Source organism: Zingiber officinale, chromosome 5A (assembly GCF_018446385.1).
Source record: "Zingiber officinale cultivar Zhangliang chromosome 5A, Zo_v1.1, whole genome shotgun sequence".
Lineage (NCBI taxonomy): Eukaryota > Viridiplantae > Streptophyta > Magnoliopsida > Zingiberales > Zingiberaceae > Zingiber > Zingiber officinale.
In genome coordinates, this window is record NC_055994.1 from 146,546,643 (window position 1) to 146,689,761 (window position 143,119).

Consider the following 143,119-nt stretch of genomic DNA (forward strand, 5'->3'; position numbering starts at 1 on the left):
ATGAATGTTGACAGTCAAATTATGCAAATAGAGTGTGATGGTGGAGATGACGATACTAGTGCGGGTGATGGCGGTCTTTGTGATGATTTATTTAATGATGTGGAAGCACAAAATGAAGAAGAACAACTTCAAGAGATATCCAATGAAGTGGATAAGTATCTAGCCGATGATATTGAAAAACGATCTAATCAATCTTTTAATCTTTTGGAGTGGTGGAAAGGAAGTGAAACTAGGCATCCAATCCTTTCAATTATTGCCAAGGATATTTTTATAACTTCATCCTCAATTGTTGCTAGTGAGTCTGCTTTTCGCTTGGGCAAAAGGGTTGTGGACCCTTTTAGGAGCAGTTTGAGCCCTAAAATGGAAGAGACATAGGTGTGCACTAGTGATTGGCTAAGAACAGAGGAATTCAGTTTTGGAAAAGATCCAACAGATAATGACCTTGAATTATATAAGGAAATTGAAGAAATTAAAAAGAGTAAGAGTTTTTATTTAATTAAATTTAAATAATATTTATCATCATTAATCTAACATGAATATGATGTTTTTTTTTTTACAACCGTAAATGCCACTCAAGCCCAAGTTACTTGTTCTACTTGCACCTCCATTTTGGTTTAACTTAAGAGTAAGATTATATTTATATTGCTAGTTGTATGTATTGTTATTTTAGAAGTTGACTTAATTTGACCTAATGCAAATTAGTTAAGTGATGGATTTACATTGCTAGCAATTTCTTTTATAATCAATACCTATGTTGCATGGATACGGGTACAAGTATCGTATTGGACATGACACAGATACGGTGATATGGAAAATTTTGAAACATAAGACACGATATGGCTAGGATACGGTGATTATTTTAAAAAATAAATATATTATATTTTACCTCTTATGGTTCAATCCGAGTTAAAAGTTATGACATTTCGAAGTTCACACGACAAACACGTTGTAGCAGCTACTAACCAATAGCTGCTACAATAGAATTTTCTCTATTGTAGTAGCTATTGGTTCGTAGATCGGTAGATGCTGCAACAGTACAACTACATAGGAAAAATTATGTTGTAGTAGCTACTGGCTAGTAACTTCTACAACGGAGAAAATTATGTTGTAGCAGCTACTAGTTAGTAATTACTACAATATGTTTGTCGAGTAAATTCTGAAAGGTCATAACTTTTGCTTCTAGATGAATCATATAGTACACAATATATCAAATCGATGATCTCTTAATGAGCTTTGATTTGATAAATTGTGCGTTTTGTGATTCAATCTGAATCAAAAGTTATAGTTTCTCAAATTTCACTCAACAAAAATATTGTAGCAACTACTAACCAATAGTTGCTACAAGTCCACAATATAATTTTTTCTGTTGTATCAGCTACTAAATAATAACTGTTACTGGTCAAACTTTCCAAATGTATCTGGAAATGTTCCATCCGTGTTCTAGCTGTATGCGACTGGTCAAACTTTAAGAAAAGTCAATGACACGGTTTTTGCCATATCCGACACACATATTTGCGTGTCGTGTTTGTCTTCGTGTTGTGTCAGTGTCTGACACTTAATTTGTTTTTTTTTTGGAGTGTCCATGCTACTAAGCCTATGTTGCATGGACACAGGTACGTGTATCGTATCGAACATGACACAGATACGACGATACAAATTTTTTTGCAAATATAAGACACAACACGGCTAGGATACGACAATTACTAAAAAAATATAACAAATATTATATTTTGTGTTTTATGGTATATTGTGCGTCATATGATTCAATTCAAGTCAAAAGTTATGACATTTCAAAGTTCACTGGGTAACACAATTTTCTTTGTTATAGCAGCTACTAGTTTATTGTCATGTAGATGCTACAACAGCATAGGAAAAATTATGTTGTAGCAACTACTAGTTAGTAACTGCTATAATGTGTTTGTCGAGTAAACTTTGAGAGATCATTACTTTTGATTATGGATGAACTCTATAATGTACAATATATCAAATCAAAACTCGTATATCAAATCGGAAATTTCTAAACGAGTTTTGATTTGATATATTGTATATCTCATGGTTCAATCTGAGTCAAAAGTTATGACCTCTTAAAGTTCACTTAGCAAACACATTGTAGCAGCTACCAACCAATAACTACTACAACATAATTTTCTTTGTTGTAGTAACTACCAACCAGTAGATGCTAGAACATAGTTTTTGGTGTACCGAAATTTTCAGTATGAAACTCATACCATACCTATACTGATTTTTTTGGTATGGTATGAGTATATTTTTTTCATATTTTTTTTGCTACAATATATGATATAAGAATTCAGTATCAATATACCATATTGACCTAACCCTAAACTTTACACATATTATTTGATTACAATTTTTGGATAATTAATTACAATTTTTTAGGCAATAATAGTTAAAAGAAATAAATGACTTAAATTCTAGACTTGTTTGAAATTTGCTGACATTTAATTATTTAACCTAATTTTAAATTTATCATTCTTAGAACTGTTATAAATTTAAAAATAATATTTATAGAAATATTGATATTAGTTTGTGTCTATAGTGCTATAAAAAGTTAATTTTTAGAATTATTATTATTTTTATATTGAATTATTATTATTATTTAAATATTATCGATATAAAAATTTAAAATTTTTCATTAAAAATCGATATATTATATATAAATATATATGATATTAATAAATATTATATGTTAATATTAATATATATAGTCTCAGTTCACCCTAATCCCTCCGTCCCAAGCCGCCATCGCCGTTCCGCCTTCCCAGCTCGTCGCCGCCGTAACGCAGTCATCCCGCGCAGCGTCGCTTACCACGCAGCTTCCCCGTGTGACGCCGCCGCTCCTGACCTCTGAGAGATCGCCGTCTCTGTTTCCACAGCCGCGACGATGGCAGGGAAGAAGCGGAAGGAGAATCCGACACGGCAACAGCACCATATCCCTCTAGGAGACGAGGAGCCCTTCAAGTCAAAGAAGCGCGCCGGCTCCCCCAAAAGCCACCAGACGGGAGACAAGGCAAAATCCTCCCTCTATATTCATTTCCAAAGATTTTTTGCTTTCAGGACCATGCTAAAGGTGGTCGCTTTTCACCTGCGCAGTTGATTTCCTCCGGCCTGAGTTCGAAAATATTGAAGGAAGCCCTCGGCCAGCAGAAGGAAATCCTTAAGGAGGTTGAGGAAGAGAGCAGAGTTCCCCTCTCAGCCATCGCGGTTGATCCTTTGGCACGCTCGGATAGCGATGCTGAAGACATTGATGAATTCGATGGGTTCACTGAAACGCAGAGTCTGTATGATGGTGGTGATGTGAGTCCCTTTCATCAGCTTTCTATGCTAGTTCCTCTCTATTATTTAAATTAATATCGTTGGCGATTGTTAATAATCCGAGGTTTGAGGTTTTTTCTGGTTTAGGTGGAGATTGACGAGGAAGATGAGAAGGTTTTGGCCTCATTCATGTCCACCAACGCAGGACCACTACCAACGTTAGCGGATATAATTATCCAGAAAATAAAAGAAAAGGAGGCTGAGACTACATCTGGTTGGCTTATCCTTCCTGACTAAATCATTCAATGTTATTAGTGAGATGTACTATGATTTATATGTTATAGTAGACATGATTGATGATATTGGTGATAAACTGACCTAACATTGTTAGCCTTTTTCTGCTCTGTGTCTATTAAATCATAAATATAATAACTTTTTTTTTTTTTAATCTTATTTCTTTGATGGTTAAGGATCTAGTTTATTGTTTTTAACTGGTTACACTTTCTCACAGAACGGCCACTCCCTAAATTGGATAGTAGCATCATCGATCTGTACAAAGGGTACCTTACATGTTACTCATACTTCTTCTACTTCTATTAATTCTTGTAGCCTAAACGACATGATAAATGTATAATTGATTTCTATTAGGGTAGGGAAGCTGTTGAGCAGGTACACCAATGGAAAGTTCCCAAAGGCCTTCAAACATATTCCAGCCATCGAACTCTGGGAGGATGTGCTATACCTAACAGAACCAGAGAATTGGTCTCCTAATGCAATGTATCAAGCAACAAGACTATTCTCTTCAAATATGAATGCAAAGAAAGCTAGGCGCTTTTACAATCTCGTTTTACTCCCACGAATTAGAGAAGACATCAGAAAGAATAAGAGGCTGCACTTTGCTTTATATCAGTCTCTTAAAAAATCCCTTTACAAGCCTGCTGCCTTCTTCAAGGGTTTTCTGCTACCACTTTGTCAGGTAGTCAGGATTTTTTTTAGCTATACTACTATGCCTTCAATACATGGTTCACATATCTATCAATATATGCTTGTAATATTAATCAAAGTTGCCTGGTTTCAAAAAATTGATATGTTGCATCTTCAGACTGCCTTCCTGTTGCATGCCTTCTGGGCCTTAATTATGATATATTTTTAGTTGCTTTGAAGCTTCAAAAATGCATTTTCTGATTGGCAGTCAGGAACTTGCTCTCTCCGGGAAGCTGTCATTATTGGGAGCGTAATTTCTAAAGTATCAATTCCTCCACTTCATTCCAGGTAAAATGCATGATTGGAATTTTGTATTTTATTTGGTCAATGAACTTTATGAATCCATGATGAACCTTATTATTGCTTACAGTGCAGCTCTCATGAAGTTAGCAGAGCTCGAATATTGTGGCACCACTAGGTAAAGTTGATATATTTGTTCTCTGTTCATTCTCTATGCTAATGTTATGGTTAACGATTATTTTAATTGTTTTATCCTTTGTTTTGGTTGAGATGCATCATTTCTGTAATCACAAAATTGTTAAATATATATCATATATATCAGTCTTTGACATAATGTCCTTTATCTTTTTTTTTTTCATCTCATGCATTGTGCAATTAATTTGACGTCATGGCATATATCATTTTCAGTCTTTGAAATGCATTGATGAACTTCTTTAGTAGACCTAAGAAGAATCATAATATAAATCACACTCTATGCTGTATTTGCATTTATCTTTAAAATTTCTTTGAACTTAAATAGTAGTCTGCAAAATTAAAGTATTTATTTACAAATTATTATATGACTATAATCCTAGAAAAAATTTAAAAAATCCCTCTAGTCTAACCACTCAATCTTTGTGCTATAAATTATATATTTATCATTCTCCATGTTGAATAACAGACCTAGGACCTTGAGACCCTCATAGTATTCGATGTTCATTGAATCTAATTATTCTCATATCATAAACCATTTGGATAAATATCACATTTCAGATGTATTGTACAAATAGCCACATGATCCTAAAAATATCAAATCATCCTAGCATTGGACAATTGACAATGACGTTTTTCAAGCTTTTTTTGTAAATTTTTTTGGTGCATATTTTGAGGCGATACTCATTTTATGTTTAGTTGTACTAGTATCAATGCCAAGTCTTGTTCAATGTCCAACAAATACCAACCTATACTTATGTGGTTGCTTTTTTGCAGTTATTTTATCAAGTTATTCTTGGACAAGAAGTACGCAATGCCATATCAAGTGCTAGATTCAGTCTTTGCACACTTCATGAGATTTCTCGAGGATACCAGAGTAATGCCTGTCATATGGCACCAATCGCTTCTTACATTTGTGCAAAGGTGATTTGCTGAACCTGTTGTGATTAGTATATTAAAATTATACTTCAACCTGCCCCTTATGGTGAATTAGTGTTAAATCTGCTTGATATTGTTGGGTTATTTAACAATGCACTTTGATCTCCTTTTAACCTGTGTGGGGTAATCCTTTGATTAAGCCTAAACGTGCTTTACACTGTTGCATGCATGTCTTTATTATTCTAAAATTTGTATATTATGTTACTGTCTTTTTGTTCTATTGTTACTCTCCTGGTTTACTCTGCTAGGATTAAGTGCGAGTTAAGTCCTTGCAACATGGACAGCTATTAGAATAATTCTGTGAGAATCTTTTGGAAGCATGCTATTTCCTTTATGAATATTGTAGTTGTTTGGAAGAGATAATTGTAGCGGGTAACTGGGGTTTCTTTGTCTGCTGCCATCATACATTTTTTTTTTCTGTTTTGGAAGAGAAAATTCTTTAGCTGCTTAGAATAAATTTTGCTTAGATTGTCTCCTTCCATAAGAGAACTGGAAGTTCGCTAGACTGCAAGATAGACACTATTTTTCATGTGAACTTACTTCATTGTGTTATATTGTTTTATCAATGACTAATTTTACCTCACAGATACAAAAATGAAATAAGTAAGGAGCAAAAGGATGATCTTCACCGTTTGCTTCAACACCAGAAACATCATTTGGTATGAAATCCAGACGCATCGAGATTTGAACATATGGAAAGATCTCAGTTTTGAAGTCTTATTTTTTTTTTGAAGTTGCTGATTATTCAACTGTAATGTTTTTTCTCAGGTCACTCCTGAGATCCGAAGGGAACTAAAGAACAGCCGGAATCGTGGGGAGAAGGACGATCCCATGTCTATAAATATCCTTTTCCTATGCCATTTTGATAACAATCTAGTAGATAGATCATAACATATTCTCGTTTTAAGAAATTCTTCCTCTTTTTCATGCATAATGAATAATTTGTTGTTTGCTTTGAATTTTTCATTGGCCACATGCTTCCTTCATGCATAACAATCTTTTCTGCATTGTGTGAATTGTTTCCTTAACCATCCCTACCTTCATCTTTTTCTATTATCAATAATCCAATCCAGGAAGATAGATGGGATTTCCCAGAAGTTCCCATGGAGGAGGATTAGGTATTTGGTTCTTTGTAATGACCATCACATTAAATTACTTTAGTTCCTCTTGCATATTCTTTGCCCATTTGGACTGGTCTTTCCTTGTGCAGTTGCAGATGCTTGAAACCCTAATTGACCTTCATATCTTTCCTGCCAAGAGTCGAGCACCTGTTGCGATTGCCTGAGATATGTAGCTCATTATTCAAGAAGGCCAGACCTACAGAAAAGCAATAATCTGGGTGGAGTCTATTATGTTTATGTGCAATTACGAGATCATTGTTTTTCTTTCTGTGCCCTATGGAATTTTTTTATGTTGAAAGTGGGTCGCACCTTCAAAAACTAGTTATTTAAGCCTTCTGTTCAAGTGTTCAACAAACTGAGAGGAGCTGCACTGACCTAAAGTTTATTATGGGGAATGCTTTTAAATCTTACAAATATTATTCTGCTTTCCTATCATGGGATTTAATAGAAATTGTAAAAGTGTGTTTCTGAATAACAATTTTCAATTTTGACAGTAAATTCCAGGTGTGCTTTGGTTTTTTTCCTATGTTGCTGATAAATTCAAAGGCCAATTGAAATAAACTTTATGTTGTTCTCCAGTCAGCAAATTAATTTTTAAATCAATTTGAAGGAGTTTAAATTTATTTTGAAATTTAGAAGGGCACAATTTTTTTAAAAAAGGGTCCACTAATTATTAAAATTGTCCAACAAACCTAGAAAAGCTTTCTTGCGAATAAGCTTAATCTAAGGAGCACAGATTTTTTGGATCATTTTTTATGGTTTAGGGAATGTGTTATTCGTATTTGTAGTCGGATTATGATCGTGATCCGATCGTAAATGGTTGCGATCCTTTTTTGGATTTATCGTCTCCTTCATGTTATAATTTTTGTTCTGAGCGGGCGGTCGGAGGCCGCCCAGAGGACACCCTCATTCGACGCCTAGTAACAGCCATTTATCCATCATTGGAGGCCTCCGGGCGGTCTTCGACCATCTGTTCCAAACAAAAATTATAACCTGATGGGGACAGTGAACCCAGGAAGGGATCGTAACAATTTGCGATCGGATCGTGATCATGATCCGACCGTAAATACGAGTGACATATCCCCTATATCACTTTTACCCCTAGATCCTGCCTCCAACCTAATTTAAATTTAAACTTAAATTTATAAATAATATTAATAAAAGAACTTTTTTTAAAATAGCACAAGTATAAAAAAATTAGTTTTTTAAAATAAAATTTAATTAATTAAAATTATGATCCTGTCAAGGCAAGCACCGAACAAAAACCCGATCGAAATCGACGCGAGCACGGAGGGAGGGAGAGAAGCCAATGGACGATTTGTGGAGATGGAGGGTTCTTCCCTTGCTGGTTTTGATCGCTTCCTCCCTCGTTCTTTACCTCAGAAGCAACCCCAAGGTCCGCCTCCTTGCCACTCTTCCACCTCTTCTTTTCTTTGTCCAGTAATCAGAGTAAAGATAGTTTTTTTTTTCCAAGTTGAGTTGCCTTCTATTGTCCTTATTTGTAATTTTCTTCGTAGTCGCTGTTTGTTATTAGGATTTGATTGGTCTATGGTAATTCACCAAGTTCTCAATTCGTGATTTTTCTGAACATTTATTGCTTGGAAATTTCTGATTTGTGAACTTTCTTTTTCGATTTGCAGAAGTCAGTTACTGAATGTAGCCTTTTTCGCCATGACCACTATTGGATAACCAGCAAGCGGGTTGTTACACCTCGCGGTGTCATTGAGGGCGCAGGTAAGCGCAGTTTGAAAAGATAAAAAAAAGGAAAATAAAAAACGGGAAGAAATAAAAAAAAGAAGATAGAAATACGACACAATAGTATTATTAGAAACGTATGAAGCACTGGATAGCTTCAAACGCTTATTGGGTGTTGAAGTTTCTATCTGTAAGTCATTTATCTGGTTGTTCTATCTGCATATTAATTTTGAGACATGAATTCCTGCTATTAGTTGTTTTCTGATTTTCAGTGGAAGTAAAAGAAGGGAAAATAGCCTCCGTGATTGAAACAGACAATCAGAAAGGGTGGGCATCTGGAGAGAAGGTTGTGGATTTTGGAGAAGCAGTTATCATGCCTGGTCTTATTGATATGTATGTGATCAGAAAATCCTTTTCTTCATTGCCTTGTTCAGAGAAGAAAGTAGAAATACACAATAAACTTAGGGGGCGTTTGGTATGCGCGTTTTCCATTTTTATTTTCTGGAAAACGCGCGTTTTCTGAAAAATAGTATTTGGTTTGCGTTTTTCGTGCGCGTTTTCTAAAAAATTGGCTATCGTTTTCTAGAAAAACAGAGAATGACAAAAAGTCATTTTCTGTTTTCTAGAAAACGCGCATTTTCCAGAAAATGAAAATGAAAACTGTGCAAACCAAACGCACCCTTAGATTTTCTGCATTGCAATATGCAAATTTATGTCTATATGTCAATATAGAGTTTATGATGTAAGATATGAGCAGACTACTAGCATTAGTTATGATCATTGTTAACTGCTCCTTGGATTTGATTTCTGTATATTCCTTAGTGTGATATTTAGACATTGTATTATACCTGTAATGATCCAGTCTATCGAGGGTAGGCAGTAATCACTAGAGTAAACAGCTCAGATAAGGTGCTTGTCCTCTTAGGATTCTAGGAAGCAAGTGAAAAAAATGAATCCATACATGTATAGCAGTGGAGAAAGTCTAACTGGGTTATGGTTCCTTAAATGAATTAAGTATTTACTTTCAACAATGGGTCATTTTTTTTGTGGTATTGACTTAGTTCTTTGTAGGAACTGAGTCATCCTTACTTTCGAGTAGGTTTCCACCCAGGAAAAACTGTGAAACCAATAATATGGGAGGCTGGTAAAAGTGGAGAATACCTTGATACATTTGTGTGATGAACTAGTGGGCTTAGAGCAAGCCGGTCCTATGAGAGCCACGAGTGATTTCCAAGAAAATAGCTCAGACAAGATGTGATTATTTCCAACAAAATCGTAAAATGCGGATAGGAATGATTGGACCATTGTTTTCATATACCTTAAATGAACTAAATATGTGATCTCAATGATGGGGCACCTTTTGGTGGAATTGGATCAATTCTTCATAAGAACTCCAAAATTAAGCATGTTTAGCATGGACCGATTCATGTATAGGTGATTCTCACGGAGTTCCTCATTTTAGAGCCAATTTTTACTAGGGACACATTGTGAGTCCAATTGTATGTGATGTTGGTCAAAGTGGGCGATACCTTGATGGTGCCAATTGCCATGTCCATGGTATTTTACGTACTGATCACAAGTTCATAATTACCTTTAGAGTACTTAAATAAGGACATAACTGAGTTCTATAGATAAAAAAGGTTGATAGGTCATCTTTCCACACTGGTTGCTGCATATTCTGGGTAATATATCCTGTCAACTTGTTAAGTTACCTAATGAAACAACACCATGCTAAAACGGGAATGTTAAAGCAGTCCCATGCTGCATTCTATCAACCCACAGTAATGGATCAAATACTAATTGGTGCTGTTGTATACTTCAATATCTACTACTACTGGACTGACCAGCTCTCACTGGTTTTCAACTGTCCTCGATTCCACAGTTTATCCAGAAGTTTTGTTTTTAGTGCAAATGTTATAAGATTGGTTATTGTAAATGCAGTTTTGAGTGGAATTTGAATAAATAAAAATAATAATTGATGGATAATAGATTTATTTTGTATGTAGAATAAGGAGTCTATGCTCTATCCCTTTTCTGGAAGTCTCTTTCTCCTTGCAATTTCCATTTCCATCCCATTAGCACTATGCATCCCTTGCCCTTCCTATTACTTTTTTCGTTTTGGATCTTTCCCATCTAATCACTTTATAACAGATTATTTCCACCATTCCCAATTCCTTTTGGGGGCATCTATTAACTATCTTAAAATGACCTGTTACTTCTTTATGCATTCTTGAGTTTCAGTAAGAGATCCCTAAAAGGCAAAGGTTAGCCTGTCTGTAATTTGTCATTCATTATGATGGACAAATTATAAGTTAAATTCATGAGAGAGAGAGAGAGAGAGAGTGAGAGAGTTGCTATATATATATATTCTGTTGGAAACATACTTCAGGATAATGCATGTATACTGATCGATAACATAGAGTAAACATGGTATGGTACAGACAATTTAGACTCATTGCAGCAGACAATTTATGATCTTCATAAATCCTCATTCTCTTATCACATTCGTGCTTATGGAATACAGACTAAGTTTTCAATGTTTTACTATATTATTAGTTAATTTATAGATTATTGAGAGACACTAGGTCTTCATACAAACAATCAATTCAAGTTAAATTACAAACTAATTGGCAGTGTAAATTCATTCATGGATGACAATTTGCTTCTCTTTCTTCAAATGTAGATTAGCTTTATAATTCGGTAATTTCTATTCCAAAGATTTTGTAACAACTTGAGAGTTGAATTTATGAATGTGCCTGTGTATCAGACATGTGCATCTTGATGAGCCTGGAAGAGTTGAATGGGAAGGATTCTCATCAGGAACGAAAGCAGCTGCTGCAGGTGCCTAATTGAAAATCTGTTTATTGATCCCTATTATATGATGTCATATATACTTTGGAATGATGTAGTTCTTATTAACAATCTACTTAAGCAGAGTATAGCTAACATAGAGGACTATGTTGTTAAGATTGGCTATGTACTAAAGTCTGCAAGTCTATATTATCATGAATGCATATTAAAACAAAATTAATATATGAACACATTTTGTTTCCCTTCAATGGAGCAGATTCTGTATAGTACAAATACACAGATAGACAGAGTTACAAGGTATAACATAAATCTATCTTTGGTATAAAAGGCTAGTATAGGTTGCCTAATTTTACTCTAGTTTTTTAACTCAAATTTCCATGGCTTTTATATCAATATACTTCTGTTGACTTGGGAAAAGGAAAGATACTCATCATTCAGATGAATAATAAAAATTGTAGATTTGTGACAGCCTGTAATTTTCTAGATTGATCGTTGATACTATAAATTTAATGTACTCCCAGATAGATTAGGTAGTTCCTCCAAGTTATTTGTTTTCTTAAAGCTTTTGTTGTCAATCTATCTTTGAAAAAATTGATTAACTCTAGTTACAAATGAGACCTAACTTTGAACCGACATTAGTACACTATTAATGGATTCAAAATAATCAAATTTGTTGCTCTAATGCTATTCTGTTTAATATAATAGATATTTTGTCAAGCAGTAAGTCTAGTCATTTATGTTGATTATTTTGATCTTGTACTGTAGGTGGCATAACAACACTGGTAGACATGCCTCTTAACAATTTTCCTTCTACAATTTCTGAAGAGACACTAAGAATGAAGGTCTATTGTTGATAAGTTTGTTCTGTATCATTTTATGTCTTCCTTACTGTTCGTCACTCGACATAGTTCCACTGCTGATTCTTTAATTGTTTATATTAGGTTGAGGCTACACAGGGGAAGATTTATGTGGATGTTGGTAGGTTTGAAAATTTCAACCACCCAGTTAAAATTAGCATATTTTTAAATTTCAAATTCAGTCACAAGATTAACATGTCTCTTTGTTGATATCTTTGCAATTAATATTTTGTCTGTTCTGCGCAAACTTTAGTTATATTCTATTTGTCTTCTTATTCAGTATTTGTGCTGATCGTTTTGATTCTCATTGTTGAGGGACCATACTTTCTGCATGACATAGGTTTCTGGGGTGGTTTAGTTCCAGAAAATGCTTACAATATAACCATGTTGGATGGTCTCCTGCATGCTGGTGCACTTGGTTTGAAGGTATTTGGCAAAAATAACGCTTTTTAGTTTTTGGATAGAGATTACATTTTTTTAATTTCTCAGCTTTGAAAATTTGCTGGTGCAGTTCAAGGTCTAGGGAGCTTCCAACTTTCAGTTTCATAATAGTGTTACCTGTGACTATTAATGAGACAATTTGAGATGGGTTAAATATAGGATTTCTTTTAAAGTTTAGAGTTTGGAATGCTTGTAATTAATTGTAAGAGTTATTTTAAAATTTTTAATTCTTTAGAAAAGTTTGTTATAGATATTTTAGGGATAAATTAGGTTTTTGTTTTACAGAGAATTTGTCTTGTTGATTTTTTTCCCTCGAGAGTTTGAGTTTTTGGCAAACGATTTATTCTTGCTGCATCAATTAAGTTCAGATATGTGCAATTTCTTAGTTTTACCTTTAACTTTGCTGGTCTATCTTTTTTACTTGGTGAAGTATCTTAGCAAAATGATCCATGCAGCTCAAATTTATGTTTTTGGTTAACATAATCATCTTTAGTTACTATAACAATCAAAAGGTTGCAAACTATTGTTGTAATCTCCATCCAAATTGATATTCTAGAAATTTAATTGAAAACAGTTATGACATGGATATATTTATAATTGACTTGATAAAGGGTGGAGTTGTGCAAATGCTTTTGTCTAAATCAGTCATCCAATTTTGATTGTAACATTTGTTGTTGACTAAAGTTATCACAATATAGTGTTTTTCTCTTGTATTTTGTGACACAAATTGATGGTGATTTTTTGTAAAAAAATTTGATGGATTAGGTATTTAGGTGTCTCTTAAGGTGCAATTGTTTCCCAACGTTCAATTAGGACTTTGTGTTTTTTTTAATGAAGTTTAAATATCATTCTAGTAGGATGACTTAAAATTTGGTTTGAACTATGATTGGCATTCAAATTCTGATTTTGTTCCTTTACTTATCGTGCAGTCTTTTATGTGCCCTTCAGGAATAAATGACTTCCCAATGACAAATATAACACATATCAAGGTTAGTCCATGACCTCTTTCTATTTTTAGAAAAGCTTTTGCTACATTATCTGTGTCACTTAGTAATTAAATAGTGATGGAAGTTAATGCTTGATTCAATTCCTAACAATGACTTGTCCTGTAATAGGTTGTTGTACTCATTTTTTATAGTTCTGAGTATTGCTTTTCCTGGTATTATAGCTAATCCTGCATTATTTTTCTCGTTTGATCTTCAAACAATATCGAGGCTTGAAGCGCCATGTCTGCCTCATCAACTCAATCCCATATTCAACACAATCACTAAATGTACAGTGTAGCTGATTCTCTGTCATTACAAGATCAATCTGAAAGCTTATACTATCAGATAAATTGATTAGTCATAATTTCACTATACTTTTCTAACACCCATCATATTTTACTGTAGAGTGATGAAATACAAGGAACAAATTGATCTGCAAAGAGAAATAAATAATAGCATAAAAAAATAGGAATCACACAGAGGATTTAAAAATTCCATTAATCGGAAAGTAAGTTAAGAAAGAAGGGGTTGGGATCACTTCCAGAGGTTCCAACATCGGCCTAGTCTCATAAGAATTAGACAAGCAATAATCTATTTCCTAATTACTGAAGATCTTGATTTTAGGCATTTTGACTTTTTTCCAGAGCTTCGGAGAAATTGAATAAGGCTTGGTGAGGCTACACTTCACTGACCAACATTCTATACTTACAAAGGTTTAAAATTTTGACCGACATTCTATACTTACCAAGATTTAAAGTTTTGACCAACATGCTATACTTACCAAGGTTTAAAGTTTTGATCTGATTTAAAGTATTGGCTAGACACTGGAACAATACTATTATAGAACAATATCATTCTATTTCAATCAGTGTGAATCAATCTGAGGAAGAGGAGGTAGATAGTAGGTGGATGATGAGGAGGAAGCATATTACAACCTATATGCTTCAGATTCCACGTGGCGTCTCCTCACTTGTGTAGGAGGAAAGCGTAGATGTAGAAGAGGTGTATCAAAAGGTCTAAAAGCCTAGTCGGCTTCTCACGGCTTCTCTGGTGTGCTTCTTGTGGCATATTTGGTGTCTTGTTGCTAGTAGAGGAGGAAGTTGGAGATACGAGCGTTGTTGAGGGGTCATTCGAGGAGAAAAAGGCTTGCAAGAAGCTTAGTAGCTTTGGTGAAGTGCTTCTCATAGAGGAAGACGCATATCGTGCTTTTCACGAAGTACATCTCATGGAGGACGATACGTTCTGGAGCTTGGAGCATATTGTGTGTTCACCCATGCTGATAAGCAGGCATAATGAAAAAATTCACGAGTGCCAACCGGCACAGAATGAAATTTGATTCCTTGATACTTACTACTTTGGGACCATTTGGTGGGTGTTGAGACCTTCAAATTATGATTACTTGGAGTTTGGAGGGTAGGGATTCAAATCTATAGAAGGGGATGGTGTTTGTATCATCTCCTTCGTTTACTTTGGTGATACAATGGAATGAAATGGAGCTCTTGGTCTCATGAAGGATCCAAATCCCATCCCTCACTGATGCCCAACATTGGATGGAAATGGGGGAAAAATAATGAAATGTATAATCTGCCTCTCTTCTTACCTGTAAACAACACAAATAAACCAACTCTCACTAGTCGCGATTCACAAGATCAAGCTCCTCTACCCACTTTGTAAACCCTTTCCTCATGATTTCATCCTTCTCAGAACATAGCTGCAAGGCAAGTAATTAACAAAATTGATTGAAAGTCAAGTATCCTTCCTCTCCTTTCGTTACTCTAAATAATTAAGCTTTTAAATCTCTTATTTTCTCTCTTTTTCACTCCTTCCTCCACCTCCATACCCTTTGATTCCCTCCCCTTAAAATAATCTTAGCCTCAGAGTCGTCTTTGGAATACACAAATATTAATCTGAATCTTGGGTTAAATTTCTGCAAATCAAGGCAAACCTTTTCGGTTCATCATGTTGAACATCATTGGATGACATAAGTGTTAACAAATAAGTGCAGAATTGCTGGATAAAATTTCAAACCCATAACCATTGGGCATGTAGCCAACGCCTGAACAATCTTCCCAGTGGTGTGCTGGTTGGACAACAAATACTATAAATCAAAAACTTAATTGCCAAAATATGTTGGAAAATGTTAGTAAAACGTTTATGAATATTCTAGTATTGAAGAGTGGTCTATCATTGTTTTTTTTGGACATAAAAACAGACAGCTATTTTGGGTATCATATACAACTTTTAAAACAAACATAACAGTTCAAGCACAAGAATGTACTACATTCTCCATTTCCTTTGTTTTTCTCCTTATTTGGAATTCTAGCCAGTCAACATTATCTGGCTACAAGCCAGCTGGAGGAGGTTTCTCCAAACTCCAGTGACACATGTTAGAAGAGCAGAGTTGGCTAGAGGTCAAACTTATGATCTGTTTATTATTTTGTCAAATTAATGACCTAATTGGGACTTATGGTTTAACACACTCCATGGCATGTAAATTTAATTTTATCACAATTAACATTTGCTGGGACTGGAGATGGTGAAATTTTCACACCTGGGTCAACAAATTTCTCTAAGTTTGCATATTGGCAGTCTCATTTTTGCAACCAATGTTATGAAACGGTCTATTTCAAAATAACTAGTTTGTAACTTATATGTAAGCTAAGATTCTAATCTTTGCCAACCTGCTTGTTCTCATAAAAAAAATTATAATCCACCATGTAAAAGATTCCTCGGAGACAAATCTCAACTAATTATGGGTATTATCCAAAATACCCATGTTGCTTAAATAGGGATGGATAATGCATGACCATGAATATTTTTAAGAGAGAGTTTCTGTGATTATTCAAATGATCTCCACTGATTAAAAAACCTATTGTGTGTAAAATATTTTAACTTAATAGGGTCAACTTTCTTATTTTTCTGTATATTTTTATCTTTTAATTTTTTTGGTGCCATTGTAGGAGGGTTTACATGTCCTAGCCAAGTACAAGAGGCCTTTGCTTGTGCATGCAGAAGTAGTTTTGGATCATGAGACTGATGAAGGAGTTGGTGGCAGTCCAAATCCTTGGTCCTATGCAACATATCTTAAGACTAGGCCGACATCGTGGTAATCACAGTTTGTTTTTCTTCATAAAAAACCATTTGCATCTAGAGCTGAATAGTCTTGTCCTCATTAGATTCAGACATGTAAACTGCTTCTCAATGTGCATTCATTTTCTATCAGACTGAATGATGAACATGCTCTTTCAGGGTTTCTTTGAAATCTTGTTGTGTGCCATATAATATTTTCGATGTAAAATAGGGAAAAGATTCTTGAATATTTTCCGTTATACTTTAATATTTTTCAAGTAAAAACCATATGTTGAATACTTGTTGGATAGTTTAATATCAGACTTGTTTCCCTATTCATATCGAGGGTACAATCACTTCACATGTGGAATACTTAGTTGGATAGTTTTTTTTGTCCTGATAAAATCATGACAGTTTGTAAGTTCATTGGTTAGCTTGTACTCTAAAACATGGTTTCTATCAAGTTTCAACCAAAATTTTGACTTAAACATGTGGATTTCATTTCCCTATTCATATCAAGGATACATGCACTGCACATTGATTACTTAGTCCCATAGTTTTTTTTCAGGTAAAAATACCACAGTTTATAGGTTCATTGGTTAAACCTATGCTCCTTTCGAATATGGTTTCTATTAAGTTTCATTTAGATTTTTTTTATCTCAAGTATGTGAGATTCCTTTTCCTTATTCATATCGTGTGAACAATCAATTCACATGTTGCTAAGCCTTATCCCACTAGGTGAGGTCGACTATATGGATCTTTCTATGCCATTGAGCTCTATCTCCTACTATACCATCATTTATATTTAAATAAATTTATGTTGTTTTATTGTTGCTAACCAAGTCTCTTTTTGTCTTTCTTGTCCTCATTTAATATGCACATTTGTTATGGTTTCACATCGCCTAACTGGAGCATTTATTATTCATTTAAGTACATGATCGTACAATCTTAAACGCATCTCTTGAAGTTTTCCCTCAATAAGTGCAATCCTTACCTTCTCTCTAATATTTTCATTTCTTATCATGTCTATCCTTGCATGTCCGCACATCCATCTTAACATTTTCATATCTGCGGCTCTCATTTTTTATTCATATGCTCGAGTGATAACTCAACATTCAACTCCATATAACATGGCGGGTCTAATTGCCGTTTTGTAAAATTTTTCTTTAAGTCTTGAAAGTACTCAACACCTGACACTCTTCTCCATTTCAACTTACTCACTTGTATTTTATGTAAAACCTCTCTCAATCCCTCTATCTTTTTGCAAAATAATCTTAAATATTTAAAACTCTCTGTTCCTGTCTGAAACCTAGGAGATGGTATGCTGGCGTTGGCAGGTAGCATACGGGAAGATGATGTGCCGATCTAGATCTCCCAGAACCCCTTGATGATTGCCGATATCAATAGATAATGAATTGAAGGATGTTCTGTTGAAGATGTAGAAAAACTCCTAGATAATCCTGCACACACTCAAACGAACCGATAAAACGTTAGTGACCTAAGACCAGGTAGGAATTCCTGGCTAAGCCCTCCGACGCTCAAGTTAGTTTTCCCTCTTGCTCCTGGAAGAAGAATAGTAATGGAAATAGGGTTTCAATGTAACAAGTGATGCTTGCGTACCTTGCCAACGGAGAGGATTCTCCTTTTTATACCACCTCACTTAACCTCCGTAGTCCTGAGGTGGTCCCCGATTTGTTAGAGTTTGTTAGGAGATGAGAAAAGTACAACCTGGGCTTCGTACAATAATACTCTGAGAAATCTTTTTTCTACCCTAGATGTACCTCTTTTGTCTTTTATGGGTTGAGTTTCTCATGAAGCACTCTTCAGAATATGTCCCAACTTCTTTAATGAAGAGACTTTAAAGGAATATTTTTCGGCACACTTGCCAAGTTGGCTTAATAATGTCGGCTGTTTATCTACTACACATATTGAGGATACTTTCTGTACTATCATGGCCGGTAATATACTGAGAACATCTTTTATGAAGAATCTCGGCCAGCCATGTACTGAGAATACCCTTTAGAGCATATCCCGACTTGTCATGTATTGAGAACACCCTTTATGAAGTTTTTCGGTCTGCCATGTATAGAGAACACCTCTTAAGAGGTACCCCGGCCGACCATGTATAGAGAATACCTTTCGGGAGACACCTTGGCCGGTCATACATAGAGAATACCCCTTATGGAATATCCCGACCGATCGTAATCCCGACCAATAGTATCTTGCCAATGATATTTTAGACTCCTGATCAGGTTAGTTTTCTTCCGACTCGGTCAACCTTTGTTAGCCAAGTTTATGTATTAAGCCTAATGTCCTATGTCCGGTTGATCCTCGTCTGTCCTGGCGTGTAATACTGAATTACACTGGATGCCCTTTAAGCTCGGCCAGACTCATATCTGTTCAGGTGCCCACATGGAACCTCTCATTCGATCAATTTTCGCTCGGATGATCACATACTACTGACCAAATAGGGCTAAATGCCCTAAAATCCGGCCGGACTCATATTCGTCTGGGCATACACATGGACCTCTCGTTCGATCAGTTTTCGCTCGACCTTCGCTCGGTCGATCACATACTACTAACCAATTAGGACTAAATGCCCTAAAACCTTGCCGGACTCATATTCGTCCGGGCATACACATGGAACCTCTCGTTCGATCAGTCTCCGCTCGGCCTTCGCTTGGCCAATCACATACTACTAACCAATTAGGACTAAATGCCCTAAAACCTTGCCGGACTCATATTCGTCCGGGCATACACATGGAACCTCTCGTTCGATCAGTCTCCGCTCGACCTTCGCTTGGCCGATCACATACTACTAACCAATTAGGACTAAATGCCCTAAAACCCGGCCGGACTCTTATTCATTCGGGCATACACATGGAACCTCTCGTTCGATCAATCTTCGCTCGACCTTCGCTTGGCCGATCACATACTACTAACCAATTAGGACTAAACGCCAGGAAGCCCGACCGGACTAATATTCGTCTGGGCATACGCATGACTCATACTTCTTTATATCACCCCTAATTATCCTTCTACTCTAACTCTAACCACCCCACCGTTCTTCCTACCTACTCACTACAACCCGTATTACTCTCAGTTCTAGGCAATTGGTTATCTCTTATCTTAACAATTTTCTCATTATGTCTAATATTACTAAACTTAAATTTCATATGTTTTGTTTTTACTCTACTAAGCTAAAATCTTTCACTACTAGTGTTTACCGCTAAGATTCAAGTTTAACATTTACTCTTTCACCAATCTCATCTACCAAAATAATATTATCTAAAAACAACATCTACCATGGTACTGTATCTTGAATGTGTCCACTGAATTCATTCATTATTAGTGTAAAAAGATAGACTTAGAGTTGATTAACCCTATCTTTATGGAAAATGCTTCGGTTAATCCACCTCACTCTTGTCACGTGTTGAGTACTTAGTCCAATAATAATTTTTAATGGTAAAAGCATAACACTTTATAGGTTCATTTTGTAAAGAACAACACTGCGTGTGTTTAATGCTATTACAGCCTTTGTGCCTGTGCGGATAAGTGCTTGTCTAATATTCTATTTCAGATTTGTTGGTTTTCTTGTAAGCACCAAGTGGATGAATTTATTAATAGGTTTTTTTTCCCTCAAGGGAGGAGGCTGCTATTAGAAACTTACAAGAAGCAATTAAAGATACAAGAACTGGTGGTCCAGCAGAAGGAGCTCATGTTCATATAGTTCATCTGTCTGATGCAAAAGCTTCACTAGACCTGATCAAGGTAGCTCAACCTGATGGAACTTCTATTATTACCTTGTTCTGGATGAAATTTTATCAAGATTCAATAAAGGTTGAGCTTTAATTGTTCCAGTGCAAAAAAATGTGCGACAGTTTGCTGCTACATCAGTTGTTTGTGAATACAGTGATGAATAAACTGCATAATTTTGCATAAATTACATGGTCTGAATTCTGAAAATGAACTTTCTGAACCTATATTTTTATTAGGACATTGCCAGCTTCTGGTAATCCAATACTGCAAAAGTCCTGTTCATGTCATTAATGTTTAGAGCTCAAGGCTTTATAACTATACGAGGGATAGTCCAGTGTTCCATCTTCATGACATTCTTATCCTAATCATCACTTTCATCTCTTTATTCTTACTTTATTAGCTTAGGAATATTCAGCAAATTACAAACTGAAATTAATTTAGTATGTCACATCACATGAATATCCATATTGTACATATTCTCATGCATGTTCTATGTTTTGAAATTATACACACCACCCCACTTCTCTGTTTTTATTCTGTTGGTTTCATTTCTTAAAATTCTATTTTAAAGCTCAATTCTTCTGAGTTTTGTCTATTTGTCTTTCATTTGTAGGACTTGAAACAAAAAGGACAGAATGGTGGAAGTGTGAGTGTGGAAACATGCCCTCATTACCTGGCATTTGCAGCTGAACAAATTGAAGATGGGAATACTCGTTTTAAATGTTCTCCACCAATACGAGAGGCTGCCAATAGGGAGAAGCTGTGGGAAGCATTACTGGTACTCAAATGATGATGCATTTTCACATCTGAATTGATTCTTATTCTTTAAATATTGTACAATTTCTCAGGAAGAACACATCGATATGTTGAGCTCTGACCATTCTCCATCAGTACCAGAACTTAAGCTTTTTGATGAAGGTGACTTTTTAAGGGCTTGGGGTGGAATATCATCTTTGCAGGTCAGTTAAACATTGATTTCTCGAGGTATAAGATATTCATTGATCTATTTATGGTGATTCCATTGTATGTTGGAAAATACTTGCACATCTACATAATAAAACGAGGACAAACCCAGTGAAGACTACAACCTGTGAAACTTTGGGAAGCGATAACTAAGATGTGGTTTGAAAGCTGTTTACACTGATGGAACATGAAAATTGGTTACTTGACTGTGAGGCAAACACCCACAATAATCTATCCAATTGGGATATATTTATATAACCTTTTGAGTAGTAGTGTCTTATACATTTTTATTAGCATGTGATAAGCCATTTGGATTAGGAGAATAATATTTCAAGATTTTATGTCAATAGTTGCCTTAGAGCTTGTTCCTATGTTACTCAAACTCGACTACGAGTATTTAACAAGTGCACGGATCAAAGTGTGCGTCTTTTTTTTTTTTTTTTGCATGTGATCATATGCCCCTTGGACTAAAGAATAGAATTACAAGGTTGTGGTATAACCTACCATATTAGTGTTGAGCTTCTAGAAATTAATACATAAAAATTTAATGTAGCAAAAACAAAAATGCTAAGATGGATGTGTAAGGTCATCAGAAAGAAAGTACTACATACTAATATTGACAGGTATTTTGATGCGGTTCCAATAGATTAGAATAAGAAAAATAAGATGAGATGGTATGGATAGGCCAAAAGAGACTTGTAAATTTTATAGTTAAGTGTAGAACGATCAGAGCATAAAATCTAATGTATGGATAGAGACCAAAGCAAAGTTGCTTAATATCATACAAACTAGTTTGCTTAATTTGAATATTACTAGTGATATAGAGTTCCATAGAACTCAATGAGGGAATAAATAACTTGAAACCAAATAGTTGGAACAAACATGGCTTGATGATGATGCAAGTAATATAGGTGCTAGATGTCAACTTTGGGTGTCAACGTCCTGTGTACAAAAGGGGTAGAGAGTGTTCAAGTAATGGTCTGTTGGTTCACCGTATCATGCAATGTTCTACAATTTGTTAGAATCTGCTAAGTTATACAATGCTGGGAAATGTAGATCACCAAAGTAACAACCGATGTGCCAAGGTTGGGGACACAGTTATACAATGCTGGTTATCAGTAATCTGGATGGTTTCTGAGGAAGTGACTATTCAGGCCACATTAAGAAGATGATAACTTAATGGCACTATGGGGATTAAGAGGATCAGTAAAGGAAGCAAAGGATTTTACACACTGCTTAGTTGCTAGATTAGTGGTTATATGTTGAAGTCAGTTAATCTAGCTGCATTTGGTGCGGTGTATCTTTAGCAACAGTGTTCAGATTTATGAGCACTGCTCTCTATGATTACTAATAATCTACTGTGCTGCTGGGCATGTTCCTATCCTTTTTCCAAAGACAGAAATATTACTAGTACATTCACCTAGCAGACACCATTACAGTCAAGTTAGTTTGCCAAACATTATCAAACACTCGTATCCAGATATGTATCGATGTGTGTAAGAGACTACTATTTCCACACGTTGTTCTGCATGTACATTTAATGAATTTCATGTTACACCTTTGTTTATGGACACTTGAATATAAGCAGAATGTATTCTAAGACAAACTACACACTTGAGACTTACTGTGTTCTGCCATGTCATTCTGTGAAAATATGCATATTGATTGGTCATACAGATTATACACCTGGTATGTTTCTCAACATCTTTGTAAAAGATGCATTACTAATGCTGTTCAAAGGGCTAATGTAATGGATTTTCTGTAGTATGTTCTGCCCATTACATGGACTTATGGGCACAAGTATGGAGTTACTTTCAATCAGATAGCAACTTGGTGGAGTGAGAGGCCAGCAAAGCTTGCTGGTCAAAAGTACAAGGTATTCTGTGTTATGTATTTTTTTCTTTTCTTTTCACAATGAAGCATCAATTGCAATCCAGTTGTTGTAGACTAATTAAAAAGATCCTGTATTTATAGGATATATAGTTTCGCCAACATTGATAATAGAATACAATTGTGTTATATATAAAAATACTGACTGCCTAAGTAGTGGTTTAACCTTCTACCCCTTGGAAATAAGGGCGTCAATTCGGTTGGGTTGGATAGGCTCGGGTTGGGTTGAAGATTGGTTACTAAAAAAAAATCCGAACTCAACCTGAAAACTACCCGGATAACTTGACCAACCTGAATAACCCACCCAAGTTGCTTTTTTGGTCCTTATATTCCTATAATTATTCATTTTTATCTCAATATTTTATTATTGTTATACTAACATTTTACTATTTATGTACATAAAACATCTTAATTTTCAAAATAAAATTTGATTTAACAAAAAAAAAAATCTCTAAACCCTAAATTCAGTTCAATCTGGGTCAATCTGATCCGAACCTAAACCAACCCAAAAAACTTCAATCCGAACCCAAAAACCCCCAACCCGAATATGATTTTTTTTTTTTTCTTTTTTGAATCGACGTGGGTCAAATTGGTGGGTCGGGTTCATTTTTGACACCCTTACTTGGAACCACCTCTTAATAGCTTTGCATTTAGCATTAATGAGAATATCACATACAATTAAATAGTTGAATAATTTTAAAGTAGTATATTCAATCAATTAAGGTATAGAAGAGTGTAAAAGCAGTTACAAATAGTTAAGTTTGGCCAACATACCAACAAACGATGGCAACTAGAATCGTTGATTTAAAATGTAATTTTATGCAAACACATGTAGGCTCGCATATTCATATTAGTGCATCACTGCATTGCATTTCTCCATATGTGTATGTAGTAGATGTCAATCTATATTTTTAGTTAGCTCACTTAAGAAAAAGATCCCTTGGCTAACAATAATATGATGCGCAGAGGGTGAACTTGTTTCTAAGTAAAAAAGAGATCACACTTGGATCGATTGAAAATGATGTATAAAAATTTGCAAAAGTATGAGAGCTAATAATGACTCAATTAACTTGCATCTCATAACAAAAATTAATGAATCATATTTAGATTTAAGCAAAGAGGAGGAATTTCGATGGTGATTTAAGCTTCCTTATCAATTGCATATTAATTTTGTATTTTTCATAAGCACCACTGTCCACGATTTTGCATCATAGTAAGGTATTTTTGGAGTGGATGCCTTCATATTAAGTTGAATTTTAAAGATCAAGGGAACACCTCACTGTATGTAAGCATTCTTGCTTGTTTCATGTTCAAGATAGTGTTAAATTGCGTGTCGCAAATCATTGTAGTTTCGGAACAGTACAGGGTATCAACTATCAAGCTCAATGCACAATTATATCTTCAAGTTTTGAACAATCAAGTATTGTAGTTCACAAGTATGCATATACCCCGACATGCTACATGTATTCACTCCAAAATTATTTACATGATCTTTTTCAGGGAGCAATTGTAGTGGGAAACGATGCAGATTTTGCTGTGTGGGAACCTGAAATGGAGTTTGTTCTTGATGATAACTATAAAACATACCATAAGCATCCGGTATGTGTCGTTCCCTACATTTATCAATACTTAAAATCTGTGTCACCTTGATTTGTCTTCAGGTCATAAAACAATCGTCTTTGCGAGTATATTAAAGCAAGTTTTCTATTGGAGTTCAGATCCGAGTTATCGGATCTCAGCAACACAAGACTGAAGACAATTTTGAATTCTATTGTGCAGAACAACTCACCCTACATGGGAATGAAGTTATCTGGCAAGGTTGGGGCAACTTTTGTGAGGGGAAATCTGGTGTTCTCTGAAGGAACACATGCATCTGCAGCCTGTGGTGCTCCAATCCTTGCACAATATTGATGAACAATTCAGCTTGCCTCTCAGAGAAAAACTGCTATTGCGAAACTAGATCCAAGTACTTTGTCGATGTTGGGGCTTTTAATATTGGTCATTGATTTTTAAAAAAAATCAAAATATACTTTTTTGTAGGCATAAAAAAGTTTGATATGTTACATTAGAAGTGTCTACAAAGGCATATTGTACTTGTTAAAACTATTTGATTTATCCAACTTTCTTAAATGTGGTAGTGGGATATTTTACACTTTTGCAAATGTCATATTGTGAGAGCTCTTTTGTAAATCATCTTATAGATTGGACTTCGTCCGACTAATCTTGAGTATCAACACAAAAAGGACATGCTATTCAGATTTTGTCTACTAATTTTGAAGATAAAAAACATTCCCCCTAGTTCGCCTAACAGATAAATTTGATTTCTAGAATATTCATTTGAACTTTGATACTCTTATTTGTTCCCTTGGATACTTTACCACTACACCATACCTGTGGAGGCACTTGAAATCATATTGAGAATAGAACAAAGTTGTTTCAGAATCAATGTTTCTATATCTCACACTATTTATAGGAAATATTGCATTCTCTTATTAATTTTAAATAACCCTACTCTATTTCTAGCTTTAGTGATTTTATGATTTAAAGTTGTGCCTATATCGGAAGTTTATTTGCATTCAAATGTATAGATTTACACTGTAATTTTAGTTCACGGAATGCATATATTTTTCAACACTTCCCCCATGATGAACAATGATAAGAATTATCATTGCAACTTCACCTCAAACAAATTCAATAGAACTGTATCGAAACTGAACATGGATCCTGGAGAAAATGAGGTAAAATATTTTATACCCATTCGGTAGGGGTGCCAAGTGAGGCAAGGTGAGCCGGTGCAAAAGCATCTCAATGCAGTTGGTCCAATTGCCAGTCATCCTATCTCCTTTTGAGTATCGACAACTATGCATTATCGGCTTCAAGTGTAGATCTGACTCCATCTTCGAAGAGGCATGGACTAACACCAAGCACTTGAATCAACCTGCTGATGTCCATGGAAATGTCTGAAGGGGATCTAACACCGCGGTCAACCTATACATAACATGAATAGAAGCTTTCAAGGATGAACTGTAGATTGGGCAATTTGCAGAATATCAAACATGAAGAAAAATCGGGATTTTATCGCATCCAGAAGTTAGCAAAATTTGAATAGATATACATGTGTGAAATCTAGTTTTGTTTCACACAATAGAAATAGATCTTGAGCAAGAGAAGAAGACTTACAGATGATGCAGATACTGGCTTGATCAAAGAGGGGTTGTATCCTTTGATTCGTGCAACTGACTCGGCCATTTGCAACCTTGACACCCTATTTGCTCCACCCACGTTCAGCAGCAATTGCATTTGCTTGCCGTCTGAAATGAGACGCAAGTACAGATGGCTACCTTGTTAGAAGTTGAGATTTCATAAATACTTTCAAACACACCGAATGACATGCAAATCCATTTTGCATCCTTGTCACCAATGGAATTTTCTCTCATCAAGCAGAATTTTTTTTTCTGAAAAAGGTTAGCAAAGTACCAAATAGCAAGATGAAGGAACAGGCAACCTGATATCCACTTTTTAGTTGCAGCCATTATGACATCCACCATATCCTTTACATACACAGGGCAACGGAACTCGTCATGAAAAAATTCAACCTCATGACCTTGTTTATTAAGAACACTGTCAATCCACTGCATGAATAGAAGGCAAGAGTATATCAGAACGAAATGAAATATGTAGTTAACAGGAAATGATAACAAGGTGTTATAGAACACTTGTACACAATGAGGTTAATGGCATTGACCACCCAGAAAAATTTATAATCAAGAAAAATCAGGAAATGCTATAGGTTTGCGAGGCTAAACACTGGAAACATAGTGGCAAGTTAGATTTAGACTCAAGTTTCTCTCGAGTATCTAGAATTAATAACATAAGACCTTAAATACATCCTCCTGATTACATTGCATCAGATGATGTAAATGGTTGGAGGCATATCCATGAAATGCTCACCTGGATTGGAAGTGACTTTTCAACCGGTGAAATTGTCTGTGGCCCATATATTATGCTGCTTCTCAAGATGGCATAATTTGAGCACTGAGCAATGATATGCTGCTCTGCAGCTAGTTTTGTTTTTCCATACATATTTACAGGTACAGCTTCATCCTCTTCTTTGTAAAATGATTTTACCCCTTCATATACTGTAAGTTGACATTGATTCTTAATTGAATGAATTAGGAGTAAAAGCCAATTGAAAGCTATTAAGCGCAAAAGCATGAAAACAAGATTGTCACCATCACAAATGTTAATAACACGATCCACTGAATTTTAAAGGTCATGTTAGTCACTTTCCTCAACATAAATCTCAATAGATTGATAGGAAGCATCTTTTTGTCAGTCAGAGGTCCTGCAAATTAAGGCTGATTTGATTATGAAAAAAAATAAGATCAAGAAAATAATAGTCTCGCACCAGATATATTTTTGTGTACACTAATATCTAAATCACCCATCCCTTGCAACTCCATTTAACACGGCCTCTAAGACATGGGTCTGGAGGCCTAACCAGCAAATCCTAGGACATATGTTATCTCCCAGCTGCATTCATAATGCATCAGCTAACATACATGTACAAAAGCTTTCACTTAATCAGGAATGTGAATACAACTCCTTGCAAGTCATCAATCTTAAATCAAGTATGTTGATCCGAGGAGAAATGAAACAAAGTAAAAAAATTCTTATCGGAGTAAAAGCAAGGAAGTGATTTCTGATAGTAAAATCTACAAATTTCCAGCTCAGTACATTGAGAAAATTCATCAGATCCTAATTTCACACATGTTTGGGAGACATGGATATATGAGTGAGACATCTGTTGCACAAATAACACAGGGAAAATATAGAAAGCAAGTAACCTTGATCAGTTGACAGATGAACTAGAAGAGAATTGCTATTGTTGAAGCTTGATAGCCAATTTACAAGAGAAGATGGCACGTTTATGGACACAGCAGCTGCAGGATCCATTTCACAAGCACGAGGAACAGAGAGCGCAGCACAGTTAACAACCACATCTGGCTGAAACAATAGAGAATTGTTTAAACAAATAAATCTTAACCTAAGAAGAACAAATGCACCTTTTTTCTATTATCTATTTTCAAGATGTTGATTTCTTGTATGAGAAAGAATAAGAAGAATTCCACACAGTAGAAAAAACTTCATAATGTTGAAGGTGATCCGTGTTATCAAAAAAAAAAAAAAAAAAACTGAGTTCCTCTTATCATCTCATGCTTCGGGCAACATGTATAGTTGAATCAATAAGACCTTTCCTCTCAACGAGTGGATCTGTTTTACTAGTTTCTACATATGTAGATCTGAGATCCATCAACTTTTAGAAAGAAAAGCATCACCTGTCCAAATGAGGAAGAAATAGCGTCGAATCCGTCTCCGGTTCGCAGGTCGACGCGGAAGGGGATCACCGGGGAGACGGCGGCCACGAGATCGGGGGGAGGGATGGGGCGATTATGGGTGAAGGCTAAGTCGTAGAGAAGGGCTCCGGCAAGACCTTGGAGGAGGTGCTGGCCCAAGTAGCCGGTGCCACCGACCACCAGCACTCGCCTCCTCTCCGCCATCGTTTCTTTCTCCTCTCTCTGCTCTTTCTCGGGGAATAAGACGCTTCAGATGTGTTGCATTCAGCCCCTTCGAGTTTCTATTTTCTACTTTCAAACCCTGAAAATAGTGGGGAAATATATTCTAAGTTGTTTATAATAAAATAGAAAACTTTAGGGCATTTTTTGACATTAATAATTTGAAAATATTTTCAATTTATTTTATAAAAGTAGACTTTGAGAAAACTCATGTTGAGAATCTCTAAAAGATTGGAGGATTAAATTCAAAATTCCTTATTAGTAAAAGTTTACATTAATATATATTCAGAGGCTGAATCTAAAATTTTCCACTTAATAGGGACCGATTTGAATCGATTTTGGTTTTGCTAAATTCGCCCTAAACAGACAGGGCAACCATAAGTCGCCAATTTTGAACGGTCGCGTATCGTGGAAGGCGTCTTCTACCTCGAAAAGGTGGAGACTTGCGGAGATTCGATCGCTCTTGATTTGGTGGCGAGTCTTCACAAGGGAGAGATGGCCGCTTGAGGGCTCAGATTGCTGAATTGTCGGTGTACGAAGTAGGGCGGGGGTGAAATTCTGAGGCAGGACCGCGATTCGGAGAAGTTTCTTCGATTTGTGCCTCATCTTGTTAAGTTTTGTCGGAAAAGGTTGGATCTTGCACTTTAAGGCTGAGTCGCTTTTGCTCCCTTTGGAGTTCTGTTTGGAAACCAACTTCAATTTCACATTTCCCCTTTGATTGGCGGATCCTTCGGGTGCTTCTGGTGGAGTTTGAAGGGGAAAGTAGGTTTTTTTTTCTGGTTCTCTTGTTAATTTTTGAGCCTTTGTTTATCTCGTTATTAGTTCAATTCGTTATTATTAAAGTTTGTTTCGTTTTGTGTCTCTGTGTGTATTATTTGAGAAGCGAGTCATTTTAGTTGCAAAAGAAGAACTAGGGTTTGATTGAAGTTGTAGGAAATAAGAATGGGTAAATCGGCTGTCATGAAGAAATCTTCAGGAGGAAAACATAGTGATGCGAATTCACAGCACAGAAAATCCAGCGAGAACAGCCCCAGAGTCTTCGACGAGGATACCACAATATTTATGGACATGGCTCGTGATATGAAAGAGGAGGGCAATGCACTGTTCCAGAAGAGGGAGTATGAGAGAGCATTGCTGAAGTACGAGAAAGCCATTAAGCTGCTTCCAAAGAACCATATTGACATTGCCAACCTCCACAGCAACATGGCAGCTTGTTTTATGCAGATGACCCCGAAGGAGTACCAACATGCCATTAATGAGTGTAATCTAGCTCTCGAGGTATCACCCAAGTACAGTAAGGCACTTCTGAAGAGAGCCAAGTGTTTTGAAGCCTTGAACATGTTAGAGTTGGCTCATAGAGATGTTGATATAGTTTTGAGTATGGAGCCAAACAACCTGACAGCATTGGAGATTTTTGAACGTGTGAAAAAGGAAATGGAGAAAATGGGTGTTGTGCTTGATGAGAAGGCAGTTTATCCACTGCCAGAGTCTCTTACAGTGAAACAAAAAACAAAGAAGAAGAAGAAAAAGAGCCACAAGTCTGAGGAGGTGGTTTTGTTTGTAAAGGAGAAACATGATGTAGTCAAGGAAGAACCTATCAAGAATGTGAAGTTAGTTTTTGGGCAAGACATAAGGTTGGCGCAAGTGCCCGGTAACTGCACATTGTTGCGATTGAGAGAAATTGTTGGCAATAAATTTCCAGGCTTAAAGGCCGTTCTGATCAAGTATATGGATAAAGAGGGGGACTTGGTGACAATCACTACAAATGAGGAACTGAGATGGGCTGAAGAATCTGCAGAATCACAGGGGTCTATGAAGCTCTATATTGTAGAAGTTTCACCTGATTTGGAACCTTTATTTGAAGAGTCGAAAACCATATCATGTGTGAGGACATCAAACAGGGATGATACTGGTATCCATGAAACTGGGAGCATCAAATGTGAGGATGACAAGGCATCTTCAGTAGCCATTGATGACTGGATTGCTCAATTTGCTCAGTTATTGAAGGACCATATTGGTTTTGAATCAGATGGTTACATGAACCTTCATGAGTTAGGAATGAACCTGTTTTCAAAGGCAATTGAGGAGGCTGTCACAAGTGAAGAAGCACAAGAAATTTTTGAACTTGCTGAGGTGAAGTTCCAGGAGATGACAGCACTGGCTTTGTTTAACTGTGGAAACGTGCATATGTCTCAAGCAAGGAAACAGTTATCTTTATCAGAAAATGCTTCAGGAGAATCAATACTTGTAGAGGTCAGACTTGCATATGAGTGGGCTCAAACTGAATATGCTAAAGCTGGAAGGAGTTACTATGAAGCTCTGAAAGTCAAGCCAAACTTCTTTGAAGGTCTTATTGCCCTTGCACTTCAACAGTTTGAGCAAGCAAAGCTTTCATGGTCATATGCGATTGGAAGCAAGGCAGATCTAGAGAAATGGCCTTCATCAGAAGTTATTGAGTTATTCGACCAAGCCGAGGATAACATTGAAAAGGGAACAGAGATATGGGAAGATATGGAAGAACAACGACAGGAAATATCTAAGTCCGGTAGGGAGAAAACCTTGCTGCAAAAGATGGGTTTGGGAAACTACCATGTAGAACTCTCAACAGATGAGATTGCAGAACTGAACTCAAACATGAGATCACAAATAAATATACTATGGGGGACCATTCTTTATGAGCGTTCTGTTGTGGAATTTAAATTAGGTGTTCCAATGTGGGAAGATTGCCTCATGGCAGCAGTAGAAAAATTCAAACTGGCCGGTGCTTCACCGACTGACATTGCTGTTATGATGAAAAACCATTGTGCACATGAGACTGCCCAAGAAGGTATCGAAATTTGTCTTATAATTCTGCAAGTATTAAAGTATTAATGGTGTGAGACAATTTCTATCAGCATCTTGGTGGTTTTCACTAAAGTTTTGTTTTTGTGCACCGTCGTACTGCTAGTGTATGTTAAAGTTCTTGAGCTTTGGCTAAGTGTTTTTTTAAACTTAGATATTCTTGTAGCAGAATACACAGCTAATTGTCTCCCACTTGTAGTCATTTTAGTTGAATAATAACAGCAATTGGAAGTGATATCATGTTGCATATAGTTTAATTGGTGGATAAGATTCACATAGCAAATCCCAGATATAGGGGAGAAACATCGCTTGATAATAATGATGATCAACTGGTTTTTAGAAACATTGAGGTAGAACTGATTTCACAATTAAGAATATTGGACACTGATAATTGTGTAACTGAATGCTCTGCTGCTTTTTTTTTAAAATAAAAATTATTAAATTTTTGTTTTTGTTGTTTTAAGCATTAGATTGTTCTAGGTATTTGAACCATATTCATCCACAAGTTCGTAGTAATTTGAAGGTTTTGTGAGAATATTCTTGGTTCACTAATCACCTTGGTCTTATCTGCTTCCCATCTAATGATATGTTGTGTTTATTTGAACTTCCTACATGTTTGATTCCAGTAGACGCCTGGTGATGACTTTTTGACTGAATTTTTCATTTGTCTAATTGCAGGATTAGGATTCAAGATTGATGAGATAGTTCAAGCGTGGAATGAGATGTATGATGCAAAAAAGTGGACGAGTGGTGTTCCATCATTTAGACTTGAACCTTTACTTCAGCGGCGATTGCCAAAGTTGCACCAGGATTTGGAGTATCTCTGATTTGTGATTCGCTGCCAGCATTAGTTCAGAATTATAGGGCTTGTTGAGAGCACAAAAATATTTTTGTCCATTGTCTGTGTTTCATATAGGTAATATTCTTCTTTAATTTCCTTGAAAAAAATTTTCATTTCAAATCTTTAAATTTCTACACTTGCTTTCTCCACACCACAGTTAAAACTTTAAAAATATTTTTGTCCATTGTCTGTGTTTCGTTGCTTGTAAAAGTTTGTGTCTTGAACTAGAAACATCATCCTAAAAGGGCAGCCCGGTGCACAAAACTCCTGCTATGCGGGATCCCGGGGAAGGATCCATTGTACGTAGTCTTATCCTGCTTTTTGCAAGAGATTGTTTCCAGGATTCGAACCCGTGACTTTTTGGTCACAAAGCAACAACTTTACCGTTACGCCAAGGCTCCCCTTCTTGTGATTTGTAAACACTAAATATCATTGTCTGTGTTTCATTGCTTGCAAAAGATTGTGTCTTGAACTAGAAACGCCATCCTGTGATATGTAAACACTAAATATCAACATGAATTTAGATTCAATAGTTTGCCAATCTAATGAAAACTTGGTTTCTTGCCTTTGCAGGAATTGTTCATCCATTGTCGTATGTTGTTTCACTTGCTCTTTTGGAGAAGAGTATGTTTTCATAGTCGTATAGCAGACCTCTTCACATGGAAGAAGGTCGCAGAGTCGAGCTCTATTTGATTCTTGTGAAGCGTAAATTAACCTGTTTGGGGTAAGGCCTGCCCAGTTACCATCGTACCACTCATTGTATTGGTTAAGTTAGATTTTTCTTCTTTTTTTTTCACTTTGATTTCTTTCCTAGTGTATTGTATCAAGGATTTGTCTCAGGTCTAAAGGTTTCTGTTCTTTATATATTTTCGCGACCAAGTTTCTTGATGTAAACACACATTTTATTCGTGTCAGTGATGTATGATTTGTGTAGACTGAATTAGGCTTCTTGTCAAACCATATAAACTCTTTATCTATATTGCAATACAACTAACTATACAGTTACTAACCCGAACAATTAGTTTGATTAACCAAAGCATCTCACTTTGCGACTGGTGTCCGGTCCCTCCTCCAGCATGCACGCATTATGGCTCGATGTGCGGAAGTATCTTGGCAAAGTTCTGAACTTCTTGATGGGGTTCAGCTAGCTTCAAAATCTTCAATGGTGACAAGGTAAAAGCTTGGCTTGACAGGTGGGACAAACTCTATCACTTTCGAGCAACTGAAACGTGAAATAGCTGATTTGGGGCTAATCTTCGATGAGAATTTAGACAGGTATGAATGCAAAAAGCTCTATAAACTACTATTCTCTATCTGCAAACAACAAAACATTCCTGATGAGATATGAGAAGGAAAGAAGAAAATGAATTGCTGTTCAAGAAACCAACTTTGTTTTCTGTAGCTCCTTGGCAAAGGACATAAGCAAGCACACATCTTTTGTGAATTACACTTTTGATAAGGATTTGATGGAGTTCAGTGCTTGGGCTTCTCTGCCGCTGCCGCTTTAGTTGCTGGCATCTCCTTGTCTCTGAACTCTATAGTTGGCTATTCCTATTCGGAGCTCATTGTCGGACACCGGACGATCGCGTCCTGGCAATCGAGCTTGATGCTTTGCACGGCGAGCCTCTGCAGCAGAGGCCTCTTCGAGTAGCAGTGGTATTCGATGCATTTGGCATAGAGCAATTCCAGAAATACACAGCCACTGCATACCAATAAAATACACAGATGAACCCCTGTACTTACAAACTCAAATGAGAATCTTTCAGATAATGAGAATTAGGAGAAATATGTAAAATTTGGCACGTTTCGAGATCAAAAACATCCATACAAGAAGCCTCAGGTGACTCCTATATACAACTTTGTAGGACAAAGTAAGACTCCTCTACGAGAATACATACAGTTAGGGCAAGCTAGGTGAAAGTGAAGGTGTTGCCACGTTCAACTCCCCGCAGTCACTGATATAAATAGTTTCTAGAGGCCGATTCCACATCATACGAGCTATCTGAGCTCTCTCATCCCCAAGGAATTGTGCAAAAGCATTAAATTGTCGAATCCTTTCAGCTGGCTTATATGTGGGAATGGTAGCTATACTGGTGATCACATCCATCCCTGCGATATTGCAATATGAAACTTCAATAATATCAGGAAACTGAATCATTGCAGAAGTCGATAACTTGTAAACATGCAGAAATCAAGGAAGACTGTAAACTGATATAAGAAAGTTCTCTAGAAGGTCAATGATGTGAATAGCTCAAGTGTAGCAATTCAATAAGAAAATTAGAGGAATTCTCAAGTGGCCCCGTGCCATACTATGACTTAGGGGGTGTTTGGTTGATGAGTTTGGGAATAAGGGAATGAAATGATAGTAAAAAATGGTGTTTGGATTGTGAGTTTGGGAATGACATTTTGGGAATAATTACTAGATTTATGGGAATCACCAAACCCATATAACTTGATGGGTTTCATTTCCATTCCTATTCCTATTCCACACTACTATTAAACTCATACCCATAATCATTCCCATCATGTAACCAAACACTCCCTTACACTTTGAAAGCGAAACGGCACCTTCAAGTGAAAGTCATGCAAAGGAAGAGAAACATCAACTGACAAAATCCCCAGATAAAATGTACAACCTAGAACTAGTAAAAATACAAACACTAATGATTCCATGGAATTGAAAGATAGGAACAAAGAAACACAGGATTGGAAAGTCAGTATTCATAAGTTTTTACTTAAGCTTAAGTAATCAATATGAGCTGTCCTACTATGCATTAAGACCATAAAGATTGCAGAGATTTTCTCAGATTAAAATAATTAATAGCTCTTTGACATTAATTGGTTCAACTTCTACTCCATTAAGAGAATATTCAAAGGCAATCATCAATCAGTGCACATGCCCCTTTTCATAGTTCACCTTGTCTTTATTCGTATAATTCCTATTCAGAATTGAATCATGATTCAGTGTTCTTGATGACACAAGCATTAGATTTCACTTAGGTCACTAATTTTTCACCATGTTATTTAGCTTCTGGTTTTGGTTATCCTCATGCCGAACCTTTATAAGAGCATGTTGTAAGAACACCAAGATGCCTTTATATAAGGGGGTTGATATGTGAATCTATAATCATTTCCTAGTCTAAATAATATAGATTATTTTTGCACGAAGATGAGTTTAGCATACACAGAAAAAAAATGCTCTAAGAAAATTTTGAAAATAGAGGTGTTCTAGGGTGATTTTGAAAAGTAGCAGTTTTGAAGTACACGCGCCAATATAGATTGTATAAACCTGTTCACAGATGACTGATAGATGTTATAGCTGACAAGTTGAAACAAATAAATTTAAAAGTGTGAGATGTAAATAAAGACTCAAAAATTCTACTTTAACATAACCAAAATAGATAAAAGTGACTTTGCCTAGAAATCTAGTATGTAGCTTTTCAAGGAGCTAAGTTTATGGCCAATCCTAAATAGAAGGATTTACATGTTATTGTTGTGAACATCTTTAGGTATATTTGAATGTTTTCCTATAATATTATGATCCAACCTTTTCTACCTCAATTGCCCCTTCATATGTATCAATCCTTTTCATTTGCTCTTCAACAACCACAAGCCATCTTTCAGAGCATGAACATCAAGAACATAATTAGAGAAATTGCTAGCAAGTTACACAACTCAACTCCTAATCATAATTAAGTTTAACCATTGCACAGCTCAACTTATTTTAGATAAATCAAATCTAGTTCAGATTGAGAAAACCATGATAAAAGGGACTACTGTTCTTCCAAGGCTACAAGTTCAAATTTATCATCGAGATGCTTCATTGTAAATCTAGAATTCTTTGTCCAACTTCGAGTCAATAAAAGGATTTAGGAAAGTAAGTTTGCATGATGAGAGACCCTCAATTCGATTCAGGGATGATATCCACTAAATTAAGAGCAATTCGTCAAACAACTTACCTTCGAGCACAGTGCCAAACACAATGTTCTCGTTGTCAAGCTGTGGGCATGGCCCCGGCCCAGTGGTCACCAAAAACTCTACATTGTGGTAATCAGGCTCGAGCTTGACGGATTCATTATCATCGTTCTCCGACAAGCACAGTGATAGGGTTCCGGGCCTAGAATGCTTCAGCTGGAACGCCTTGGGGTCGACGGTCTCCATGTTGCGCGCCAGACCGGGTGGCGGCCGGACCTCCCGCTTTTCCTTCCGCCCCTGCCGGCCGGCAACAAAGAACTGGCCCTGGATGATCTTGTGGACGAGCGTCCCGCGGTAGGCCGCGGAGGCGCATACCGCCTTGAAGTTGGCGACGGTCTGCGGAAGGATCTTGCCGTAGAGGCCGAAGACGACGCGGCCGAGGGGCTCGGTGTCGGGGCAGGCGGCGAGGTCGAAGCCGAGAGGCCGATCGGAGCGGAGGTAGCTAGGGCAGAGGCCGAAATCGAAGAAGACGCGATCAGTGACGATGGAGGGTTGTAGGCGGTCGGACGGAGGGACGGTGTCGGCGGCGCTGGGTTGGGTGAGGAGGAGAGAGGAAGCGGAGGATAGGATGAAGGAGCGGCGGTGGAGGAGGGGGTTTGGAATTCGGTAGCGGATGAAGTAGGCTTGCGTCGTAAGGAGGCGGTGGCGGCGGCCGCGCTGGTGGCGAAGGAGGGGAGGAGCTGCGGAGGAGAGGGCAGGCGACGACGCCATTACCAGATAACTAGCAAGTGGCACTGTGGCAGCGGGAGCCGGTCTAAAAGTTGGTTCGGTCCGGTCCACCAAAAATGTCGGTAATAAAAAAAAGGAAAAAAGGCAAAGGTAACGAACAGCCTTCGCTTCCCCTCTTCCTGATCTCTGCATCGAGATGGCCCAGGAGAAGGCGCCGCCCTCGCCGTCGCAAGATCTGACTCTGGAGTGGGTTAGGGATGCGCTGGTCCGGCAGGAGGATTCCATCGTGTTCGCCCTAATCGAGAGGGCCAGGTTCCCCTGCAACGCCCCCGCCTACAACTCTTCCTTGTTCCCCCAGCTCGGAGGCCGATCCCTCGTCGAGGTCTTTGTCAGAGGCGCGGAGGGTCTTCAGGCCAAGGTGTTTTCTTCTTCTTATTCCTTTTTGCACCTCTTTTCGCGTTTTTCGAGACAGAAATGCTATGCGTATTTTTTATGATTGCAAATATTAAAATTTGATCAGATCGTTTTGCTTCCTTGGATACTACACGACCTAGTTTACGTAGTTGAAGGCCATTCGATTTGAAGTTGGATGTTCCATCATTTTTCTTGCAACTATTTTTTTGTGCTGAAGTTTGCAAATAGAGATGACCTAAGAATTACATGTAAATCATGAACACTTTTCAACTATCAATACATGACAAATGAAATGATACAGTATTAGAAATTCTTGAGTTTTCAATATTAAAACTAGCATAATTGACATCAATAGTGGGCACAATTATACATTCTTCAGAAATAACTATATTCCAGCACTAAACATTATGGATGACAATCATGCATATCTCTCATGAAACATAATTGAATCATACAATATGGGTATCATGTTAAAGAACAGTATCGGAGGTTCTGAAAGGAAATTGAAACAAGTCAAACACTAATAGCTAGACATTGTTTAACTAGTATTCAGAAGGAAGGTGATTAATCAAGCAGCCCGTCACTCAAACACAATCCTTAAGCATATTCACTCACTCTCGTCAATCTTGAATCAAGGTACTAGAAAAAAGATGCAGATGACTTCTTCTAGACTATAATTGGAAAATTAAGGAATAATGGTACATAAGCATTTAATAAATCAGGTAATGTGTAGCCACTTTGTAACTCACCACCACATCATTCACTCTGTCATGTGTTTAAAAGATATACTTAGTGTTCATCCAGACAATGAAGTTCCCTGAATCTCCACACCAATCACCATTCACAGGTAAACCAAACAAGAATACATTGCTATGGATTCACCATAATTCATAAGAACCCTGATTCAAGAGGAAACAGGTCGATCCGACATGAAACAATGCAATAGATACTAAAGCACCAGATCGCCAAACATATCTTTCCCTTACCACTAGGATGTATCAACTATTGAAACATCATCAACCAGGACATCCAACAAAGGAAATCCATTATTAAACTATCCAAATCAATGATACTAATCTGTCACTAACAGATGAAATCATCAGCAAACCAACACATCTTTCCCTGCATACTAATGACTGTACAAACTTGACCCTTAGCTAAACAACTAGAAGCTGTTATTTTTTTCTACTATAATTTTCTATAGCAAATATACCACTCAAAATCTATCTGCAACACTACACCAACAGTTGATAACAGTAAGATATATATTAAGTTAAACTAAGCTTAACTATTCAGCTTGATGTATCAATGAGTTTGCTAAGTTTAGAAGATCAATTACCACTCAATCCTCACATGAGTCCAACCACTCAAGATCTTGTACAAACAAGATGCAAGCATGAAACCAAATACTCTAACTTGCAACTGCTACACTGTCACAAAGACGCTACAACTTTGAAAAATTTTATTGTCTTTAATGCTTGTAATATCCAGAGAGTGGACCTTTTACTTCACGTTCTCTGTGTTAACAACTACTTAAGCCACCAACGCCTCAATCTTAAGTTGTTTCTCCATCATGAGTCTTTACTACTTCCTCATTGGATGGCCTCCAAATGATCTCCATCATGAGGTTTATTTTTTCCTTGCTTTTGTTTGCATTATAAATTGAATTCATTGATGACATTCTTGAGTCTTGACTATATGAAGATGCAATGTCAAGATCCAACCCAACATGTGCCCTGAATCTTTTGATCTGTGATTTTATTCCACATAAGGCTTAGCAGATTTTTTATTACTTCCTAATAAAAACCATGCAGAATTTGATTATTCATTCAAACAATTTTTTCATTACTAAAAGTTATCATGGGATCAAATAACCAAAGAAAAATTTATCATGGCATCAAAGCCATAACATCCTATTCCCTCAAACTTCCTCCTTGTTCTATCTGCATTCTGAGGGGTGGCATCAATACAATAAATGCAACCTCCACTCCTCTTGTCCTAATCCACTTCATCCTCTACTCAGTCATTGGTCAGGGTTGTCCACTCTTGGAGCATCTTCCTTGTTTCTTAATCACTGTGATCTCCTATGTCACTTCTCATTGCTGGAAGCACTAATTTGCTTCTTAGACTTGCTCATCATGAAGGTGTCCCTCTTTACTCCTACATCTTTATAACAGCATGTGGCATCCTTCTAGCTGATGTGTACTCTTCAAATCTCGATGTTTGCTTCACCTTGTGGCAGGGTTTGGCCAATGCGGCATCTTCACATCACCAACTTCCTCCTTTTACGTGCTAACTTTTTTATCCAAACAGTTAGTCAACAATGTCAGGATACCCCTACATGGTTGTCCACATGCTACCTTTGTGCTCGGATTTGCCTGTCAACAAGCAATCCCATCCCAACAATTTCCAGTGTGTCTCTACTTGAAGCCCTTTGTGAGTCAGTGATGCACAACCATAAAATGTTGCTTCTTTTGTCTTCTATTCACTGTCAGCTGCTTTCCCTTGCTCATTGTCCATGAATCTGATTCCTCAACTCTAGTAGGTTCAGACATTTATTGACGGTAGCATTAGACCAGGCCATCGCTGAATTGGATTAGTCTGCTCCGCTCCCGTACTGGTGAAATGTAGTTCTCTATACATTCATGTTTTTCTCTTATCCTCTGTTTTTGATTTGACATTGTTTCTTTACTTGCATCTCTATCATTTGTCTGGGGTTGACACAAATTCTTGATTGCATCTTTTTATGTCAGTTGACTATTTGATTTGTTTTTCTATCTACTACCTTCTATTGGGGTTGCATGTAGTGCCATACAGGACGAACAAGAATCAAGGATTAAATGCAGGCGAAATTCTCACCAATGCCTTGGATATTCAGTTCACTCCCCCTAGTGAACACGTCTGTCATTCTTCTGCTTGTTATTCTAGAGCATGGTGTTTCCCAGTTAATCCTTCATATCCTTTTCTTGTGATTCTAGAGCAATAACAATAATAACAATAACAACCAAGTCTTATCCCACTAGGTGTGATCGGCTGTATGAATCCTTTTACGTCATTGAGTTCTATCTCCTACTATATCATCATCTATACAATAACAACAATCAAGTCTTTTCCCACTAGGTGGGGTCGGTTGTATGAATCCTTTTACGTCATTGAGCTCTATCTCCTATTATATCATCATCTATATTTAAATAAATTTTATCTTGTTTTATTGTTGCTAACCAAGTCTTTTTTTATCTTCCTCTTCCTTGTTTGACATACATATTTATCATAGTTTCACATCGTCTATCTGGAGCATTTATTGGTCGTCTAAATACATGTTTGTACCATCTTAAACATGTCTCTCGGAGTTTTTCCTCAATAGATGCAACTCCATCTCTCGAATGCTCTCATTTCTTATTTTGTCCATCCTCGTATGACCACACATCCACCTTAGTATCCTCATCTCTGTAATTCTCATCTTCTGCTCATGTGTTCGAGTCATAGCTCAACATTCAGTTCCATATAACATAGCAGGTCTAATTGCGATTTTATAGAATTTACCTTTAAGTTTAAGAGGTACTTTACGGTCATATAAAACACTCGATGTTCCCGTCCATTTCACCCATTCTGCTTATATTCTACATAAGACATCTCTTTCAATCCCTCCATCGTTTTGCAAAAAGATCCTAAATATTTAAATTTCTCGGTTCCGGGCAACTCGTCATCTCCTATCTTAACAATTGTTTCATTACTTCTAATATTGCTAGACTTAAATTTCATATATTCTGTCTTTAATCTACTAAACTTAAAATCTTACCCTTCTAGTGTTTCCCTCCAAGATTCTAGTTTAGCATTTACTCCTTCACGTGTTTCATCTACCAAAATAATATTATCTACAAACAACATGCACCATGGTACTGTGCCTTGAATGTGCGCAGTGAGTTCGTCCATAATTAGTGTAAAAAGATAGGGACTTAGAGCCGATCTTTGATATAATCCTATCTTTATTAGAAATGCTTCAGTTACTCCGTCTGAAGTCTTTACTTTGGTCGTTACATCCTCATACATATCCTTAATTATTTCAATATATGTTACACTAATACCTTTTTTTTCTAAAATTATATCATAAGTTTTTTCTAAGTCAATGAATATCATGTGTAGATTTTGTTTTTGCTCCCGATATTTTTCAATTAATTGTCTAAGAAGATGTATAACTTTTATTTTCGACCTTCCAGACATGAACCCAAATTGATTTTCTGTCACTGTGATCTCCTTCCTTAATTTTTTTTATTATTTTTTTCCAAAAGTTTCATAGTATGATTCATTAGTTTAATACCCCTATAGTTTGCATAATTTTGTACATCTCCCTTGTTCTTATACAAGAGAACTAGAGTACTTATCCTCTATTGGTCAGATATTTTTTTCATTTTCAATATCATGTTAAATAATTTTGTAAGTCATTCAATACCTTGTTTTCTTATGCACTTCCATACATCTATCGAAATATCATCTGGTTTAACGGCTTTTTCATTGTGCATCTCATTTAAAGTTTGTTTTACTTCTGAAGTTTGAATTTTACCATAAAAATTAAAATTTCTATACTCATTTGACCTACTTAAATTACCTAAGTTAAGTTGGTCATCTAAACTTTCATTAAAAAGTTAATGAAAATACCTCTTCCACCGCTCTCTTATTTCTCCATCGTTTACTAATACCCTATTACATTCATCTTTAATACATTTTATTTGGTTAAGATCTCTTGTTTTCCTTTCTCTCACTTTAGCTATTCTATAAATGTCTCTTTCCTCTTTTTTTTTTATTCAATTTTTGATATAATCGTTCAAAATTTTCATTTTTTACTTCACTCACAACTTTCTTAGCTTCTTTCTTAGTTATTATATATTTTTTTTAAGTTTTCCTTGTTCTTACAAATATATAGTTCCTTATAAGTTATTCGTTTTTCCTTTACTTTCTCTTGTACTTTCTCATTCCATCACCAAGATTCTTTACTTAGTGGTGTATGCCCCTTTGACTCACCAAGTACACTCATAATTACTATTTTCAACTTTGATATCATCTTATCTCATGTTGTATTAGAGTCATCGTATATTTCGTCTAATATTTGTACTTCTACTTTCTCTTTAAATATAGTTTTTGCTTTTCATCCTTTAACTTCCACCACTTAATTATAGGAATCGTATATATTTTTTTTCTATTAATACTATGTTTGAGGCGTATATCCAATACTATTAACGTATGTTGGGTAGTTAACCTTTCTCCAGTGATGACTTTGCAATCTTTACAAATCTTTCTATCATTGTTCCTAACCATAAAAAAATCAATTTACGATTTATTATTCCCACTTTTGAATGTGACTAAGTGTTCTTATTTTTTTTTAAAAAACATATTAGCTAATATAAAGTCATATACTATCGCAAAATCTAATATAGTTTTCCCTTCCTCATTCTTCGTTCCAAATCCATAACTCTTATGTACTCTCTCATATTCCTCATTTTTCACTCCGACATGTCCATTTAGATCACCTCCTATTAAAATCATTTCATTTGATGGAATATTTTGTAATATTTTATCTAAGTCCTCCCAAAATCTTGATTTGGTAGCTTCATCTAATACTACTTGTGATGCATATACGTTAATTATGTTCATAGTTTCTTTCGCCACTATTATTTTAAGGGCTATAATTCTATCCTCTTTTCTAACTACTCCTACAACTTCATCCTTTAACAAACTATCTACAATAATACCCACTCCATTTCTTGCTTTATTCTTTCTAGTGTACCATAATTTAAAATTCGAGTTCTCTATCTTTGCCTTCTCATTTGTCCATTTTGTCTCTTGTACACACAAAATACTAATTTTTCTCCTAATCATCGTATCTACCGATAGATCGGATGAGAGCAATAGAGGGGGGGATGAATATCGCTTTCTTTAAGACTTATCTTTTTCTTTTAAATCAGGATCGTGCAGCGGAAAGTAAAAAGGGAGACAAGTTCATATACTTCGTTCGGAGCCTAGCTCGACTCCCTCCATCCGATCAACCTTGCTTGGAGTTCACTCCTCCAAGACTTCTCGTTACCTAAGGTTACCACCCCCTAGGATTTTCTCCACCTGGCTTCACTCACCAAGGCTCAGTATTCGGCTCCCCAGGGATCATGTCTTCCAAACATATCTACCTGGTTTTCACGATATACCGAGATTTTCCTTGCCTCAGTATTCGGCTCCCAGGGATCAGGTCCTCCAGACTTATCCACCTAGCTTCCACGATATACCGAGATTTCCCTTGCCTAGCTTCTAATTAGGACTTCCCTTGCCTAGCCTACAACTAGGACTTCACTTGCCTAGCCTACAACTAGGACCTCCATAAATCAAACTCCATACTTAAACATACTTAAACATATTTGTCTGACATTAAAACCTTGGAGGTCGATTGCACCAACATCTACTACCTCCATTGATTTATCAGTAGAGTTCCTATGTTCCATGTTCCAAATCTTATATTATTAGTTTTCCTATCATATTTGTTCTTATCCAATCTATGGTATGGGAACTCTTGCCTATTTAATTTGTTAGTCCCTTGGTGGCCGACAAGAGAGGAGGGATGAATTGCCTTGCAAAAACAAACTCAACCATTTCTCGACTTTATAGCTTAATTAAGAACACTTGTAATAATAAAACAAAGAGACTAATTAAAATGACAGAAACATAAGGAGAATTACTTGGTTTGCAATAAGAGATTGCTAATCAAAGGAAAATGAAGCGCACTTTTCTGAAGATCTCTTTTGGGCGGAGAAGGGTTTCGGGCACATTTATAGCACTGTTCCGGGCGCCTAGAAGGGTTTCGGGCGCATGGAGGGAGATAGAATTCTATCCTCGACGCGTCGGTCAACGGACACGTCGAACTTAATAAAATTGAGGTTCCAGGCGCACGGAATGGCTCCGTGTGCTCGGTCCCTTAAAAGTCAACACAATTGACTTTTTCGGTCCGGTCCCTCTGCTTCAAGCCCTCTGTTCCGGTTCTGCTCGCCTCGGTCCGGGTCTTCCACTCCGGTTTCACTCGGTTGGGTGATCTCGGTCATCCTGAATATGGCTCATCCGTACCTAATTTTCGGCCTTCTCCTCGAGCAGCCTTCCTCCCCGGCTTCTCATCCCTCGAACGTTGCATACGTTCTTCTCGTCCATCGGTGTACTCTTCCGCGGCACCTCGTCCCTCGGACGCATCGAACTCGTCGGCTCTCTCCCGTGCTGTACTTCTCGCTAGCCGTGTCTTCCGCTCGGCTTCCTATGCTCCTAAGCTCCTGCACACTTAGATACAGGGGTTAAACCAAACAGGACCTAACTTAACTTGTTTGATCATATCAAAATAACATTGAGTTCCAACAATCTCCTCCTTTTTGATGTGAACTACCCAAGTTAAGTTAGGGTAAATAAATAAAGTTAAAACAAAAATAAATTTTGTAATAAAATACAAAAAGTAGGAAAATTTAATTTTAAGTTATCTCCCCCTACACTTAATCTTTTTCTTCTCTTCCTTTGATCACATAAAAAATGAGGTACAATGAAAATCTAAGGGTAACTTTTTAAAAAAAACCTCTAAATTTTCAAAAAGCTTTTTTTTAAATAAGAAAAAATTTCTAAGTATAACAATGTAATAATTTCAGAAACATTTTCTAAGTAAAAAAAATTAAGTTTAATAACTTAAAAAAATTAAGTTTAATAACTAAAAAAAAAATTAAGTTAAACACAATAAATTTTAACAAAAACAATTTAAATGGATTTTGCAAAGATAAATTTCTAATTGAAATTTAAACAAGTTTTTAAGTGAAATTTGTAATTTTTTTTTAAAAAAATTTAACAAATGTTAAACCCTCGACAAATATTGAAAACATTTAATTAATTATTTCATGCTTATCAGTTTGTCAATTAAATATTAAATTTAGAAATTGGCTTCTAGGTTGTGGCGAGGCATTAGGCCTTCTTGATTATTGGATCATCAACCACTACTAGACAAAGTTTTTTAATGAATTCAAATATTTAATTTTCTATCTAAAAACCCTAAGTCTAATTTCTCTCTTTAATTTAAACAAGTTTTTGGAACCCAATATAAGTTCCTTCCTACAAGATTAATCAGGTATTTTCTAGGGATATAAGATTTTGTTATTTTTCTGATACGACTTTTGTGAAATCTATAGTACCAATTTAATTCTCTATAGTTTCTAAAAATAGAAATATTTGAACATGCAGTGTTTTTCAAGTTTTCTATTTCTTCTTTTAATTTAATATTTTCAAGTTTTATTTTTTCAAAATCTTTTATCAGACATGATTTTACTAAAATTCTTTTTATTTCTAAGTTTTCAATTTTCAATTTATTATTTTTATTTTTTAACTTATACATAGATTTTATCATAGACTTAATACCAAAATAGAGTTGATGAGGAGGTAAGAGGCATATCTCACTTACCATATCAGACTTGAAGCCTAACTCTCCCTCTGCTTCGCAACATTCATCTGAAGTCGCTCCCCCTTCATCGATGCAGGCTTCTGAGGTGCTTTGCTCTTCATGGCTTGCCATCAGTGCTATTCCGATATATTCTTTTATTTCTGATTCTGATGATGATGTGTCATCCCAAGTAGCAGTTAGAGTTTGTGCTTGTTCTGCTTGGGCATCTTGCCTTTTTCATTTTGAGTTCTGGGCAGTCCTCTTTTAAGTGTCATTCCTTTTGACACTGGTAGCATCGAATCCTTCTTCTATTTCTTTGATTATTTCTATTCTATATTTCTTTAAATTTGTTAAATCTAAAGAATTTTCTAAAATTCCTTACCATGTAAGCTTCTTGATCTTCTTCTGAGTCTGACTCGAGTTCATCCTTCTTGGTTGCTTTTAGTGTCATAATCTGGTCTGTTTCTTTTGTTGCATCTGCATATCTGGTTTCATGTAATTCTAGAGTAGAAAAGAGTTCTTACCTCCAGGTCCTTTGAGATGTAGTAGGCGTTGATTATCGAGGATCATTCTGGAGTCCTGGGAAAGACATCGAGTGCGTAGCGTATCGAGTCCCGGTTGGTTACCGTTTCACCGAGATTTTCGAGTCTGGTGATTAGTTTTTTGACCTTCGTGTGTAGATCGGCTACCTTCTCACCTTTTTCAGACGGATATTCGTCAGCTTGTCCCGAAGTATGTCTCGTCTTGTGAGCTTGACTTCGGATTTGCCTTCGTGGAGTTTCAGGAATTTTTTCCAGAGTTCTTTGGCCGATGAGTAGCTCCCGATGCGGTTGACTTCTTGAGGCGGCAACACGCTCAACAAGTGATATTCCGCTCGGTTATTTGCTACTCTTCCTTCTCCTCTCCGTTTTGATTCGTAGGAGCTACAAAGTCATATTTGATTATTAAACGAATCTCAAAGTCAGTTTTTAGAAATACCTCCATTTGGCGTTTCCAGTGTGCGAAGTCTCCCTCGAATTTTGGTGGAACGATGTTTGATCCGACCATTGGTTCCTTTACTTCGGTTGGCGGTTAGTCCTTCTGAAGCGTCCTTACTCTGACACTTGTTGGTCCCTTGGTAGCCGGTAAGAGGGGAGGGGTGAATTGTCTTGCAAAAATAAGCTCAACCCTTTCTCGACTTTATAGCTTAATTAAGAACACTTGTAATAATAAAACAAAGAGACTAATTAAAATGACAGAAACACAAGGAGAATTACTTGGTTTGCAATCAGGAGATTGCTAATCTAAGGAAAATGAAATGCACTTTTCTGAAGATCTTCTTTGGACGGAGTAACCTCTTACAACGTTAATAACTCGCACACAATATTGTTATCACACATAATATAGTAGCTCTTATATTTATAGCACTGTTCCGGGCACCTGGAAGGGTTCCGGACGCCTAGAGTGAGATATAATTCTATCCCCGACGTATTGGTCAACGGACACGTCGAACCTGATAAGATTGAGGTTCCGAGCGCACGAAATGGCTCCGTGCGCCCGGACCCATAAAAGTCAGCACAGTTGACTTTTTCGGTCCGGACCCTCTGCTCCGGTTCTGCTCGTCTCGCTTGGGTGATCTCGGTCATCCTGAATAGGGCTCACTCGAACTCAATTTCCAGCCTTCTATTCGAGGAGCTTTCCTCCCCGACTTCTTGTCCTTTGAACGTCGCATATGTTTTTCTCGTCCATCAGTATACTCTTCCGCAGCACCTCGTCCCTCGGACGCACCGAGCCCGTCGGCTCTCTCCCGTGCCGTCCTTCTCACTAGCTGCGTCTTCCGCTCGACTTCCTGAGTTCTTGTCCTCCTAAACTCCCGCACACTTAGACATAGGGGTTAAACCAAACAGGACTTAACTTAACTTGTTTGATCACATCAAAACAACCTTGGGGTTCCAACATTTAACATTATACCCAAATGTAGCGGTACTTGCTGAGACGTTACAGTCGAATCCTATAACGCGAACTCTTGTATATTTAGCACTACACTCGAGTTCTGGAGATTGAACCCTGTAACGCGTTTCTTCCGGAGAATAATCTAGCATTAACACAATAGTTTAATGCATTCATTCATTGAATATTTGTCATAGTTTTGACATTGACTAACAACCTGATACAACTCTCTTCCTTTATACGGGTTTGGGATCTATTCTTGTGATTATACAGCATGATGTTTCAAAGAAACATGAGCTATCTGCTTGACTTGTTCATACTTGGTTGGTCCTTTACTTCTCTGTAATTGGCCTTCCATCTGAATTGTCCAAAATTGCACTCATGTTTCTCAGACTGGTCGATATCAAAACCCAGAAGAGGTCCCCTTCTTCCCAGATGATCTGCCTGCGCCATTGATAACCGCTTACAACTTCCCGCAGGTGAATGACCAATTTGAGCTTTCATAAATCAGCAGGCCCCCGGCCTACCTGTTCTAAATGCCACTAGAAATACCAATTGCTAGGTCCTTCATCCACTTCCTGCATCTGTTGCCGTGAGTGATGCCATCTGGAATATGTATTTCAATGATTTGCTCCCGTTGATTACTGTCGAAGGAGATGATGGCAACTACGCGTCAACAGCAGCATCAGATCTCATATGTTTACAGGTGAAGACAAATTTTTCATGTCTGTGCATGCCATCACTGGGAAGTGCTTAGCAGAAAACATTTCCTCATTTCCCAGGCCCTATCGCGAAGAATTCACTTTGGCAAGTTCGTCGCCGAGGTGAAATATAGAGACGCCCCGCTTGATTATACCACAGCAATTCAAGCAAAGGTGCGTTGTATAAATCCTTTCATGTGTCTTGCAAAGTTTAGAGGCTTTGTTTCATCTCTTCCTGCTGGTGCAGGATAGGGATGCTCTGATGAAGCTGTTGACGTTTGAGGCCGTCGAAGACATGGTCAAAAGAAGAGTGAAGAAAAAGGCCATGGTATTCGGTCAAAATGTGACCTTGGAAGACAAGGATTCTGATGCTGCGTCACAGTACAAAGTGGATCCCTCGGTGGTCGCTCGCCTCTATGAAGACTGGGTTATACCCTTCACCAAGGTTGTAGAGGTCGACTACCTTCTCCGGCGGCTTGATTAAGTGAGTGCTTATTGGAAATGTTCACCAAGTTTGATTTACAAGTATGATATAAAATAACAAAAATTAACCTTGCAAGTTATATAATTGAATGTGTCCGAATATACCTTCCCTCGTATCTCCTTCGTGTTAGTCTAGAGACGGATTGACAGGGATATCGGGGACTAACGAATTATCTTTGGTCACATAATTGAATGATCACTGCCAGTAAGTGTGGTATGATTATAGTCCATTAAATGGATCCAATGTTCGGTTTAGTTTACACCATCATTAATAATAATAATAATAATAATAATAATAATAATCTCGAGACGTTTCAATGGTTTTCAAGTATTTACGTTTGATTCTTGCACGGCATTTAGGGGGCGTTTGGTTTAGAGGAATAGGAGTGGAGAATGTGAATGAGAATCATTAATTGTCATTGTTAATGTTTGAATTATAAGAATAGGAATATAAATAAGGGGATGAATCCTTGAAATTGGGTAATAACTCATTCCCATGTACCTTTTTTCAATGAGTCATTACTCTATTTTCATCAATCAAAATATTCCCTTATTCTAAAAATACCCTTAATTTCTCTTAATATTGATATAAATATCATGTAGGCCTTCCGTGTCATCTCCAGCACGGCAGCACCGAGTCTTTTGCTGGATCGTACTTCCAAACTGCATCATGTCAATTTTGTAGATGCTTTCAAAGTGAAAATGGTGGGAAGAGATTGGAATATTGATGGAGTCACCGACTTGGAAGCGGCTCATCTCGGCCCACTGATTTAGGGAATAAGTAGTGTTAGGGGGGATCTGCCAGGCGGTGTTGGCGCCGCCGACCAAGAACTCTCTCGTTTCTGAGCTGGTGATGACGAGGAGAAGAGCGATGCCAAAGACGAGTGAAGAAGCCATGGAGGAAGGTTTGAACCTGCTGGGAGGAGAAGAGAGCGTCAAAGCAGGACTCCGTCACCTCTCTTCTCTTTTTTTCTATTCAACTCTCTGAAAAAAAATATTTTGATTTATTCCGATAGAAAATATGCAACTAACCAAACATTGTTTTTAAGAATGATATTCATGCTCATATCTATTCCTATTCCATAATATAATAATTTGTATTCCGATTCTTATTTCTAGTAAAGAATCAAACACCCCCTTAGTTTAAGAAAAAAAGAAAAAAAAAATTGACAATCGAAGTTAGTAGTGAACTGGTTAAACAGTAGTTAGACTCGTGAGTAACACGAGCTTGCGGCAATTGACTCGAGTTTCTTCACGTGGAAAGATGTCCAATTTCTTAATTTTAATCTAATTTTTTTATCAATTCCTTAAAAGGAGTTAAAATATTTTTAAATTAATAATATATTTAAATTCTTCAAACGCTTGAATCATATCTATTTTTATTTTAAAAATTAGTGTTTATTATCTGTAAAAATAATTTTATATTACTATTTCTGATGAAGATATTTTTAAAGAAAAAGAAAAAACAAATGAGAGAATATACGTCTAAAAAAAATATAAGACACGCTATATAAAAAAATTTTAAAAAAAATAACGGAGATGGTTTTTTTTTGAAAATTTGCATTCGAATTTCTTTATTGCACGTCAGTAAATACGACAATTGACCCACACAACTTTTTGAATTGAATTAAGTAATCTCATGCTCTCATAATTATTAAATACACACTAATTTGTGTAGTCCTTTGCCTCTACCCTCTTGGTCAACCGTATCGAACCTCAACATCTCTCCTTCCTTCTCTTTTTACTTATGGAAAATAAATTTATCCCTCTCTTTCTCTCATTTATCCATTTTTATTCTAACAGAATTTATTTATTTTAAAACCTATGAAACATCATTTAGAAAAGATCGAAAATAATAATAAAGAATATATTTAGACTCCTTATAATTTCATAAATCAACAAGATATAAAAAAGATGTAATCTATAGTAAGTTTCGATTAAAGTCTACTTTTAATCTACTTATCGACTTAAAAATCTCAAATTATACACATTTTGGATTCTCTAGATTTTTGGGATTTGAACGAGTCCAAATACTCTTTGTTATTGTTTTCGACTTCTCTAATGCTGGTCCAAAGATTTTTTTAAAAAATAAAAATCGCTATTTTGTTTGGTCATGATATGAGAGTCAAGACTAAGTTGGGTTTGATATGGAGATATCAAGGCAGCATATGAGAAAATAAGAAAAAAAAAATATTCACTTTCTTTAAAATCTTTGGACCACCACTAGAGATTAAAGTAGCTAAAATAACAATTGAGATTATATTTGGACTCATTACAATCTTAAAAACTCACAAGGTACAATTTGAGGTCTATATATCGATCAATGGATTTTGATCGAAATCCACTAATTGATTTAAATTGTAACTATTTAGGTTTTGTGAGTTTCTAAAGTTACAAGGAATCCAAATATATCTTCCAACGTTATCGTGATATTCTCTCGTATCATAACTAAGTAAAAAAAAAATTAATTTTTTTAAAACTTCTACATCATTACTAGAGAAGCCAAAAATAGTAATGCATGACATATTTAGACTTTTTATCATCTATTATTATTTTCAATTTTCCTAGTGATGGTAAAAATAAATCTTCTCTTCTTCTTTTTCTTTTTATTTATTTTCTTGTTTTCTAACGGGATGATATCCTAATATCATAATATCCTTATATCAAGCTAAACATGGACCTAACATACTCTCATATCAAGACCCAGCATAAAAGAGATTTTTTTTTTTTCAAAATCTTAGGAACATCACTAGAAAAATTGGAAATACTAATGAAAGATATATTTAAACTTCATATAAACTTAGAAATTCTCAGGACTCAAAATTAATATATTCTAAACCCTCTAAATTAATCAATAAGTTTGCATCTGTTTTTTTAGATTATGTAAATTTTTAGTTTCTCATCTATTGAGTCTTATCATCATATCATGTCCAACATGATCATGATATATGTAGATAAGATCCGTTGGTTCATAAATTATGGATCAAAAGATGATTTATTGATCATGATTAATAAGATTATGATGAACTTTATATATTTAAATAATGAGATCTATAAAATAGACTAATATATATATATATATAGAATGAAGCATCTTCTAATCTATAAATTGTGAAAAGGGGATCCGTACTATGATATATGAACCAAGGGGAAAAAATCGAGGATTTATTTTCCACGAGAGGTGATAGAGGAACGGAGAGATGCTGAAATTACACGTGGTTGACGGTAGAACAGAAAAAGATAAAATAAATTAAAGCATCTTTTGATAATTAACTATTGGTCAATTGAGAAAGTTACGTGTGCCGGTCAATTGCCGCAGTAAATACAATTGAACAGAATGGGGTTTGACACGGTTCGCAATCGTGTTCACAGATAAAAGGCCGACTATTAGGGCGATCCCATTGAACTTTGCATCGGCGATCGAGGGTTTTGGATTTACGCTGCGGTTTCTCCTTCTCGGTGGACCCGGCAGCAGCTGGTCGACGACAAGAGGAATGGGAGGCAGTTCCACTGGAGCCACCGGCGGCGGAGGCGGAGCCGGAGGCAGTGGAGGAGAGGGTTTTAAGGCGCGGCTCGAACACTATCTCTATAGCGGCAACAAGAAGCACGTCTTCGTCGGCATCGCCATTTTCGCCGCCGTCTTTTCAGTCCCATGGATTTACATGAATCGAGGTACCTTTCTCTTTCACTCTAAGCGTTTTGGAGTAAGTCTTTTCAGAATACCCAAGTCTAAAGCTCCGTAAAAACCCTAGCCACAGGCCTACTGCCACCAAGTTTAGCGCCTGGGAAAACAGATCCCAATCCGGAAAGTTTATCTTGAACTTTGGAGGATTTTAATATGGTCTATATCGACGAACTTAGATCTCTTCGCATTAGCATCTTCTGGTTCATATTGAACTTGTGGTTCTGGATAATTAGATTTTATTAGCCTCCTTCTACCTTGATTTGTGCTTCTTTAATTGTCGCTTAAGCAATTCTCAGTGAACTAAAAGTATGATTTGAACATGTTGAAACAATGGCCTCTAACTCCTAAATTTATTTTAGATGATTATTGTGCCGTGAATTTGTCATTGTATTGACGTGTTTCATTCAAAGAGATGAAACTGTAATATATTCTGGCTTTAGATGCTTAGATATCAGGAAAAATAGCCCCCATCATGCCTAATAGGAGATCCGCAAAATTTGAAAATGTAAATTTCATTATTAAATGGATTTGGTTGCTTCAAAGATCTTAAATGGCTTTTTTTTTGTTATCATTTGGCAATAGTATGTTCGCTAGTGTGGTTTCTTTTCGACTACCAGTTGTAGTAATTAGCAATATCGAAACCTCTGTCACATTATGAGCTTTCTCGTGCAACATTGGTGTTGTGTTACATTGTTAATCACATAAACAATAGTTTTCTTTGTTCTTTCTCATACATTTTCTGCTTTAAGCAATTCAATTTGTCTAATTGTAGAATCTGTTGATCAAATTAAGCAGGCTATTTTTTTTATTATTTTTGTCTCTGTTTAAGAAATTCTACTTGTATAACTATATAAGTTATTGACTGTCAAGTGCCTTCTTTTCATCCACACTTTTTATCTAGTTAGATTAAAGAGTCACATAATTATTAGTCATGAAGTGTGGAGTAACCAAGTTAGTCGTTGGGTTATTTATTCTTTTCAGTTGTGCCAGGTTGATGTGTTAGTGGGTAGGTCATGATCTGATTGTGGGATGATATGCCATGGGGGAGATGTGTTATGTAGGGAAAGAAAGTGGAAACACAAAAACTTTAGTCAAAACTCAATGAAAGCTGTCTCTTATTTCGCTTTTGAGAACTCACAAGAAGCTTTTAAAAACAGTGGTAGGAAATTCTTAGTAGACCATGTTAGAACAAGCATAAATGGAAGATGATTCGACAGAGAGGACCTTGAAGAAATATCAGATAAACAATATAAGTTGGCCAAATGAATTTTAGATAGACAAGTAGGCTTTACTCCAACAAAGTGCTTTTCAGAAAAGCACATCTCAAACCGATAATTTGTGATAGAATAATGTAAATTGAAGGACTGTACTTTATAATGGTTATCATGAAATTTGCTGATTGTAAAGATTATAGATATAGTCAATTAGTTTGGTGGTAAATTTATTGTGCGGGAATTAAGAACGGTTTTCGCACAAGAGTCCATGTTGAGCCATGTAATATTGCAGTTTGCCTCTGATTGCGCGGATCTTGCTTAATGCCTCATTTCATCTTCCTATTTTTTCCATCTTGTAGGATCACAGCATCAATCGCATCAAGATTACATGGAAAACGCAAGTAAAGCACGGAACGAGCGACTTTCTTCTCGCCAACCAACCATTGAGTGATAACAATATACGCATATTTAAAATGGCGAATACCATTGCTGCACTTCGTTTCAGTTTGTATCGGAAACTTTAGTTGCATCGTCCACATGCAGGCATAAAATAAGCTGTCTATTTAGAACTCAGATGCTCTCCTCTTTATTGTTTGGTTAACATGTTGCTAGCAAATGTCTCACTTAGGAGACCGACATTTTTTGTGGTTTACTTTCCATAAACTCTCAATGCTTCATTTTTTGTGCTGATACAGATGTTTAGGGTTTTGCATATATGCCATAGATTTAGAAGGACAAATGCATAGATACCATATAGCATTTCAAAATGATTGATTTATTAAGTTTAAAATCATTTAATAAGTTTATTAAATTTGCAATGGTGGAATTTTTAAAATGTCCATCGACGGATTATATACCATATAGAGGGGCATTTTGAAAATCCCCCAAACATCACTTTAGTGAAATTTATTCTATTTTTATTTTTCTTCATTTTTATTTGTTTCAAATATTATTATTTTAATTTTGTTATTAAACTATGTTAATTATTCACCAAATTTTATTTCTAAATGTAAGTTTATTATTATTGGACCTTTGATAAGTAGGATTCATTTTTTTTTTCCCTAAGGACGTAAATAAGTTTAATTTTGTGATATTAAAATTTATTTAATAAGGGAGTCAACGTTTAAAATGATTCGAGTTGTTAAAATGATTATTCGATTTTGGCTTGGTTTTTTTTTTATGAGTTTAAACATGATTTAAGTTTGATTCATTTAGATATTTTTTGATTTTTAATTAAATTTATTTGATTGTTTGAAATTTTTGTTTATTTATTTTGAAAGTTTTTTTTAATGTATTTAGTAAATTAATGAGAGTTTTATAATAAATATAATTTTCGAACGTTATTTATAACGTTAATAGTTAAAGATATGTATTCAAATTTATTTATTTATAAAATGAGTTATTTAAATTTATTTATTAAATTTATTTTTTTTACATTCATTCGTTTCATTCGTTTAGTGAAATAAATTATTTAAATTTATTTATTTAATTAATCTTTGATATATATTAAATAAATTATCAAACTAAATACAAGCTTATTCAAATGCTCTATTTTTTTACAATCCTATCTGTGTTAAGCTGGGGGCTAGGGGTGTAAATGAGTCAAGTTGTTCGTGAATTATTCGAAGCTCGATTCGATAAAAGTTCGTTTAAGTTCGTTTAATGAGGCTCGTTAAGATAAACAAATTAAACTCAAGCTTCACAATATTCGGCTCGTTAGTTCCTGAACATGTTCGTTAAGCTCATAAATCAACTTTTAAATAATAATAATAATAATTTTAATGTTGAATTTATAGATTTTACATTTACTTATGAAAAACATAAACAAATATATTAAATTTATTTATTATAATAAAATTATAAATTTTAGCAAGAATATTATAATTTTTTAAAAATATATAATTTAGTTTCACTGAATATTTAAATTTAAAATTTATATTTATTAAACTCGTTTAGGCTCGATAAAAGCTCGAATAAGCTCGTGAGCCATGAATATATTCGTTAAATAAAGCTCGAGCTCGGCTTGATTATAAACGAGTCAAACTCAAACATCCAAGAATTCAGCTCGACTCGGCTCGGCTCAATTCGATTACACTCCTAGCTGGGGCTGGATAAAAAAGGGATGGAATTTAGAAATTTAAAGTTGCATGACTCAATAAAATCATAGTCGCATGACTCAATAAAATCATATTAATGCAAAATCGATAAGCATAATGAAATTAATTCATACCCATGAATCTGAGTTCATATTGCATATAAAGTCTTAGGGTATTCAGTTAATTAAAGGAAGACAAATTTATTATAATAAGGTAAAAATTAATTTTTAGTGGACATATACTTTCGGAAAAAATCTTTTCTATCCTAGTCACTTGATGACTGATTATAAGTTAACTTTATAATTTACCTCTCTTCACATAATTTAATAATAGCCTATGAGGAATATTTGGGATGAACATAATCATCTTTTACTATAATATTACATATCAAGGTGTCATTGAGGATTAACACAATTGATTCCTTTATGAGTGTTTAATCTAATAAATTTTTTAGGTCAATTTTCAGTAAATACAAAATATCTTGTTAAAAATTTGATTTTCTTGTACAAAGAGCCACTGTAATAGAATAAAATGTCCTCATAATATATCTATCTATATTGGTGGTAAAAGGTGAATACGCTTGCCCTTAATGCCCCCGCCAACCCGTTCCAGGGCCAACACGCAGGAGATAAATTACGGACGGCTACTATCCTTTGGAATAGTAACTAACACATAAGAGAGATATATGTATCTATATTGATATATATTTAGGTTGCCCCATACAAGTACAGTGACATTAGTATTTAGATAATAAATTATCACAGGGATTAAATTCTCTACAGAATAATTCCGTAGAAAATAAAATCATTCCTATCTAAAACCGTCGCTTGTTTTCATAATTATAATTTACTCCATTCGTTTTACACGATGTCCAAAGACGAGAGGCGCGTTAATCAGCGAGTCCTTTCGTCTTACATATTATATTATGATAAATCCAGATAATGTATCTCACATATGGAGTATAAGATTCGTTTTTTTGGGACGATCTAGTGGTTAGCGCATGAAACGTTGTCATTATAAAATCTTAGATTTGAATCCCGATAAAATTGAAAATTAAAATATTTCGTTAATTTGCTTGTTGGAATTAAAAATTATAATAATAAAGTTTAAACCTTTAAAAGAATTAAAATAAAAAGATTTTAATATGTCCACCTCTTGAAAATTTTGTTAATAGGTTTTGCAATTTAGTGTATTATATTTAAACATTATTGAAGCGCAGATCGTATTAGTATTATAGATAATCGAAATTTGACGGGTTCCGAAACCCTAATCTGGAGCCCCTGCCCTTTGTTCCTTCGTCTCTTCCTCTCAGAGAATCTTCATGTAGTTGACGATGAAGGCGGTGACAGGAACCGTGGTCTCCTCGAAGCCCATCTCCCTCTCGAAGGCTGCCGCGGTGCTTTCCCGCTTCGCCGCCAACGAAAACGACGCCCGCCCGGAGGTCGCCGCTTTCGTCCGCCGCGCTTCCGCCGCCTTCGACGAACTAGTTCTCTTCCACCGCGAGGTACGCGCCGCACGCAGGCGCCCCGAGGAGAGAGAAGAGGAGGGCGAGTGGAAGAAGAAAAGGAAAAGGAGCAGAGGGGAACTTGAAGCTGGCGATGATGTCGGGCGAAACCCAAATTTGATGAATGGGAATGCAGATCTTGGAAGCGATGGGGAGAAGAAGAAAAAGAAGAGGAGGAAGGCGGATGCGGATGACAGAACGGAACTTGCTCTGGAGACGCCGAAGAATTTGGTGGGAAATGTCCGGCATTACGAAGATGCTGCAAAGTTAGTAGATGGGAGGAATAAGAAGAAACTGATAGTTGGAACTGAGAAAATGAGCAATCTTAACAGAATAGGTGACTCGGAACCGGAGTTCCAAGAAGAAAGCCTTAGGAATAGGAAGAAGAAAGACAAGAAGCATAAAAGGGATCCAAAGGAAGTCAGTTTGGATGTTGCAGTAAAAAAACCGAAATAAGTTGCTCATCGAAGAAGAACTTGGGCGAATAGGGGAGCAAAAAGAGCAGATCACAAAGAAAAAGAAAGATTAACAGAATGGAAGATCAGCAAACAACTAGCTTTTCCCAGAGTTGGAGTTTCATGACAAGTGGAATCTTTAAGGTGTGTGGCCACAATGTTCTAACCTAATATTTTTGATAACACGCATTGAATATCTAAAGTTTTGAGGTAACATCTTATTGACAATAGAATAATTTGCATGAGATGTTAACTTGCCACTTCAATATCAAACATTGCCTTTAATGTGACTTATGAAAGAGATTTTTGTTGTAAAAATTCCACCTGAGTTATTGTTTATTCAAACTCTTTCGAGTTTGCTGCTTGTTAGTGTTTTGGCTGCATGTTTATGGTGATCATGTATGTTTTTTTTTTCAGTACGACAATGTGTTCAATGCTTTTCTTTGTATGATTGGAATCTTCAAATTAAACTAGCAAATCTCATGCATTTTGCCATGGAATTCCTCTCCACTCATCATTCTTGTATTGTTTCATGGGGTGCTAAGAAGATGATTTTTAATGTGATTCCTCATGCAATTCATTCCTGATATTTTTGTTTATTAATCATTTGATATTTTTGTTCGTGATAGTTTCTAATGGGAAATAATGTTCCCACAAATGTGGTAGTCCTGAAAATGTGATTATGAATGATATTAGATTGGCATAGTTGATTCACACAATAGATTTCACTGACCGATATGTTCCAACCCTATAAGTTTGCCATATTTGGTTTCCAAGACCAACTAGTGGTGTCAAAATGGGTTGCAATCAACTGATTGCAATTTCTAGGAAATTTTGATACTTAGTCTTGTTATGGACATCTGATACCTAGATTTATCGAAATCAAAAGCCTATTAGGGTATTTGTTAAGAATTACATGCTTAGTATAGAATATTCTCCTTTTTTCCCCCCTTATTCTCATTAACTATTTATGATACTACATATGATAGAGCAAGTCTAGCTAAACATAAGAATGAAGTATCATATGGACAATACTCTTTAGTCTTGAGCTCAGAAGAAAGCTTTTCTCACATCCAAAGCTTTACCCTGGCACAGTGCCTTATTGGACATGCCTGAACACAGTTCAAAAGCTACCCCAAAAGTGATTGAAATAGAGATAGATCGCACGAAGAAATGCTAACAAAGTTAGCATCGTCAAGAGGATCTGTGCCGCTGAAACAGTGTAGATAAACTCTCTGAACCTTCAATGCCTAATGATGCAAGCTTTGTCGATGAAGGCAACTCGAGGCTTGCAGTTTGATTTGTCCTGTGAGGGGATGATAATGAATCAAGAACCTTCTCTTTTTAGGAACCTTCTCATTGAGAATTCATGAACCTTCACTTTTGATCCAAGTCAACTAGTTTGACGTTCGATAAGAAAACAATAATTAGTTTATTGCCACTAAACTTCATTTAAAACTAATCCCTAGGACACAAAACAAGTTATGCTCTTGTCGATATCTTCTCAACAAGTAGTGGACACATCAAAAAGAAAGCCTTCACAATTGCTTGTGTTCCAATTCATTCAGCTCTTTGAAATAACAGAAGGGAAAATATAATGATATCTGCCTCAATACTGTTTAGATGGTAGTAATGGGGATTGGTGATGTCTAGCCAGATTGATTAGAAGAACGACCATTCCATCTTTCACTACTCAAAAATGCTAATATGTAATTTAAGATGAGATAGCAAACTAGTGGAACCACCATTGTTGGACTTTGCACCCAATTGTAGGAAAGTTGAGGGGAATTGCTCAAAAACAAGATATCATGTGCAAATCAAATCTACCATGTTTAGAGACCACCAAGAAACAATATCAGATACAAGTAGAAGGTACCATTACTTTTCCCAAGTTAACAAATATAGTTTGAGATCATAAACAAATCTTCATTTAGAAACTCTACCCGGAGCCGGCGAAGTATTATTCAATGAGCAAAAGTCTTCAAATGTAGAAAAGGTTTCAGTATCCTCACTAAGCATATCGGCATAAGATATGGAAAAGCTGCTTTATTTTGTTTTCGTGGTTAGATTCCAAAGGGTCGAAAATACGTTGTACTAGAAGCATTGATCATTCTATACAATAGTTCCTTGGAAGGTTTAGCAATAACCCAACACATTTCAGTTATGCGGTTCCATGCTTGCAGCTCGGCTAGGCATGACATCTTTATAAAGAACGGCTTTGTGTGAAAACCAAAACACCTCATCAAACACTTGGACTGTTAGACATACAAACATTTGAATTATTTAAAAAAATAAATAAAAATAAGTAAAAAAAAAACAACAAACACCAGCACAGCAGTGCAGAGGAAAGAGAAAAATAGATGAAGCCGGAGGAAAAAAAAAGGCTTTCCTTTTATTTTCTGTTGCACCTAGGGATGTAAACTAGTCGAATCGAGTTGAATAATATTAAGCTCGAGTTCGGTTTATTTAAGTTATATTCGAGCTCAGCTTGAGCTCGGTTCAAAATTTTATCACAAGGTTCACACTCGGCTCGAATTTTTATCATAGGGCTCGAGCTCGACTCGTTTTGGAATTACTAAGCTCGTGAATAGTTTGAGCTCGGCTCGTTATTAGCTCGATTATCATAGTTAATGAGTCAAACTTGTTAAGTAAGCTTGAGTTCATTTTCGGACTCGTTTTAGAGTTCGTTTTTGGGCTCATTTTAAGGCTCGTTTTACAGGCTTGTTAAGCGAGCTTGAAAACTCATTTGAGTAAATATTCAACAAATCTAACAATTAAAATAATATAAACTCAACACATCAAATATCCTAAATCACTATATTAAACTTTCAAACTCAATACACCATTGAACATGTTTGCGAGCCCTTTAATCCAACCGAGCTCGAGCCCGAGTTCACAACCTTATAAATGAGCACGTTTTCGAGCCCTTTAAATGAGCAGAGTTCGAGCCCGAGTTCACGAGCCTATAAACGAACATGTTCTCGAGTCCTATAAATGAGCCGAGCTTGAGTCCTTTAAATGAACCGAGCCCGAGCCCTTTAAACGAGTTGAGCTTGAGCCTAAGCTAACGAGCCTATAAACAAATATGTTCGTGAACTCACAAGTCGAATATCCTTAAGCTCGAGCTCGGCTTAATAAAACTATCGAGCTCAAAATCGAGCTCGAGCTCAGCTCGATAAGTTAAATGAATGAATTCGAACGAGTTTTTTATCGAATCGAGCTTCGAATAACTCGTGAACCGTTTAATTTATTTACATCCCTAGTTGCAGCTCAAGTGTCCACTCCATTTCTTCCTTTGCCGCTGCCTCTCGCTTTTTAGGCCTATGTCTAACCGACCGAGCTTCCACCTGCCACAATCCCTACGTAAGTTCTCGTCTGTACCCGCACCAGGGCGAACAGGTCCACACGAAGGAAGTCAAGCGGGTGTTCGATGTCCTCTCCAGACCCGAGAGGCGAAATCCAATCCTTGTCGTAGACTCCAACCCCGATGCCGTGATCAGAGAAGTCATGCAGAGGGATCACTCCAGCGATGTGCCGCCGCACCTGCTTAATGCCCAAGTCCTTCCCTTTCCTAAAGAACTCTCCACCAGAGAACCAATCAGCTCGATCGACTGCCAAAGCGGCGTGATCATCCATCTAGGCGACCTCAAATGGCTAGTGGACTTTCACAGCGTCTCTGAGGTCGGCTGGGCGTCGACGGAGCAGATGGGTAAGCTCTTGAAGAACTCCCAGAACGATGATCGACTGCGGTTGATCGAAACTGCATCATGTGAGACCTTCCTCCAATGCCAGGTCCACCTCCTGACCATGGATCATGGAGCATGATTGGGATCTCCAGTTTGCCCGTGATTTATCTCTTCCATGTTGACTTTGGGACGGATTGACAGGGGCGCTGAGGACAAGTGTATTCATCTTTTTGCCACAATGATTGAGATCTCCATGTAGGATAAGGGTTCGAGGTAAAGTTGTGGAAAAAAGTTCTCCCTGCACTAGTCAATTATAATTTTCCGATTTACCTCTTTACATATGATCATGGGCCAACCGTGTGAGGCAGCTAGGACGGTGAATTCCATCTTTTACTACCCCGATTGGGATCCTACTGCCGATGCTGATATCGCTGAGATCTTCCCTCGCTTGAACGTCCGAAAGGTGAGATTTTTTTGAATCCCTGCTTAGTCTCCCTCCCGGTCAGCTCGCTTAAAGTTAACCGATCTATGAAATCTCGTTTGAGGATCATGTTCTTTCATCCCTCTTCTATGATTGGAGGCAACCAAGGCAGAGTCAGCACGGGCGTTTGGAAAAAAAAAAAATTACGACCTGGATCAACAAAACCCATCCTCGTCCAAGTAGAGACTTCCGAAGAAGTTTTCAAAGCAAGGGAGGCATAAGCTTCTAGCTTGATTACAGAGAACCCTCTCTTGATAGATGAAAAAACCCCTGGCCCTCTCTTATGGATTAGGGCATATAAGATCATAACTGATCAGAGTAGGAATAGGAGAGAGCTGGATTGGTGCACTACTGTCAGGTCTGCTGCTAGAATTGGACCGAGAGAGGCACGCTCCGCAACATGCAACTTGCCCGTCGATGGTAGTCGCAATTTACCTACACTAAATTAATATCCTAAATCCACCCCCGGAAGCAACGGTGGTACCTCTGCAAGATCAGAGGCAGGCCGAGCATTGCCTCCATGACTGCAGCTTGCAAAGCTTGACAATGGAAGCAAATGCCGGGAAACTCCACTGTCATCGGAGCTCGAATTAATGCTATCGCTGAGCGCGCGCTGTGGATGGCCTACTACTGCCTCGCCCTATGCTCCTGTTAGGACTGATCTCGTCATTGGCAACTCCAAGCTCTCCAATTCAGCCCTCATTCAACACCAATAAGGATACCTTCATGAGGTTATTCGAGGGTCTCGCCAATAAAGTAAGTCGGCAACATGAAGCCTCATTGTCAGTTGCTACCGTTGTATCGAAATGCAAGTCCGGCGACGGGAGAGGCAGGGAAGGTGGTGCTTGGTTGCTGCTTGTCGGACCCGACAAAGTTGGAAAGAGGAAGATGGCGAGTGCTCTATCAAAGCTGATGTTTGGTGTCAAACCAGCAATAGTTAGTTTTTGTGATGCTTCTTGCACGGAGGACGACGACTATGCTGAGTCTAGCTTTAGCCACTGCCGGAGAACATCCATGGATCGAATTGTGGAAGCGATTCATAAATACCCATTTTCGGTGGTCGTCTTGGAGGACATTGATCGAACCGAGAAGCTCCTTCAAGGTAGAATTCGGCAAGCAATTGAAAAGGGCAGGTTGCTCGATTCATATGGCCGAGAAGGCAACTTAGGCAATATCGTCTTTGTTCTTGCCACAAATAGTTAAACTTTATTAAAACCTTAAATAATATTTGAATAAACTTGAGTTCAACTCAAGCTCTATGAGATTTTAGTAAACAAATTTGAACAAGCTCCATACGTAAATAAACAAATTTAAACACAATTAAATTTGACTCCCACAAAATTTATAAGAACTTAGTGCAAAAGCTTCCGCATTTGTGAGACATACGCACTGACAATATTTATGCATCATATTCGCATAGCGAAGATCGATAAAGTCCAAGCACAAGTCGAACGAACTATTTGATAAAATGCTAGAACATACACCTTGCTATGCTAGGAACAAAAAGAATGGCCAAAAACCCCCTTCTTTGCCTTCCTTCCAAATGGCCGGCATGCCTTGACACTAAGATCCACCGCGGCCGCGAGTGCCATGAAGATAGCCGCGTCCTCCACGCAGGTAACATGTCGCGCTGCCAGTTGAACCAGTGGCTCGCTACACTTCTCCTCCCCAGACACCTTGCAATTCATCACAAAACCGCCGGCAATAGGTTCATGTCGGTCCATGTCTATGTTGAATTCTCCTCCCTTGTCGGTGTTTATTGCTACATCAGAAACAAGGATGCTGGCTTCCTGGCCTTCTGATAGAATTTGGAGCCGAAGGCATATAGTGTCTCTTGGATGACCGATTTCTCTCCATGCCTCGAGGCGGCCCCATGGTTGCCAGCTCTCGGCAGAGCCAGCTGCATTGGGGTGGAGTATGAGCCATGCACCTGGGTTGGAACGATCAACTCGGTCACAACCCGTCGACGGCACAAATGGAGTTGCCATGAAAGCAGCAGCCACAACTGAGCCTGAGAGATCGTGAATCTTTACCTTCCAACCTTTTCTCTCCCTCTTTTCAGCGTCGTCGCCATCCTCATCACTCATGCTCGATCTAGTGTAACCAGAAATCTATTAGCTAACAACTTCCAGTTGCACAAAAAGAAGAACAAGTAGCAAGATTTTAAGAAACTCGAGTAGAAATATACAATAATTCAACTGTCCAACTAAACGAGACCAAAAGAATGAAAACTTACCTTCGATCTTTGACAAACTTGCAGCTAAATATCGGTTGCTTGATGGCACCCTGTTGCTGAACTATTTGTGGACTCAAGGTAGTTTCATCTTCAAATTTAAAGACATATCTGGGATCAGGATCCAATCTCACCTGTAAATGAAGCTCGGGTCCATGTTTCGAAACCTCCCCCCCTTTCTTCTGCCTAAGACCGATCCACCCATTATGAAGCAGTGTCGGTTTCTCAAACTGTTCGAGTCCTATTTCTAATCCGAGACACCCAATTACCAGCCTTCTACCAGTGACACCACAATGTGAACCCTGCTTACCCATGTACACAGTAATCTGAAGGTTCGGTTTTGGCACACTGAAATGTCTTGACACTGTCAGTGTCTTGACATCAGATTCCGCGAGATAGAATACAACAGGATTGCTGATAGCATCAGGACTGCCTCGAGGGGATGAGACTAGGGGCACTCTTGTTCGTCGAATGGGAAGATCTCCCAGGCGTATGTCACACGAACACTTCGAATATGCAGGTACTGCACTTGGTCTATCCTTCAATGCATCCACTGGTAATCTTAGCCCCAAGGATCCAATAGACAATCTGAAAAAAATCTGTGGATCCATGATTGTCAAAAGTATCGATCAATGATCTCCATGCCTTGGTTTATCCGGTCAAAAGCTGTATAAAGACGACAAAGTTTAGATCAAATAAGGTGGAACACAAACTGATAGTCAAAAGGATCCCAATTTTTGCAAGTTGTTTAACTGAAAAGATAAATGCAGAGAAATATCAATCTTCTCTTTTCATGATTGGAAGTTACACAAAACTATACTATTAAATGTTTGCTTAGCAAAGCTTTAAAGAACTATATAAGGTTCTATCTTGCATTAGATGAGATCATTGGTTGTTTTGACAGACATCGAAGCCTAGGTAAATAAGGACTAGACAAAAGCTAGTGGCTCCCATAAACTTTTCATGATAGTGGTTTGCACCCAAATTGAGTAAGAGTTTATATTTTGTACCTAAATCTCCAGTAGAATTTGTTGGAAACTTTTCATGATAGTGGTTTGTACCCAAATTGAGTAAGAGTCTATATTTGTACCTAAATCTCCAGTAGATTTGTTGGAAATGTGAATGGAAAAGAGGTGGATAGAATGAGACTTTATTGTGACAGAGATTTTAGTCTCACATTTGAAGTTTTGTAGCTTTGTGGTTGGTTTATAATAAATCGCAATTCACAACCATGGAAGTTGTGAACATGTATGGGTAGAGACTCTCTCTCTCTCTCTCTCTCTCATATCTGTGGGTTCGCAAGAATGTGGGTTCGCAAGAATAGGGTGCAAATCTAGGGCCCGAGCACGACTTGCACACGTTGAATGTTGAAACGTAGTTCAGTCATCCCAGACAGTTTATCCTTCCCAACTTGGCAACCTTGAATTAGCAAATCAAGGTCATCTAGGTAGATGAGATAAGACTAAATCTTTGTATTTAGCTTTTTTAAATCCTACAATTTTATTATCTCCAGCAAATATCTCCAACAGATTTCAATCGGAGCATGGTTAGCATGATCTTCACTTAGTAAGGAAGACTCAGAACCAAAAAAATATTGGTAAATCTATTCCAGATTTCTCAAGAGGGACAGATCAGGAAAGCAACTAAGTCAAAAGGTAAAACAGTTCAGGAAAAGTGATCATCGCTTAAGGTTTAAGATAAAAAAGAAAAGAAAAGATACCTAAAGCCAATAAGGATCAGACACTCAGAAATGTTGGTAGATCAGTTGTGGCTAGTAGTGGAACAACAAAAGCAAAAGCACAAACTGGCTAACACAAGGCAAGCATGGCATTTTCTTTTGCTATTGGAAAAAAAAAAGCAATCTACCATGCCACTTTCTTAGAGAGCCAATGACCACCTACCTAAGGCTTCCACACAGGCACAGCACAAGCGATAGACAAATCTTGATGCCGCGGCTCATCTCCGACGAAGGACGGCACACCCATCCACTGGTCTGGGCAATTGCAATTGTGTGTCTCATCCTGGTAATTGCTGTTATCATCACTGGTATTGTCGTCCTCACCGTCTACATAATCTACAAGCCTAAAGCACCTTACATCAAGGTCGCCTATGCTCACCTCAACAATCTAGTTTACGACCAATCTGGACTCCTCCAGATCGACATGACCTTGACAATGGTAGCAGAGAACGACAACATGAGGGCTCATGCAAGCTTCTCTGACCAGAGAATTCTTCTCCAGTTCCATGGTATTGATGTCGCTGTGCTGCGGGCTGATCCATTCGAGGTCGCCAAGAATAACTCATTGGAACTCAACTATCTCTTCCAATCGCAGCCAATCCCACTCGGTGAGGGAGCCAGGGACACCATGGACGTCGCTCTGAAGAGGGGGATGGTGCCGTTCGAGCTCATTGGGCAAGCCAGAACAAGGTGGAAGGTGGGGTTTTTCCTCTCCGTAAGGTTTTTCACACGCCTCAATTGCCACTTGAACTTCTTTTTGCTCAATGGGAGCGCGATCAACTCGGATTGCAGCTCCAAAACCAAATGATATCCCCTTCCTCCCTTAAGTTTTAGATTCATTTTTTCTGTATGTCGTTAGATGAATTTGATTCTTTCTTGCTGATGGTTCGCTCAATTAAGATAGAGGAATCCTTTACAATGGCCACAATGGAGATGCATACCTTTCGTTCTAAGAAATGGCCACTTTGCATTTTTTGCTTCCTCCAAGGCCGTTCAACTGTTCAAGAACTCGAAGCTGTCACCAAGTCAAGAATATGATCAATAAAAAAGCTTTATTTGAATCTTCAAAAGCTAAAACAATTCTTGTTTCTTAGTCTTACTCCAAAGGCGAAGCTTTTTGGAAAGATCAAGAACGTAGTACAATAGTGGCACTTTTCTCTTCCTCAAAAAAAACTCCCCCTTTTCAGAACCTCAATCAACCCACAACCACTTCGTCAAAAATTAAATCTTTCCGCATTTCCGTCAGCAGAATCGCCAGAACCACCGCAGTCCGGCGGGCGGAGGACCAGCAAGAGAGGAGGGAGGGAGCAAAGAGAATGAGTGAAGGCAGGATGGCGAAGGGAGGGAAAGTTATAGAGACATTCATGGAAGATACAAGCAACAGTAGCGTATGTGGATTGTGGGGCGAAAGTTCAAAGTTTTTTTGGGTAATTGGATACAGCTGTTCCCGAGCTCTATCCAATCTCCATCAAACACACTGGGAGCAAGAGTGCTTTAGGGCTTAATCTATTCCTTTTCCTTTTCCTTTTCCACTCCCGACTGCCGATGTCAAATCCTTACGTGGGAGTAGATAAAAGATTAAAAAAAGGGCGAGATTAGGCGGAGCTGTTCCGGTCTCGGGATCCAATGACCGCCGCCGCTTTAGGGCTAGAACAGGACAAGCGAGGAGAAAAGATGCAAATTTCACTGGAATGCGATGGAATCAAATAAAAATCGAAAATTTAAGAGCAACACGACGAGCTGGCTCTTGTTCTAGTTTTCAACGATGAAATTGAGGAGGCGTGTAAGATCAAGGAAGAAGGTCACCAATCCGCCGCTGAATCCGACTTGCTAGTAGCTGACGAGGAGCTGACGCGATGCGTGATCCCACATGATTCGATCGTGTTCCGTTGGTTCTTAGAACGCACATTTTCTAGGGTTTTTCGCACTGGAGAGAAGAACTACTGCAAGCGTAAATTAGACTTTTGGTCTTCTTGAAATAAATGATTTACTAAGCGTTTAAAAGGCGTTTAAAATTAATGGAAGAGATTAATTAGTCTGATTTAGACATAAATATTGTGCGAAGAAATATTGATCAGCGAATTCGATCCGAAAAATATAAAACCGGATCCTTGGTCCGTCATAATTGTATTATATATTATTTATATATTTACTTTTTCATTCGGATTATAATTTGGATCAGAATGGATAATCTCTTCCATTCTATGTCCGATAGCCTGGTCACTCATCTATTGTTAACAATTTTCGACCATTCATCCCAACATAAATTATAATCTAACTGAGAAGATAAATTTAAAAAGAGATCATAATGATAATATGACTATAATTATATTATGAACCATTTCTTAATAAAAAAATAGATCAGATATCCTCCCTTAAAAAAATATTAAATTTCGATTGAAATTTTCATATTTTAGTCGAATTGGTATTAGGATTTTTCATATGTAGATTAGGTTCTAATAGAGGTTTTTTGAATTTTATTCAGATTAATCCGGATATTTGAATTTAAAATTTAGTGGATTTTTTTATTAAATTAAATTTTATTTTGAAAGTTTAGATATTTTTATTTTTAATGATGAATATTAAAATAAAAATAAAGAATTATAAAAAAATAATAAGAAAAGGTTTTTTTTAATTGGATTATTCGAATTTGGATTCGGATTCAAATTTAAAAATTTTAAGTTATTTTCCAATTCGAATCGCGAACCCAATTAATTCATCCGAATCGACGTTATTTCGGTCAGCGAATCGACAGCTAGATGAAAGCCCGAGGTGGCCCCACGCGACGCAGGTGCACGTGGCACGCATTACACGCTGCCGGCAAGCGGCGGCCGCGCGCAATCACATGCCCGCCGCGCCGCTCTACGGACGTTGTTCAGTCCAATGAATCTGGTTGCGGTTTAATTAATTAGGATAATAAATTGAAAATAAAATTATCAAAAGTGATAATATTTTTAAGGGCAAAAAGTAAAAGGAATTATTATTTATGGACTTTTCTTATTATAAATACTAAAATGGTATTTAATAATTATTTATTGACTTTTCTTATTATAAATACTAAAATGGTATTTAATAATTATTTATTTTTAAAATACTATTATTTTAATATAATAGATAGTCACTGCTCTCTAACTTTATTAAAAATATTTTATATAAAATATTATTATATCAAACTATATTTTATCAACTTACTAAAATTATTCTAATTTATTTAAAATATAATTTTAATTAACTACCACAAAACATGCCCTAAATGTGCTAAATGTTAACTCCAAATTTTAAACCTTAAATACTAAAACCTAAATAAAAAAACTCGAATACTAAAATCCCAAAGTTTAAAATACATTGGCGTTTGGTTCTCTCCTAAGAATCAGAATGAGAATGAGTGTCATAGTATTATGGAATATGAATAAGTATGAGCTTGAGTATCATTCTTAAAAATGATATTTGGTTAGTTAAATATTTTCAATCGGAATGAACTTAAATTTCTTTTTTTTACTCTTACAGGAAAATAAGAGAAAAAATTAGATGGAGAGAGAAAGTTGAATGTGAGAGAAACATATGATGAGAGAAAATGTGATGAGAGAGAAAGTGCGTTGGGGAAAAATGAAGAGAGAGAAAGTATGATGAGAGAAAATGAGCAGAGAGTGCATGATAGGAGAGATTGAGAAGAGAAAAAGTATGATGAGAAAGAAAGTGTGATGAAAGAGAAAGAGTGATGGAAAAAATGAAGAGAGAGAAAGTAATATGAGAGAAAGTGAAAGAGTGAGGAGAGAGAAAGTACAACGAGAGATAAAGTGAGATGGGAAAAAGTGAAAAGAGAGAAAATATTATGAGAGAAAATGAGAGACTGAGAAAAGAGAAAGTATGCTAAGATAGAAAGGGTGATGGAAAAAATGAAGAGAGATAAAGTATGATGAAAGAAAATGAGTAGAGCTGTCAGACGGGCCAACCCGTGGCGGGGCGGGTCGGTCCGTGGCGAGCTAACGATTTTGCGGGGCGGGGCGGGGCAATCCGCCAACTTGGCGGGTTGGGAAATTTCCAACCCAACCCATTCTAAGGCGGGTTGCGGGTTTAGCGGGCCAACCCGCGGGCCCATCAAAATTTTTTTAAAAAATTAAAAAATATTTCAAATGTTCAACATTTTACTTTGAAAAAGTTTTCTACAATTAAATGTATACATAAACATGTATTTTAAATATAAAGAAACACAAATGAGTACTTATGTTGGATGAAAAATACTATTTTTATTTCAAAATTATAACAAAGAAAGATAATAAATTGGCCTAAAACTTAGCTTACATGTGTTTTTCAACCCGCGGGCCAACCCAAGCCCGAGCGGACCAACCCGCGCGGGTCGCGGGCCTAGGCGGGTCGGCCCACGGCGGACTTGGGTTGATAAAATTCCAACCCAACCCGCTTAAATTGTTTGGCGGGGCGGGTCAACCCGACGGGCCCAACCCAAATTGACGGCTCTAAAAATGAGTGACTGAGGAGAGAGAAAGCATGTTAAGAGAGAAAGAGTGATGAAAAAAATGAAGAGAGAGAAAGTATGATAAAATAAAATGAGAAACTGAGGAGAGAGAAAGTATGATGAGAGAGAAAGAGTGATGGAAAAAAAAGAGAGAGAAAGGATTATGAGAAAAAATGAAAAGGTGAGGAGAGAGAAAGTGTGAGTAGAGATAAAGTATGATGAGAGAGAAAATGGGTTGAGAGAGAAAGCGTGATAGGGAAATGTAGAGAGAGAAAGTGTGATGAGAGACTGGGGAGAGAAAAGGTATGATGAGAGAGAATAAAGAGAGAGAGTGTAATGAGAGAGAAACTATGATGGGAGGAAATGAGGGGAGAGAGTATGCTAAGGGAGATTGAGGAGAGAGGAAGTACGATGAGAGAGAAAGTATGATAAAAAAATAAGGAGAAAGTGTGTAATGGGAGAGAAAGTGAGATGGAAGAGAATGAAAAGAGAGAAAATGAGGAGAGAGAGTATATGATGGGAGAGAATACAGAGAGAAAATGATAGAGAGAGAATGAGGAGAGAGAAAGTATGTCGAGGGAGAAAGTATGATGATAAAATAAGGAGAGAGAAAATATTATGAAAGAGAATAAGGAGATAGAGTGTGAAATTAAAAAAAAATTGAACAAATATACTAAGGGTATTTTTGTCTAAAACTTAATTCATATTCTTATTCCATTAAAATCTAAATGAGGGGGTGAGTTTCATCCATACCCAAATTTTTTGATTTCATTTCAAAATTTTGATTTTATTCCTATCAACCAAATACAAAGTTTGGGAATGAATCTATTCCTTCATTCCCAAACCCATAAACCAAACGCCACCTAAATCACAAATCTTAAATTCTAAACTCTAAAATAATCTTAAACTTTAAGGACATGTTTAGTTGAAGTTTATTATTGATAAATTTAATTATCTAAATAAATTATATTATTTAATCCTATTTAATTTAAGTAACAAGTGATTCTTAGATAATGTCATAATGGAGCATACCTGTGTCACACCAACAAATTGAGAATATAATTCAGAATATAAATACTTGGGAAGCATAAGGTTCTACATGATTACAAAGTTAATATTGATTATCATAATTAAAATTATACATGATAATTTGAATCAAACACTTCCTAAACTTAAACATCAAAATCCTAAATATTAAAAACTAAACCCTAAAGTTCTAAAAATCTTAAATCTTAGACTTTAAACCTTAATATTGTCATTAAGTTTTTGATTTTTTTTAAATATTTTTTTATTTTAAAATTTTAAATATTCTTTAGTTTGATTTTTTTTTCTAATTTTTATTTTAAAATTTAAAAAATTATGTTTTAAAAAATTATTTTTACAAAATAAAAATATAAATATAAAAAAATAATTAAACCTTTAATTTTATAAACTTTTAAGTTTTAAGAAACATACAACATTCCACAAGTCACAAGATTCGGCACAGTTACAACATTCAAAACGGTTACAATGTGACACACAATTACAACATTCCACAAAAATTGTAAAATTCATCACACTTACATTACAATATCTCACAATGATTATACCATATTCGACACCGTTATAGCATTCCTCATAATGTATGCACACTTAAAATCAATCATCTCTTTTAAAATTTAAATTTAAATTTTGATGCTCTTGATTATCTTTTTATAGACATTCGATAAAATAAAAAATACAAAAAAAAAAAAATAGCATACGCTAGTGCAAATGACCTATTAATGAGGCTCTAACTAATTCTCATCGGAGGATAATTCCACCGAGGCAAAAGTTGTTTCTAGAACATCGTAACAATATCAAATCTTGATTATTTTTTTTATAAAGTAATTTTTGAGTTTTGATATATATATATATATATATATATATATATATATATACATGTAATGTTATTTTGTGCGTAATTGGTTCAATTGGGCTTCAATCAGAGAACGGAACGTTGCCGGTTCAATTTCACGTTATCGTTATCGTTATCGTTGATTGATTCCCAAATCGCTCCTTCCCCTTCCCCTTCCCCAATTAGGCCAAGTCTCGATCGGTTGCGGCTTCTTCTCTCGCGTACGCGGCGAATTCCCTGCCGGCTCCCGTCTCGTCGATCGTCCTCGCCTCCCTTCTCCCCGTGATTATTGAAGTCGAGGGAGAGAGGGATGAGCTTCCAGGATCTGGAAGCGGGGCGACCGCTCGCCGAGCGGAGGGATCTTATCAATGGGCGGCAGGATCAGTCGCAGGCGGTCACCGCGGGGCTGTTCCAGATCACCACGTCGGTTCGCAATTTCGAGCGCCTGGTCAACACGATCGGCACCCCCAAGGATACCCCCGAACTCCGAGATAAGCTGTGCGGACGTTGAGCCCTATTGGATCTGCATTTTTCTAATTTCGTTCTCTAGAATTCCATAAATTCGATGCTTCTTGGTTACGGTTGGTTTAATTTGAATTCGCCGCTTTGATATTAAGGTTGATTTCTTAACTGGTCTTTGACTTACCCTTTTTCATGTTAATCTACATGTATAGTCCAAGTGGTTAATTAAGATTGAAAACGATGTCAAACGCTCATCAATTTTTTTCAAGGATTATGATTCTTGCTCGATCATTGTCAGCTTAAGTGGAAGGTTTTTATTCAAAAAAAAAGCTTTTGTTATTGACATTGCCCAGCAGCAGGGTGTTAGAGATCCTAACAACAATTGTTCTATATGTTTAACATTAGATCGAGAACTGTTTTACATGATAAAAGTGCTCACCCAAATAGTTGGTAAATCTGACATGTTTGCCATTTGGATAGGCTCATTAATGTATCTATTTTTGGCTACTGATTCTTTGTTGCTATCAGTCTTCTGTGTGCTGAATGAAGGTGTGTGATAAAATTACGTCTCTGCAAAATGTGCAGGCTAGAAGACCTAGGGCATATCTTAAAATAACTAAATTAGTTTTTCTTCATGTCTTAAGCTCTGTAACTAAGGAGCTTACTACATGAAGAACAAACAAACTTTCAACCATTTCTTCTGCAAATTCTTGATCTACTTAAGCTGGAAAAAATGAGCTAGCTTCTTTCTTATCAGTTGTAAGTAGTTAACATTCTTCACACTTGTATGACTTTGTTGGAAACATGTGTTTTGTATGTGAAGGATGGTTGTTTAGATTTCTTAATCTGTTTCAATGATGCTATGGTTGAGAGAGATTTAAGATGTGAAAATTGGTTCCTTTACTATGCATCTGATCAATTGCAGATATTCTGTGTTTATCAACTTCTGAACCTCTGCAAGTTTTTCCATGTTTGAAAGTATATCTGTAATGTAGTTAAAATGCTTGTTAACTTTTTCATTACCCTAATGTTGTGAAAGCATAAGTACATTAATTTGTTTCCCGAAGTTTAGTTTATTTTGACTTAATTTATGTAGACACTTTGGGCACATTACTAGCCCAAGCCTATATGCCTATCACCTATCTAATTCACATCATGACTATTAGATTTGATTTGTCTGAACAAGTGTGTGCATTGGTAGCTGCATGTATGGTGTTTCCCTTGTAAAACTTGTTTTCTTATGGGACTTATTCCTATTTTATAAACTTGTTGCTTAACATTATTTACTTTGCTGGCAGGCACAATACAAGGCTACAAATTGGACAGTTAGTTAAAGATACCTCCGCGAAACTTAAACAAGCTAGTGAAACAGATCACCATGTTGAAGTCAGTGTAAGTTTCAATTCATTATATGTATTTTTTATCTTGTTTTTTCTCCTGGCATTAGTTCAGCAGTTATTTGCTAGGATTATCAATATAATGATTTTTTTCTTATAACTACAATGGAGTTTGTCATGTGTGTCTCCACCTTGTAGCCCTTCTGGAATCCCTCCTGTTGCTTTCTTCCCATACATGATATATATATGGTGACTGTATGGAAGAGATTCCAAATCATGGCCTCAAAGCTGCAGGAAACACATTCTAACTAAATGCCAGGAGGTTCCTCAATGGGAAAACCATATATCTTTATAAAATCATTCCATAATACAGTAATCACAATACAAGAATACGTGCTCAATTGATTCGACATGGGAACCAGTGTTAACAGCAATGACAAACCAGCTTCGATGGTTTTCTTACTATGAATTATGAACGAAATTGTATGCTAGCAGACCTGTGTTCCTAGACCTAGATTAGATCAGCTTCCACTCTCTCAGCATTAGTTTGGCTTAGTTGGAGTCATTCTCTTTCTTGATCCTTCACCATAGGCTGTAAGAATGTGTTCTTTTAAACATGAAGGTGGCTCAGAATATCACAATTGAGAGACTATCCACTGTTGACAATTTGTTATAATATCCATGCAATCATGAAATATCTGGGTGTGCTGCCCTTAAAAATTAGGAGAGAAACCCACTAAATTTTAGGTTTCCGAATTTCCATAGTATTCTCAGCCATCTGGGCTTTTCAATTTAAACTCAATTGAGGTAGGATGCTAGACCATCTTTCTTCATCTTGTGGGTAAAGAAGAGGCACCTGAAATAACAAATTCTGGTATCTAGACATTCAATCTCTAAACTGATACCTGTCAATCCATTTTTCGTGCTTAGTCTGCAACCAATGCAAATTTGTGATTATATGTTACAATACTCTGATGATCATATGTTTTTTCATGTTCTTAAGTATTTATTTGTTCTATCAGGCAAGCAAAAAAATCGCTGATGCAAAACTTGCAAAGGATTTCCAAAATATTTTGAAGGAGTTCCAGAAACTCCAGAGGGTGTCAGCTGAGAGAGAGACTGCATTTGCCCCATTGGGCTCACAAGCAACTCTTCCTTCAAGGTAATTTGAACTTTGCTGTTGATGTTTGTAGTTTGAACTGCTGTTGTTTTCTTAATGCCATGATATTGACAAGATGTCCTCAAACAGATTCCATTTTGGTTTTGATAGAGGTTGGCTTTCTGCTTTGGTTATTCTTGAGATCTATGTTTACACTTTTTTCCAATTATAATTATAAAACTCATGTTTTTGTTAACACCAGTATCTTTTATTCCAGTTTCAGATGATTTCTTGGTTTCTTTCTGTGACATGAATCTTTGTTACAAATTTTAAAAGCACTCAAACCTAAATTGTTTTCTATTGGACAACAGATTGGTTCTGCTAAAACATGTTATAGTTAGTATGGGTGTTTGTACATTAAAAAAAAAAGATTAACCAGGTCGGGTAACGTTAGTTTATACATTAACTAGTACAATTAAATGTTTTTAATCAAAGCTAATATTGAAGGTCAAAATAGTGTATGTAGGTAGCAGGTGATCAATCCATCTGCATAACACATGAGATATGCAGGGTCAATAATGTGATCCTTATTAGAGTATTCAAAAAATTATATCGATGAAAAATAACTAACAATAGATTGAAGTATATTTGTCTACATATTTAGTTGATACTTCCGCATGGTAAAAAATGTCAATCATACAATTGGAAATTTTTGAAATATAAACAATCTGATAATTAGCAATGTAAGATGGAGCATATATGTAAGTAATATGCATTCAGTTGATATCCAAAATGTGTTTCACTTCGAAAATAATTGTTTGACACTAAGGTACAGGTTGTCAAATACGATAACTAAGGATTTTAAATCAATTTGGTTAATCTAAATTGGTTCATGTGAACCAAATAAATATTTTTTTTTAAAAAAATGCACATGCAAATTGCACTAGGCTGCCCTATTCAAATTTTGCCTAGGCAATCACATATGTTACCCAGTCCCCATGCTTTTAAAGCCATGCTAATAATCATAATCAGTAGTGAACTATAGTTTTTTAATTGTATTGACTTAATTACTACTGTGTTTATTAATTAACTTATGTAGTTACCTTATATTAATCCTGGTTATATTTGCACAGTTATGCTGCAACTGAAGCTGACTCTGTTTCTACCAAGCCCTTTGAACAACGTGCTCTGCTTGCAGAGTCTAGAAGGTGATTTCTGGCTCATGTATTTTCCTAGTATCTACATGTTAACTTGTTGGTTATTCACGACCACCTTATCTCTTGTGAGAAAATTCAGTTGGCCAGTTCAAGTAACAAGCGTAAGTCTCTTTCATTTGATAGTTGAATATTATTTGGGTCTCTGCAAAGTCTGATTTCCAGAATCTTTGATCTTCTAATTTTTTTCTGGATATGGAGAAGATTATCATGGTTGATGTGAGGGCCTGAGGGGTGCATGGAATTGGATATTAGGTTCAAAATATATGCTCAAAAATCCTGTGTAGATGATGATGCATAACAATTACCAACTTCCACTAATTGTGACATACCAATTATCTATGTTTTACCTTCTCTTCATCACATCTTTCTACTCTCTAGAATCTACTTCTACCTTGCACTGTTAACTAATTAACAACAATTCTTAGATTCACATTTTAATCAACAATTTTCCTATTCTTCAGTTTCAGTTTGTTAAGATAACTATCATTGGTAGCTTTTAACACCATTTATTCAATGTTTATGACTATGTTAAATATCAAATAACTTGCAAGTGTCTATTTAAGGGAAGAAGAAAAAACACATATTAGTAGATTGTGTTTAACATATATATGCATACATACTATGGAATTTTGAAGGTGATGGAGCATGTATTAGTTATGGTGTGGATATTTAGCGTAGAAAGATGTCAATGAGGGAAAAGTGTTAGAATTGAGCTACTCAGTCAGAGTATGCTCAGTAGAATATTTGGTGAAGAAAAGCCAACAACTATGTTCAACTTGCTAGTTGTTGTTGGTATATCTATAGCATCTGTGACTGACAATCATGGTGAAGCTTTCCGGAGGGAAACATAGGAAGGCTCAGAATCATGCAGGAGTCATTTTGAGTCCGCCACTGCTCAAGAACATGAGCTATCCAGTTTCAAATTTGGAAAACTATTACTCACCCATGGACACCGATCTTAGTTGACTCAATCATTGTTGCGGTAAATTGTCAGGGTTAGTATCCAGCATTGCACGATCCTTCAGCATGCCTAATGGTGATTCCAAAGATGCAAAAGGTGAACCTTGATGGAAAGCTATATTACTTGGATCACAACACACGTAGTGAATTGGTTTTTCTTGGTTCCTGTTTATTGGCAAACCCTAATTCATATTCGAAGGCCTAGTCACTAAAGATTATTTGCCAAGAAACTTTTACGATACTATCCTAATGCCTAACACCTTTTTTGTTTTTTGTTTTTTTAATAGGCAAGAGGTGTTGTTGCTGGATAATGAAATTGTTTTCAATGAGGCAATCATTGAGGAAAGAGAACAGGGTATTCAAGAAATTCAGCAGCAGATCGGTCAGGTGAATGAGATCTTCAAGGACCTTGCTGTGTTGGTCAATGATCAAGGAATTGTTATCGGTAAGAAAATTGTTTGTCGAGACCCATTTCCTTATATTTTTAACTCTTGGAAAAACTTACTCATATTTACTTACAGATGACATCAACTCCCACATTGAGAATTCTCACGCAGCAACTTTACAAGCAAAGTCGCAGCTCAAAAAGGCAGCAAAAACCCAAAAGTCAAACTCTTCCTTGGTAAGATCAGCTTCTACCTTCTATTTCTCTTTTGTTGTGTGTTTTTGCTAACTAATTGATTTGCACCCAGATGTGCCTGCTTTTGGTGATTTTTGGAATCATCCTACTTATCCTGATCATAGTCGTTGCAGCATAATCAGAGGCCTTAATGTTCTTAGACTTTTGGGGTCCTGCAGCATAAAATGATTTGATCAAACTGATGGCAGGTCTAAGTTCATTCTACTATGATTAATGTTAAGCTGCAGCAGTGGCAAGAGTTTTTAATGTTGACTTATTGAAAGTGGATATAAAGGTTTCTGGCTTGAGTCTGTATGCGCTGCGTATCACAAGTGTTCGATTCAATCATTCGTGTTGTTGAGTAACGATGACGGTTCGTTTTAACTTTTATCTGGGAATCCTGTCGGTCGCTGTAAATTTCGTTCATTCTGACGTTCAGTACTTTTTATTTGTTTTTTTAGAAGTTGTTTGATTCAAACGCTCAGTGTTTTATAAAGGTGGATACCATCATTGTTTTCTTGAGATGTAATACGAATTCAGCCATTATTGTTTGACTTTGTTTCATTAAAGGTTGATTCCTTCCATTGTCTTCCTCTATCCCTTTGTTAAAGGTAAAAGTTTCCTTCCATCCGCTCTAAACGACACCATCAACAACGTTCTTCATTTGGAAGGTCTCTAGCTTAATAGAGGTAGAGGAACCTCCTTTTGAATAATGGCCCGCGGTAAGAGATTCTTGATCGCGTCCCGGAACCTCATGTCCTATCATTGAAGAAAAACTTGCAATCCTAGTAGACTAAAAATCTAGCTTAGCCTCATTGACTAATTTTTAGTCTCATAGAATTTTTTTTATTAGGGTAAATCAGAAAGTGTTTATCGTAGACGGTCAAACAATCCAACATTTTTGGTTGTACATCCTATTAAATGATAAATTCAGTTAACCTCATTTATTAGCCCTGTGATGACTGGCCCGACCCTAGGATAAATCGGGAAGCGCTCGTGGCGAGTAGTTAAGAAGTCCAGCATTCTTTAGTTGCGCGCTCCATTTGGAAGAAAAATTCTTATAAATTTGTCATAGTTGGGATTGAACTGTGGGTGTCTAGGTGACAACCAGGATGCCTTGTCGCTGCACTATAGCTCCGGGGGTAAAAAATGATAAACCTAGTTAGCTTCATTGACTAGCTCTAAGGTGACCGGTCTGATCCCATGAAATTTTCGCACTAGCCACCAAAGTAAATCGGGAAGCGCTCTATGCGGGCGGCCAAGAAGTCTAGCATCTTTTAGTTGCGCACACCATTTGGAGGGGAAAAAATGATAAACCGAATTAACTTCATTGACGCCCTAGGGTGACTGGCCTCGCCCCATGAAAAAATTTCCATCAACCACCAGGGTAAATCATAAAGCGCTTGCGGCGTGCGGCCAAGAAGCCCAGCATCCTTTGGTTGCACGCCTCATTTGGAGGAAAAAATCCTGTAAATTTGCCATAGCTGGGATCGAACCGCGAATGCCTCAGTGACAACCTAGATGCTTTGCCACTGCACCATAGCCCCGATGGCAAAAATGATAAACTCAATTAGCCTTATTAACTAGCCCTAGGTGGCCGGCCCGATCTCACAAAATTTTTCCATCGGCCACTAGGATAAATCGGGAAGTGCTCGCGGTAGATAGTCTAAAAGCCCAGCATCCTTTGATTATGCACCTCATTTGAAGGAAAAATTTATACAAATATGTCATTGCTGAGATCGAACCGTGGGTACATGAGTGACAAATTGGATGTCATACCGTTGTACCATAACCCCGATGCAAATGATAAACATGGTTAGTCTTATTGACTAGCTCTGGGATGATCGGTCCGATCCCATGAAATTTTTTCACTGGGTATTAGGATAAATTGAGAAGCACTCTCAATGAGTGATCAAGAAATTCAATATCCTTTAATTGCGCGTTTTATTTGAAAAAAAAATTCACGATCCTAGTAGACTAAAACACTATTAGTATGATGCTTCAATCAAATTGATTGTGCAGTACTTAGAAGCTCGTGTGGTCTTTTATTTTTCTCAATGACAAATTATAGCACTTGATGAAACTATTGAATATTTCTATAATAATTGATGAGATCTACACTTAAAGGATATCGAGAGAACATTGTGAGTGTTAGGTGCAATGAGATTATTGAAGATTTTTTATTATTCTTGTCAATCTACATTATAAAAATTTTGATATCTAATATAGAATGCCATCGACGTAATGCACATGAGATATGATCAATTTATCGAATACTAACTAGTATATTCAATTTTGTCTTTGGCGTATCACTACACATCTATTAAAAAATAAATTGTGTTTATTAAGTTTTTGTGTAAATCGTGTGGTGGATTCGCAACCAACCCGTTTTCAAGTGGGACCCGATCGTATCATCAAATTAATTAAGAAATAATTTTTTTAAAAAAAAAACATGAGACCGAATTGACCTCGCCAGCTTTGACTGGAGATGATTGGATTTTATAATTTTATTTTTTGATTCTTTAAATTTAGATAAAAATTAAAAGGACATTTTTTATTCTTGTTAAAAGGAACTAACTTAGAAACAAATTAAAATGAAATATCCTATTTAATATACAGTAATTTTAATGGATAGAATCTCACCGGCCAGAAAATAAATAAAATGAATATAAAGTATTTCATTTTATCATCTTAATTAATGAAAATCAATAAAAAAAATAAATATAATCTAATCATTTAGTAGTGCCCTTTAATATATTCATATTATGGGACGTTTGACTATATTTAGATGAAAATCAATGCGATGAATGTTATGGAAGAAAAATCTGTTAAAATTTTTTATAATAAAATTTTATTATTATTTTATATAACAAAAATTTTGTTATGATTTTTTATAATAGAATTATATTATAATTTTTAATAATAAAATTCTATTATGATTTTACCAGATTTAGGATTTATACATTATTTATAAGAATCATTATAAACCTATGGTACATTTATGAGTTATTTTATCAAATGAGTTTCTTTTATATTTGATATTTTATTTATTTAGAAGTTATATTACCTTTTCATTCATATTTATAATTGTATAGTTTTATGTCACTCCTTATTAGGTCATCATTATGTAGACATTTGATGCTTTTAAAGTTTTGTTATAATGGGTAAAGTTCAATTTTTGACGGTCACATGTCTTCAGAAAAAATACATCTTTCATCCTTAGTCATTTGACGGCCGACTATAAATTGACTTAATTTATCTTCCTTCATAGAACTTGCTAACGGGCTATAGAGGATATCTAGGATGAATATAATCACCTTTTATTACAATTGATACTCTTGAAGTGAATGATATATTTTCCTTCACACTTAATAGGTATTGACTTAGTATTGCTTCTAATCATAACAATCTTAGTTTGAATATGTTTTTAATAATATAATACATATCAAGCTTTAATTACAATCGTTATAAATTCATCTTTCTCAGTAGGATTTCATATCATGATCAATCAAATGAATTATTTAAAAAATGTATAATTTATATAGAAAATATTGTAGATGATCAATAAATTTGTATTTTTTCTTTGTATGTATAGTTTTTATACTAATTATATTGACTCTTGGCTTACCAAACAAAGATGATAGATCAATAATAATCATTTTATTTTATAATATTAAAGGCTTTTAAATTATTGTATCAAAATTATTGATAGATAGTATACAACTTTTTAATGTTCATTTATATGATTATGGGAATTAAATTATTGATTTAAAAATATATAAATTATATTTATTTTAAATAGTTTTTGTGAGATAATATATCTAGCAGTTGAAGATAAAGATCTCTTTTAAAGTTAAATATATTTGATAATACAAAATTATATCATAAATTTATATTAGAGTTAATTTTATTTTCATCCTCATGAATATTCAAGCATGATGATTGATATAGAGTCAAAAAAAAAAAAAAAACATTTGATATTTATTTATTTATTTTAGAATTTATGATATAATTTTTCATTTTGAATGGTATGATTTTAGGTCATTCATCGCTATATATAGGAGTCTAATGCTTTTATTTGTTTGAGTCTTGAGCATAAGTCTCCATATATCCTGGGCCGAAGTTATCGTAAAGTTAATCATAAATTTTGTATAATATTGGTTTAAATACACCTTCGAAGGTATATGCGGGCCTAGATATAAGAATTACAAATTCATTTTTCTGTGTATAATTACATACCAAAGATCAATTAGATGAATTATCAAAAAAAAAACATGTGTAATTTACATGGAAGACATTATACATATCAATAAATTCATGTTCTTACTTTATGTATATTTTTCGTACGGATGATATTAACTCTGGGCTCTGCAAACAAAGGAAATATCCAAACGCTGTACACATCAAGCTACAACTTTAATTACCTAAACAATATATAATTTACATAGAAATATCTAATTGAAAACATTATAGATGATCAACAATTTTTTTTTTTTTGCACATATTTTCTATACTGATTGTATAAACTCTTTGCTTTGAGAACAAAAGAAAGTCACGGGTTCAAATCCTGAAAATAACTTCTTGTAAAAAGTAAGGTAAAGTTGTCTATAATAGATCTTTTCCCGGGACCCCGCATGACAGGAATTTTATGTAACGAACTATCTTTTTTTTAGAACAAAAAAGTCATTATGTTTTAGGATAGATTATTGGATCTATATACAGTGAATCATGATATTGCTAAGGAGACTTGGATAGAGTTTGTAAATTCTACTCATATTTAAATAATTTTATTAATCATTTTATTTTATGATGTTTTTAAATTATTATATCAAAATTATTGATAGATTTTTATGAAAAAAATCAGGCTAATTAATAATTAATTACAAATATTACAATTAATCACTATAATATAAATTTATTAAGAATCATTAATGATTTATTATATACTGTCAATTAACTATTGTTTAAATTATAACTGTTTTAAAAATATATATTCAATAAAATAATTAAACACAATGATAAAATATGAAAAAAAAATAATCTACGCTTTATCCAATTAATTGAAAAAAAAGAAAGACAATTAAAAAAATTATAAATTTATTAAGAACCATGAAGACATTATTGCTCTTGAAGTGACAAATAAAAGTTGATATCACCTTTATGGTTTATTGTTTCTCATTTATTATTTGTTGACGGGCATCTCCCTTAAACGATGATAAAGGCTGTTTTTTTATTGGAGTAAAAGATGATAATGTGCCCTTTAAGCTGTTTAAAATAATTGATCTATTGATTATATACGGACACATAATATGTAGATTTTTTTTTATCCTAATAAACGGCGAGTCAAGTCGAGTCGAATTTTTAAATATTTGAATTTGGTTCATTTATAATCGAGTCGAGTTTGAGTTTTATTTAATGAATATATTCATGGCTCGTGAACTTGAATTTTTATCGAGGCTAAACGAACTTAATAAATATAAATTATAAATTTAAATATTTATTAAAAATTAAATTATATATTTAGAAAAAATTATAATATTCTTATTAAAATTTATAATTTTATTCTATTAAATAAATTTAATATATTTGTCTATATGTTTTGTAAGTAGAGTGTAAAATCTATAAATTTAATATCAAAACTATTATTTATTTATTTAAAAATTGATTTATGAACTTAATGAATATATTCACAAGCTAACGAGCTGAATGTTATGAACCTTGAACTTGGTTTATTTATCTTAATAAACCTCATTAAACGAGCACAAATGAATTTTATCAAATTGAGTCTCGAATAATACATGAGCGACTTGATTCATTTACACCCTTAAAGTCAGACACATAGTTATCTTTTGTAAATATTATCTATTTATATTTGATTTACATATACACATGACTATTTGAATGTGATGCTAGCATCCCCGTTGATATGCAAAAGAGACACAACTGACATTGGAGTACTAACATGTTGCATGATGCAAATAAATTTGGGACGTCTGAATGAACTTGATGTAGATGAATTTTAAACTTTTAAGATTTTTTTAAAAAATATTGAGTAGTCAAGACAAAGTAAATTTACATTTGGTTTGAGTAGGATAAAAGTTATTTTAGGAATGGATTGTGTGCATCTATTTCCAAGTTTCTTATTAATAAAATTTTAGCTGTTCTATATTTACTCTTTTGTTATGACACGAACAAGGCATACAATTCTTGAGATGCATATGGTTGATACAGTTTTATCTTTTATGTTACAATATAATATGGTAAAAGGTGATTTATTTATCTCAGTACCTTCGTCAATTCATCTTTAAGTTAATACGGAGAAGGTAAATCACGGATGACTACTAGTCATTAGTACAGTGGTCAACGTATTAGGTAAAGCATGCTCGGACATGTTAAATTTTGATCTCATGACCTAATTTAGTAATACTCCATGTCTTAACTATCGCACCACCCTCTTTTATGTTACAAGCTCCAAGGCAGTGTAATAGCACATCTAGGTTGCAAAATTGGTAAAGACTACACAACAGTGGCCCAGGTATGATGGGTAACCATTGGAGTTGGCTGCCACATTGGATATAAAGAAAGGGCAAAATTAATTACTTAGGGCAACTGTGCAACAGTTAGACCTTTTAAACTATTGAAATTTTTATTAAGTGAGATAATAATTCTAAAAATATTGGTAGTTTAGATGAGTCTCCTTGAGCATTTTATTATTTATTTTGGTGGCCGATCGAATATTTTTATGAGACCGAATCAATGATCTTCAGAATTAATCCGTTTGAAAAGGGGAAAAAACACTCATGCACTCCTTTTTTTCTTTCAAGTTTAATTAATGATGGTAGAAGACTTCCTTGTGGCACAATTTGTTACACCGATTAACCTAGTAGCTGTTGAGAGTGGATCCTTTCCTACCACCTTCAATTCTAGTCGTGAAAATTAAAGATCAGCTCATCAAACTACTAACCAACTTCCCTTAGTAGCAAATTTGAAGTTGGTATATATAGTTTCAGGTCCCTTGACTTTCTATATTTTTAACTTTTTCAAGGATAGTTCAGGTTATTTTAGAAAGAAAGCCAAAGCGAAAGCAATTTAGTGTAATCATCCATTAATTAAGGTTGCTAATTTAATCAGATATAATCTAATCATCAATTACATTCACCCTAATTAGATCATCAGCAGGCAAGAGAGACATGGGTGCGACGAGACAATTTAGATTTTTAGGGTTTCAACTTTCTGGAGTGGGAGATTGGTAGTTTCTTTTAGATCCATATCGGATTATGATACTATTGGTTGTAATCCGATATCTGTCAACCTGTAAATATATACTCTCTGATACACTGTATGCTTTTGACATGCATACTTTCGTCTAAATCAAATTATGTTATAGTTACTATGAAATCGTAGTTATTACATAGTTGCAATAACTATGGTTTCGTAGTTATTACACAGTTATAATAGTTATGATTTTGTAGCTATTACAATTTCGAATGCTATAATTAGGTTGTTATAGTTGAAGCAGCTACAATTTCGTAGCTGATACGTGTATGCTGAGACAATTTTAAGATGTCATAACTTTTGATTCAAATTGAATTACACGACATATAATATATCAAATTGAAGATATCTGAAATAACTTCAATTTAATATGTTGTGCATCTCATGGTTTAATTCGAATCAAAAGTTCTATTCTTGTAAAGTTGAACTTATAATTGTAGCAGTTATGGTTTCGTAGCTACTAGTTGTCACACAGTTATAGCAATTATGATTTCATAACTTCTACCATATGCATGCTGGGTAAATTTTAAGAGCTTATAACTTTTGATTCGGGTTAAATCATGGGACGTACAATATATCAAATCGAAGATCTCTGAATAATCTTCGATTTAACATATTATACATCCCGTGATTCAACTCGAATCAAAAGTTATGACCTCTCAAATTTATCACTTATAGTTATAGTATTTACGATTTTATAGCTGCTACAACGTATATACTAGATAAATTTTGAGAGATCATAATTTTTAACATAGGTTGAACCGTAAGACATAAAATATATCAAATTAAAGATCTATAAACGAGTTCTAATTTGATATATCATATGTCCCGTAATTCAATTTGAATAAAAAATTATGACTTCTTAAAGTTAACTTTATTACACCATGATCCCATTTAGACAGAAGTGCACGTGCTAAAGGTATACAATATGTCAGCAAATATTTATATCATTTTACAAAAGGAGAAGGGCACCCTCTTGTTAATCTATGATGATTCAATAAAAAGGAACGCCCTTCCAATGCTAAAAAGGAACGCCCTTCTAATTTGTGCCGGTCATTTAACTCAGTAAATTTAGTCTTTAACAGCAAGTTATTTTAAAATGTATCAAAAAATAAAAAAAAAAGGCACATGCAAGGATTATTTTTAATTTTAAAAAACAATTAACTAATGTCAATCTGTACGTTAAACTATTTGTAGTGTCAAATTGTTGATTATGTTTGCGATTTTAAAATTGACAATTTCTTTTCTTCCTTTTTTGTATTATTAATTTTGGGGATTTGAACTGCATGTGGGCCAATTGAAGCCAAAGCACACTTTGCACTATTCGCACTGCGAGGTCGAAACCCGAAGCTTCTTGCCAAATTTCCATAACTAGTGCGCTCTGACCGATCATAATAATGCAGCATGATGTGGTCAACTCGCAGCAAATCTAGAGGAAGAGCTTCGAAGGCTTGACTTTCCACCAATGTAACTCGACCATATTTTAAAATCTCGATCGAACGATCGAATCCAACCACCAGCAGCATGTCCCATTACCTTTTTCTTCCCCTTTACTATAAAATAGCAAAATGGAACACTACCAAAAGATCGTTTGCACGCTTGTAAACGTGGTCATAATAAGTAGTACAATTCTTCCCAAATCGGACACCAACTGGCTCATGATCAAGACAACGCAGCGAGCCTTTGGAGGTAGAGGTCGAAGATCTGATCGTCATCCAGCATGCTGAAAAGCACGTACCTCGCCTCGATCCCGAACCGGCTCCCCCCTCGCACTACGATTCCCTTCTCCTTCAGATAACTCTCAGGGTCCTCCACTTCATCTTTCTCGCACTCGAGCCACGCGAAAGCTATGCATATACACGATACACAACTTCATCAATCCATTTGAATATATATATATATATATATATATAAGAAATCAAAGTTCAAAATTTGAGATGTAGTAGAATCGAGTTCGATAATTCATTATTAAAGGTAAAACACTAGTGATCAGTTACCTGGGCGGTGGGAAGACGTATCTTCGAAGAAGTAGCAGACGTCCATCGTGAAGCAGGGCACAGTGAACAAGCCGGAGATCTGGTCGAAGGAGGGCACAGTGAAGATGCTGGAGGCAGACCCGACCTTCTTCAGCTTGCCCCACCGGTTGCCCAACTTTTCCGCGGCGAACTCGAACAGTTTCATCTTGATGTCACGTTCTGGATCCTCGTATGCGTCGCACACCAGCTGGAGAATCTTCGATGCCCGGAGCTGCGCCTCCTTCGCCACTCCCATCGTGTTCAGCTCGACGTACTGCATCATCCTCTTCGCCACCGCCCTGTCCTTCACCAGCGCCCACCTGCATTCGAGATTGCGTTAGACCTCTGCACTACAACTTGACAACGACGGCAGCAGTAATGGTGTGTGTTTGTACCCGATACGAGAGCCGGCGTGGCCAGTGCTCTTTGAGGGAGTGAAGAGCATGATGTCGTGGTCTGCCCGATGAGTGATCGGAGTGTACTGAGGCCAGTAATAGGCCAAGTCGTGGACGGTCTTCCTGTCGCTGAAGCTGAGGAGTGCCTCTCTTAGGATTGCCTCTCTTTTTGGGTCGTCGGGGTCGTCGCAGTCGTCGGGGCCGTTAGTCGTGCAGACCAGCTCAATGTAATTGTAGCCGGTGAACTTGGATGCATCTCCAGCCCACTTGTGCAGCGATGACTGGAGGTAGTCCGTCAACAGTGGATACGACTGCAAATTGAGCGAAATGATCCTTCATTTTTCACAAATCAAGACCGATCATTTGTTTGTTTGTTTGATCTCACAGGGCAGTAAGGAGCGAGCGAGACGACGCTCATCGGCTCTGCTGCATCGGGTGGCGACAGGGCATACAGAGATGCTTGTATCAGTTGGCTGGAGCCTGTGCCGACAATGATGAAACGGTCTACGCCAGCTACAGCGTTGCCGACGAACTTGTGGAGGCGTCGGATTTGGTGCGCCAGCTGCGGTTCAAGGAACCAGCACAGGTTGGTGATGTCAGAGGAGTAGCTCATCGACGTCCAGCCGGCAATCAAGGTGTCTGCCTCTGCCCCCACCGACTTCCAAAAGGCCTCGTACATAGTCGAATCTCCGCTGTGTCGATCAATTCATCAGGAATCAAATAACCGTTTTAACCAACTAAATATGAAAAGATTGTGAGACTCTTAGACTGCCTTCTTTTTTTTAGTTGTAATTTGTAGATGGTAGATTGATATCATATATAAAGCAAATTAGTATCATCTATACAACAATAGGTATCAGACGATGGTGAGCAAATTTGATAAGAACTTATTTTTATCAACTCAATATAGACAAGATCAAGTAAATGAGTAAATTTGTATAACTAAATGAACAAACTATATAGATATATTCAACTCATTAATATTTATAAACAAATTAAATTGTGAATTGCTGGTATTAAACTTATAAATAAATAAACAAACTCTCAACACAGATAAAATTATAATATCAAGTTCATTAATCAATCAAATAAATTTAAACATATAAAAATTTCAAACAACCAAGAACTTGATAACATCTAAAATACTTATTGATGATAGCATCTATGGAAGTGGGGCAATGGCCGGACAAGGAGCTCACGTTTGGAAAAGCACTATAAGCTGGTTTCATAAGCTTCCCTTGGAAAAGTACTTTTGTTGTTTCTAATTGCTATCTCCTCATTTAGTTAACCATAGATTCAGGCCAAGGATCCAACATTTTTCCCATAGGCATTAGGACTGCTAATCTTCATAACAAGTTTCATGAACTAATCGACAATTAATTAAAGATAGTTGCAGAATTGAACTCTCAACTAAACCCTAATTAACCAGTCGTACTACCAATCCTAGGCCATCACAAAACACTACTAATGCACAGAAGGAAAGGTCACAACCTCCACTTGAAGATATGGAAAAATCAACACTAGGGTTCACTAAGAGAGATTCGATCCACCGTTTGCAGAAAAGCCCTAAAATTTTGCTTCCATGCCCCTTTCAGGAAGCATCCCCCAAATCGACAAAATGCACATAAAAAAGGATGACACCCAGATCCAACCTCCCACAGCCGACAATATGGAAGAAAAAAGCGACTACATTACTCCATCCTAACTGCTAAGCCACACGGTTTCCAAGAATGGATAGACGATCTTGTACCTCAAAGACATTTTTGAATTTTCCCAGAGCTCACAGCAGCTACACCACAGGAACGGAAGAAAAAGAAGGGATCAGCGGCCACCAGGAACGTCAACGAGTGGCGGAAGCCACAAGGAAGGGAGTAGAGGGAACAGGCGAAGGAGAGGCGTCGATCGACGCTGAGGAGATGAGAGAAGAGAAGGCTCGCGCATTAATGCAATCCGCGCTTAGGGTTCAGTCAATGTTATATAGTCTGAGCATCAAGTAATTTTTTTTTTTTAAATGTCTATAGCTTTAACATTATAAAGGAAAATTTGTATGCAGTGAAATAAAATTTTATACATATTTTAGGTTGTATTGATAAAAATTTTATTTTTACTCTCTAGTTAAATTTAAGGGACATTAATTTATTTAATTACTCTTGATATTTTTAGATATAAAAAGTTCAAAAATAAATATAATTATTCTTAAATTCAACACATTAAATTAGAATCTAATATATTTTCTATAAAATTGAATATGACTCTTTTTTCAGCTCAATTGGATGTAAAATATATTATATTTTCATTAAATGATACTGAATTTAAGAGGAATTATATTAAGTAGGAAAGAAATGTTCAATTTGATAGAAAATATATTTGATTGTAGTTTAAAATGCTAAATTTAACATGAAATATATCTATTTTTAGACTTTTTTATCTAAAAAAAAAATGATCGGTAATTTTGATAAAAAATATATTCGATTCTAATTTAAGTGCTGAATTTAAGAGAAATTATATTTATTTTTTAACTTTTTTACCTAAAAAATATAAGAGACCATTAGAAAGTCGTTCTTAAGTTGATAGAAAATCTACTCTGATTCAGTTTAAAGTGCTTAATTTAATAGGAATTATATCAATTTTTGAATTTTTTTTTGTTTAAAAATATGAGGATTAATTTTGATAAAAAATATACTCGATTCTAATTTAAAATCTTGAATTTAAGAGGAGTTATACTTATTTTTGGACTTTTATATTTAAAAAATACGAGGACAATTAGGTAACGATATTTATATGAGAGAATTAAATTAAATAAAACTTTATATACAACGAGTAGAAATAAAATTTTTTTGGACATGAGTATTTTTTGAAAATAAATCCTATAGATATATGTATACACACAGTATGCTCACTTGTGAGTAGGATAACTGTTATATTGTGGAAATAAATATATATATTTAATATGTAGAAATTAAAACTGTTAGGACACGACCTAATTGAATTTATTTAGACATATAATAATAAAATAATTGATAATTAATAATTAATAAGTACATAAATTTATTTGAATTTTAGTGAGTTAAAATGATTTTTTTAATATATTTTAATGGGACAAATTTGTTAGGTTCCGTTTGATTAAAGTTATTAAGATAAGGTTTTAATTAAAAACTAAGTTCTAAATTTACGCGTCGTCTCCTTTCTCACGCGCGCCCGAGGCGCCGTCGCCGCAGCCGCCACCTCCTACCCGACATTCGGCGCAGCTCCATCCGGCCTCTCCTCCCTCGACGTCGACCACAAGCAGAAGCCCAGCCGACTCGTCCACTGCCCGACCGGTGGCATCGCTGGCCACCGGAAACCACGTCGGAGAGAAGAGGCAACGATTTGATTAACCTTAATGTAAATGAAGGTTTTCTGTAGAGCATTAATTAATTAACAGATTTAATAATTAATCGTTTAATTGGATGCTTAATTAATGGTTAATAAATAGATTAGTTGATTGAATTGAATTAAACATGAGTTGAATAGATTAAATTAATTGTAACTTAGTTAATCTATGGATAATTAATACGATTAGTTGACTTAACTATATAGGATGATTCAAATTACTATGTTGAAAATGAACTAATAAGTTGATTTAGCTAACACAAATGTTAACTAAATGATTGATAGGTCTTAATCAATCAAATAAGAAATTGCTACACCACTTTAAGAAGGTTAAACAATTAATAGAAAAGCGGAATAAATGATTTGCTTATATAGATTAATTTGAGGTTATTAGGATTATTCTAGGACTTAGTTTATTTTAACTAATTGTATTACCTTTTCAATTTTTCTTTAGGTAATCTAAAATAAATTAGTGGTATTGAATGTAGATATTATGTAATGCGGTATATAAAAAAATAGTATTGAATACTACTCCATAATTGGAGAAGAAGATAAATTTTTTATTTATCAAATATTGAGTTATTTTGGATTGAGCCTCAAACTTATATTAATGTTTCAATTTGCAACATTAATCAAACACCAATTAACATTCCAATCAATTTCAATATGATGAAGTAAGAAATGAACGGAGTGAATTCGTTTACTCCTATTTGGGTTATAAGGACCGTGGATACTCTTTTTTGAATTGTATTTAGAGATTTGTGAATACTCTTTTGGGTAAAATTTGTCAAACATGTCTTTTATGAATATATTTTTGGATTGTATTTAGTGGTACAGTTAAAGAAAGCATTTACTTTGCCATAGTTTAAAATCATGAAAAAATTTATATAAATTACTTCATTAATTTGAAAATTTTGTTATAGTTAAATATATATTATTACGTCTATACTATGAAGAAGCAATACAATAACAAAAAAAATACTTCGATCAAGTCAAATACAAAACTATGAAGTCGTATAAATGACTTACTTTGTCAATCAATGTAACTTGTGAAGTCATATATGATCAACTACTTCGGTACTTTTATGAAACTAATGAAGTAAAAGAGTCTTTTTACTTCAAAATTGGTTTAATTTTGAACTAGTTTCAAACTGATTACTTTTATGGCGAAATAATAAATTGGCCCTTTTACTTCATTTTATTTTAATAATTATCTACTTATTTTCTTTTTGTTGAATCTTATAAGTTTATTGATGGTAGTTGAATTTATCGCTAAATATTAGCAGAGTTCTTTCGAGCAATACATTTGAGTTCTTCTGAGAAATATAGTCGAATTTATCGCTAAATATTACTCATGACTTTTAAGTTAATATGTCAAGATTCCACAGAGCAATAACTGTTGGTGCAATCAACCTCTAGGGTTTCGATGTTTGACAATATGACCAAAGGTTAACCCAAACAAGACTTGATATTTGGGAGAGAGAAATCTAGTCAGGATTAGATGACTAGCAAAGGTAAGTCCTAACCAAAGGTTAGGTAAAGTGGGAGTCCCGATGAGTGAAGTCGGGCCCTAGTGAGTGTAGCTAGGTGATGGAAGTCCTGATGAGTGAAGTCGAACCCTAGTGAGTGAACTCTCGGAGAGTAAAGTCGGGCCCTAGTGAGTGAAGCTAGGTGGTGGAAGTCCCGGTGAGCGAAACTGGGCCCTAATGAGTGAAGCTAGGTGGTGGAAGTCTCGGTGAGTGAAGTCAGATCCTAGTGAGTGAAGCTAGGTGGAGGATGTCCTGGTGAGTAAAGCCAGACAATGGAAGTCTTAGTGAGTGAAGTTAGGCAACCCTAGGTTATACTTGAATTCTGTTAACATTGTTTTTATCTATTGTGCTAACTCAGTGTTGCAGGGAAGTTCAGCTAGGTCGACGGGCTAACCAGGTAGCTGACACGAAGTCTAGACGGGTCGATAGGCTGACCAGACGTCTGGCGGGTAAGTTGAGGTAAGTCACTGGAGAGGAGTGACTATGAGGGCGCGTTTCCGGGAAGGGAACATTAGGCGTCGATCCAAGTTAGATCCATTTCGAAAATCTAAATTGAGATCGTGACTAGATTCCGGTCTCGAGAAGACGAAATCTAATTAATACTTTTTATTACTTTATAACTTAACTATGCTAACACTTTGTTTTGCAGGGTAGTTTTTGCATTTCACCTTAGACTAATATTTTTTACAGGTAGCTGGAAAATAAAGGTTCGGGCGCCCGGAAGGGATCCAGGCGCCCGAAATGCAAAAGTTATTCCCGACGCACAGCACCACGTGGAGCACTCAGGTTGGACGAGCTACGTCACACTCCAAGCGCTCAGAAGGGATCCGGGCGCCCGAAGCCTCCTATATAAGGAGGATGCACCCTGGAGCAAAGTACAACGAACAACAAGACCTTCCAACACTTGCTCTGCCGTGTTGTGCTCTTGCGACGCTGCAAAGCTCCTCCGACAACGTGCTTCTTTTTCATTCATTATTGTTGTCGGTATTTTTCCTTCAAAACAATTGTACTTTCACTTGTAATATTTCGAATTGCTAGTGGATTGCCCAACGAAAGCACTTAACGAGTGCGGGCATTGGAGTAGGAGTCGACCAAGGCTCCGAACCAAGTAAAAAATTACTTGTGTTAGCATTGTTCCAATTTCAATTTTTCTGCTGCGTACTCGATCTTCTTTACGATATTTTTTAAATCGATATTCACCCCCCCTATCAACTTTCACGATCCAACAAGTGGTATCAGAGCGGGTACCGCTCTGATTTGGTGCAACCACCAATCGAGCAAGGGGGGGGGGGGTCCTTTTTAAAGAAAAATATATCATTTGTGTTTAAAATAACGCCTTTTATTTTTTTCCCTCCAAAATCATTTTCAAAAAAGTCATTTTCATCTCTTCACCATTTGTCAATATTAGAAAAATAGTGTATTTTCCAAAATTTGTAATAATATTTTTTTATTAATATTTTATTAAAAAAATTATTTTTTCGCATATTTCTTTATCTCCCACATTGCTTACCCCAACACCAAGTCTTGGAAATTCTTTCTTGTCTATTTTTTGCATATACCAATGTCTACTCAAAAAGGATAGAGCATCCACGAACCACCACCATACAATCAAGAAGATTTCAACTACTGGAGGTAAAGAAAGAAATGTTTCATAGAAAGTCTAAATTTTAATTATTGGCTGATATTGAGAAAATCTTCTCGGGATTCAGAACTAAACAAAAATGTAAATAAAATTATTTGTAATGTTTTACCTAACAATATTTTATGCAGACTAGAAAAGTACAAGATTGCATATGAGCTTTGGACCCAGTTGATCAAGCTTCACGAGGAGCCAGTGGAGCTAGAGGATTAAGTCGAACTAGAGTTCAGATCTAAGTCTGAATCCCTAGAGTCATCCTCAGAATCAGACAAAACAAGCTTTATGGCCTTAATGACACAAGAAGAGGTGGAAGGATCTGAATCAAAGTTAGAACAAAAGTCAAAATTTGAATCTGAGATGACGATGGACAAGGAGGAGAATCCTATCAAGGATTCTAAAGGTAAATTTGAAAATTCAAAATTTAAATATCATTTAATATGTTTTAAATGAAGTAAAAGAGGGCATTACAAAAGTAAGTATCCCACCTATAAGACTCGAACCACACAACTAGAGGTAAAGGAGAAGTCGACACCTAAAATTCAAAAAGGCAAGAAGCATATCCAATGCTTCAATTGCAAAAAGATGGATCACTACAAACTTCAATGCCCAGAAAGAAGATCCAAGGATCCAGGGGGAGCAAAGGTTAGTAAGTTTATTATACATGATAATCCAATTTTTTCTACACATGATAGTAAATTAGATAATTATCATTGCTCTAGGTTGGATGTACCTCAACAATTAGATGTGCATGCTCAACCAAATAAATTAATAAATAAAATTTTAAGCAATAATTTAGAATGTAATTCTTTAATCTTTTATTCAAGGTTTAGGAAATTAGAAAAATAAATCAATCTTTTGAAAAATAAAATTCATAAACTCTTGTGATTATGAAAAATCATAACAGATAATTAAATCATTAAATCTAGACTTGAATTACAAGTCTAAACCAAATCTAAGATATAATCAAGTATCTTTTATTATGAAATTAATCAACAAATGTAATTAAAACAATTTAATTAATTCAAAATTAAATTAAAACTTAAATTGAATTAAAATTAAAACTTAAAAAATTAAATTAAAACTTAAAACTTAAATTTAAATTCAAAATTAAACATTAAATCTTAAATAAAACAAATATTAACCACAAAAAATTTAGGGGAGGCTCCAGAATAGCTGACACATCTAAAACTAACTTACCCGACAGGGTAACCAAAAACTAACATACCCGGCAGGATAATTAGGACTAGTTTAAAAAGGGCAATAGTTTAACTTGACCTATGGTGCTGGTGAAGTTTTGGATGATAGTACGTTAGGAAAACTATGTCTATGCATGTCTAGGAAGATATGGCTTCAACCTGGTGCATTTGGCTTAGTGAAACTAACCGAACCTACCCCTTACGGATCCTAACTAGTTAGACCAAGGTTTTGCACTAAGTTCAGTGGATATGACTATTTGAAAAACCTCGAAGGCATGGTTACTCTAATAATGTTCAAGTGACTCACCATAGCCCAGAAGTTTATCCAAAAAATACATAGTTGTTGAGCCCAAAGCTAAACCTGAATCTAACACAAAGTTAAACCAAATCCTAAAATTGAACGTAACATCATCTCACAAAAATTATATGTTTCCCTGATTGGAAACATAGATCGGGTGAGATGACTAAGACTTTCAAACCGAATCGAATCGAATCAAACCGAATCGAATTAAATTAAATCTAATTAAAATTAAATCCAATTAAAATTTAATTAAATTAAATTAAATTAAATTAAATTATACTAAACTAAATTAAATTAAACTTAAAAATTATTTTAACTTAAAACTTAATTTAACTTAAAAATTATTTTAAAAAGTATTTAAATTTAAAAATATTTAAAAAATTAATTGAAATTAAAAATTATTTTAACTTAAAAATTAATTTAAAAATTAATTTAACTTAAAAATTATTTTAAAAATTAATTTAACTGAAAAATTATCTTAAAAAGTATTTAAACTTAAATATTATTTTTAAAAATTAATTTATCTTAAAAAATTATTTTAAAAATTAATTTAAAAATTAATTAAACTTAAAAATTATTTTAACTTAAAAATTAATTTAACTTAAAAATTATTTTAAAAATTAATTAAACTTAAAATTTATTTTAAAAATTAATTTAACTTAAAAATTATTTTAAAATTTAATTTAACTTAAAAATTATTTTAAAAATTAATTTAACTTAAAAAATTATCTTTAAAATTATTTTAAACTTAAAAAGTATTTTAAATTTTTTTAACCTTAAAATTATTTTAAATCTTTTTAAACTTAAAAATTATTTTAAATCTTTCTAAACTTAAAATTATTTTAAAATATTTTTAAACTTAAAATTATTTTAAATCTCTTTAAACTTAAAATTATTTTAAGTATTTTTAAATTTAAAATTATTTTTTTTTTAAACTTAGAAATTATTTTAAATCCTTTTAAACTTAAAAATTATTTTAAATTTTTTTAAACTGAAAAAATTATTTTAAATCTTTTTAAACTTAAAATTATTTTAAATCTTTTTAACCTAAAAATTATTTTAATTATTATCTTAAAAATTATTTCAAAAATTATTTAAAATTTTAACTTATATTTAAAAATTATTTTAAAAAATATCTTAAAAATTATTTTAAGTAATTATTTTAAAAATTGTTTTAAAAATTATCTTAAAAATGATTTTAAAAAATTATTTTAAAAATTAACTTAAAAGATTTTAAAAAATATCTTTAGTTTAAGTTAAAAACTATCTTAAAAATTATTTTAAACTAACTTAATGAAAATTAAAACTAAAGTTAAAATTGAAATTTAAAATCAACTTAACTAAAAATCAAATTAAATTCATACTGATTAAATTAAATTTAAAATTTACTAAACTAAATTAAACTAATTAAATTATGTTAAACTTAAAATTTAGATTAAGTTAAAAATTAAGCTTTAAACTTAAAATTTAATATTAAAATAAAACTTAAATTTAAATTTAAAATTACATTTAATTAAGTTAAACTTAAACTAAACCTAAATGTAAACTTAAAGTTAAATTAAAATTAAAATTAAAATTAATTCTAAGTCTATGTTACTTAAATGTAATTTAATAACTTGAAATTAACAACTTATTTAATTTTCTTAATTCCTAATCTTATTTGAAAAAAATAACAGATTATTTAATCTACTAATTTATTCAACTTCGAATTAATACTGACTACAAACTTAATTAATCCTACTTAAATTAAATTTAAAACAAAAAATGAAATAAATATTTTAACTAAGATTATCATTAAATTAACTGAATCAATTAATATAAAATTTAAGCTATTTTAATCAAACAAGTATTAAATTATTGAATTAGTAACAAATTATTTTAATACACCTAAATTTAAAATTAATTATCTTTTAGACTAGTTGTTTAATAAATGAACAATTATACCAAGTATATAGAGATAATTATGTAGGAAAATATTGCTAACCCTAAATCCCCTAGAACACTTAGGTACCCAAACTCTAGTGTTGACTTCAGGAGGAGTGTTGACTTCAAGGGAAGTATTGACGTCAGGGGAGGTGTTCTTGAGAATTATATTTGTAAAATCTTTTGAAAAATTATTTTTGTAAAAATATTTGAACAATCTATAAATATGAAAATATTTTAAATAACCTTCTCACATTTTATTTGAAAAATATTCTTAAAATATTTTCAAAACTTTTTTTAATCATCTTGAAAACTATTTTATAAATTTATTTTATATAAAAAAACACTCTATGCTTTTCAAAAATCATTACGACTTAACATATTTTGAAAAATTATTTTGTTACTTAGTAAACATTTTAAAACTTAAGTTGACAAGTTCTTCTTAAAAGGTTTTGGTGCACAATCACTTTTAATATTTTTTTGAAAATGTTTTGAAAACTCATCTTCAACCTTTGTGTTCTTTTAATTTGGATCAACCCCCTTGATACATAGGAAGTTTTACTTGTGGTTAACAAGAAGCCCTAAGAATGTGTCAAGTTAAGGGGGAGCCCTGATTGAAAGACTAAAAGTAATCTTTAAAAATTACTTTTGCAAATCTTTGAAACTAAGTTTGAAAAAATTATTTTCATAATCTTTTACAAAATCTCTCTTTACTTTATCATTTTTTGTGAAAATACATTGAAAAATATTTTGAAAAAAATATACTTAAACTTTCAAAGTTATTAAATATGTTAAAATATACATTGAAAGGTGTTTTACAAACACTTTGAAAAGTTTTTTTCGCACATTGTTGGTGTAAAACCTAATAGAATCTAACTTTAAGTTCATATTCTTTTGATGTGTGCCAAAATGAGAGCGTGAGTTAGAAAAATCTTAAGTTAGAAAAGTTAAAACATTCCTAACCTCTCTCAAACTTTTTCGAGTTTCTCAAATCTTGAGAATTAACCTTAAACGACTCAAGCCTAACTTAAGAAAATTGTCAAACATCAAAAAGAGAGAAATTGTTGGTGCAATTGACCTTTAGGGTTTCGATATTTGACAATATGACCAAGGGTTGACCCAAACAGGACTTGATGTTTGTGAGAGAGAAGTCTAGTCAGAACTAGATGACTATCAAAGGTAAGTCCTAACCAAAGGTTAGGTAAAGTGGAAGTCTCGGTGAGTGAAGCCGAGCCCTAGTGAGTGAAGTTAGGTGGTGGAAGTCCCGGTGAGTGAAGTCGGACCCTAGTGAGTGAAGCTGTAAAATACCGAAAATAGGCGAATATTAATAAGGGAATTTTTGGAAATTTTCCGGGAATTTTTCGGAGCTCGTACGGACGAGTTAACGGGGATAAAAACGGGATCCGGGAAAGCCTGTTTAGGCTACCCCTTTTAAGTGAGGAAATGTTGATATTTCCTTTTCTTTTTATATTTTGTTTTTCTTTTACCTATTTTTATCACCATTTCTTTTTTTTCCCCCTGTGCCCGACGCCCGCGCCCCTCCTCTGCCCTAGTCGTATTGCTCCGCCGTTTTCGCCGAGCGACAGCGCCACCGCAGCGACGCCGTTCCAGCGTCCTAGCCGCCGGCGACGCACGGAGCAGCGCCGCACCCCCGGTGCCCTAGCGCCGATCACCGCGCAGCGCCTTTCTTCCTCTGTGCTTGTGCCGTAACGCGTCGACGCCCTCGTGGATCTCCTCTTCGTGACGCTACACCATCGTTGCCATTGCCGATCACCAGAGGCACACCATCGGCTCAGTGTGTCCTTCATCTACCTTAGGGTTTGGCCTAGATGTCGACACTGTGGAAGTAGGTTTGGCTCTGATCTGGGTATCATGGATCGACGATTAGTGTTGATTGTTGCTTATTGTGTTACTCATCTTCCTCTGATTGTAGAAACGTGCCCTATCATTGTCGCCGCTACACTAAGGCAGTCGTGGTGAGAGCCATCGTATCTCAAGCTTCACTGATCACCCAGATGGGTTACATTTCGTTTCTTCGAATCACACTATCTGAAGTGGGGGTAAAAGGATTCGGAGTTACTACTCATCCATCTCTTCCTTCTGCTTCCAGATTCTTTCATCACGAAGGGATAGATCATTTTGGGGGTAAGATATGATCAGTGTATCAATATTTAAGTGTTTGTTCCATTTCTATACTAGATTGGTTATTTGATTATAGTTTTGGTTGGGTACGCATGAGATTTGATTAGTTGTTTATAATGGAGGGAGGAGTTGGAATTATGGTTTGTGATAATGCATGAATTAATAGATCTATAGATTTATGGAGCTTGTGTTTGGAGATTAGCATGATTAATTTGTTATCCATGCTAGTTGATTAGTTTTGTTATATGATTAGTTGTCAGTGAATTATTAGTGGAATAAACCTAATTATTTCATTAGGTGGAGTGTGATATGAATTTATCCTTAACCAGGACTCAATGTAAGTTGCCATTTATATGATTTTACCCTTTTATTAAAATTGTAGATGATCTATGTTGAAAGAGGATCCTGTGAGTTGTTGACTCATGTCTTGGATTTAAAAGAAGAAAATGTGAAGGAATGATATAGTTCTGATTGAGGTTCGATTGAGGATGTTGGGGATCTTTTGAGGTGAGTGATATTCCGTTTGTTAGGTTAAATCTGTATACTAGAATGATTGGGATTTTTCCCTAATTGGGCGTGAGTATTTTATTTAGCTGGTTAGTTCATATGAGTTTGACTAAATAAAATATATGTATTGATTTATACAGGATTCGGATTCGGGACGAGCACTTCGACATAGAGGTTGATTAGCTCGATCTATTGGAGGCGGGTACCTCTTGACTTATCTTTTATGATATTGTCTTTGGATATGTATAGTATTTTATAACTACAAGCAATGAACATGTTTGTCTTTGGTATGTCACTGTTTGATATCCATAGCATGTTAGGTTTATCGCCTGTGACGTATCCGTGCTTATATCATGTGATTTATTGCCATGAGTACTGTATTACCATAAGTATCTTAGTTTCTAGAATAAGTGACATACCATGTTCTACTGAGGTTAGGACTAGGTTCTGGACTTTTGGTTTCAGTCATGTGTATCGAGATTATCTGATACTTAGGTTTTATGCTATGACTGGCTTGTGTACCTCTATTTGTATGTCATATATGATTCGTGTACCTAGACCTTGATTCTTGATATGTGCATATTGTTGGTACATATGTTATGGAAGGAGATATGTTTAGGATCTAGGTTGCTATACCATAGAGGGCCTGTATGCCCTAGATTCGTGGATTGACCTACTGATACTATGGTACCCATATTATGTATATATGGATTTTTCTATGCTGATCAGGATATTCCATACTTATTATGTTCAGGACCATAGTTTTTTTTTATATTCTATCTGACCGGTATATTCAAGATTTTGGTATGTGACCATCGCTTTTACAGTACCCATCTTGTATATATGGATATGGTTATGTTGATCAGTTTTTGTTATGTATAGTGACATGCATCATGATTGCATGCTGTGCGATTGTCGGCTCCACTATGGTTGAGCCCATCGCCAGTTACATGTACTGCACACACCCCCACTCATGGTTTAGTGGTATATCAGGCAGGTGTGTGGTGGTTCTGCTGTTTGGCTCCGTTGGTCATATGACCCAGCGTGGTAGCCGCTCTGGTTGGCTCACTGGCATTTAGTGTAGCAGCGTAGTAGACGGCTGCTTGGCTCCGTTGGTCGGTGACTCCGTGGTAGCCGGCGAGATACCTCCCGTCATCGTGGAGTTGAGAGCATTGAGCTCCCCATTTATGATTTGGGGTCACAGGAGAGGAGGACAACATCCCGCCCACTCGGTCACTCATCGAGTAGTGACGACAGAGTGCACTGTTGTCACCTACCCACTCGGTCTCACCATTTGTGTGTGAGATGATCGACTCGGGGTGACCAGGACGCATCATTAGCATCATATGCATTGATGCATTTATATTTTTATGATTGTGTTTGCTGCATTTGGTTGCTGCATTTTGGTTGGATACATACTTTTGACCTGCATACAGGATTATTGACACTTTCGGTTTGACGACCTTTTTGTCTGGATAGGAGTTCCTGGTGAGTACAGCTTCCTCAGTTACCTTTCAGTTTTGCGTATTCCCTATATATGATTAGGAAGCTGTATTCCATGTTTGTTGCTGTTAGATATATCTTACTACTCATGTCCATTGGTATTCGCTGAGTTGTTGAACTCACCCCCGTTGATACTATCTTTTTCAGGTACCAGGTTGGTTTTGGTGTCGCTTGGAGTATCCTGTCTGCTGGTCCCCACGTCACATCAGAGGACTTATCGGTTTCACGTATGTTTTGTTTGTTTTATGTATCAGTTTGTTTAGCTCTGTACTCTGGTTTTATTTTTGGAGGGTTAATGTTGTTATGTGGTGTTTTGTATTTGTTATTGGTTGTGTAAGCCTAGCCGGCTAGCAGTTTTGTGTTTTGGTTTTGATACAGCCGAGTAGGCTGAATTTGATATTAACTGCGTGGTGTTTGTTTTCTTTTATTGTTATTATTCCAGCCGCATGTGGCTGAGGTATATAGTGCTTGTAGAAAAGTTTCAGATTGTCCGTCGTACAGGGGAGATGCTGCCGAAATTTCTTCGGACAGAGACTCCTCTGGGGCGTGACAATTTAGTGGTATCAGAGCAGGTATACGATACTTGCTATGTGTTCTGGATTTTTGAGATTTATCTGATACTAATTTATTTGGTATCAGAGATCGGCTTACGAGTCTTATTTTTCCGGTGTTTCGGATTTTTGTGTTTTGGACTTCTCGATGTGACTTTTCGGGTTTTGGGACCTGGCAGCAGCAGGACATCTCCAAGCTATAGGAGGTATGTTGGTATATGTTATCCTACCTTTTTTTATTAGTTTATGCCCTGTTCACTATTACAGTTTATGACATGTATTGACACCCTTTACTGGTACCTGTCTAGTTGATATGGCATATGTTTTATGTATTAGGTAAACCAATGATGATGATCGACCTTAATAGAGATTAAGGATTTCAGTTTCTGGTGATTTATCATGTCATACACCAGAAGTTTTTTTTTTTAGCTTATGCCAGCCTCTGCTTTTATTAGCTGGGTAGTGGATAGCATTTATATCTTTATGTTGACCTAGCCAGTAGTATACCATGTTATCTTAGTAAATTTCATCAGTAAATATTGATTTACTCTGGTTAGATCGGTCAATAGAAAACTGATTTACACATATTGACTTGGGGTAGTCATGGGTTGATTTACCTTAGACGCTTGTAGAGGCTTTATTTGTTCTTGATTAGTTAGTTGATGACCGATTAGTTTTGTTGATCCGATCAGTAGGGGATTGACCTACTTTATTTTTTTAGATGTTTTAATCTTGGGTTATTCGTGCTTAGTTGGATATTTAGAGCACATTTGAGTACATGTTTTGTACTGACGTGGAAAAGATTGAGTTGACAGTATATCATTGTCGAATTGGGTCAGTCTATAGAGGATCGATGTATCCTATTCCATGTGGACTTTAATTTTTGGCTGTATGTACCTAGTGAGATAACTTAGAAGGTGACCCTACCGTTTCAGAATGTCAGGTTGATTGGGTCAAATATGTTGATTATCCCTAGCTTTGTTTCGTGTACATATGATTGTAATGAGTTGTAGGAGGTCTCTGATGGTTAGTTCATTTGCAGGAAGTGTGAGTATTCACATCTAGATATGGTTGTTGTATGTTCCTTGTGGATTATAGCTTCTTAGTTAGCTGTACGTGTCTGATTGACATATTGGAGGTATCTTATTGATTTAAATCTGTGTAGTGGTATGTGCACATGGGTGTGAATGTCATGTTGGAAGTATCTTGTCGACTACATCGGTGTTGTGATATGTACATATGTGTTTGGTGTGGTATCTGAGGTATCTTGTTGATTATGTGTGATTTGTGAATGCACCCGAGTTTTAGTATGCCTTATTGGAAGTATATGTTGATTATACTCTTGGCATATGTGTATATTTGTCATGTGAGTGTTGTTTGAGGGGTATTGTTGATTTTACCTACGATGATATATGCACACGGGTTCGGTATACATTGTTGGAGGTATCACGGTGATTTGTACCTATGATGTGAGTATTTTTGGTGTGTACCAATTGGAGGATTATGTCGATCATACATATGTGGTGTGTGCACGTGTGTCAGATGTATGGTTGGTAGCATCATGATGATTCTACCTATGTTAAATGTAGAATATTAAATGTCTACATTATGATATTGGTTGTTTTACCTTGTCAACTAATTCTCCCATTAATGGGTGACCGACCCACTAGGAGGATGATAGAGTTGACTATGGATTTGATTTGCTTACTGGGTGGTTATACCCTAGGCTTACCCACAGTGATCTGTGGTAGAGAGATGTCTTGTGCAGTCTCTAGCTAGATAGTTAGGTGTTTTGAGCACTTATGTATTGTTGTGGTAGAGTGTAGCTCCCACATGTTATGGATCGTTTGTGGTAGAGCATAGCTTCCACATATTCTGGATTCCCACATATTTAGGGATTATTTTGTAGTGGAGCGTTGCTCCTACTTATTGCGGATTGTTTGTAGCGGAGCATTGCTCCCATATTTATTGTGGATACATGTTTTGGATTATTTGTGGTGGAGCGTTGCTCCCACATATGGATGATTTCTTGTGGCAGAGTGTTGCTCCCACATTTGTGGTATTTCGTGTGATAGAGCATTGCTCTCACACTGGAGGTTCTATTCTTTGGTGATTATATATCGTTGGTGATTATATCTGTTTATTGTTGAGGATCTTATGGTTAGGAATGTCTGTGAGACGGACATTATGTGTTTTGGTTTTACCATTAGTGCTTGTGGTGCCCTAGATGTTATCATGGACTCGATGATTGGGGTATCCCTAGAATGTTTGGATCAGTTTCCATTGTCTTTGTTGACGATGTTGTGATTTATTACGGATTTGAGGTGAGTCACGTACACTACCTTTGCATAGGTCTAAAGATGTTTCGACGAGAACATGTATATGTGATTATCAGTAGTGCTGATTTGGTTTTCTTCTATGAGATGTTTGAGACACACGGTCACCAGTAGGGGTATACCGTGGTTCCACAGGAGATCGAGGTTATTACCGTTGGGGAGTAGACGGAGTCTATAGAAGAGGCTCGCAACTTCCTTTGTTTGGCTCGATATTTCTGGAGATACGATGAGGGTTTCTCAAGGATTGCTATGCTACTTACACGCCTGATCAGGAAAGGCGTGAAGTTCACTTGGACTGAGGTTTGCATGACCAGCTTATAGGAGCTGAAGCGGAGTTTAGTGTCGGCTCCGATTTTTGGTTTTACCTTCTGGAGAGGACGAATTCGTGCTCTATACCGACGCATCTCTATTGGGTTTGGACGCTGTTTTGATGCAGCACGATAGAGTAGTCTCCTATGCTTCTCGTCGGTTGAAGAAGCATGAGAAGAACTACCCTGTACATGATTTGGAACTAGTCGCCATTATTTTTGCCATGAAGATTTGGCGACATTATTTATATGACGTTACATTTGAGATTCTCACTGACCATAAGAGTCTCAAATATCTGTTTTACTTATAAGGAACCTAATCTCCGACAGAGGAGATGGATGGAGTTCCTGAAGGATTTTGATTGTACCATTAGCTATCACCTAGGAAAAACTAATGTGGTTGTCGACGCACTTAGCCGGAAGTCTAGAGTGACTTTGGCTTGCCACCGAGTTGTGGTCACAGACTGGTTACCATGGTTGCTCTGTCGTCGATCAGTACGAGGATCCGAGAGCCCTAGGCTATATTTGCGGGTTATTTACAGCCAGATAGCTTCCGGGTAGCAGACCGAGTTCACACGAGACGAGGAGGGTATTATATACTTCCGAGGTAGATTATGAGTACCTCAGTCTCATCCGGTCTTATACGAGTTACTTCCGGAGGCTCATCGCTCATGATTTGCTGTCCACCCATGCGGTACCCGTGTGTACCAAGATTTGAGGTGTTTCTATTGGTGGAACGACATGAAGGAAGACATCGCGGATTTTGTAGCTAGATGTCTCATCTGTCAACAAGTGAAGGCCGAGCATTAGAGATCTGTCGGCTTATTTCAGCGATTCCTATTCCTGAGTGGAAATCAGAACATATTACTATGGACTTTGTGGTGAGTTTGCCGAGGACATGATGAGACCATGATGCGATTTGGGTAATCTTTGATCAATTACCCAAATCCGCGCAAGTTGTAGCTAATCGGAGGACAGATTTCCTGGATCGATTGGGGTGAAGGGATTGGTCTCCGAGGTAAGCTAGCCTGCGATACAATGAACCTTTCCAGATCTTGGAAAGAGTTGGAGCGGTAGCTTATCGTTTAGCGCTACCACCAGCTTTGGCGGGCGTTCACGACGTATTCTATGTGTCTATGTTGATGAGGTATATATCCGACTCGACACATGTGCTGACAGATATCTCAGTTCCTTTTCAGCCTGGCGTTACCTACGAGGAGGTTCCGGTACAGATTTTCGACCGGGAAGAGCGTCAGTTGCGGAACAAGACTATCCGACAGGTTAAAGTCGGATAACAGTATCATTTGGACGAGGAGGTTACTTAGGAGCTCGAGGATACTATCCGAGCTTGATACCCCATTTTTCATTAGAGATATGTAATTTTATTTACCGTTCAGCATTTATACTCGTTGCCTGTTGTTAATATTTGCTGATGGTAGATAACGAAATTTGGGGACCAAATTTTTATTAGTGGGGGAGAATGTAAAATACCGAAAATAGGCGAATATTAATAAGGGAATTTTTCGGAATTTTTGGAAATTTTCCGGGAATTTTTCGGAGCTCGTACGGACGAGTTAACGGGGATAAAAACGGGATCCGGGAAAGCCTGTTTAGGCTACCCCTTTTAAGTGAGGAAATGTTGATATTTCCTTTTCTTTTTATATTTTGTTTTTCTTTTACCTATTTTTATCACCGTTTCTTTTTTTTTTTTCCCCGTGCCCGACGCCCGCGCCCCTCCTCTGCCCTTGCCGTATTGCTCCGCCGTTTTCGCCGAGCGACAGCGCCACCGCAGCGACGCCGTTCCAGCGTCCTAGCCGCCGGCGACGCACGGAGCAGCGCCGCACCCCGGTGCCCTAGCGCCGATCACCGCGCAGCGCCTTTCTTCCTCTGTGCTTGTGCCGTAACGCGTCGACGCCCTCGTGGATCTCCTCTCCGCGACGCTACACCATCGTTGCCATTGCCGATCACCAGAGGCACACCATCGGCTCAGTGTGTCCTTCATCTACCTTAGGGTTTGGCCTAGATGTCGACACTGTGGAAGTAGGTTTGGCTCTGATCTGGGTATCATGGATCGGCGATTAGTGTTGATTGTTGCTTATTGTGTTACTCATCTTCCTCTGATTGTAGAAACGTGCCCTATCATTGTCGCCGCTACACTAAGGCAGTCGTGGTGAGAGCCATCGTATCTCAAGCTTCACTGATCACCCAGATGGGTTACATTTCGTTTCTTCGAATCACACTATCTGAAGTGGGGGTAAAAGGATTCGGAGTTACTACTCATCCATCTCTTCCTTCTGCTTCCAGATTCTTTCATCACGAAGGGATAGATCATTTTGGGGGTAAGATATGATCAGTGTATCAATATTTAAGTGTTTGTTCCATTTCTATACTAGATTGGTTATTTGATTATAGTTTTGGTTGGGTACGCATGAGATTTGATCAGTTGTTTATAATGGAGGGAGGAGTTGGAATTATGGTTTGTGATAATGCATGAATTAATAGATCTATAGATTTATGGAGCTTGTGTTTGGAGATTAGCATGATTAATTTGTTATCCATGCTAGTTGATTAGTTTTGTTATATGATTAGTTGTCAGTGAATTATTAGTGGAATAAACCTAATTATTTCATTAGGTGGAGTGTGATATGAATTTATCCTTATCCAGGACTCAATGTAAGTTGCCATTTATATGATTTTACCCTTTTATTAAAATTGTAGATGATCTATGTTGAAAGAGGATCCTGTGAGTTGTTGACTCATGTCTTGGATTTAAAAGAAGAAAATGTGAAGGAATGATATAGTTCTGATTGAGGTTCGATTGAGGATGTTGGGGATCTTTTGAGGTGAGTGATATTCCGTTTGTTAGGTTAAATCTGTATGCTAGAATGATTGGGATTTTTCCCTAATTGGGCGTGAGTATTTTATTTAGCTGGTTAGTTCATATGAGTTTGACTAAATAAAATATATGTATTGATTTATACAGGATTCGGATTCGGGACGAGCACTTCGACATAGAGGTTGATTAGCTCGATCTATTGGAGGCGGGTACCTCTTGACTTATCTTTTATGATATTGTCTTTGGATATGCATAGTATTTTATAACTACAAGCAATGAACATGTTTGTCTTTGGTATGTCACTGTTTGATATCCATAGCATGTTAGGTTTATCGCCTGTGACGTATCCGTGCTTATATCATGTGATTTATTGCCATGAGTACTGTATTACCATAAGTATCTTAGTTTCTAGAATAAGTGACATACCATGTTTTACTGAGGTTAGGACTAGGTTCTGGACTTTTGGTTTCAGTCATGTGTATCGAGATTATCTGATACTTAGGTTTTATGCTATGACTGGCTTGTGTACCTCTATTTGTATGTCATATATGATTCGTGTACCTAGACCTTGATTCTTGATATGTGCATATTGTTGGTACATATGTTATGAAAGGAGATATGTTTAGGATCTAGGTTGCTATACCATAGAGGGCCTGTATGCCCTAGATCCGTGGATTGACCTACTGATACTATGGTACCCATATTATGTATATATGGATTTTTCTATGCTGATCAGGATATTCCATACTTATTATGTTCAGGACCATAGGTTTTTTTGATATTCTATCTGACCGGTATATTCAAGATTTTGGTATGTGACCATCGCTTTTACAGTACCCATCTTGTATATATGGATATGGTTATGTTGATCAGTTTTTGTTATGTATAGTGACATGCATCATGATTGCATCCATGCGATTGTCGACTCCACTATGGTTGAGCCCATCGCCGCTATTATGTCGCACACACCCCACTCATGGTTTAGTGGTATATCGTGTGTGGTGGTTACTGCTTGCTCCGTTGGTCATATGACCCAGTGGTAGCCGCCGGGCCTGGTTGGCTCACCGGCATTTAGTGTAGCAACAGAGTAGCCGTGACGGTGGACTCGTTGGCTCCGTTGGTCGGTGACTCATGGTAGTGGCAGAGATACCTCCTCGCCATTCGTAACGGGAGTTGAGAGCATTGAGCTCCCCATTTATGATTTGGGGTCACAGGACGGAGTACTCCGACAACATCTCGCCCACTCGGTCACTCATCGAGTAGTGACGACAGAGTGCACGGTTGTCACCCTACCCACTCGGTCTCACCATTTGTGTGTGAGATGATCGACTGGGGTGACCAGGACGCATCATTAGCATCATATGCATTGATGCATTTATATTTTCATGATTGTGTTTGCATTTGGTTGCTGCATTTTGGTTGATACATACTTTTGACCTGCATACAGGATTATTGACACTTTCGGTTTGACGACCTTTTTATCCGGATAGGAGTTCCTGGTGAGTACAGCTTCCTCGGTTACCTTTCAGTTTTCGTATTCCCTATATATGATTAGGAAGCTGTATTCCATGTTTGTTGCTGTTAGATATATCTTACTACTCATGTCCATTGGTATTCGCTGAGTTGTTGAATTCACCCCCGTTGATACTATCTTTTTCAGGTACCAGGTTGGTTTTGGTGTCGCTTGGAGTATCCTGTCTGCTGGTCCCCACGTCACATCAGAGGACTTATCGGTTTCACGTATGTTTTGTTTGTTTTATGTATCAGTTTGTTTAGCTCTGTACTCTGGTTTTATTTTTGGAGGGTTAATGTTGTTATGTGGTGTTTTGTATTTGTTATTGGTTGTGTAAGCCTAGCCGGCTAGCAGTTTTGTGTTTTGGTTTTGATACAGCCGAGTAGGCTGAATTTGATATTAACTGCGTGGTGTTTGTTTTCTTTTATTGTTATTATTCCAGCCGCATGTGGCTGAGGTATATAGTGCTTGTAGGAAAGTTTCAGATTGTCCGCCGTACAGGGGAGATGCTGCCGAAATTTCTTCGGACAGAGACTCCTCTGGGGCGTGACAGAAGCTAGGTGGTGAAAGTCTCGGTGAGCGAAGCTGGACCCTAGTGAGAGAAGCTGGGTGGTGGAAGTCTCGGTGAGTGAAGTCAGATCCTTGTGATTGAAGCTAGGTGGAGGATGTCCTGGTGAGTGAAGCCGTACAATGAAAGTCCTAGTGAGTGAAGTTAGGCAACCATAGGTGGTAACCCTAGGTTATACTTGAATTCTGTTAACACTGTTTTTATCTATTGTGCTAACTCAGTGTTGCAGGGAAGTTCAGCTAGGTCGACAGGCTGACCAAGTAGCTGACACGAAGTCCAGACGGGTCGACGGGCTGACCAGACGTCTGGCGGGTAAGTTGAGGTAAGTCACTGGAGGGGAATGACTGTGAGGACTCGTTATCAGGAAGAAAACATTAGGCGTCGATCCAACTTAGATCCATTTCGAAAATCTAAGTTGAGATCGTGATTAGATTTCGGTCTCGAGGCGACATAATCTAATTAATACTTTTTATTACTCTTATAATTTAACTGTGCTAACACTTTGTTTTGCAGGGTAGTTTTTGCATTTTGCCTCGGACTAATGTTTTTTGCAGGTAGCTAGAAAACAAAGGTCCGAGCGCTTGGGAGGGATCCGAGCGCCCAGAATGCAAAAGTTATCCCCGACGCGCGGTGCCACGTGGAGCACTCAGGTTGGACGGGCTACGTCACACTCCAGGCGCCCGGAGCCTCCTATATAAGGAGGATGCACCCTGGAGCAAAGTACAACGAGTAACAAGACCTTCCAACGCTTGCTCTGTCGTGCTGTGCTCCTGCGACGCTGCGAAGCTCCTCCTTCGACGCGCTTCTTTTTCATTCATTATTGTTGTCGGTATTTTTTCTCCTCCACATCAGCTATCAGATTTGCGGCTGAGCGGGATTTGATAAGTATGTCGTCCACATAGACTTCCACGTTACGCCCAGCCTGCTTCCGGAAGATTTTATCCATTATCCGTTGGTATGTTGCGCCAGCATTCCTGAGTCCGAAGGGCATGACAGTATAACAGAAAGTACCATCTGCTGTAATAAAACTAACCTTCTCTTGATCCTCCACAGTCAGGGGGATTTGATGGTACCCCTGATAAGCATCCAACATGTAAATTATTTCGCAGCTGGCGATTGAGTCTACTAACTGATCAATTCTGGGCAAAGGATAACAATCTTTAGGGCTGACCCAATTGAGATCCCGGAAGTCTATGCAGACCCTCCACTTATTATTAAGTTTTGCCACCAAGACCACGTTAGAGAGCCAGGACGGGAATTGTACTTCCCTAATGTGACCCGCTTTCCTGAGCTGGTCCACTTCAACCCTGATAATTTTATTTTGATTGGCCGAAAAATTTCTCTTCTTCTGCTTGACAGGTCGGGCGTCAGGCAGGAGATGTAGCTTGTGCTCCGCTACTTCAGGCTTGACCCCTGGTAATTCTTCAGTGGACCAAGCGAAGACATCTCTGTTGTCGGTCAAACACTAGATCAGTTCTTCATTGAGCTCGGGAGGTAAGTCCCGACTGTTGGTTGTTACTCGAAAAACCTAGAGGTTCCTGTTGGAGTGTATACTGAAAGCCTAAGCTTTGTAAACATTCATTATGAATAAAGAATCACATTTGGTCAAATTGTCTACATTTGTTTGTAGTTGTTCATTTAATTTATATTGTAGATAACATAGTATGTGGTGTCACATGCAGAAGATGATGTTATCAGTACCTTATAAATTATAAACAGTAGCTCACGACCAAAATGGAAAGGAACAAACCATTAGAAGGTTGTAGTGTAATTAGGTATTAGTTTATCTTGACTATATAATTACACTAGTACACTCAGAGTGTATTGAGTAGGACCATTTGAGGTCGTTTCTTTTATACTGACTTTATAAAGGAACAAAGACCTCGGTTATTATGGAAGTGTGTGCTCTTAATCCTAATATAATAACAAGCACATATATTTGATATTTATTTATTTAATTTATCAATGAGTGAGATTTAGTTCGATGAATCAATAAGCCCGATAAGTTGAGAAATGATATCACTTATAGTGTGTGTTGTTGATTATAGAAGGAAACTGTGTCCTAGAGATACTAGGTTGATAATGTCCTCAAGAGGAGCTCAAAAGGATTGTCATGTTAAACCCTGCAGGTGGACCTAGTCCGACATGACAATAAGGTTGAGTGGTACTACTCTTGGACTTAGATATTAATTAAATGAGTTGTCAGTAACTCACTTAATTAGTGGACATTCGATATCTTAAACACAGGGAGACTAACACACTCATAATAAGAAGGAGCCCAAAAATGTAATTTGGGATTGGTGCGGTAGTTCAATAATAGTTCTCTAGTGGAATGAATTATTATTGATAAAATTAAGTTGTGTGTTCGGGGCGAACATGGGATGCTTAATTTTATCGAGAGACCAAAACCAATTCCTCCTCTCGGTCCCTATCGTAGCCTCTTATTTATAGAGTACTATACCCACCTATACCCACCTTCATACCCATGAGAAGGGGGTCGGCCAAGCTAGCTTGTGGTTCAAGCTAGGGCCGGCCAAGCCTTGATTCATGGGTGGCCGACCCTAGCTTGAACTCAAGCTTAGGTGGCCGGCCCCCATTAAATTTAAAAGAATTTTAATTTTAATTTTTATTATGTGGAAGATATAATTTATTACAGGGAATTAAAATTAAAATATCTCTCTTTAAAAGATCTACAAAAGATTAAAAGAAAGAGATTAGATCTCTTTCCGTATTTGTAGATTGGAAAGATATTTTATTTTTTCTCTCTGAAAAATTATTCACATGTTGAAAATTAAAATTATAGAAATTTCTTTTTATCAACCATGAAGAGTTTTTAAAGAGAAATTTTAATTTTTAAAATTTCCGGAAACAAATTAGGAAGTTTTAATTGTTGATTAAAACTTGTCTAATTTATCTCTTTTAATGTGGCCGGCCATTAGAGATTAATTGGGGAAATTTTATTTTATTTTTCTCAATTAAATCATGTCAAGGGAATTAAGGAAATTTTATTGTAATTAAATTTCCTAATTTGCCTAGGCCAAGGAATATAAAAGAAGGGGTGAGGGTGCCTTCATGAGACACAACCTCTATTATTTCTTTCCCTCTTTTATTCCTTGGAGTGGCCGGCCATCCTCTTCCTCTCTCCCTATTTGTGGTGGCCGAAACTCTCAAAGGCTTGGAGCTCTTGTGGCGGCCGGATACTACTTGGAGAAGAAGAAGAAGAAGAAGAAGGAGAGAAAGCGAGCATCTCTTGGAGCTTGGTTGGTGTTTTGTTCTTCATCCTTGGTTAACCTTTTTGTGGCCGAACCTAGCTAGGAGGAGAAGAAGGTGGTTGGTGGTTTCTCATCTCGGAAGATCGTTGCCCACACAACGTCCGAGGTTAGAAGAGGAATACGGTAGAAGATCAAGAGGTTTTTCTAAAAGGTAAAACTAGTAATTTTCCGTTTCCGCATCATGCTAGTTATTTATGGAAATAATACCAAATACAAGAGGCTTACGATTCTAGAATTTCGAATATGTTTTTCGATGTTGTGTTCTTTTGTTTTTTCTTTTCCTTGTGATTTGATTGTTCTTTTCGGTTAACCTAAAGTTATTTTATGAAATTAAATATTAGCTTTCTATAAAAGGTTTTGTCTAGTCGGTGGTGGTTGCTCCCATATCCAAGAAGGCCATGTGCCTCACCACGTCAGTACTGGGAACCGATTATGGAAATTAATATTTAATGGAATTAATAACTTAAGGTGATTTGGGTCGAACGTGTTAAGTTCCGCAGGAGATCCAAGTCAAAACCTAAAAGAACAAATAGATTAAGTTTTGGATCAAACGTGTTAAATTCCGCAGGCGATCCAAAATTTAATTTAAAAGAACACATGGTAGCTAGGAAAAGGTTCAGACCTTTGTACAAAAATTTTATATAGTGGAACCTCTAGGCTTTCCGAGTAGCAACCAACAATTGGTATCAGAGCTAGGGTTTTGCCTCTGTGTATTTGGTATTAGTTTAATTATGCACATGTCATACATAATTTAGGCAAGTTAATAGTAGGATGTGCTAACTTTGTGGATGCAGGATCCAACTATTATGGCTTTTAGTTATTATGTGTGTGATTGGACCCTTGGACATGTCAAGGGCATTTATATGTGTGTGCATGATTGTATTAAAATACAGCAGGAGCTGTATTTAGTTTTGTTAGGATTTTATTTTTGATCTAGATACATGTACATTCCTTTTATGGAATATAGGATCAAAAATGTAAAATTCTATTTATGTTGCGGATCGAATCTTGCAAAGCGTGGAACCTTCTAAGGACCAGAGGCGCAACGGAACTAGGAGCAAGATGGATGCGACAGCTAGACCCGGTGGCGGTGGCCAAATATGGCAGCAGCTTAGGATGACAACACACGGAGGACAACTAGAGATAAAAGCCATAATAGTTGAAAATTAGATTTTCTATTTCTTGCTTTTATATTGTGCTGTGTGTATATGTTAGTTTACATGTTTAGTAGGCTAGCATAGTTAAAATTCCTCATTTATAAATAACTAAGTGGGAGAGGGATTTTTAAATAAATCCCATGGTCTCCATTACTGGTTTGTAAGTGATGCAAACAAGCTTGCGCGTTGGCTCTGAGTGCCTTCCTCCATAACGGATGAGCTTGTTTGTGGATTACTAGAACAGACTTCCATTTTTGGATGACTATAGGAAGTTAATTAAGAGCGTGTGATCTTCCCCAACGGAAGGGGCATAATCTTATTAATGGACTTAGTGTCAAGTAATGGTATACACTTAGACACATCTAATAATATCCTCCCCATCGGAGTCACTGTTATTATTTGTGTGACCAAAAGACACCAACTATTAATTTTATTTGTCAAAAAGTTAGGTTGACAAGATAATAAAATTAATATGTTAAAACCCTCCTTTTACAAATGTTGAATTTGTATACGTCCACACTAACGTGGCATACAAAATTCACGGTGTTTTGAGGTGTTGGTTAATTTAAAATAGTATTGTTTGAGGAATCAATATTATTCTAAATTTAGAGTTCTGACCAAATATTATTTGTGATTCTTAGGATGACTTTCAACCCACTATCCATCATACTTCAACAGAATAGACTTACTTGACCTAATTACATAGATTGGAAAAGGAACCTGGACATTGTTCTTACTGTTGAAAGCTATAAATTTGTACTGACTGAGCCTTGCCCTGAAGCACCTACTGGTGAATCTACCCAAGAGGAGATTGAATATCATAGGAAATGGGTAAAAGCAGATGAGATGGCGCGGTGTTACATTTTGGCTTCAATGTCAAATGTATTGCAACATCAGCATCAAGACTTACCAACAGCTTATGATATTATGAATAATCTCAAGGAACTCTTTGGTCATCAGGATAGGGCTTCTAGACAAGAAGCCATGAGAAAGATAATGACAACCACCATGCAAGAGGGTACTCCTGTGAGGGATCATATCCTAAAGATGATGGCTTATCTGAACGAGATACAGATCCTTGGAGGAGAAATTGATGGGGAAACCCAAATCGATATGATCCTCCAAACACTACCTAGAAGTTTTGAGCAATTCCGCCTGAATTACAATATGAATAAAAGGGTATATTCATTGGCGGAACTACTGACAGAACTTCAGGTAGCAGAAGGATTATTTCGTCACAATGCTCAAATTCACTATGCTGAAAATGGTTCTACTTCTAAGCCGAGAGGAAAGAAGAAGAAGAAATAAGTCGGTTCAGCAAAAGAAAGTGAATAAGTCTCAGAGTACGGGATTTAAAGCTGGAGTGAAGAAGCCGAAGGGCAAGTGCTTCATCTGCAAGCAGCCAGGACATTGGAAGGCAGACTGTCCTCGTAGGAACCAAAACAAAGGTATATCTCATGCTCTAGTTGTTGAAACATGTTTAGTGGTGTTATCTACCAGCACCTGGTGTGTAGATACAGGAGCCACTGATCATGTCTGCAATTCCTTGCAGGGGTTCCAGGAAACCCGACGACTATCTGAAGGAGAAATTACCGTCTACATGGGCAATGCTACTAAGGTGGCAGCTGTTGCAGTGGGAGACGTCTACTTATCTTTTAGTAGAAATAAAAATTTGGTTTTAAGAAATTGTCTTTATGTACCCAGTTTTAGAAAGAATTTAATTTCAATTTCTAAACTGTTTTTAGATGGATATTCAGTTTCTTTCAGTAACGATGTAGTTATTAAGAGAAATAAAGTGATTATCTGTTCTGGTACATTAGTTGGCAATTTGTATACTTTAAATCCAATTTCTTCCACAAAACAAAACATGAAAATTTATAACTCATCTTCTAACTCACATAAAAGAAAAGAACCTTCGGGAATGAACCAAGCATATCTTTGGCATCTAAGGCTTGGTCATATTAACTTAAGTAGGATTCAGAGGCTTATAGCCGATGGACTTTTGGGTTCATTAAAGTTGGAAAATTTTCCAACTTGTGAATCCTGCTTGGAAGGTAAAATGACCAAGAGGCCGTTCAAGGCCAAGAGGTATAGAGCTAAAGAAGTGTTAGAGTTGGTTCACTCTGATTTGTGTGGTCCTATATCTGTCCAGGCAAGAGGAGGTTTTGAATATTTTGTCTCTTTCATAGACGATTATTCAAGATATGGATACATTTACCTAATGCACCGCAAGTCCGAGTGCTTTGATAAGTTCAAAGAATACAAGGCTGATGTGGAGAAACGACTAGGTAAAAGTATCAAGACACTACGGTCAGATTGTGGTGGCGAATACCTCTTAGGAGAGTTTAGGAATTACTTATCAGAGGCTGGGATTCAATCCCAACTATCCGCACCTGGTACACTCCAACAGAATGGTGTGGCAGAACGAAGGAATAGGACTCTTATAGAGATGGTTAGATCGATGATGAGTTATTCAGAATTACCAAATTCGTTTTGGGGATATGCTCTGGAAACAGCAGTGTATGTTCTGAACTTAGTACCTTCTAAATCAGTTTCTTCTACTCCCATAGAATTGTGGAATGGGCGAAAACCCAGTCTAAGACATATTCGGATTTGGGGTAGTCCAGCACATGTGCTGAAACCAGATGCTGATAAGTTAGAATCTCGTACAGAAGTTCGAGTGTTTGTGGGATATCCCAAAGGAACGAAAGGTGGTTTATTTTATAGTCCTAAAGACCAGAAGGTCATTGTTAGCACCAATGCCCAGTTCTTAGAAGAAGACTATATAATGGATCACAAGCCCAGTAGTAAAGTTGTTTTAGAAGAACTAAGAGAGGACACGTCTACTTGAGTACCAAAGGACAAGATGAAGTACCACAAGAGACGCAACACGTGTCACACATGATACACAACCAGACGATGCCTCGTCGTAGTGGGAGGGTTGTAAAGCGCCTGAAGATTCATGTTTTGGGAGAGTCTTGGACTTGATCCGGGTAAACATGAACCTGATCCCCGGACATATGACGAAGCACTCTAAGATATAGATGCAGCATCTTGGCAAAAGGCGATGAATTCTGAAATAGAGTCTATGTACTCTAATAAGGTCTGGGAGCTTGTAGAACCACCTGATGGTGTAAAAACCGTTGGATGCAAGTGGATCTACAAAAGGAAAAGAGGGACAGACGGGAAGGTAGAAACCTTCAAAGCTAGGCTTGTTGCCAAAGGGTACACTCAGAAAGAGGGAATCGATTATGAGGAAACCTTTTCATCGGTAGTCATGCTTAAGTCCATCCGGATACTCTTATCCATTGCTGCTCATATGGATTATGAGATTTGACAAATGGATGTCAAGACAGCTTTCCTTAATGGAAGTCTTGAAGAGAACATCCATATGAAGCAACCAGAAGGGTTCATTGAAAAGGGCAAAGAGCATCTAGTGTGTAAGCTCAATCGGTCCATTTATGGACTGAAGCAAGCTTCAAGATCTTGGAACATCCGGTTTAATGAAGTAATCCAATCATATGGATTTATTCAAAGTCCGGATGACTCTTGTGTATATAAGAAGTGTAACGGAAACGTGGTGGTATTTCTTGTACTATACGTAGATGATATTTTGTTAATTGACAACAATGTCAAAGTATTATCATACGTAAGGGTATGGTTGTCCAAACAATTTGATATGAAGGACTTAGGAGAGTGTGCACACATTCTTGGGATCAAAGTAATAAGGGATCGCAAGAAAAGAATGTTGTGTCTGTCCCAAGCTTCATATATAGATACAATCCTTGCTCGTTTTAGCATGCAGGATTCCAAGAAAGGTTTTTTACCTTTTAGGCATGGAATAGCTCTATCTAAAGAGATGTCACCTAAGACATCAAAGGAGATAGAAGACATGAAAGCAGTTCCTTATGCCTCGGCTGTAGGAAGCCTTATGTATGCAATGCTATGTATGAGACCTGATATTTGTTTTGCCGTAGGCATGGTCAGCAGATATCAGAGTAACCCTGGACAAGGACATTGGACTGCGGTAAACCATATATTAAAGTACCTGAGAAGGACTAGAGATTATATGCTAATTTACCAAGCAGACGATTTGGTTACACGGTACCGGATTTCAATGAGATAGGGACAATAGTAAGTCTACATCGGGCTATGTGTTTACTTTAGGAGGTGGAGCCATTTGATGGAGGAGTAGAAATGCGTTTGGACTCAACCATGGAAGCGAGTAGCAGCCTCTAAGGCAGCTAAAGAAGCAGTATGGCTCGGGAACTTTCTAATGGACTTAGATGTGATTCTGGTTTGCCTAAACTCATCACAATTTATTGTGATAATAGCGGGCATTGCAAACTCGAAGGAACCACGAGCTCATAAGGCAAGTAAACATATAGGCTAAGTACCCCGATACGAGATATCGTGAAGCGAGGAGAAGTTGTCATCGCAAAGATTGCATCAGCAGATAACCTGGCAGATCCTTTCACTAAGGCCCTTCCGGCGAAATCTTTCGATCGGCATGTGGAGGGAATGTGAATCAGATGTATGGTAGAAGATATGACAGCTTAGTCATTAGTATAAGTGGGAGATTGTTGGAGTGTATACTGAAAGCCTAAGCTTTGTAAACATTCATTATGAATAAAGAATCACATTGGTCAAATGTCTATATTTGTGATAAATGTAGTTGTTCAATTAATTTATATTGTAGATAACATGGTGTGTGGTGTCACACACAGAAGATCATGTTATCAGTACCTTATAAATTATAAACAGTAGCTCACGACCATGATGGAAAGGAACAAACCATTGGAAGGTCGTAGTGTAATTAGGTGTTAGTTTATCTTAACTATATAATTACACTAATACACTAAGAGTGTGTTGAGTAGGACCATTAGAGGTCGTTTCTTTTATACTGACTTTATAAAGGAACAAAGACCTCAGTTATTATGGAAGTGTGTGCTCTTAATCCTAATATAATAACAAGCACATATATTTGATATTTATTTCTTTAATTTATCAATGGGTGAGATTTAGTTCGATGAATCAATAAGCCCGATAAGTTGAGAAATGATATCACTTATAGTGTGTGTTGTTGATTATAGAAGGAAACTGTGTCCTAGAGATACTAGGTTGATAATGTCCTCAAGAGGAGCTCAAAAGGATTGTCATGTTAAACCCTGCAGGTGGACCTAGTCCGACATGACAATAAGGTTGAGTGGTACTACTCTTGGACTTAGATATTAATTAAATGAGTTGTCAGTAACTCACTTAATTAGTGGACATTCGATATCTTAAACACAGGGAGACTAACACACTCATAATAAGAAGGAGCTCAAAAATGTAATTTGGGATTGGTGCGGTAGTTCAATAATAGTTCTCTAGTGGAATGAATTATTATTGATAAAATTAAGTTGTGTGTTCGGGGCGGATGTAATTTTATCGGGAGACCAAAACCAATTCCTCCTCTCGGTCCCTATCGTAGCCTCTTATTTATAGAGTACTATACCCACCTATACCCACCTTCATACCCATGAGAAGGAGGTCGGCCAAGCTAGCTTGTGGTTCAAGCTAGGGCCGACCAAGCCTTGATTCATGGGTGGCCGACCCTAGCTTGAACTCAAGCTTAGGTGGCCAGCCCCCATTAAATTTAAAAGAATTTTAATTTTTATTTTTATTATGTGGAAGATATAATTTATTACAGGGAATTAAAATTAAAATATATCTCTTTAAAAGATCTACAAAAGATTAAAAGAAAGAGATTAGATCTCTTTCCTTATTTGTAAATTGGAAAAATATTTTATTTTTTCTCTCTGAAAAATTATTCACATGTTGAAAATTAAAATTATAGAAATTTCTTTTTATCAACCATGAAGAGTTTTTAAAGAGAAATTTTAATTTTTAAAATTTCCGGAAACAAATTAGGAAGTTTTAATTGTTGATTAAAACTTGTCTAATTTATCTCTTTTAATGTTGCCGGCCATTAGAGATTAATTGGGGAAATTTTATTTTATTTTTCTCAATTAAATCATGTCAAGGGAATTAAGGAAATTTTATTGTAATTAAATTTCCTAATTTGCCTAGGCCAAGGAATATAAAAGAAGGGGTGAGGGTGCCTTCATGAGACACAACCTCTATTATTTCTTTCCCTCTTTTATTCCTTGGAGTGGCCGGCCATCCTCTTCCTCTCTCCCTCTTTGTGGTGGCCAAAACTCTCAAAGGCTTGGAGCTCTTGTGGCGGCCGGATACTACTTGGAGAAGAAGAAGAAGAAGGAGAAGGAGAGAAAGCGAGCATCTCTTGGAGCTTGGTTGGTGTTTTGTTCTTCATCCTTGGTTAACCTTTTTGTGGCCGAACCTAGCTAGGAGGAGAAGAAGGTGGTTGGTGGTTTCTCATCTCGGAAGATCGTTGCCCACACAACGTCCGAGGTTAGAAGAGGAATACGGTAGAAGATCAAGAGGTTTTTCTAAAAGGTAAAACTAGTAATTTTCCGTTTCCGCATCATGCTAGTTATTTATGGAAATAATACCAAATACAAGAGGCTTACGATTCTAGAATTTCGAATATGTTTTTCGATGTTGTGTTCTTTTGTTTTTTCTTTTCCTTGTGATTTGATTGTTCTTTTCGGTTAACCTAAAGTTATTTTAGGAAATTAAATATTATCTTTCTATAAAAGGTTTTGTCTAGTCGGTGGTGGTTGCTCCCATATCCAAGAAGGCCATGTGCCTCGCCACGTTAGTACTGGGAATCGATTATGGAAATTAATATTTAATGGAATTAATAACTTACGGTGATTTGGGTCGAACGTGTTAAGTTCCGCAGGAAAAGAACAAACAGATTAAGTTTTGGATCAAACGTATTAGGTTCCGCAGGCGATCCAAAATTTAATTTAAAAGAACACATGGTAGCTAGGAAAAGGTTCAGACCTTTGTACAAAAATTTTATACAGTGGAACCTCTAGGGTTTCCGAGTAGCAACCAACAGTTCCACTGTACAAAAATTTTGTACAAAGGTCTGAACCTTTTCCTATCTACCATGTGTTCTTTTAAATTAAATTTTAGATCGCCTACGGAACTTAACACGTTTGATCCAAAACTTAATCTATTTGTTCTTTTAGGTTTTGACTTGGATCTCCTGCGGAACTTAACACGTTTGATCCAAATCACCTAAGTTATTAATTCCATTAAATATTAATTTCCAAAATTGGTTCCCAGTACTGACGTGGCGAGGCACATGCCCTTCTTGGATATGGGAGCAACCACCACCGACTAGACAAAACCTTTTAAGGAAAGCTAATATTTAATTTCCTAAAATAACTTTAGGTCAACCGAAAAGAACAATCAAATCACAAGGAAAAGAAAAACAAAAGAACACTATATCGAAAATAAATTCGAAACACTAGAATCGTATGCTTCTTGTATTTAGTATTATTTCCAAAAATAACTAGTATGATGCAGAAAGAAAAAATTACTAGTTATACCTTTTAGAAAGACCTCTTGATCTTCTACCTTATTCCTCTTCTAACCTCGGACGTTGTGTGGGCAACGATCTTCCGAGATGAGAACCACCTAGGCACCTTCTTCCTTCTTCCTTCAAGTTTTGGCCAAGCACAAGAACTTTCAAAGGATGAAGAATTTTCCACCAACCAAGCTCCAAGGGATGCATGCTTTCTCTCCTTCTTCTCCTTCCTTGATCCGACCACATCCTCCAAGCTCCAAGAGATGATAGATTTCGGCCACAACAAGAGGAGAGAAGAGAAAGAGAAGGGCCGGCCACCACACCAAGGAAAAGAGGGAGAAAAATAGAATAGAGTCCTTAGCCTTGAAGCCTCCTCTACCCCCTCTTTTATAATCCTTGGTCTTGACAAATAAGGAAAAATTAATAAAAACTTCCTTAATTCTTTTACCATTGAAAAGGAAAATTTATTTAATTAAAACAATTTTTCATTTCAATTTGTAATGGCCGGCCACCACATAAATTCTCCAAGCAAATAAAATTTTAAACAAAAATTAAAACTTCCTAATTTGTCTCCGGAAATTTATAAAAACTTTCTCCAATAATTTTCATCCCTTCATGATTGGTTAATAAAAAGGAAATTTTATAAATTAAAATCTTTCTTTTAAACATGTGGATAAAAAGAAAGTTATCTTGTAAAAATTAAAATCTCTTTTAATCTACAAATAAGGAAAGATATCAAATCTTTTCTTAATCTCTTGTAGAAACTTATAAAAGAGAATATTTAATTTTTAAACTATCTTTTAAATCATGAACATAGTTAAAAAGGAAAGTTTTCTTAAAATTTAAAATCCACCTTTTAATCAACAAATAAGGAAATATTTTAAATTTTAAACTCTCTTTTAAATATGTAGATGATTTACAAATAAAGAAAGTTTTTACTAAAAATTAAAACAATCTTTTTAATCTACAAATAAGGAAAGAGATTAATCTCTTCTCTTAATCTTTTGTAGAAAGCTATAAAAGGAAAATTTTAATTTTTAAACTCTCTTTTAAAACCATGATATCCACATAAGAAATAATTTTAATAAAAATCCTTTTTAATATTCTAGTGGCCGGCCACCTAAGCTTGGGACCCAAGCTTTGGCCGGCCACCAACTTGGCTCATCCACTTGGTCTTGGTCGACCCTAGCTTGGGTTCCAAGCTAGCTTGGCCGGTCCCATTGGATGGGTAAGAAAGTGGGTATGTGGTGGGTATAAATCTCTATGCACAAGAGGCTACGATAGGGACCGAGAGGAGGAATTGATTTTGGTCTCCCGATGAAATTAAACATCCCGTGTTCGCCCCGAACACACAACTTAATTTCATCAATAATAATTCATTTTACTAAAAAACTATTATTGAACTACCGCACCAATCCCAAATTACATTTTGGGCTCCTTCTTATCATGAGTGTGTTAGTCTCCCTGTGTTTAAGATAACAAATGTCCACTAATTAAGTAAGTTACTGACAACTCACTTAATTAATATCTAGCTCTAAGAGTAGTACCACTCAACTTCATCGTCATGTCGGACTAAGTCCACCTGCAGGGTTTAACATGACAATCCTTATGAGCTCCTCTTGAGGACATTCTCAACCTAGATTACTAGGACACAGTTTCCTTCTATAATCAACAACACACACTATAAGTGATATCATTTCCCAACTTATCGGGCTTATTGATTTATCGAACTAAATCTCACCCATTGATAAATTAAAGAAATAAATATCAAATATATGTGCTTGTTATTATATTAGGATTAAGAGCACACACCTCCATAATAACTGAGGTCTTTGTTCCTTTATAAAAGAAACGACCTCTAATGGTCCTACTCAACACACTCTTAGTGTATTAGTGTAATTATATAGTTAAGATAAACTAACACCTAATTACACTACGACCTTCCAATGGTTTGTTCCTTTCCATCATGGTCGTGAGCTACTGTTTATAATTTATAAGGTACTGATAACATGATCTTCTGTGTGTGACACCACACACCATGTTATCTACAATATAAATTAATTGAACAACTACATTTATCACAAATATAGACATTTGACCAATGTGATTCTTATTTCTAGATAAATGTTTTATACCAAAAGCTAGGCTTTTAGGGTACATTCTAACAATCTCCCACTTATACTAAAAGACTAAGCTGTCATATCTGCTGTCATACATCTGATTCCCATGCCTTTCAAAAAGCTCTTGCCTTAAGGACCTTAGGTTATCATCTGATGCAATCTAGGCGGCAACAACTTCTCCTCGTTATACAATTTCTCGTATTGGGTAGTACTTGTGCTCTATTGTGTTTACTTGCCTTATAGACTCATGGTTTCTTCGAGTTTGCTACTGCACCATTATTATTATAAATTGTAATAATCTTTGGACAAACTAGAAATCATATCTAAGTCTATCTTGAGGTTATTTAAGTCATTCAGCTTTTATGGCTACCTCAGAGACTTGCCATATACTCAGCTTCTATGGTGGAGTCCAGAAAAACACCTATGCTTATCACTCTTCCATAGTTATGACTTTTCCTCCTAAAGTAAACACAAAACCCCGAGGTCGACTTATTATTGTCCCTATCTGATTGGAAGTCAAAATCCGTACAACCTACAGGAACCAAATTAACTGCCTTGTAATCTAGCATATAATCTCTAGTGCCTCTAAGGTACTTTTAATATATGCTTTACTGCAGTCCAATGTCCTTGTCTAGGGTTACTTTGATATCTGCTAACTATGCCCTTGGCAAAATAGATTTCTGATCTCGTGCATAGCATACATTAGGTTGTCTAACTGCCGAAGCATAAAGAACTGCCTACATGTCCTCAATCTCCTTTGATGTCATCGGAGATATCTCTTTAGATAAAGACACTCCATGCTTAAAAGGTAAGAAACCTTTCTAGGAGTTTTGCATGCTAAAAACGAGCAAGGATTTTTCCGATGTATTAAGCTTGGGATAAGTAATATATATATATTTTTTTCTTGCGATCCCTTATTACTTTAATCTCAAAAATATATACATTCTCCCAAGTCCTTTATATCGAATTATTTGGACAACCATACCCTTACTTCTGACAACATTTTGATATTGTTTCCAACTACCAAAAATGTTATCTACGTATAGTACAAGAAATACCACCACGTTTCCATCACACCTTTTGTATACACAAGACTTATCCGTTTACTCAATAAATCCATAGGTCTGGATTACTTTGATAAACTGGATGTTCCAATACCTTGAAGCTTTGCCTCAGTCCATAGACTGATTGAGCTTGCACACAAGATGCTCTTAGCCCTTTACAATGAACCCTTCTGGTTGCTTTATATGGATGCTTTTTTCAAGACTTCCATTAAGGAATGCTGTCTTGACATCCACTTGCCAAATAGATAAAAGAATCCGGATAGACTTAAGCATGGCTACCAGTGAAAAAGTTTCCTTTTTCATCTAGCCTTGCTTTTGAAAGTTTCTACCTTCCTGTCTATCCCTCTTTTCCTATTATAGACCTTTTTACACCTAAAGGCTTTTACACCATTTGGTGTTTCTACAAGCTTCCAGATTTTATTAGAATACATATATTCTAATTCTGTTATTCATTACTCTTTGCCAATATGTTGCATCTTTATCTTGGAGTGCTTCGTCATATGCCCGGAGATCAAGTTCATGTCCTCCAGGGATCGAGTCCAAAAACTCTCCCAAAACATGAATCCTTTTAGGTTGCCTAACAACCCTCCCACTACGACAAGACACTTTCTGTAATTGTGTATCATTTGTGATATGTGTTGCAGTTTCCTTGTGGTATCTCATCTTGTACAGTTGGTACTAGATTAGACATGTCTTTTATTATTTCCTTAAGAACAAATTTTCTTATGGGCACATGGTTTATTACATAGTCCTTTTCTAAAAATCGGTCATTGATGCTAACAATGACCTTCTAATTTTTAAGACTATAAACCTACTTTCATTTCTCTAGGATAACCCACAAACAAGTGAATTCCTGTCCAATTTATCATTGTCTCTCTTCTGCATATGTGCTGGACTACCCGAATCCGAATATGCTTCGAATTAGGCTTACACCTATTTAGCAATTCTATATGAGTAGAGAGTTCTGTCTTTGGAAGGTACTATATTCATTTCCGTTTCCAGAGTATATCCTTAAAATGATTTTGGTAATATTCTAAATAACTCATCAATCTACTTATTTCTATAAGAGTCCTATACCTTCCTTTTCCTACACCATTCTGTTGGGGTGTACCAGGTGCAGTTAGTTGGGATTGAATCCCTACTTCTGATAAGTGACTCCTAAATTCTCCCAAGAGGTACTTGCCACTACGATTTTACCATAGTGACTTTTACTTTAACATTTCTCCGCATCAGCCTTGTACTCTTTGAACTAATCAAAGTACTTAGTCTTGCGGTACATTAAGTAAATTTATTTGTATCTTGAATAGTTGTCTATAAAATAGACGAAATATTCAATACTACCTCTTGTCTGGATAGTCATAGGATCACACAAATCAGAATGAACCAATTTCAACATATCTTTGACTCCATACCCCTTAGACTTAAAAGCTTCTTGGTTATTTTTCCTTCCAAGTAAGACTCGCAGGTTGGAAAAATTTCCACTACTAATGAGCCCAAAAGTTCATCAGCTACCAATGAATCCTACTCAAGTTAATATAACCTAGCCTTAGATGCCAAAGATATAATTGGTTCATTTCCGAAGGTTACTTTCTCTTAAAGTAAGAAGATGTGTTACTAATTTCCATTTGTTGCATCATGAGAGTTATTGGATTTATAAATTACCAACCAACGTACCAGAACAGATAACTTCCCTCTTTTTCTTAATAACAACTTTGTTATTAAAAGAGACAGAATACCAAGTTCTTTGAATAGTTTAGAAACTGAAAACTAGTTCTTTTTAAACTTGGTGCGTAAAGACAATTACTCAAAAATCCATGTTTTATTCTTATCAAAAGATAAACATCTCCCACTGTAACAGCTAGCAATTTTTACAGTAGTGCCCATGTGGACGGTGTTTTAATTTCATTTAGTTGCCGGGTTTCCTGGAACCCTGCAATGAATTGCGGACATGATTAATGACATCTGTATCTACACTCCAGGTTCTGGTAGATAACACCACTAAACATGTTTCAACTAATGAATTAAATACACCTATATTGTTCTTAATTCTAAGAAGACAATCTACCTTAATGTCCAAGTTCTATTTCCAATCATTACAATTGGGACTACTAAGTCTTTTCTATAGTATGACTACTAGGGGATTGACAAACATTTTAAATCCTAAGAATCACAAAAATATTTGGTCAAGATCAACTCCTTAAAATCCCCATGAATTTTGTATGCCACGATAGTGTGAACGTATACAAAATCGAAGAGGAGATTTTATTCATTAATTTTATTATCTCGTCAACTTTACTTTATGATGAATAAAATTAATAGTTGATCTATCTTTGATCAAATATTTGGTCAAAACTTTTTGAATTTAAAATAACATTGATTCCTCAAACAATATTATTTAAATTCACCAACACCTCAAACACCGTGAATTTTGCATGCCACGATAGTGTGAACGTATACAAAATTAAACATTTGTAAGAGGAGGGGTTTACCCATTAATTACCTTGTCAATAAATCTTTATGACAAATAAAATTACCTCAAACACTGTGAATTTTGTATGCCACGATAGTGTGGACGTATACAAAATCAAACATTCGTAAGAGAGGTTTTTAATTTTATTATCTTGTCAACCTATTTATTTGACAAATTAATAGTTAGTTTTCTTCGGTCACACAAATAATAGCAGTGACTCCGATGGGGAGGATACTATTAGACGTGCCTAAGTGTATACCATTACTTGACACTAAGTCCATTAATAAGATTATGCTCCTTCCGATGGGGAAGATCACACGCTCTTAATTAACTTCCTATAGTCATCCAAAATGGAAGTTTAATCTAGTGATCTGCAAACAAGCTCATCCGATATGGAGGAAGGCACTCAGAGCCAACGCGCAAACTTGTTACATCACTTATAAACCAGTAATGGAGACCGTGGAATTTATTTAAAATAAATCCCTCTCCCACTTAGTTATTTAAAGTGAGGAATTTTAACTATGCTAGTCTACCTAACATGCATACTAACAAGCACACACAACACAGCAAAAAAAGTAATAAATAGAAAAACTAATTTTCAACTATTATGGCTTTTATCTATTGTTGTCCTCCGTGTGTCGCCAACCCTAGCTGTTGCCATCTTTGGCCACCGCTACCGGGTCTAGTTGTCGCATCCATCTTGCTCCTTGTTCCGCTGCGCCTCTGGTCCTCAAAAAGGTTCCACGCCTTGCAAGATTCGATCCGCGACATAAATAGAATTTTACATTTTTCGATCCTATATTCCTCGAAGGAATGTACATGTAAACTAGATTAAAAAATAAAATCCTAATAAAACTAAATACAGCTCCTGCTGTATTTTATAATACAATCATACACACACAATAAATGCCCTTGACATGTCCAAGGGTCCAATCACACACATAATAACTATAAGTCATAATAGTTGGATCTTGCATCCACAAAGTTAGCACATCCTACTATTATCCTACCTAAATTATGTATGACATGTGCATAATTAAACTAATACCAAATACACAGAGGCAAAACCCTAGCTCTGATACCAATTGTTGGTTGCTACTCGGAAAACTTAGAGGTTCCACTGTACAAAAATTTTGTACAAAGGTCTGAACCTTTTCCTAGCTACCATGTGTTCTTTTAAATTAAATTTTGGATCGCCTGCGGAACTTAACACGTTTGATCCAAAACTTAATCTATTTGTTCTTTTAGGTTTTGACTTGGATCTCCTGCGGAACTTAACACGTTTGATCCAAATCACCTAAGTTATTAATTCCATTAAATATTAATTTCTAAAATTGGTTCCCAGTACTGACTGTTGGTGCAATTTCCAGTAGGTCAAGGTTGACCTAGTTGACCAAGCATAAACCTTGGTCATGGTTTCGATGTTTGATAATACAGAAAGACATGTAGACATGGACAATGCAGGTGCAGTTGTCCATGCGGAGAGATACTGATCAGGGTCTGATCAGGTTGGATGAAGAAGAGTCAAGTAGGTCAAGGTTGACCGGATACTTGACTGGAGAGTCCTAACTGGGATGTTAGGCAGTTCGGAAAGTCCTGGTGAGTGAAACCAGGCAGTTCGGAAAGTCCTGGTGAGTGAAGCCAGGCAGTTCGGAAAGTCCTGGTGAGTGAAGCCAGGCAGTTCGGAAAGTCCTGGTGAGTGAAGCCAGGTAGTTTGGAAGTTCTGGTGAGTGAAGCCAGGCAGTTCGGAAAGTCCTGGTGAGTGAAGCCAGGCAGTCGGGAAATCCTGGTGAGTGAAGCCAGGTGAAAATCCTAGTGAGTGAAGCTAGGTGAAAATGAAAGTCCTGGTGAGTGAAGCCAGGCAGTTGGAGAAAGTCCTGGTGAGTGAAGCTAGGCAGTTGGAAAGTCCTGGTGAGTGAAGCCAGGCAAGGGAAATCCAGATAGGTCAAGGTTGACCAGACATCTGGTGAAAAGTCCAAGCAGGGAGCTTAGCACGGGAAAAGTCCAAGTATGGAGACTTGGCACGGGAGAAGTCCAAGTATGAAAGCTTGGCATGGGAAGTCAGAGAGGGCTCGGTAGCTCGGTAGCTCAGTAGCTCGGCAGCTCGCTCTCCGGACTAGGTCAGAGAGGGCTCGATAGCTCGTTCTCTGGACTGGATGGAGTCGGAGAGGGCTCGGTAGCTCGTTCTCCGGACGAAGTCGGAGAGAGCTCGGTAGCTCGGCAGCTCGCTCTCCGGACTAGGTCAGAGAGGGCTCGGTAGCTCGTTCTCTGGACCGGATGGAGTCGGAGAAGGCTCGGTAGCTCGTTCTCCGGACGAAGTCGGAGAGAGCTCGATAGCTTGGTAGCTCGGTAGCTCGGTAGTCCGGTAGCTCGGTAGCCCGGTAGCTCGGTAGCTCGGTAGCTCTGACTAGGTCAGAGAGGGCTCGGTAGCTCGTTCTCAGAACCAGGTAGGGTTTAGGGCTGGGAGCTCTAAACCTGGATCGGTCTAGTGATCGATCCAGTGATACATTGGGTATTTGGATCGGTCTGTGACCGATCAGTAACCAAACAGTAGCCTACTGAGTGTTATCTGATCGGTCTGCAGACCGATCAGGAAACAACGATCAGAAGGCAAGAAGTTCGGGAGAAAAAGGAAGGGACATGCATGCTGATCGGTCCCCAGGACCGATCAGGGTCTTCCTGGACCGATCAGGACATAGCCTGATCGGTCCAGGCTTAGCCTGATCGGTCCCCAAGACCGATCAGGGACAGTGTGGACCGATCAGGTTGGAGCCTGATCGGTCCAGAACTATCCGTTGGCTCACAACGGTCTTCTGTCTTTTGCTGTCTTCTGTCTTCTTCTTCGCAGGTGGATGCAGGTATAAAAGAGGCTGAGGGCTTCTACAGAGGGACTTCTTCCTCTTCTTACTACTGACTGCTAAAGTATTTTCTGCTTGAGCTTTGTTGAGCTCTTCTTCGCTGAAGCTTCGCGTGAGCTTCCCTCGGCTGGGACTTCAACTGGACAGTTGGTGCTGTGGTTGGATTCCCGTGAAGTTGCTGCTTCATCCAGTCGACAAGAAGGCAAGCTAGGGTTATTACATTTTTGTATTGTACTTAGTTTCCTGCTGTATTCTTGTACTCCTGTTTATCTTGCTGTTGCAAGACATTGTGGCGAGGTTTCTCCACCCAGAAGGAGTGATTATTAGCCGGGTTTCCGGGGTCTCATCCACTGACGGATTGATAGGCTTCGTCCACCTTACGGACACGCCGAGGAGTAGGAGTATATCTCTGAACCTCGTTACATCGACGCGTGTTGAGGTTTGATTTCTCCGCTTTTGTTTCTATTATTTTTATTTCCGCTGCGCTAACCTTGACTTGTAGAATGAAACGAACATTTTGGGGGTGGCTATTCACCCCCCCCTCTCTAGCCGCAATCCATCGATCCTAACAAGTGGTATCAGAGCGAGGTCGCTCTTCGTTGGATCAACACCCGGGGGAGCACAAGCTAGAGATGGATCAACTCGGAGAAGACATCACCATTCCACCTTTCTATGACCGCGACGACTTCGCGTATTGGAAGGTAAGAATGAGGTATTTTCTTATGACTAACCTTGAAAATTGGAGTTGTGTTCAATTAGATTTCAAGCCTCCAATGGATAAGGAAGGAAAACCACTCGAGAAGAAGAAGTGGACAAGGGAACAAATCCACCATTCCACAATCAATGATGAGGTAATGAAAGTATTTGAATTCTCATTACCTAATGACATTCTATGTAAGATAGGTGGATATAACAATGCCAAGAAGTTGTGGAACAACTTGTCCAAGCTTCATGAGGGAAGCTCCATTTCAAGTCATGAAGAGGAGTCAAGTGAGCCAAGTAGCTCACTTCATGGAGGAATGGATTTAGAAGTTGAGGGCCACTCAACATCTAAAGAAGAAGAGGAGGAGAGTTCTTCTTCAAGTTCAGAGCAAGAAGAAGAAGCTTCTACCTCCGGAAGGGATGAAGGAGAGAGCGTTCATCCATCCTCAACTCTAGGTAACTCAAGCCATTTAGTTTCTAGCAAATTACGCATAATGTGCTTTGAGTGTAGGGAATTTGGACATTACAAGAGTAAATGTCCAAAGAGGGTTAGAAAGACTCCACCGACGCCAAAGGTCAAGGAAGCCGGAGTCCCAACACGCAAGGGCAAGGAGCACGTGGTGTGCTTCCAATGCAAGCGAAGGGGACACTATAGGAGTCAATGTCCGAGGGGGAGGCAACCTCACAAGGACAAGAGACCGAGCACGTCAATAGGGGGAGCGAAGGCAAACCCTAAGGTAACATTTAAGTCTCACTCTTGCAATAAGACACATGCTAGTAGTTTTGTTGCAATTGTTAATAATGATAAGCATGTTAACTTTAGGAACCAATATAGGTGCTTAGGTGCTAAACATGTTAGCCTAGGTAAGGACAACACTAGAAATGTCAATCCTAGGATTAACTCATCTAAGGTTAGGGAGAACCTAGGTAGAAATCCCAAATCAACTAGACACATGCCTAGGAATACCTCAAAGAAAAATGATAAATTAAAGCTTGAGGTATTAGAGAAAGAAAATCTAGTCTTGAGGTCAAGACTTGACTCTCTAGAAAAAGCTCTTAAGGATTTGACTCTAGGGTCTAGGGGTCAAAAACCCAAGTCTAAGAACAAGAAAGGTTTGGGTCACAAACCTAAGTCCCAAGTAGTCAATCCCAATTATCATAATGTTCCATTCGATTATGGAACAAAATCTAGGGCAAGGAAGACCATCACCAAGGTCACAAGGGGAGTCACCCCTAGAGTTGATCTTGATGAGTCCAAATGACCAAGGCTTCAAAGCCTAGGAGGGTCATTAGAAGGGTTGCTAGGGAAGTCATCCCTAGTGAATATTTAGTGAACCCAATGAGCTCCAATAGGTATTGGGTTCCTAGGAGCGTGATTTCATCACGCTAGATTAGTTAGGGTGTGCCAACCTTACTTGAATATGTAGTTAACCTAATCATGGCAAAAGGTGGCACTTTAGGAATTTTCAAGGTGTAATCAAGCCTTGAAAATGAAATGGAAAATTATTCCTAAGGTGATTAGAATGTGCCAATCAAATTTGAGGAGTTTTCTAGAGTCAATCTAATTGGCACATAGTGATCTAAAAATCTTTGGTATAAGATGCTAGGTCTATTACACTTAGGAATATAGAACCTATGGCAAAATAATCAAAATTATCAAAAATGGCAACTAAGGCTAGAATTAGGTATTTTCTATACCTTTATGTGCTATTTGCTATATATTGTTTGTCATATGCCATGTCATGACATCATATTTATTTTATGATCATTTAAAATGTCATGATAATGCTCAGGTTAGTTAAATGTCATGCTTTATTTAAGTTTCATACTTTATGCCATGACATCATGACATTGGCACATGTTTCCATTTATGATACAATTATATGTCATGTCATCATCTTGTGCATTAATGATCAATGAAATTGATTTAAGGACTAAAACACAATTTGATATGGAGATCAAATTGTTATTTAGAAAAATGCATGAGAACTTAGATTAAGCTAACCCAAACCCATATCTCACATCAAAATTGACTTGGATGTGTTTGATACACCTTAGATGTGTGTGAGATATTAGGATTGTGAGTTAGGATCAAGGTGCATAGTTCTTGTACCTAGATGAGCCTAATTCTAATTGGGGATCATAGGGAAAGCTTGTGTACAAGTCATGTACATTTAACCCTAAGATTGTGGTCCCAAATTAAAGGGTTTAAAATCATTTTAAAATTGATTTGAAAAACCTTGATGAAGCTTTTCTAGTGATAGCATTCATCATTGAGCAAAGTGATACAAAGATGAGTTAACTTTGAGTTATTTCAAAGACTTTTGAACTTTGTATCAAGATTTGAAAATGGAAGTTATTTTCATAGAAAACTATTTTCCCATGATAGTATATGTTATGAGGAATGTATCCTCAAAATTTTACAATTTTTGAAATTTTCTGTGATTTTTTAGAGGTTTCTGAATTTCGGGAGAAGAAAAATTCAGAAATCAGAAATCAGATGTCGTGGATCGATCAGGAGGTTCCCTGATCGGTCCAGGTCTGTGTGGATCGGTCACTGGACCGATCCAGAGGAAGCCTGATCGGTCTGGTGACCGATCAGGGCGTGCCAACTTGCTGAAATTCGACTGGTTGTCTGAAATTTCAGCTCGGGAAGTGGTGTTTTAGGTTTCTAAAGGTTTGGAACTCTCCAAGACATTGTTGGTGCAATGGTCAAGGGGGAGTTGACCTTTAGGGGGAGTTTTTACTCGTCGAAATTTTTGAGGATGAGTGATATGGGATTATCACTAAGTTGATTGTTGAATTTAGTTTCAAGGGGGAAATTAAGGGTTTCAATGAAAGGTATGAGACTTTCATTAGGAAGAAACTCTTGACCTTGATTCACTCTTTTTGATGTGTGTTAAAAAGGAGGAGAATGGAGAATGTCTAGAGAATGTTCAAGGAAGAACATTGGAATTAGTGGTAGAGTTTGTTGATGTGTGCCAATAGGGGGAGAATGAAGGGTTTAAGTTAGGCCTTCATTATCTAAGAAGGAGGTTGCCTTCTTAAAAGGAGAATGTAAGGTTGTAACTTATGTTTCATTACCTAGTGGCATGAAGAAAGTTGAGGCTATTGGATTAGCCTAACTTAAAGGTATTGTCAAACATCAAAAAGGGGGAGATTGTTGGTGCAATTTCCAGTAGGTCAAGGTTGACCTAGTTGACCAAGCGTAAACCTTGGTCATGGTTTCGATGTTTGACAATACAGAAAGACATGTAGACATGGACAATGCAGGTGCAGTTGTCCATGCGGAGAGATACTGATCAGGGTCTGATCAGGTTGGATGAAGAAGAGTCAAGTAGGTCAAGGTTGACCGGATACTTGACTGGAGAGTCCTAACTGGGATGTTAGGCAGTTCGGAAAGTCCTGGTGAGTGAAACCAGGCAGTTCGGAAAGTCCTGGTGAGTGAAGCCAGGCAGTTCAGAAAGTCCTGGTGAGTGAAGCCAGGCAGTTCGGAAAGTCCTGGTGAGTGAAGCCAGGCAGTTCAGAAAGTCCTGGTGAGTGAAGCCAGGCAGTTCGGAAAGTCCTGGTGAGTGAAGCCAGGCAGTCGGGAAATCCTGGTGAGTGAAGCCAGGTGAAAATCCTAGTGAGTGAAGCTAGGTGAAAATGAAAGTCCTGGTGAGTGAAGCCAGGCAGTTGGAGAAAGTCCTGGTGAGTGAAGCTAGGCAGTTGGAAAGTCCTGGTGAGTGAAGCCAGGCAAGGGAAATCCAGATAGGTCAAGGTTGACCAGACATCTGGTGAAAAGTCCAAGCAGGGAGCTTGGCACGGGAAAAGTCCAAGTATGGAGACTTAGCACGGGAGAAGTCTAAGTATGGAAGCTTGGTATGGGAAGTCAGAGAGGGCTTGGTAGCTCGGTAGCTCGGTAGCTCGGTAGCTCGGCAGCTCGCTCTCCGGACTAGGTCAGAGAGGGCTCGGTAGCTCGTTCTCTGGACTGGATGGAGTCGGAGAGGGCTCGGTAGCTCGTTCTCCGGACGAAGTCGGAGAGAGCTCGGTAGCTCGGTAGCTCGGTAGCTCAGCAGCTCGCTCTCCGGACTAGGTCAGAGAGGGCTCGGTAGCTCGTTCTCTGGACCGGATGGAGTCGGAGAAGGCTCGGTAGCTCGTTCTTCGAACGAAGTCGGAGAGAGCTCGGTAGCTTGGTAGCTCGGTAGCTCGGTAGTCCGGTAGCTCGGTAGCCCGGTAGCTCGGTAGCTCGGTAGCTCTGACTAGGTCAGAGAGGGCTCGGTAGCTCGTTCTCAGAACCAGGTAGGGTTTAGGGCTGGGAGCTCTAAACCTGGATCGGTCTAGTGATCGATCCAGTGATACATTGGGTATTTGGATCGGTCTGTGACCGATCAGTAACCAAACAGTAGCCTACTGAGTGTTATCTGATCGGTCTGCAGACCGATCAGGAAACAACGATCAGAAGGCAAGAAGTTCGGGAGAAAAAGGAAGGGACATGCATGCTGATCGGTCCCCAGGACCGATCAGGGTCTTCCTGGACCGATCAGGACATAGCCTGATCGGTCCCCAAGACCGATCAGGGACAGTGTGGACCGATCAGGTTGGAGCCTGATCGGTCCAGAACTATCCGTTGGCTCACAACGGTCTTCTGTCTTCTGCTGTCTTCTGGCTTCTTCTTCGCTGGTGGATGCAGGTATAAAAGAGGCTGAGGGCTTCTACAGAGGGACTTCTTCCTCTTCTTACTACTGACTGCTGAAGTATTTTCTGCTTGAGCTTTGTTGAGCTCTTCTTCGCTGAAGCTTCGCGTGAGCTTCCCTCGGCTGGGACTTCAACTGGACAGTTGGTGCTGTGGTTGGATTCCCGTGAAGTTGCTGCTTCATCCAGTCGACAAGAAGGCAAGCTAGGGTTATTACATTTTTGTATTGTACTTAGTTTCCTGTTGTATTCTTGTACTCCTGTTTATCTTGCTGTTGCAAGACATTATGGCGAGGTTTCTCCACCCAGAAGGAGTGATTATTAGCCGGGTTTCCGGGGTCTCATCCACCGACGGATTGATAGGCTTCATCCACCTTACGGACACGCCGAGGAGTAGGAGTATATCTCCGAACCTCGTTACATCGACGCGTGTTGAGGTTTGATTTCTCCGCTTTTGTTTCTATTATTTTTATTTCCGCTGCGCTAACCTTGACTTGTAGAACGAAACGAACGTTTTGTAGGACCGATGCGGCCGGGTAGAAGGGGGGGGTTGAATAGCCCTGAAAAATCACACACAACCCTTTCTCGTACGATTAAGCTAACACATAAAAAATAGATTAAACAGAAAATAAAGCATAAAAACGAGGCACCGAATTTGACTTGGTTACAACCGGGGAGGTTGTTAATCCAAGGATGAAGATCGCACTAAGAGCTCCTTCAGGCGGAGAAGCCTCGTTTACAGCAGTGTAAGCATAGAAAGACAGAAGCTAATCTAAACAGTGGAAGCACACAAGTGTTGTTTACAATTTCTGAACTAATGAAGAGCTTCTAGACCAAGGCTATATTTATAGCCTTGGTCGGGGCGCCTGGAAGGGTTCCGGGCGCCTGGAAGGATCAAAATTATCTGTTTCGATCGCCCAGATTGGTCCGGGCGCCCCGGAGGGGTCCGGGCGCCCCGGTCAGTTCCGGGCGCCCCGGACCCCGAAAGTCAACACAGTTGACTTTTTTATCCGGGACCGCTTCTCTGGTTCAGTCCCGCCTCTGTCCGGTTCTTCCGCTCCGGATCCGCTTGATTGGGTGATCTCTGACATCCGGAATAGGGCTCACCCGAACCCATCTTCCGGTCTTCTCGAGCGTGCTTCCCTCCGGCTTCTCGTCCCTCGAAATTGCCGCGTGTCCCTTCTCGTCCACCAGCGTACTAATCCGCAGACTTCGTCCCTCGATCGCACCCCGTGCCGACCTTCGCGCTAGCTGCGTCTCTTGCTCCCCGAGCAATCTTCCGCTCCGGCTTTCGTACCTCGGAACCATCGCGCGCACTTCCTTCTCGTCCGCCGGTGTACTCTTCCGCAGCGCCTCGTCCCTCGGACGCACCGCGTGCCGTCCTTCTCGCTAGCTGCGTCTTCCGCTCGAGTACCTGTGCTCCTAAGCTCCTGTTGATCACACCAAAACCAACCTTGGGGTTCCAACAATCTCCCCCTTTTTGGTGTGATCAACCCAAGTTAAGCTAGGGTTAACTAGACAAAAAATAAACTAACTAAATTTACAATTTAGTGCACAAAGATAGAAAAAAATAGTTTTAGGCTACCTCCCCCTAGACTTATACTTATCCTTCTCCCCCTTTGATCACAAAAAAATGGGGTTCCAAAAAAAATCTAAGGGTTAAAGACTTAGAAAATTTTGAAAAGCTACCTTAAAAAAAATTTCTAAGTAAAACTTAATTTTTGCAATCAATAAAACTTAATTATTTAAAAAAAAAATTTATGTCAAAATTTTGAAACATGTTTGAATAACTTTTTAAAGCATTAAATAATTCTAGTATTAATGCTTTATTAATTAAACATTTATTTCAATATTTGGCTTCCAGGCAGTGGCGAGGCACTAGGCCTTCTTGGTTATTGGAGCAACAACCACTTTCTAGTCAAAGCCCATAAAGAAATTTTTGTTTAATTTTCTCACTTAAAGCTCTAACTTTGATTTTAAAATTTACACTAAGCAAGATTTAGGAACCCAATAAAGGTTCCAACCTACTGGATTAACTAAAAATTTCTTAGGGACATATTTTCTAGAGATATTTTTAATTTGTCCCTGGTGATATCTATAATACCAATTCAAATTATTGAACCTTCTAAAATTGGTTTTAGATGAGCAAGCAGAGTTTTTCAAGTTTTCTACTTGAATTTTTAAATTTTGAATTTCTAATTTTAATTTTTCATTTTCTAAATTTGATTTATCTAGCATTTCTAACGGACAAGATGTAGCTAATATTGCTTTTAAATCTTTATTTTCATTTTCTAATTTGCAGCAATCTTTTGTTAAAATTTTAATGAATTTAAACATTTTATCAGGAGGAAGAGATCGTACCTCACTTACCTTGTCGATCTCGTTGTCGGTTTCTCCCCCTGAACTGCTGCTCTCTTCGGACGTGGCTCCCCCTTCATCGATGCTTTCGATGCTTTCGATGCTCATTTCGGAAGAGGTTGACTCGCAGTCGTCGTCTTGATGACTCGCCATTAACGCGAGCCCGGAGAACTCCTCGACTTCCGATTCCGACGACGTATCGTCCCATGTCGCTTTTAGGGCCTTGCGCTTTTGGATAGGCTTCTTACCCTTGTCCTTCCCTTTGTTCTTCAGTTTAGGGTAATTGTCCTTGACGTGCCCTTCTTCATCGCAATGGTAGCAGCGGATGGTTCTTTTCTTTCTTCCCTGCGGATGGTTAGATTTCCTAGATTTACAAATATTTTTAAATCGCCTTACCATCATTACCATTTCCTCGTCGTCGAGAGAAGATTCTGACTCAGGTTCGTCTCTCGAAGCTTTAAGAGCGACATTATTCTTGGGCTCCTTCGGACCTGCACATCTTGACTCATGCACTTCAAAAGTTGAAAAGAATTCGTCTAATGAAATTTTTTCCAGATCTTTTGAAATGTAAAAGGCATCTACTAGTGATGCCCATTTTGAGTTTCTAGGAAAGGAATTTAGGGCATACCTTAGCGAATCTCGATTACTTACCTTTTCTCCGAGATTCGTAAGTCTAGTGATGAGTTCCTGAATCCTCGAGTGTAGATGTGCAATTGTTTCACCTTCTTTCAAATCGGAGGTTTGTAAGCTGGTTCTGAAGTAAATCCCGTCTTGCAAGTTTGGCTTCGGATGTTCCTTCGTGTAACTCGAATTTCTCCCAAAGCTCCTTTCCTGAGTTGTAGGTACCGACTCGATTGACTTCTTGTGTTGGAAGTACACTTAGCGGATGAAATTCTGCTTTCTTGTTTGCCACGTGGTCAGCCTGCTCCTTCTTTGACCATTGATTTCTTGCTTTGCCCTCTGGTGCTTCATAGCCAAATTCCATTGTTAGTAATAAATCATAATCTGTTTCAAGAAATACCTCCATTCGATTTTTCCAGCTAGCGAAGTCCCCTTCGAATTTTGGTGCGTGGATGTTGGATCCGGCCATCTTGTTGCTTCGTTCGGTGGTTAGTCCTCCTGAAGCGCCTCGGCTCTGATACCACTTGTAGGACCGATGCGGCCGGGTAGAAGGGGGGGTTGAATAGCCCTGAAAAATCAAACACAACCCTTTCTCGTACGATTAAGCTAACACATAAAAAATAGATTAAACAGAAAATAAAGCATAAAAACGAGGCACCGAATTTGACTTGGTTACAACCGGGGAGGTTGTTAATCCAAGGATGAAGATCGCACTAAGAGCTCCTTCAGGCGGAGAAGCCTCGTTTACAGCAGTGTAAGCACAGAAAGACAGAAGCTAATCTAAACAGTGGAAGCACACAAGTGTTGTTTACAATTTCTGAACTGATGAAGAGCTTCTGGACCAAGGCTATATTTATAGCCTTCGCCCTGGGGGGATAAAATTTATCCCCCAACGTTCGGATCGAGATAATTCTCGATCTGGTCAAAATTACTGTTCCGGGCGCCCGGAAGGGTTCCGGGCGCCCCGGAGGGGTCCGGGCGCCCCGGTCAGTTCCGGGCGCCCCGGACCCCGAAAGTCAACATAGTTGACTTTTTTATCCGGGACCGCTTCTCTGGTTCAGTCCCGCCTCGGTCCGGTTCTTCCGCTCTGGATCCGCTTGATTGGGTGATCTCTAACATCCGGAATAGGGCTCACCCGAACCCATCTTCCGGTCTTCTCGAGCGTGCTTCCCTCCGGCTTCTCGTCCCTCGGAATTGCCGCGTGTCCCTTCTCGTCCACCAGCGTACTCATCCGCAGACTTCGTCCCTCGATCGCACCCCGTGCCGACCTTCGCGCTAGCTGCGTCTCTTGCTCCCCGAGCAATCTTCCGCTCCGGCTTTCGTACCTCGGAACCATCGCGCGCACTTCCTTCTCGTCCGCCGGTGTACTCTTCCACAGCGCCTCGTCCCTCGGACGCACCGCGTGCCGTCCTTCTCGCTAGCTGCGTCTTCCGCTCGAGTACCTGTGCTCCTAAGCTCCTGCACACTTAGACACAAGGTTAGAAAATAACAGAACCTAACTTAACTTGTTGATCACACCAAAACCAACCTTGGGGTTCCAACACGTTTTGGGGGTGGCTATTCACACTCCCCCTCTCTAGCCGCAATCCATCGATCCTAACACTGACGTGGCGAGGCACATGACCTTCTTGGATATGGGAGCAACCACCACCGACTAGACAAAACCTTTTAAGGAAAGCTAATATTTAATTTCCTAAAATAACTTTAGGTCAATCGAAAAGAACAATCAAATCACAAGGAAAAGAAAAACAAAAGAACACTATATCGAAAATAAATTCGAAACACTAGAATCGTATGCCTCTTGTATTTAGTATTATTTCCAAAAATAACTAGTATGATGCGGAAAGAAAAAATTACTAGTTATACCTTTTAGAAAGACCTCTTGATCTTCTACCGTATTCCTCTTCTAACCTCGGACGTTGTGTGGGCAACGATCTTCCGAGATGAGAACCACCTAGGCACCTTCTTCCTTCTTCCTTTAAGTTTCGGTCAAGCACAAGAACTTTCAAAGGATGAAGAATTTTCCACCAACCTAGCTCCAAGGGATGCATGCTTTCTCTCCTTCTTCTCCTTCCTTGATCTGGCCACATCCTCCAAGCTCCAAGAGATGATAGATTTCAGCCACAACAAGAGGAGAGAAGAGAAAGAGAAGGGCCGGCCACCACACCAAGGAAAAGAGGAAGAAAAATAGAATAGAGTCCTTAGCCTTGAAGCCTCCTCTACCCACTCTTTTATAATCCTTGGTCTTGACAAATAAGGAAAAATTAATAAAAACTTCCTTAATTCTTTTGCCATTGAAAAGGAAAATTTATTTAATTAAAAACAAATTTTCTTTTCAATTTGTAATGGCCGGCCACCACATAAATTCTCCAAGCAAATAAAATGTTAAACAAAAATTAAAACTTCCTTATTTGCTTCCGGAAATTTATAAAAATTTATCCAATAATTTTTATCCCTTCATGATTGGTTTACAAAAAGGAAATTTAATAAATTAAAATCTTTCTTTTAAACATGTGGATAAAAAGAAAGTTATCTCTATAAATTAAAAACTCTTTTAATCTACAAATAAGGAAAGATATCAAATCTTTTCTTAATCTTTTGTAGAAACTTATAAAAGAGAATATTTAATTTTAAACTCTCTTTTAAATCATGAACATGGTTAAAAAGGAAAGTTTTATTAAAAATTAAAATCCTCCTTTAATCAACAAATAAGGAAAGATTTTCAAATTTTAAACTCTCTTTTAAACATGTAGATGATTTACAAATTAGGAAAGTTTTTACCAAATACTAAAACCATCCTTTTAAACTACAAATAAGGAAAGAGATTAATCTCTTCTCTTAATCTTTTGTAGAAAGCTATAAAAGAAAAATTTTAATTTTTAAACTCTCTTTTAAAATCATGATATCCACATAATAAATAATTTTAATAAAAATCCTTTTTAATATTCTAGTGGCCGACCACCTAAGCTTGGGACCCAAGCTTTGGCCGGCCACCTACATGGCTCATCCACTTGGTCTTGGCCGGCCCTAGCTTGGGTTCCAAGCTAGCTTGGCCGACCCCATTGGATGAGTAAGAAGGTGGGTATGCGGTGGGTATAAATCTCTATATACTAGAGGCTACGATAGGGACCGAGAGGAGGAATTGGTTTTGGTCTCCCGATAAAATTAAGCATCCCGTGCCTTGAACACACAACTTAATTTTATCAATAATAATTCATTCCACTAGAGAACTATTATTGAACTACACCAATCCCAAATTACATTTGGGCTCCTTCTTATCATGGTGTGTTAGTCTCCCCGTGTTTAAGATAACAAATGCCCACTAATTAAGTAAATTCTTGACAACTCACTTAATTAATATCTAGCTCAAGTAGTACCACTCAACTTCATCGTCATGTCGGACTAAGTCCACCTGCAGGGTTTAACATGACAATCCTTATGAGCTCCTCTTGGGGACATTCTTAACCTAGATTACTAGGACACAGTTTCCTTCTATAATCAACAACACACACTATACGTGATATCATTTCCCAACTTATCGGGCTTATTGATTCATCAAACCAAATCTCACCCATTGATAAATTAAAGAAATAAATATCAAATATATGTGCTTGTTATTATATTAGGATTAAGAGCACACACTTCCATAATAACTGAGGTCTTTGTTCCTTTATAAAGTCAGTATAAAAGAAACGACCTCTAATAGTCCTACTCAACACACTCTTAGTGTACTAGTGTAATTATATAGTTAAGATAAACTAACACCTAATTACACTACGACCTTCCAATGGTTTGTTCCTTTCCATCATGGTCGTGAGCTACTGTTTATAATTTATAAGGTACTGATAACATGATCTTCTGTGTGTGACACCACACACCATGTTATCTACAATATAAATTAATTGAACAACTACATTTATCACAAATGTAGACATTTGACCAATGTGATTCTTATTTCTAGATAAATATTTTATACCAAAAGCTAGGCTTTTAGTATACATTCTAACACCGGCTACACGAGTGAGACTTTCTGGGCGTTCAGGATATAGTTGAACTTTCTTCCAGGGAACGGGTTCTTCAGCTATAGGCAGGGGTTCTTCTTGAATGGCATGCATGGCCTCGTCCTGAGTCCTCTGTGCCTTGCGAGCCTCCACTTTGACCATATCAATATAGCATCGTCGCGAAACCCGCTGCTCTCCCCTAACTGTTGGACCCCGTGGTAGTTTTGATGTAATCAACCAAGTT

General features: G+C 36.9%; 11 protein-coding genes and 2 long non-coding RNA genes across 19 annotated transcripts; 9 read left to right on the top strand and 4 right to left on the bottom strand.

The window, feature by feature from the left end:
* Positions 1-2,721: 2,721 nt before the first annotated feature.
* Positions 2,722-7,268, top strand: LOC121982285 (bystin-like). Its single transcript, XM_042535271.1, has 12 exons — positions 2,722-3,028; positions 3,112-3,315; positions 3,421-3,547; positions 3,785-3,833; positions 3,922-4,249; positions 4,466-4,545; positions 4,628-4,675; positions 5,467-5,613; positions 6,215-6,287; positions 6,397-6,469; positions 6,667-6,746; positions 6,839-7,268. Exons 1-11 carry the CDS (start codon positions 2,903-2,905, stop codon positions 6,744-6,746), a joined length of 1,335 nt encoding a protein of 444 aa, XP_042391205.1. The 5' UTR covers positions 2,722-2,902; the 3' UTR covers positions 6,839-7,268.
* Positions 7,269-7,974: 706 nt separating this feature from the next.
* Positions 7,975-25,372, top strand: LOC121982286 (allantoinase-like). The gene is made up of 15 exons (XM_042535272.1): positions 7,975-8,145; positions 8,390-8,483; positions 8,717-8,837; positions 11,212-11,285; positions 12,021-12,097; positions 12,197-12,233; positions 12,453-12,538; positions 13,483-13,542; positions 16,500-16,645; positions 20,253-20,379; positions 20,981-21,145; positions 21,216-21,326; positions 23,096-23,206; positions 24,721-24,819; positions 25,000-25,372. Exons 1-15 carry the CDS (start codon positions 8,059-8,061, stop codon positions 25,129-25,131), a joined length of 1,527 nt encoding a protein of 508 aa, XP_042391206.1. The 5' UTR covers positions 7,975-8,058; the 3' UTR covers positions 25,132-25,372.
* LOC121982287 (methionine adenosyltransferase 2 subunit beta-like) lies at positions 25,237-28,819 on the bottom strand. 3 transcript variants are annotated; one of them, XM_042535274.1, is made up of 6 exons: positions 28,560-28,819; positions 28,068-28,227; positions 27,172-27,359; positions 26,726-26,852; positions 26,401-26,531; positions 25,237-26,208 (listed from the first exon to the last, which is right to left on the bottom strand). In XM_042535274.1, exons 1-6 carry the CDS (start codon positions 28,779-28,781, stop codon positions 26,080-26,082), a joined length of 957 nt encoding a protein of 318 aa, XP_042391208.1. In that variant the 5' UTR covers positions 28,782-28,819; the 3' UTR covers positions 25,237-26,079. The 3 variants fall into 3 exon arrangements, with proteins under 3 accessions (XP_042391208.1, XP_042391207.1, XP_042391209.1); XM_042535273.1 differs by having other exon boundaries at positions 26,401-26,557; positions 26,698-26,852; XM_042535275.1 differs by lacking the exon at positions 25,237-26,208 and having other exon boundaries at positions 26,399-26,531; positions 26,698-26,852.
* A 346-nt stretch (positions 28,820-29,165) lies between these two features.
* Positions 29,166-33,468, top strand: LOC121982289 (protein PHOX4-like). 2 transcript variants are annotated; one of them, XM_042535277.1, is made up of 4 exons: positions 29,166-29,558; positions 29,677-31,623; positions 32,316-32,553; positions 33,052-33,468. In XM_042535277.1, the coding sequence occupies exons 2-3, from the start codon at positions 29,739-29,741 to the stop codon at positions 32,462-32,464; spliced, it is 2,034 nt and encodes a 677-aa protein (XP_042391211.1). In that variant the 5' UTR covers positions 29,166-29,558; positions 29,677-29,738; the 3' UTR covers positions 32,465-32,553; positions 33,052-33,468. The 2 variants fall into 2 exon arrangements, with proteins under 2 accessions (XP_042391211.1, XP_042391210.1); XM_042535276.1 differs by having other exon boundaries at positions 29,680-31,623.
* Positions 33,469-33,484: 16 nt separating this feature from the next.
* On the bottom strand, positions 33,485-37,202 carry LOC121982290 (peptidyl-prolyl cis-trans isomerase CYP28, chloroplastic-like). 3 transcript variants are annotated; one of them, XR_006112066.1, is made up of 4 exons: positions 36,438-37,202; positions 34,377-34,587; positions 33,867-34,180; positions 33,485-33,792 (listed from the first exon to the last, which is right to left on the bottom strand). XR_006112066.1 is itself a non-coding variant. In XM_042535278.1 (3 exons), exons 1-2 carry the CDS (start codon positions 37,162-37,164, stop codon positions 34,379-34,381), a joined length of 936 nt encoding a protein of 311 aa, XP_042391212.1. In that variant the 5' UTR covers positions 37,165-37,202; the 3' UTR covers positions 33,485-34,180; positions 34,377-34,378. The 3 variants fall into 3 exon arrangements, 2 of the variants coding, with proteins under 2 accessions (XP_042391212.1, XP_042391214.1); XM_042535278.1 differs by having other exon boundaries at positions 33,485-34,180; XM_042535280.1 differs by lacking the exons at positions 33,485-33,792; positions 33,867-34,180 and having other exon boundaries at positions 34,216-34,587.
* Positions 37,203-37,262: 60 nt separating this feature from the next.
* LOC121982291 (chorismate mutase 2, cytosolic-like) lies at positions 37,263-49,306 on the top strand. The gene is made up of 5 exons (XM_042535281.1): positions 37,263-37,540; positions 48,298-48,384; positions 48,468-48,611; positions 48,688-48,780; positions 48,854-49,306. The coding sequence occupies exons 1-5, from the start codon at positions 37,319-37,321 to the stop codon at positions 49,088-49,090; spliced, it is 783 nt and encodes a 260-aa protein (XP_042391215.1). The 5' UTR covers positions 37,263-37,318; the 3' UTR covers positions 49,091-49,306.
* A 7,999-nt stretch (positions 49,307-57,305) lies between these two features.
* Positions 57,306-58,337, top strand: LOC121983357. The gene has a single exon (XM_042536297.1). The coding sequence runs from the start codon at positions 57,418-57,420 to the stop codon at positions 58,042-58,044; it is 627 nt and encodes a 208-aa protein (XP_042392231.1). The 5' UTR covers positions 57,306-57,417; the 3' UTR covers positions 58,045-58,337.
* Positions 58,338-63,535: 5,198 nt separating this feature from the next.
* On the bottom strand, positions 63,536-68,149 carry LOC121982292. Its single transcript, XM_042535282.1, has 4 exons — positions 67,282-68,149; positions 67,123-67,196; positions 64,447-65,109; positions 63,536-64,304 (listed from the first exon to the last, which is right to left on the bottom strand). The coding sequence occupies exons 3-4, from the start codon at positions 65,052-65,054 to the stop codon at positions 63,704-63,706; spliced, it is 1,209 nt and encodes a 402-aa protein (XP_042391216.1). The 5' UTR covers positions 65,055-65,109; positions 67,123-67,196; positions 67,282-68,149; the 3' UTR covers positions 63,536-63,703.
* On the top strand, positions 66,229-67,116 carry LOC121982293. Its single transcript, XM_042535283.1, has one exon. The coding sequence runs from the start codon at positions 66,333-66,335 to the stop codon at positions 66,987-66,989; it is 657 nt and encodes a 218-aa protein (XP_042391217.1). The 5' UTR covers positions 66,229-66,332; the 3' UTR covers positions 66,990-67,116.
* A 4,470-nt stretch (positions 68,150-72,619) lies between the features above and the next one.
* Positions 72,620-78,809, top strand: LOC121982294 (syntaxin-22-like). Its single transcript, XM_042535284.1, has 7 exons — positions 72,620-73,029; positions 74,292-74,385; positions 75,353-75,492; positions 76,563-76,637; positions 77,894-78,051; positions 78,128-78,228; positions 78,299-78,809. The coding sequence occupies exons 1-7, from the start codon at positions 72,842-72,844 to the stop codon at positions 78,362-78,364; spliced, it is 822 nt and encodes a 273-aa protein (XP_042391218.1). The 5' UTR covers positions 72,620-72,841; the 3' UTR covers positions 78,365-78,809.
* An 8,216-nt stretch (positions 78,810-87,025) lies between these two features.
* Positions 87,026-89,867, bottom strand: LOC121982295 (tryptophan aminotransferase-related protein 1-like). 2 transcript variants are annotated; one of them, XM_042535286.1, is made up of 5 exons: positions 89,661-89,867; positions 88,296-88,602; positions 87,911-88,191; positions 87,498-87,835; positions 87,026-87,347 (listed from the first exon to the last, which is right to left on the bottom strand). In XM_042535286.1, the coding sequence occupies exons 1-5, from the start codon at positions 89,669-89,671 to the stop codon at positions 87,163-87,165; spliced, it is 1,122 nt and encodes a 373-aa protein (XP_042391220.1). In that variant the 5' UTR covers positions 89,672-89,867; the 3' UTR covers positions 87,026-87,162. The 2 variants fall into 2 exon arrangements, with proteins under 2 accessions (XP_042391220.1, XP_042391219.1); XM_042535285.1 differs by having other exon boundaries at positions 87,911-88,221.
* A 10,128-nt stretch (positions 89,868-99,995) lies between these two features.
* On the top strand, positions 99,996-100,718 carry LOC121983358. The gene is made up of 3 exons (XR_006112464.1): positions 99,996-100,015; positions 100,395-100,519; positions 100,660-100,718. It is a non-coding gene; the product is annotated as an uncharacterized LOC121983358 (long non-coding RNA).
* A 6,818-nt stretch (positions 100,719-107,536) lies between these two features.
* LOC121983359 lies at positions 107,537-108,259 on the top strand. Its single transcript, XR_006112465.1, has 3 exons — positions 107,537-107,556; positions 107,936-108,060; positions 108,201-108,259. It is a non-coding gene; the product is annotated as an uncharacterized LOC121983359 (long non-coding RNA).
* Positions 108,260-143,119: the final 34,860 nt, after the last annotated feature.

Excerpts from the sequence above, each read along its gene's own strand:
- LOC121982287 (XM_042535273.1), bottom strand. The coding sequence starts at position 28,781 with ATGGCGGAGAGGAGGCGAGTGCTGGTGGTCGGTGGCACCGGCTACTTG. Across the intron at positions 28,228-28,559 it reads TTTCTTCCTCATTTGGACAG|CCAGATGTGGTTGTTAACTG; the intron begins GTGATGCTTTTC and ends CTATTGTTTCAG. Across the intron at positions 26,558-26,697 it reads TTCCTTCATCTTGCTATTTG|CCATCTGTACTTGCGTCTCA; the intron begins GTACTTTGCTAA and ends CTAACAAGGTAG.
- LOC121982293 (XM_042535283.1), top strand. The coding sequence starts at position 66,333 with ATGACCACCTACCTAAGGCTTCCACACAGGCACAGCACAAGCGATAGA.
- LOC121982285 (XM_042535271.1), top strand. The coding sequence starts at position 2,903 with ATGGCAGGGAAGAAGCGGAAGGAGAATCCGACACGGCAACAGCACCAT. Across the intron at positions 3,548-3,784 it reads GGAGGCTGAGACTACATCTG|AACGGCCACTCCCTAAATTG; the intron begins GTTGGCTTATCC and ends ACTTTCTCACAG. Across the intron at positions 5,614-6,214 it reads CTTCTTACATTTGTGCAAAG|ATACAAAAATGAAATAAGTA; the intron begins GTGATTTGCTGA and ends TTTACCTCACAG.
- LOC121982290 (XM_042535278.1), bottom strand. The coding sequence starts at position 37,164 with ATGGCGTCGTCGCCTGCCCTCTCCTCCGCAGCTCCTCCCCTCCTTCGC. Across the intron at positions 34,588-36,437 it reads GTTTGGCACTGTGCTCGAAG|GGATGGATGTGATCACCAGT; the intron begins GTAAGTTGTTTG and ends GCAATATCGCAG.
- LOC121982286 (XM_042535272.1), top strand. The coding sequence starts at position 8,059 with ATGGACGATTTGTGGAGATGGAGGGTTCTTCCCTTGCTGGTTTTGATC. Across the intron at positions 21,146-21,215 it reads AGCTGTGGGAAGCATTACTG|GAAGAACACATCGATATGTT; the intron begins GTACTCAAATGA and ends ACAATTTCTCAG. Across the intron at positions 23,207-24,720 it reads TTGCTGGTCAAAAGTACAAG|GGAGCAATTGTAGTGGGAAA; the intron begins GTATTCTGTGTT and ends GATCTTTTTCAG.
- LOC121982291 (XM_042535281.1), top strand. The coding sequence starts at position 37,319 with ATGGCCCAGGAGAAGGCGCCGCCCTCGCCGTCGCAAGATCTGACTCTG. Across the intron at positions 37,541-48,297 it reads CGGAGGGTCTTCAGGCCAAG|ACTGGTCGATATCAAAACCC; the intron begins GTGTTTTCTTCT and ends CATGTTTCTCAG. Across the intron at positions 48,612-48,687 it reads CAGATCTCATATGTTTACAG|GCCCTATCGCGAAGAATTCA; the intron begins GTGAAGACAAAT and ends CTCATTTCCCAG.
- LOC121983357 (XM_042536297.1), top strand. The coding sequence starts at position 57,418 with ATGAAGGCGGTGACAGGAACCGTGGTCTCCTCGAAGCCCATCTCCCTC.
- LOC121982292 (XM_042535282.1), bottom strand. The coding sequence starts at position 65,054 with ATGGATCCACAGATTTTTTTCAGATTGTCTATTGGATCCTTGGGGCTA. Across the intron at positions 64,305-64,446 it reads AAGTTTGTCAAAGATCGAAG|ATCGAGCATGAGTGATGAGG; the intron begins GTAAGTTTTCAT and ends TGGTTACACTAG.
- LOC121982289 (XM_042535277.1), top strand. The coding sequence starts at position 29,739 with ATGGGTAAATCGGCTGTCATGAAGAAATCTTCAGGAGGAAAACATAGT. Across the intron at positions 31,624-32,315 it reads ACATGAGACTGCCCAAGAAG|GATTAGGATTCAAGATTGAT; the intron begins GTATCGAAATTT and ends GTCTAATTGCAG.
- LOC121982294 (XM_042535284.1), top strand. The coding sequence starts at position 72,842 with ATGAGCTTCCAGGATCTGGAAGCGGGGCGACCGCTCGCCGAGCGGAGG. Across the intron at positions 73,030-74,291 it reads CCCGAACTCCGAGATAAGCT|GCACAATACAAGGCTACAAA; the intron begins GTGCGGACGTTG and ends CTTTGCTGGCAG. Across the intron at positions 75,493-76,562 it reads CAAGCAACTCTTCCTTCAAG|TTATGCTGCAACTGAAGCTG; the intron begins GTAATTTGAACT and ends ATATTTGCACAG.
- LOC121982295 (XM_042535285.1), bottom strand. Across the intron at positions 88,222-88,295 it reads CGCTCGCTCCTTACTGCCCT|TCGTATCCACTGTTGACGGA; the intron begins GTGAGATCAAAC and ends CTCAATTTGCAG. Across the intron at positions 87,836-87,910 it reads CACGCCGGCTCTCGTATCGG|GTGGGCGCTGGTGAAGGACA; the intron begins GTACAAACACAC and ends TCTCGAATGCAG.